The 144,179-nt window shown below is 39.4% G+C and overlaps 1 protein-coding gene across 1 annotated transcript; it reads right to left on the bottom strand.

Annotated features, from left to right (window-relative positions):
- Positions 1-50,488: 50,488 nt before the first annotated feature.
- Positions 50,489-143,977, bottom strand: LOC124619644 (beta-galactosidase-1-like protein 2). The gene is made up of 12 exons (XM_047146172.1): positions 143,853-143,977; positions 117,789-117,990; positions 101,399-101,584; positions 97,621-97,762; positions 88,557-88,704; positions 70,877-71,029; positions 69,569-69,715; positions 66,734-66,921; positions 64,331-64,578; positions 63,337-63,549; positions 51,593-51,815; positions 50,489-50,625 (listed from the first exon to the last, which is right to left on the bottom strand). Exons 1-12 carry the CDS (start codon positions 143,911-143,913, stop codon positions 50,557-50,559), a joined length of 1,980 nt encoding a protein of 659 aa, XP_047002128.1. The 5' UTR covers positions 143,914-143,977; the 3' UTR covers positions 50,489-50,556.
- Positions 143,978-144,179: the final 202 nt, after the last annotated feature.

Below are 144,179 nucleotides of genomic sequence, written 5' to 3'. Positions count from 1 at the left end.
CGAAAAATCTTGCTTCATTTGGATTTTACCAGCGAAAACACGTTTTTTGTGATGTTCTTGAAGCGTACCACTTCTATGCTTCAAATTAGTGCTATTCGATTCAGACATTGCACGAAGATAGACAAATGGATAAAGTCAAAACGAAACTTTTGTATCCAATAAACTACATCCGTTGTCGGCATACGACTGTTTAAAGCCGAGCTAAATGTAGTAGGTAAAATCTAACGTGAACTAAATACGTGGAAATGGTTTAAAGCGAATCAAATAAAAAACGACAATGCATTCTTACGATAAAATTGAAAACGCGCGCTCAAAAATCTACTTTCATTCGGATTTTACGCGCAAAAAACACGTTTGTTGTTCAGACTTGTGCGAAGATAGACAAATACGTGTAATTAATGGTCGTCCTGTTGTTTTATGAAAGCTTTGTCCTTTGTCACGGTATAAGCGGCATGGTTCGAAAGACAATAAAATAAACCTATAGCGGATCAGTCGTCGCCTGTGTCAACAAAAATCTGTATTGATGGTATAATGTCAAATTTATGGTAGAGTAAACGTGGGGAACCAGAGTTAAAAATGCTCCTACTATAGCACAAACAAGATGCTGGACAGAGCTAGGGATGTAAAAGTAAAGAACTAGTTTTTCGACTTATCTGGCAGTTTCAAAGATATTTAAATCAAAACATCTTGACATATTTGCGCTTTTTTACGAGTAACCCTACTTCCCCAACGCAGTGAGCTCTCCTAGACCCACCCCCTGTTACATGTATGGCAAGGGGTGTAACAACATTTAGGCACATGTGTTTCTAGCAAGTGGGATGCATCTACACACATAAAAAAAGTTTTGCATCATCCCGGCTCCCAGAACTCGTGAAGATAGACGTTGACTGCGTATATTGTATATATTGTATCACAGACAAAGTCCCTTTGACTGTTCAGAGATGTCACAAGCCCGCCCAAAGATGTAAACAACCATGTATGAACAGCGCCTTTTAGACAGAGGGGGTACGACAGCCGATCAGTTCGTCATTCCATCAGGAAGGAGGTACGCGGTTCGTGTTGTCTGTAGTTCAGCCATGCCTAGACGGTCAATACCGGAGTTCGATCGCGTCCGCATTGTTACTTTGTGCCAGAAAGGGCTCTCAACAAGGGAAGTGTCCAGGCGTCTCGGAGTGAAGCAAAGCGTTGTTGTTCGGGCATGGAGGAGATACACAGAGACGGAACTGTTGATGACATGCCTCGCTCAGGTTGCCCAAGGGCTACTACTGCAGTGGATGGCGGCTACCTAGGGATTATGGCTCGGAGGAACCCTGACAGCAACGCCACCATGTTGAATAATGCTTTTGGTGCAGCCAGAGGACGTCGTGTTACGACTCAAACTGTGCGCAATAGGCTACATGATGTGCAACTCCACTCCCGACGTCCATGGCGAGGTCAATCTTTGCAACAACGACACCATGCAGCGCGGTACAGGGGGCCCAATAACATTCCGAATGGACCGCTCAGGATTGGCATCACGTTCTTTTCACCGATGAGCGTCACATATGCCTTCAACCGAACAATCGTCGGAAACGTGTTTGGAGGCAACCCGGTCAGACTGAACGCCTTAGACACACTGTCCAGCAAGTGTAGCAATGCTGTTTTGGGGGTGGCATTATGTGGGGCCGACGTACGCCGCTGGTGGTCATGGAAGGCTCTGTAACGGCTGTACGACACGTGAATGCCATCCTCCGACCGATAGTGCAACCATATCGGCAGCATATTGGCGAGGCATTCGTCTTCCATGAACGACAATTTTCGCCCCCATAGTGCACATCTTGTGAATGACTTCCTTCAGGATAACGACATCGCTCGACTACAGTGGCCAGCAAGTTCTCCAGACATGAACCCTATCGAACATGCCTGGGATAGATTTAAAACGGCTCTTCATGGCCGACGTGACCCACCAACCACTCTGAGGGATCTACGCCAAATCGCCGTTGAGGAGTGGGACAATCTGGACCAACAGTACCTTGATGAACATGTGGATAGCATGCTACGACGAATACAGGCATTCATCAATGCAAGAGGACATGCGATTGGGTATTAGAGGTACCGGAGCCGGCCGCTGTGGCCGAGCGGTTCTAGGTGCTTCAGTCCGGAACCGCGCTGCTGCTACAGTCGCAGGTTCGAATCCTGCCTCGGGCATGGATGTGTGTGATGTCCTTAGGTTAGGTAGGCTTAAGTAGTTCTAAGTCTAGGGGACTGATGACCTCAGATGTTAAGTCCCATAATGGTTAGAGCCATTTGAACCATTTAGAGGTACCGGTGTGTACAGCATTCTGGGCCACCACCTCTGAAGGTCTCGCTGTATGGTAGTACAACATGCAATGAGTGGTTTTCATGAGCAGTAAAAAGGGCAAGAATGATGTTTATGTTGATCTCTATTCCAGTTTTCTGTACAGGTTCCGGAACTCTCGGAACTGAGGTGCAAAACTTTTTTTGTGTGTATAATACAAAGTATCCCAGAGGGGAACTGCACGTATCCGAAACATGAGACACGAGATGACAAATGCCATGTTGAATAACATAATGGCTTGTGTCATATTATACGACATGACAATATTATCACGTTACTTTGCTTGACACGATGTATTATATTACAGGACATGGGTGCTAATCCTAAAAAATAAAAAAGCGGGAATTCCTCGTTTTATGTTGAAGTTACTAATGTGATTTTTGAATTTCAGTGGACCTCTGCGCACCTTATCATAATAATGATTGATTGGACCTTGATAAAACTACATTCTTAAGACTCTACACACATGAACAACACAAGAATCGCTGCTGCTACTTCATCTTCATCATTGTCGCCCAGACAACAGTTGCTTTTGTGTTCTTTAACCCAGATGTTGCTGCATCTTTTAGTCGTTCCTTTGTATACTCAACAGTTATGCAAGGAATTTTATATACTCCTGCCGTGGCAAGCCTTGGGTGTGGGTGCTTTGCAATATTCAAATGTTCACACACCTTCCTTGTTGGGTTAATTGTCAACTCTTCTGCAATGCAAGCTCCTTAACACCTGACAGTGCTATTCCACAATCTGCGGAAATGGTCAGATGAAGTCACGAGCTGACCTTCGCGTGGTTACGTGTAGACAGTTCAGATTGCTGAGCTTGTTTGAGTTTGAAACTCAACTAATGATGTTTGTATAGTCTCTGAGAGTGACTCGATTATTAGAAGATGAAAGGTTAATCACAGAAACATAACCTTAGATCAGAAGCAATTTTCCAGGCTATATGAGGCATCGAATGATTAATGCACAAAAAGGTGTCCCACAAAGACCAAGGGGGTAAAATTTAACACTTAGGAACAGTACGGACCAGAAACGTTACAAATAAACAACGAAGAATAGTTATTAAATTCATAAAAACAGAAAGATAGGCAAACGTGCATTTCTCTCTTCCCTGGCGTTTATGTCATCGTACAGAGTCATATGGCAAATTAATGTGTTGTGACTTTGTGGTCGACACAGTCGTCATGGAAGTCGTAACGCCATTTGTCTATGAATCGTGTAAACGGATTTTGATGTAGTGTGCTATCGTATTTTAACAGTTTGTGTATTGTATTTTCAGAATTGGAGATTGGATGGCCTGCCCAGCATTTGCTAAAACAAACGTGGAAAATCATATACATGCCAAAGTCTGACCTGTATACATCCAACGACATCAGGAACACGTAACAACCCAATAAAATAGTCTACCACATGAAGGTCAGATTATCAGAGTCAACACATTGAAATTTGCAGTAGTTTGGATTCACTTAGGGACCCTGGAATCTCACAAGAGAGTAAGCGAGCGATGACTTCATCGAGGGGAGAAGAGTAGTCGAAACCACAGAAGTTTATGTAAATACAGATTTTTTTCCTTCTTCCCTACGTATGTGAAAAATAGCCACGAAATATGTTGCCAGCAGATTTTGTCGTTGGACAGCGTATTTTTAAAATATTTCATGAGAAGTAGCTGTTTTTAATATTTTAACTTTATCTTACATAAAATCACAAAATGTTAGTTTTTGACCCTTCTTCACATTTCCCCACACCTTCGGCAGGACACTCCTGTATAAAAATATTCGATCCCGACCTACCATAAAAGCTGAAGACTGGAAGTAAATTCTCTCCTTGAATCACATTCTAGTGCAATAAAATGGCGTTAACTGTGAACGATATGCTTCCGCTTGATTTTCCAAGATTAAGAATTTCAGCTCTCAGAGACAAAGCAGATATCATTGGCGTCCGCAAGATGGGGTTGAGGTGGGGATGGGGATTTGAGGCAAAGGGAGCCACTTGCTCCCTCCTGGAATCTATGATGCACTTTTTATTAATTCAAAATTCTCACTTATTTGTAGAATTGATTGTCTCAGATTTTACTGAATCGCATGCAAAGTATAACACAGTGGCCTCAGCACAAACAACAAACTATATCTTTGTCATGTCAAGGGTCGGTTTCGACATCAAAATAACATTTCTTCCACAACACCCGATGCGAAAATGAAACTCGATAGCAGGTGACAAATTAAGAATTTGGTGACGCCATATTGGATTTTGTTCTATCACTGTATGCTGTCACAAACATGTCCGTCTTCATAAAATTTATTATAATTAATTGATGGTTAAGGACATACCGGTTTTAAAGCCTTTGGTAGTGGCTCTGAGCACTATGGGACTTAACATCTATGGTCATCAGTCCCCTAGAACTTAGAACTGCTTAAACCTAACTAACCTAAGGACAGCACACAACACCCAGTCATCACGAGCCGTTGGTAGTTCCTAAGATGAAAGCGTAAGATGAAAGCCTAAGATAAAATCTCTGGTAATCTATCAAGGAAAGTGGGACCACAGCCGGACTTGAAGTACTTGAATAATGATAACAAAACCTACAGTGTATAGGAGTCCAGCGTCGTTTATTCTTTTCAACACTTGCTACTAGTTTCGACCCAACTGGTGCCAACCCAACTGGTGTCATCTTCAGGTCACTGCATATGGAAGTACACATAATATGACAGAAGAGTATGAGAACACAAACAACATAAATCATAGTTTATGATTAAAAAGGGGGATGAATCACATAAAATTACATGATAAAAATATATTATTCTTAAGCATACAAAACAAAACTCAGCATCTAACTTCTATTCCCAATTTTGTTTTTCATCCAATGGAAACATACACCGATGACGTAATGGACCTGAGAGGAACCCACACGCACAATGAGTTATACATTCAAAATAATGGTTGTTCCCGGTTCATTAGTAACTGTGAGTGGCCTCAGTGTCGATTTTCTCTCCACGAAGCGTCCGTTGGGCACAAAGTTTGGTTTTACACTGGTGTACCGCTATCGCGGAGTAGTTCAGGCGTGCAGTTTTAAGAATATGAATTATGCGTTTCGTCTAGGACGTTTATGAATGCGCTCCACGTTTCCCAAGTATACGTGAGTTGTTACCTGGGTTCCCATTCTTACGGAATCGTCGGAGTTCATTGTCTTGTTATTGTGTGTCAATACGTTCGTGCTCTTGGTTTTATTTTGCTGGATTTCCATATGGACGTTTCGAAGCTCATCGTCCCGTATGTGTAGTTGCATATTTGTGGCCGCTGGTTTTACTGATTGGCTTTTACTAGGTGACTCTTTACAGCCTATTGTTACATGTAAATAGCGGACTTGTCACACGAGATGTTCTTCGGCAATAAGTTGTCAACATGTATGCTACTTTTAAAATTGTGGAGACCTCTTGACGGTGGATGTTACTAATGTTGGCAACATTGTTTTACATCCAGTAGATTTATTGGAATTAGATGGAACTTTCGGTGGCATCCTTCCCTGTTTCTTCGAAGATATTGCATCCAGGGACTTTTGCATACGCAGGTTACACATTTGCTAAGCAAATGTCGTGGACCTGAGTGATATGACTGGGTTGCTGTAGAATAATATCAGTGGCGCTCGTTTGTATTTGTATACCAGGTTTCAGATCGTGTTTTACATTGTTTATTTCTGAGGTCATTAGAGTATATGTTATTATGTCGGAGGGGTAGAATTTTTAAGTGAATGTTTGTTCATTAGGTTTGTGTTACATTTGTCCACTCCAACCATTTGGTATTATGTTGTTAGTTTGTTTATTTTTTTACAGTTGTTATATCTCATATTTGGAGTGTTCCGGTGAGGGATATATGTGACTTTTACTGCTTTGCTGGAATAACTCATTGTACATGTGGGTTCCCCTCAAGTCTATTACGTCATTAGTGTATGTTTCCACTGGATTTAAAAAAAATTGGCAATGTAAATTAGATGCTGAGTTTTGTTTTGTATGGTTAACAACAATATATTTCTATTACGTAATTTTATGACATGATTTATCCCCCTTTTTAGTCATAAACTATGATTTATGTTGTTTTTGCTCTCTTACTCCTCTGTCATATTACGTCTTTTTCCATAGTGTCAAAACTGGTAGCTCGTGTTAAAAAGAATAAACGACGCTGGATTCCTATACAGCTGTTAGTTTTGTTATCATTATTCAACTAACATGAAATCGGGAGTTATGTGAGTATATTGTAGCGTAGAGGATAGACGTGTGCACTTACGAAGTCAATAGGAGCGGGTTTGCGTCCTGGTACATTCAGATATTTATTTTATATATCTTAGAGTTTGTAACAGATTCTGTGACCTTCCTATTACTTTAATTGAATTATGTTCTGTAATATACGTTGTTATATAATATGTAAGTGCTCTCTCTCTCAGGAGTGCGTTTGATGTGCTGGTATAAGTAGTTTCGTATATTCATTAGCAAATATATATAACGTACTAGAGTTGTATGACAACGATGGTTTTTTAAACTGATTGAAGCATATACTCTGCATCAAATTGCCTTTTTCTGCCTAAGCAGCTACACAAGTTTTCGGATTCTACATGCACAGTTTCTGTGGTAATTATACTAGCATTTCATTTGTCAGGTATGGAAGGCACTTAATATTTTGTAAGTATAGGATGTATTAAAAAGTACTTTACAGCTTTGAAAGTTCGTACAAACGTGTTCATGCAACTTACAGACTAAGTTTTGGTATCACCTTGAAGGAAAATAAACAAGTTTTTGATAAGACGTGCGAGGTTTCCTAAGTATCTGTTTCCCATGTAAGTGAAGGACCGAGGTGCGCCAGCCGGCCGGGTTGTCCGAGCGGTTCTAGGCACTACAGTCTGGAACCGCGCGACCGCTACGGTCGCAGGTTCGAATCCTGCCTCGGGTATGGCTGTGTGTGATGTCCTTAGGTTAGTTAGGTTTAAGTAGTTCTAAGTTCTAGGGGACTGATGACCTCAGAAGTTAAGTCCCATAGTGCTCAGAGCCATTTTGAGCTACGCCAATTGCATGGCCCCCAACTTCACCGGACATGACACTTTTTGACTGTTTCTTCTGGGGAATCATCAAGGGTACCTGGTTTGTTCCACCCTTACCAGCATCTCTCTCATAGCCCAGAGCTGAAATCTACTTCGCATCCGAAGAAGTCGCGCCTGAGGTACAGCAGCGAGTTGGGCAAGAAACGAACTTCAGGTAGGATGTGTGTCACATAACCAAAGAAAATCACTTTTAACCTGTTTAAGTGTATGGAAAAAAAAACGTTACGTATTTTGCTAAAAAATTACATCAAAATTATGCCTGAAAGTTAAATGAATAAATAGGTATGACTTTTAAAAGGTGTAAAGCCCTTTTTGATAGACTGTAAACAGCTGGAAGACATTTGTAGAATGAATTTTATACCAGGAATGAATCAACAGGCGCAGTAATGAATCAAGAGCCATAGATGTACGGAAGGTCTACCCAAGAATTTGACACTTGTTCTGGATGAATGCCGCAGTAGTCGTAGAATAATGAAATTTCGGGAATACATTGCTCTAGGTAATATATTTAGTTGGTTAACATTGCAAGCGCAAAGGTTAATGTAACCATGAGGTAAGGCACTGCAAGTGTGAAATGCTGGTATATTAATAACCGGCGTAACTGTCATACTGTTGAATGCAAGCATGTGAACGAGCATGCACTGTTTTGTAGATGTGCCGGATGTCAGTTTATGGGATGGAGTTCCGTGCATATTCCACTTGATCGATCAACACAGGGACGGTTAATGCTGTTTGTGGATGACGCTGGAGTTAAATTCCGATAATGTCCCCTTTGCGCTCGGCTGGAGACAGATGTGCTGATCTAGCAGGCCAAGGCGCCATGTCGACACTGTAGAGCATGTTGGGTTACGACAGCGGTGTGTGGGCGAGCGTTATCCTGTTGGAAAAGACACACAGAAATGATGTACAATTTTACGGCTAGGTTTCCGTGAGATAACCACAAGAGTGCTCCTGCTGTCAGAAGAAATCGCACCAGAGACCAAAACTCCAGGCGTATGTCCAGTGTGTCCAGCACGCCGACATGTTGTTTGCAGGCCCTCAACTGGCTTCCTTCTACCCAACACACGGCCATCACTGGCATCGAGGCAGAAACAGCTTTTGTCAGCAATAACAACAGACCTCCACCCTGCTTTCCAATGAGCTCTCGCTTGTCACCACTGAAGTCGCAAATAGCGCTGGTTTGGGGTCGGTGAAATGCATGCTACCTGGCGTCTGGCACGGAGCTGTCCTTGAAATAAACGATCTGTAACAGTTCGTTGTGTCACTGTGGTGCCAACGTCTGCTCAAACTGCTGCTGCAGTTCAGTATAAAATCGAAACCCCGAACACGATGGTCTACCCTCTCGGTAGTGTCACGTGACCATTTGGAGCTGGTCTTCTTGCGACTGTACATTCTCGTGACCACCGCTGCCAGCAGTCACGTATAGTGGCTAGATTCCTGCGAAGTCCTTTCTACATCCAGCTTGTCGTAGCCCTGTTCCTGTTACACGACCTCGTTCAAACTCAATGAGATGCTGATAATGGTGTCTTTGTCGCCTTAAAGACATTCTTGACTAACATCAACTCACCACGTCCAATCTCAAAGCTAACTAACGCTCGCGACCGTTACAGTGTGTATTTAAAGAAACCTGATTTGCATCCTCAGAATGGCGCTACTAGCGCCACTCTTATGCGACTGATGCGAAATTTGAATAGACATAATCTTGTAGAGGTAGAAACACTTCTGCCAACTTTTGTTTAAGTCGCACAACTCCTGCATGGTGCTGCGATTGTTTTTCCGTCAGTGTGTATGGAGTAAATTTTATGATAACGATTTTTCATAGATACTGTATGTTGGAAAAATACTTCATAATTATTCGGACAGATAGGGATGCAGCTAATATTTTCCGCATTACGATGCAAAGTTTCTTGGAACATGCACGCAAGTCCGAAGGAACAGGCACTGCGGCGACTACAGCTGTTATAAAATACAAGAGATGTATTCACAATTGCAAATATCGACAAACATTGATGTACACATATATAATGACTACAATGAAAATCTGTGTCGGACCGGGACTCGAATTAGGATTTCCTGCTTATGACGAGCGGTTGCTCGGGCGTTTGGGATCCCTATCAGGTCGGATTGAGGGAGGTCATAGAAGCAATTCAAAAGCGGGCTGCTAGATTTGTTACTGGTAGGTTTGATCATCACGCGAGGGTTACAGAAATGCTTCAGGAACTCGTGTGGGAGTCTCTACAGAAAAGGAGGCGTTCTTTTCGTGAATCGCTACGCAGGAAATTTAGGGAACCAACATTTGAGGCTGACTGCAGTACAATTTTACTGCCGCCAACTTACATTTCGCGGAAAGACCACAAAGATAAGACAAGAGAGATTAGGGCTCGTACAGAGGCATATAGGCAATCATTTTTCCCTCGTTCTGTTTGGGAGTGGAACAGGGAGAGAAGATGCTAGTTGTGGTACGAGGTACCCTCCGCCACGCACCGTATGGTGGATTGCGGAGTATGTATGTAGATGTAGATGTAGGCTATCTGAGCACAGTTCACGCCCAGACCCAAACCTCCATATGTCGTCAATAACCTATCATGTTTATCATGTATATTCTCGTTCAGGGAAGACACTTTGCTTGAAAGTCGCTTGCCTGGTGTTGGCGGATAAATACGATATTGCAGTACCTGTGTTGTTCATACATGTATGCATGTCCGAAGGAACATTCCATCGTAATTCGGAATAACACAGACACTCAAATATCGTACTTATCCGCAGACATGGGGCAAGCAACTGCGAATACATTTCTTGTATAAATGTGCTGACTCTCTTTGATATAGCAACTGCTGAACTGTAAAGTATCTCTGACATTGCAAATATATGAATTACTAAGGCTCTCTCTGCAGCATATGAGCTGTTAAGTCTCATAGTATGTGTGTATGAAGGAATAAAACAATTACTACTTGTAAAAGAAAAATATTATTTATTATTTTACATACTTTTTCTACATCTTCTATAAATTGTTAATATACGTTTGGTACTTTGCAGACTTCGGTGTAGCACATATATACACTCCTATACACACATTTAACTGATCATCCTCATTGTGAACTTCATGTTCCATTAGATATTTGGCAGCATCACTGAAGAGTAATTTAATACATCTTCGCCAGAGACTGAGTCTTTTTGTGGCTATCCATACTGCATTGTACAGGCCACGCAGATTCCTGACACATAGATGCTTTAAATATACGCATTGCGTTGGGTATTGAGATGTTAACGTCATTGTATCATCCCCAAACATGTTGACAATGGGTGCGTTGTTGCTGCTACTGATTTTTGTAAGCCCCCGTCGCCAGTTATGTAAAGACGTCGTCGCTACTGCTATATAGGCCGAATTGCCACTGCTGTTACGGCAGGCTGAGTTTACGGGCTTGTCAAATGGCTTCTGGTGCAGTACACCGCTAAGAAAATTTCCCCCTGCCACTGTTACACAGCTATGCCCCACGGCCAGGTAACAGGATAGGAGAACAATGGTTCTACAACACTCCAACAAATTAGTAACAAAGTCACACAAATGAGTTCAAAATTGTTACTTATCTTCGTCACTTGTTGAATGATTAAGTCTGTGACACTGCATTGAATATAACACAAAAAAGCCCCTCAATGGCTAAGCGCAAATAATAGTAGGTAAACTTCACAGTTCATAGCAAACGAAATTACAAAACTGTCTCTTCAATTCTAAGAGTTTACTGAACGACATTCCCTGTTCAGTCAACCCTGGACGATGATTTATAACCAAGCGGGCGAGAGCTGCTCTCCTATCTTCCGTGTGGGCTTCTCTCAGTTGTCGTCCGGTTATTGGCGGATTGTGCTTGGCCGCCAATTGGCCGAGACAAAATCGACATCTTCATCCTCAGTGCCACCCATTGGGCTGGTGGGACTGGCGCAAGTGGCGAGTCTATGGCACTGACACCAGTTCGCATCTTGGTGCCTGTGGTGCTTTTGCCCTGGCTGCGTCTTGTTCGGACGACAGAGCACTGATGTCCTGACGGAATGGACTGTACACAGCTGTCATGCAATCCTCGATCTGTTTCAGCTTGCTGCACAGTTGATCCCACTCCATATCACTCAACTGCACCTTTATTTTGTGCTGAACATTCTGTGTTTCCACTATACCTTCGGATTCTAAACCAACACTAACACACTCCGATCTAGAGGCAGGCAGTTGATAAGTAGTGTTGAACAACAGCACTGTAACAACTTAGCTGATGCTTGATGAGTGGTGCAGCTGTTGGACTCAGTCGGAGCTCAATGTGTGGAAACAATTTTGTGTCCTGCTCTGATATCTCAGGCACCGGATCAGAAGTCTTGTCTGCATGCTGACTTGGGGGTGGAAGTGATGAATATAGTGCAAACTCGAAGTCTGTAAACAGTTCTCCATTCTGACTTGATTTCCAGTTCAGCGTGCCACGATCTGAATCAGGGAGCTTGTCTGGGTGCTGACTTGACTTCTACTTCTGCTGCTGCTCAAACGTTCTACATATAATACACATACACACATGACGAATAATAAACGAGAGGGAGGAATGGCTTAATATTTACAATCAAGTGTTATGCCTGGAGGTGGTAGGTCTCTGATGGTGCTTCACGATGACGATCAACCTTTCACTATACGCTTAATGGTGGGCTGCTTGATGGTAGTAAGCCTGAACGCTGAGGATGAGTGGCGTGGAGTGGACAACCTCAGCGTCATGGCGATTGGAACATCTGTGTGAACTCTGCTCATATCCTCCTGTCTGCCATTCTGGATTTTGCCATCATCAAAGACGTTGTAGATTCTAAACTTAGGACCATGCGGGTTAGTACCTGTAGGGAGATGACACGGGAATACTATTACTATCCTCAGTGCTTTACTGTGTTGGAATGTCAAACATGAATAACGTACTAGAAATTCGTAGCAGAAATTTCTCTGAAGTGTTCTTTCCGATGGGTGAGCTCTATAAGATTTTTCCAGACAATTTCATAAAATCTGTACACATAAGGATATCACATGCTGATGGTTTTGCTGACATGCATCAGGTTTCTGAAAGTGGGTGCACTCTATGGTATTATCGTTGTTGATGTGTATCTTCGCTGTTCTTAAGTTGGTTTTGTCTACATCAATATCAAATTTCTACCACACCATTGCATACCTACAGCGAAAATTAGTGTTACTTAAATAATAATACTCTCACCCATCAAAAGAGCATGTGAGACGCTGCAGTACATCTGGCTCAGACTCCTTGGCAACTAGGTGGGAGCCTATTGCAATCTGAATTCGCCATAAGGTTTACTGTTTGAATCTATTGAATCAACCATTGCTTCTACTACTGCTACTACTACTACTACTTCTACAATTGGTAGCACTACACCAACCAATCCACAGTGACCCACAAACCTGTCCATACTTTAAGTCTTCTCTGTCGAGTATCTTTCAAGAGTTAAAATGTGGCGAACCTGTGCAACTTCTATGCTACAGTATGGATTGTTATGGAGAGAGTCAGTTATAGTGGACATTTATTAAAATGCGCTTCAGTTATGCTGACATAAAGCTGGCATTCCTGACTTCTGCTCAGTGTTAAATATAGTCCTGATATGTCACCACATGAGCAAAATTCAGAATATCAAGTCGGATCTATGATTGGATCAAAGACAACACCAGTATTTGTTAAAATTTGTGTGGATCTCCAACTTACTTTCTGTATCCGTCTCCCATACCCATCACCTCCGGGTGTCTCCTTTCCTCTCCACTCCCCCCTGCTACTGCGCCTTTACCGATGTGTCCCATTATCTCTCCAACTCCACATCCTCCATCTCCTCTCCAAAAGGAATTTCCAATGTCTCCTCATCCCAGATGACATGTTTCATCTCAATATTTGTTCTTCCATCCAACTCTGACCGCCCTCTCCTCTCTTGGGCTCCCTCTCTTCCTTTCCACCATTGCTGTTTCCTCCATCCTACCCCCTTCCCCCCCGTACTTCTCACTTCTCCTTTCCCAGTTCTTGTGCTCCCTCCAGGGCTGCTCCCTCTCCCTGTCTCCTGCCTCTTGGTGCACTACTGCTCCCCCCCCCCCCTTCCGACCCATCCTGCTCCCTCTTCCAACTGACCGCCCTTAAATCTTCCCTCTCTCAATCTTCTCTGATCTCCCCTCCCTTGGCAGGTCCTTCCAATTTTAATCCCGTTACTTTCTCGCATTTTGGTGTTTGCCATGTATGCAACATAAGTGTAGCATGTGTTCAATGTCGTCGTCTTGTGTGGCTCTCATTACTGTGAACGCCGTTTTTAATTGTGCTCTTCACGCCACCAGCGTTTATGTGCCTTGTCTTCGTCGATTGTCATTTTAATTACATGTAGATTTTATGTAAACGTGCCTCATGAAACTACCCCCTTTTTTTAACTCTCGTTGTTTCCCCTTCTCATGTGTAAACTTCATCTTTTATTCCCCCGTATTTTCTGTGTGCACCGTTCACCTCTGTTGTTTTATGTAGTCTCTTGGCTGTAGAGTGGCGAACTGTGCCACTGCCAGCCCACTGGTGCCTACATGTGGCAGGGGTATGAAATAACAACAAAGGGAAACAAAAGATGGCTCTGTCGTGGTTAGTTACATTACTGCCAATGAAATAACCACTGTACACTCCACACACAAATTTTTGTGGCGGATTTTACACACATAGCAACAGCCTGGATATATCATTTTTAAGATAAAACCTCTTCTGCTGCAAGTACTTTACTTATAAGCATGACCTGTTTCACAGCATTATACTGCATCATCAGGTGCAATAAAATCAAGTCATGTTCTGATCTAAAAGGAGAATGGGATGACCCAGTGTTCAAAGTCAACAATTCTTTGCCATGCAGTGGGCGTCAATTATAAAACAGCTTAAAACAACACATATTGATCAGAACATGACTTGATTTTTTTGCACCTGATGATACAGCTATAATGCTGCGGAACTGGTTGTGCTTTATTTATAAAGTATGTACAATTGAAGTAGTTTAACCTGCCAACTTAATTTTTCTGTTTCCAAGTGGAATGTATGTGTGGTTGTAGATTATTTTACCGTGCCACTGCAGACTTCTCAAACGGTCTGGTGATCAAGAACTTTGCGACCACAGAAACGGAGCTAGCCCAGTGAGGCTGTGGCCCAGCCAGCATTGAGAAAGTGTCAGCGGACAAGGTCAACTATCGTTGGAAAAACAGGGGTGGCGGCGTGTCCAGAGAGATAAAAAAATGGTTCAAATGGCTCTGAGCACTATTGGACTTAACATCGGAGGTCATCAGTCCCCTAGAACTTAGAACTACTTAAACCTAACTAACCTAAGGATATCACACACATCCATGCCCGAGGCAGGATTCGAACCTGCGACCGTAGCGGTCGCGCGGTTCCACACTGAAGCGCCTAGAACCGCTCGGCCACTTCGATATTACTCTTCCCTGGTGTGGTGTTAAATAAAGAAATAATTGTTTCTACCACAGAGTGTACAGTTTAGACTTTAACTCATGATGGTGTATCATATTATGTGCTGACCAAACATAAACAACTGTTTAAGCAAGGGGAATTCGCTTAAATCGAATGGAATAACATAGTGACCTGTCTGCTATGTCTATAGGCAAGTTATTTCCTTTTGTCCCAGCATCTCAGTTTCTGACGTCACAGTAGAGCTGCACCTGTATTTCAACATTTGGATTCTGATGTCATACTAAGGCCGCACAATTATCACAGATCGATCACCTCGGTTTCTGATGTCATAGAGCTGTGCCAGTATGTTCAGGACGCAGTGTTGGATCGCCATATTGTATTCCAGGTTGGTCATCCTGGATTCTGACATCATACTAAGGCAATGCTAGTATCCCAGATCTCAGCTTCTGATGTCATAGATCTGTGCCGGATTTCCACGTCAGCCACCATGACAATGCGCAATCTTGGATTTTTGAATTTCTCGCCATTTTATGGTTAGGACAACAGCCCTACTTCCACAGGAACTGGTGTGGGGGAAACGCACTAACGAAATTTCCCATCATTTTTGAATTTGCTGCCATAATTTGAATTTACTGCCATAATTTGAATTTACTGCCATAATTTGAATTTACTGTCATAATTTGAATTTACCATTATTTTACACTTAGGGCAATTGGACTTTGTTAAGTGGGAAGTGGGAGAGGGGAGTATTCCCATGACTCATCGATGACGTCAGCACGCCAGAAAATCACTCCAGAGTGTCTATTGTCTACCTATTGCTTGTTGTTACCGTTGCAGTATTTCTTTCGGGGCAGTAAGTAATATGTGTACGAAGTTTGGTTGAAATCTATCCACGGGTTTAGGATAGGGTGTCCATTTCATTTTCATTGAAAAAGGGGACATTTAAAATAAACTAGAGAAAAACCTGGGACAATGAAGAAAAAAAACGGGACATAAATATTGCAGTGACTAAATTTAATACACACGCAAGTTTACCTTTACAGCGTGCACTCAGATGATCCCAAATCACTTTTTACAATTATTCTGCCACACTATCACCGTACTTTTCACTTTTACGTACTTTACCAAGAAGTGCATTTTCGTTTGAAATTGTCTCATAAAAGTCAGTACACGATACACCATTAAAGTGTGTTTTGACAATGAGCAAGGCCCTCACTGTTTCAACTTTCATTCTGTTCTTTTTTATCTGACCACAAAGAATGGCAGCTGCACTGACAAGAGTTATCAATGTCGGTCTGTGAGGCCTGGCACTTACAGTGGATCCTGATGCAATTTGGAATTCCTGTGTGGTGGTCTGTCTGCCTACTACACATTATGACCCTCTTCAACTGTCGGCGGTCTTTGTCCGTCAAGAGACGAGGTCGGCCTGTATGCTTTTGAGCTGTACGTGTCCCTTCACGCTTCCATTTCATTATCACAGCGGAAACAGTGGTCCTATGTTTAGGAGTGTGGAAATCCCGCGTATAGACGTATGACACAAGTGACACTGAATCACCTGACCAACTTCGAAGTCCGTGAGTTCCGCGGAGCGACCCATTCTGCTCCCTCACTATGTCTAATGACTACTGACGTCGCTGATATGGAGTACCTGGCAGTAGGTGGCAGCACAATGCAACTAATATGAAAAACGTATGTTTTGTGGGTGTCTGGATACTTTTGATCACATAGTGTATTTGTACACATAGTTGACCTGTATCTCTAGCGAATTTCGCCCTGCAGTTTCGTTTTCAAACAGCTCAACACCATGTCTCCTGTCTTAAAATGATATACTTTTGCAGGTACATTCAGTGGTATATGTGAATATCGTCTGCGAAATGAGTCGGGAATATAGTTAGTAGTAAAGAAGTAATAAGTTAAAACGTTATGTCTGATGCGGCAGTTCTTCTGCATTAAACGTGAAAATGTAATAAGCGATAAACTTTTTTTCCTTTAATCATTTTGTGGGAGTTGGCAGCGATAAAAAGTTTCATAAAGGTTTGAAATAATGTGTAATGCATGTTGCAAGACGCTAAGTACTCTCATTCTCAAATACTGGCTGAATAAAATCTAGGTAGGTTACATCGTGGGCTACAGTTCTCTTCCACCCCCACCCCTTTGATAGGTAGGTGGTTCTTACCCCCACATGAAGTCTTCCCAGGTACTAAGTGATATGTGTGCCAAGTTGGGTTTAAAATTGGCCCAGTGGTTTAGGAGGAAAGGCGGAGCGTACGTACATCCATTATTATAACATCTGTGGATTATTGTGGTGCTGGCCCCTTTTCAAATAGGTGTTTTGAAGAGCTGTGAACAAATTTTCCTTGCGCTATTTCAGTTATTTAGGAATGTTCTGATTATGCTTCATTCTCTTGAAAAATTAATCAGTTCTGTATGCAATACCGGCGCTCCATCAACAATGTGATGTGTTGGGGCATCGGTGTTAAACTGCATCATCAGTGTTGTTGTCTGTGTGTATTATGTCTTAAGTTACAGTTTAATTTATGAATGATTCCAGTACTGGATGAATTCAGTAATTGTCGATTCTAGCAGTCACACATATTTCGCATCCGTTCCTTTATTCGTTGTTTATCCAGATAACGGTATGATAGCTTTCCCTGTTACGTGCAGATAAATTATACAGTATTTTTCATAACTAATGGCTCAAACGCACACTAGAAGCAAAAAAAGTCTCAGTACACTAGACCCGCAAGCGATCCGTTTGCGAGATAACTGCGACTTTGTGGTTACCAGCCACTACCGAAGTCATTCTGAGCAAACACCACATGAGTCCGTGGTGTGGTCCTTGTTTACGTTTTCGAGACGTTGAGTTGCAAACAGAATGGATACGGCAGTACAGTACAGAATACATCTGTACTGTACAGAGTTAAGAGTGCCACTCTTGACAGTTATTTGTGGAGTGTCAGTCGTATTGTATGTGTGTTAGTGGTAACATGAAACATTACAGTAACGAGGAGTATGCAGATATATTTCGTGTGTGGTAGGGCTATTGGCAACGCACGGGAGGCGGCACGCTTGCACCAAGGAGCATAGCCTGCTTGAAGGCACCACGAGAGTCAAACGTTTACCAGGGTGCATCAACGCCTCCCAGAGACTGACAGCTTTGCACATCCTTTGTGCTGGGATAAGACTGCACAAATTACACCTGTGCTTGAAGATGTGGTACTGGAAACAGTCGAACACTCCCATGAATCTCGACATAGAGATTTATCACACAAGTTCCTGGAATGAGTCATAGTAGTGTTTGGAGAATAATTCCTCGCAATGCAATGTGCCCATACCACCTTCAACGAGTTCTGCGGCTTGGTGAGGCGGACTTTGGTCCTAGACCAGGGATTCCCTAAGTTTTGCCCTGACAGAACATTCGAGAATACTGGTACTTTGGTGGAACACCTTGTTTATTTCGAAGGTAAATATATGTCTAAAAATGAGAAAAACTTATTTTATTCGGTGATTACTTCAATTTCAAATCGTAACTAATAACGCAAGAATCATAATAAAATTTTCAAAACAATTAGTATCGTCAAAATATCGAAAAGAACAGACGTCACATTGTTAGTAGTTTTTCGCAGAACATTTACTCACTTCCCGTGGAACACCAGTGTTTCGCAGAGCACAGTTAGGGAATCCCTGTCCTAGACTAACATTCTGTAAGCATACAAGTTATACGCATCCCTACGTTAGAGAAAAACATTTTATTTACAGGTGAAGCAGGGTTCATTCGTGACGGTGTGTTCCACTATCACGTTTGGAGTCATCTTCGCCCCAACCCACATGATGTACATGAGAGTCAACATCAGCGACATTTCTCATTGAACGTGTGGTTGGGTTACCAGATGATTGTCTCACTAGGCTGTACATTTTACCAAACAAACTCAGTGGACGGAATTGCCTTCGGTTTCTGTGGCATTATATTGCAGGATTGCTTGTAGATGTTCCCAGAGGATATTGTGCGTGGATGATGGAGCACCAGCATATTTTGCTGCTATGGTGAGACGGCATCTGACGAGCAAATATGGCCAGAAATGGATTGGGCGACAAAAACCTGTGCTGTAGCCTCCAAGATCACCTTACCTTAATCCCATGGATTTCTGCGTTTGGGGTCACCTTAAAGGTGTAGTGTACACCACTCGCATTAACGCGGTTGAAGTATTGGAGCAGAGACTTGTCAGTGATTGTCAATAATGTCGAAATGATCCAGTCCAGTCGTGTTTCAAAGGATTCATTATGGCGACGGGTACAGGCCTGCATCCGGGTACGAGAACAACACTTCGAACACCTTCTTTAGTTACGATTACAGTCATGTAACTGTTGTCATGTACATCTAAAACACTTGCACTTTTACCAAAGTACGTCAAATAACGTTTCTTAATGTTGCACATTACTATTACCTTTTCCTACGGGGATGACGTTGACATAGAATCAAGTTTAGTGGTGGTTGGTAACCGCACAGTCGCAACTGCCTCGCAAACGGTTTGTTTGCAGACCTATGTTTACTGAGAAATTTATGCTTCCGGTATTGTGTACTTCTAACTGTATGCGTTTACACCATTACTTGTAATACACCCTATATACCTTATGTCTACTTAATTCAAACATCCTATATACCGTATGTCTACTTAATTGAATTAGGTCCTGATTTTTTCTCAGTGGTCCTTAGCTTTTTGTACAATATTTTCAAATTGGATTTGATTTTCGTTACAAATAATATGGAAACCTTCGACATGATGCACGGGCGCACTAACCGACCGACCGACAGACAAACTGGACATGAGTAGCAGACCGATGAGTTTTTCTCGTCAGGCGGTTGGTTGAGTATGAGCACTCGGCAGCCGATCCCTTCACCACATCACGCAAAAGTTGTGTCGTGTGTAGCGCTGTCGTGCCAACTTATCGACTGACGTTCGAGAGCTGTCTGTGCGCAGTGAGAAAGATGTAGCTAAAATTGTAAACATGATAGATTGCGAGACAGACAGAGTTTTCGGAGCAATTCAAAGATAGCAAATGCATATAGGACACGGTACTTGAAGAGAAGCAGAAATGAAGCATTGGCATTCTTTTGGAGCTATACAAAAAATTAACCCCAAAGCCACACTTTCTGATACACTCTTAAGACTCACCGCAAAGAAATTATCCATATGGGGCGGAAATCGGTGGATGTGATGTACATGTACAGACAAATAAATGATTACAATTTCAGAGAGAAAGAGCTTCACAAAATAAGCAAGTGAATAATACGTTGGTTCACATTTTGCCCTATCCGCCTCCGTAGCGTAGCGGTAGTGCTACCGCCTGCCATGCAAGGGGCTAGGGTTCGATTCCCGGCAGGGGACTGGGTGTTGTGTGTCCTTCATCGTCATTTCATCATCATTGACGCGCAAGTCGCCGAAGTGGCGTCAACTGAAAATGACTTGCAACACGGCGGCCGAACTTCCCCGAATGGGGCCTCCTGGCCAACAATGCCATACGATCATTTCATCACCTCTGGCCCTTATGCAAGCAGTTATTCGGCTTGTCATTGATTGACAGAGTTATTGGAAGTCGTTTTTTGTCAAGTTGGCGCGTCAGATCATCAAAATCCCGAGGGGGGGTGGAGGGCCTGCTCATGATGTTCCAGACGTTCTCAGTTGGGGAGAGGCCCGGCGACCTTGTTGGACAAGGTAGGATTTGCAAGCACGAAGAACAGCAGTAGAAACTCTCGCCATGTGCGAGCAGGGATTATATTGCTGAAATGTAGGTCCAAGATAGCGTGCCATTAATGGCAAGAAAACGACACGTACGGTACCATCGATTTGTCGCTGTGCTGTAAGTTTGCAGTGATTGAAAACCACGGGTGTCCTGCTATGAAAAGAATCGGCACCCCAGACCATCACTCCTGGTTGTCGGGCCTTATGGCAAACGACAGACGTGTTGGTATCCCACCGCTATCTGCGGCGCCTTCAGACACGTATTCGTTGGTCATCGAGTTTCAGTTCGAAGTGAGAGTCATCATTGAAAACAATTCATTACAGTTAAATGGTTCAAATGGCTCTGAGCGCTATGGGACTTAACTTCTGAGGTCATCAGTCCCCTAGAACTTAGAACTACTTAAACTTAAATAACCTAAGGACATCACACACATCCATGCCCGAGGCAGGATTCGAACCTGCGACCGTAGCGGTCGCACGGTTCCAGAGTGTAGTGGCTAGAGCCGCTCGGCCACCCTGGCCGATCACTACAGTCAGTGAGAGTCCAGGCCGAAGACGTGTCTGAAGACACTCCGGACAGTGGTGGGGTACCAACTTGACTCGCCCGCCATATAGCTTAACAATCAGGAGCAATGATCTGGAGTGCCACTTCTTCTCATGGCAGGACCCCTTCGGTTGTCAGCCGCGGCATACTTAAAGCACAGCGGTAAGTCGACGATATTCTACGTCTCTTTTGTTGCCCTTCGTGAGGCCATCCTGAGCTTACGTTTCAGCAAGATGATGCCCGCTCGCACCCGGCGGGAGTTTCTACTGCTCGTCTTCGTGCTTGCCAAACCCTTCTTTCACCAGCAAGACCGCCGAATCTCTCCCCCGCTGAGAACGTTTGGGACATTATGAGCAGGGGCCTCGAATCATCTCGGGACTTTGACGATCTAACACGCCAACTGGACAAAATTTGGCACGATATCCCCCGGGAGGACGTCCAACAACTCTATCAATCACTGCAAATCCGAAATACTGCTTGCGTAAAAGCCAGGGCATTACTGATTTCTTCAATTTGTAAAGCTCTTTCCCTGGAATAAGTAATCTAATTTTTCTGAAATGGTAATCATTTATTTGCTTGTACATGTACACTAAATGTACCGATTTCCATCCCATTCGGATAATTTCCTTGTCATGTGTCTTTTTTTTTTGTCCTACAGAGTATGAGAAAAAAATAGAAAAATTATTAAGGCAAGTACTTACCTGCAGCTGAAACTTTATAAGGCAATCTGACTATAATGATTAGCAAAAAAAAAAAAAAAAAAAAATTGTAAACTGTTTGATACGGTTCATTATATGACTTCGTCCCGAGATTGTCCACTAATTTCACTACTGCATGGGAGTTTAGGTGAGGGAATCAATGTCTTCTGGAGCAAGAACAGAAAATATGTAAAATCCTAAGCTGCGGTGCTTTCCTTCCTAGATGAAGAAAAGACACACATGTGGGATGGTATAGATACAATACAAGGGAAGGAAGAAATTGGCAATACTATAAGAAAAATCATTTTTTTCATTTACAAGATCATTTACGTATTTATTTCACTCATTTATATCATTTCAAGATTTACTTCAGCTATTATTTTTTGACATTCATTAGCACTGCTTCTTGAAATTATAGGCCTACTTATCCCCCGTTGCTGTAATTCATAAAACTTCCCAGATTTTGCTCCCCTCTTCATTTTGTTCCTTTGTACTACTTTGTGCCAAACTTACAAGGGACTGTAACAAACACTAATCAGCTGGCAGAAATATGGAATTCGCAACATCCTCTCTTTCAAAAGTATAGCCTGCGAGGTGGGTGACAAAAGTAATGAGACTGATTTTTTATCTACGAAAAAGTTTTATTTTTTTCAACCAACAATATTGCGACTTCATAATAGTCCTCTTCGGCAGCTGTACATCGGTGGAATCGTTGTGGGGGCCTTTACCCTTGCGGTCATATTCTTTTGAATGTTCTCCAGAGTTCGAAAATGACTTCCTTCTATGACAGTTTTCAATTTCGGGAAAAGAAAAAAACTCACAAGGACTCAGATTAGGTGAGTACAGGGACTGTGGAACAAGAGGAATGCATTTTGAGATCAAATATTCCGTGATAGAATTGGCTGTGTTCATGGGGCGTTGTTATGATGCAACATCAAGTTTCCGCAATGTCTGGTCTCTCTCTATTCACCCTTTTCCTGGGCGTTTTAAGGACATCTTTGTGAAACACTTGGTTGGCAGTTTGTCCTGGAGGAACAAATTCGTTACGCACGATACACCTCCTGTCAAAAAAGCAAATCAGCATTGTTTTGATCTTTGATTTGCTCATTCGAGCTTTTTTCGGTCAAGGAGATGTCTCAGTGTGCCACTACTCATTTTGCCAGTTTATCTCAGGATCGTAGGCTACTCAAAATTCCATGATTCATCATCTGTGAACACACGGCTGAACCACTGGTGATCATTGGCAATCCTCTCAAGAGCACATTTCACAGGTGCATATCTTCAGTCAACATTTGATGTACGATGTGTTAAGGTTTAATAGGCCACCCGTCATCCTTATTGTTAAACATTGATCTGATCTCACAAAAACACACACACGTTTGACGTTTTCATTGGTTCTTGAACCTGAAGCGAAAAACTTGTTCTCTTGATAAGGAATGTTCCTCATAGGCCTGTTTCAACTTTTCAAAGGTCATACCCGCGGATTTCCAATGATTAATACAAAACTTGATTGCATAACGTTGCTCTAAATTTCGCTGTTTCATTTTCGTAACACACAACAAAACACAACTTGACTGGTGGCGCTCTCAAAAATCATGTGATGGCTGTGCGGAGCTGAAACTCGGACTGAGTAGCTGGAAGGGAGGAACCGGCCTACAAAAGTAGAAGAATACAGTGTTGCCAGATCGTTCACAGTGTTGTCAGTCTCATTCCTTTTCTCACACACAAGTCACATTAATGTGACAACATGTCAAAGATCAGAATAATCAACTTTTGCGGTGCAGACCACTGTGAGATTTGTATTAAGAGTCAGTGACGTTCTGGAAGGATGTGGAGCCATGCCAACGCTTCTACTGTGGCCAGTTGCACTAGATGTCTCAGCTGAGGATCCATGGCATGAACAACCCGATCGAGATGGCCCCACAGACTGTCTATTGAGTTTATATCCAGAGAGTTTGGTAGTCAGGGGAGTACGGTAAACTCATCCTGGTGCTCTACGAACCACTCATATTCACTGTGAGCTGTGACAGGTTGTATTGTCCTGCTGCTAGATGCTATCTTGCTGTGGAAAAAAAAGCTGCATGTAGGGGTAGATATGGTCCCCAAGAACAGATGCATACTTGTGTTGACCTGTTGTGCCTTCCAGAATGATGAGGTAACCCATGAAAAAATTCCTCAGACCATGACGCTCCCTCCTCCAACCTTTACCATTCCAGCGATTGTTGTAAGGTGTTTGCTTTCAGACATTTACATTTTACACACCAATGGCCATGTGTCCAATGGAGTATAAAACGTGTTTCATCTGAAAAGGCCACCTGTCGCTGCTTAGTGGACGTCGAGTTCCCGTACTGAAGTGCAAATTCCAGTCTTTGTCGCCGATGAACAGCACTTAGTGTGGGTGCATGAACCATGTGCCTGCTGTTGAGGCCCATAGGCAGCAACGTTCACTAATTGGTCATTGAGGAGATACTGTTGGTAGTCTCTCATTTGATTTGGTCAGTCAGTTGCTCAACAGGTGCATGTCTATACGCCCATATAAATTTCCACGGCTGTCATTCACCATTGTCATCTATGGCCAGTGATATACCACAGTGGCCTAGGCGCTGGTTTAGGGCAGCACCATTTTGCCATCCACAGTGTACTTTAACCATGGCAGCATGTGAAGAGTTTAAAAACACACACACAGTGGTCACATTAATGTGACGGAACTGTGTATACGTTTTGGTTTTCCTTTAAATCATACTGCTTAAAATAGAACATGCAAGAAGAACGCCATGTACAGCTTCCAAATTCACAGTCATTGTTTGATCCAAGTGTGCTAAAAGCAACTCTAACAACTCTTTTCGCTCGAGATGGCCTGTAATTAAGAATTCGTTTGTCCTTTGTAATATTTTTCGGTGGAAATGGCTTCATGATACGTCTGTTTAGTGAAAATGCACTGTCCCCTAAAAACACATATAGAGCATTTTTATCTCTGTTTGGCAGTTGAGATGAAGTTGCTATGTTCAATGTTCCTAATACCAGTTTCTGATAGAAATTTGTCATGTGCAATTCAGAACCATGGGAAACACCACCATTTTTCCCAATATGTACATACACAAATTCATGATTAGCACTAAATATTACAAATAAAATACCACCGAAAAATTGTTTTTTTATTATAACATATGGATCAATTCCCAGGAAATCTTTTATAGCCATGTGCTTGCCATCCATGGCACCCACACAGTGGCTGAAATTTCATATTTCTTCGGAATTTGCTGCTATAACTTCCCAATTACTTACATTAAAATAATGCGTATAGTATATATTTCTTTATATTATTTATACCTTTTTAATATTTTCAGGAAAGTAATATGGAATCAAAGCAAATGAGGCATGTAAGTAAGTGGAAGAGAGGGGAGCAGAAAGAATGGCAAGAAGTTATTAGTTTGAGAACGAAACTAAAATGAAGAAAACGTGAACAAACTGTAGTAATAGCTATTGCATACAGTGAGCAGCTAAGGGACCTGCAGCCTCAACAACAGGTGATAGCTTAAAAACCGATATCAGAAATTATTTGTTATGGAAGATAGGCCTTCTTTCCTCACAGTCCACCATTACATTTGCATCGGCAGTAAATTTGTTTCTTATTATAAACACGTAATGCATCAGTCCCTTATGCATTCCCTGTCACACACTCACACCTGTCCTTCCAATCCCAGAGGCGGCTCGTGCAAAATTGTACCAGTGTGCTACAATGTGGTGACCTACAGCCTTTCGACTTACAATCACAGTAATCGTAATTAAATTGAAAAATGTATATAAACTGAACTGTTGAAATATATTTAAATTTTATAGTTAATAGTTTAACATTGCAAGAAATAAAATAAAATGAAACAAATTTGTTTGGTTGCAGCAGGAATCGAAACCCATTTGACAACTTGCCAGTCAGTACACTTTACCACTTTTTTTCCCTGAACTTTTATGTAACAAAGTAACATTACACAAATACATCACTGTAACATATGAACAAAATAATCAATTTATGAGTTGTTGCACGCATTGGTACATATCTTGCTTGAGTCTTTAGTATGGATTGTTGTGGGAATACTCCTTTCCATTTATTTCATTGGTGTATGTGCATGTAAAATGTCATCAACTTTTAATGTGTATCTGTTAGTGATAAATTGTCAGATTTGTGGATATCCATTGAAACTTCCCAAATTAACTTTTATTTAGTTTTCTTTTTTCTAGTCGATTTCAGTGAGTTACTTTTTTTGTTGCTTGATCCCTTGGTTTAATCAATTTACGAACTTTTCATTATATATTTTGGTTTTGCTTAGGTTGTGACGCTGTGTAGTGAGGTGCAACCAGAAATCTTTCATGTCTTTATTTTCTGCTGTCAGAATGTAGTGTACTGTATGTCCTTTGATCCAGTTCATAGCATTGCATTTTGTTATTGGGAACGGAACATTATCTGAGTTTAGAAAATCTGCTGGTGTAATATATTTGGGAGCCGTTCTTTAACACTCGCTAAGCTACTACGTAATAGCCTGCCAAATTTTAGTTACTTTTTTATACACAGATATGGTTTCTTCGCTGTCAATTAAACTACAAAATGAACACGATGGTGAGTGTGGTAGGTAGACATCATAAAGTCTTGAGTTGGTCGCCACTTTTCTGTTATCTGATGGTAGATTCTGACATTTGATATTTTTCCAGATCGCTTTCCAATCTTAGGTCGGAAATTTTAATTCGATAGCATTTTTACTTTTGTTTTCCATCATTAAGAGATATATTTTCCTTGCCTTCGTCATATTCTTCTCCAAAATATTCATTTGTATATACGTGAGTACGATTAAAAATTGTTCACATGTTGATATACAGTTGGGACACGTTGCACCTTTTAGGCTGCTTCATGTTGACTTGACTGGAATAGTTTTGCTGAGCAAGTGCGATGTTAAGCTGTTGAATGCTCTTTCCCATAATTTATACATTGTACATACAAATAAGTCTCTAGACTTTATGCTACAATAGACGAGGTTTATTTCACTGCTTTCTGCAGGGAGAGGTAGAGTGTCAAATTTAACTTCGAATTGTTTCCACAGGCTACACGCAAAACTGATTATACACATATACAAGACAATGCCATCTTATGATATATAAAAGTTACAATTGTGGTTCTCTTCCTTAAATGGTGAATTCTATGCGCCTATTCTTGCTGGCGAATTGGTTAATTACATGATCAATAGGACAATCAATGTCAGGGTGAGTATTCAACAGAGCTCTTGACTAATCTTCACACTTGCATTTGCTACATTTAGGACTTTTTACCTATTCATTCTTCAGTCTTAATACTTCTGCTTCTGAATGTGAATTAGCTTCCTATTCGGCGATTCTCTGTACAAGAAAACAGTAGAATACTCACGACTTTTCTCGAACAAATGCCAGACAGAATAACGTATCGAGATCACTAGAAAGGCCGCGACTTTTCTCGCAGATATGTGTTAGGTGTCTATATGCCAAACAGAAACGTATAAAATACGACGACGTGGACGAGCGTGCTTCTACTCGATAATTCAATTCATTCGAGTCGAGTGACCAAAGAAAGAACGAATAGCGTGCGGGCTGACTGGCGGGGGCGGCGTGGGTGGCAATGCCGGCTGCCCCGCAATGGAGGGGGAGGGGGGACGCGGCCCGCCCCCCCCCCCTCCCTTATGTATCCGACACTGACCTAGGCCGATATAATTGTAGTAGCTGTGTCTCGAGAATTGAGTATCACTTGATTTTTGCAACAGATCAATACCACATTTTCTCATATGGGAGCGGACCTTCAACTGTCTTCAGCCACAACGCCATTACAATAACTTCTTATCCAAAATCCATCATACTCAATGCTTGCGCAATACATTGCACATAATTTCAAAGAAAAATACTGACCTGGTGCTGTCAGCAACGTAGCACTCAGGGTGCCAGATGGACTGATGTCACATCTGAGCGTACGCAGTCGAAGATGGCCGCGTCCCTTCTCTGAGCTGAGCGTTGTGCTGCTGACCATCATCTCAGCACTCGATACTGGTTTCTAGTTATCACAGAGTCAGTGCTACAAAACATGTTTTCTTCCCTTTTACTTGCACACCAGCAAAAATTCTAAGTAAAGCGGAGTAATTTTAGTGTGATTTCAGGCTCGCATGCAAAGAAAAAAGGCATAATTTTAGTGTGATATTTACAGTGTGTTGTAGCACGTTAGTATATTATAACTGGCCGTCACCGTGCCACTCCCATTCCTATCCCCTGTCTCACACATCCTGTCCTCCTCCTCTTCCACCGATACACAGCCATTTCCTTCACCCTCCCCACTGCCTCCTCACTTGCTGAAGTCCATATGAAGATGGGAAAAGTAGTCTGGGAGAATTTGTATTTTTTTCATACGTGAGGGAGTGTTTGTTTAATTTCAGTAATAAAATATGTAAAGTAAATGTAAAAATATGTGAGACAAAATGTTTTGTTCTATTTTAAGGCTACATACTTAACAAAGTTTTTTAAAATATAATTTGTTTTGCATTATATTGTAGTATTTCCTCAGGCCACTGTAGAAAGTAGTGAGGACGTGTTTAATGTCCCGTCGACAGTGAGATCATTAGAGACGGAGCAAGAGCTCGGATTAGAAAGAATGGGGAAGGAAATCGGCTGTATCCTTTCAAAGGAACCATCTTGGCATTTGCCTGAAGCGATTCTGGAAAATCACGGGAAACCTAAATCAGGATGGCTGGACGCAGGTCGGAATCGTCGTCCTCCCGAATGCGAGTCGACTGTGCTAATTACTGCACCACCTCGCTTGCAAGCAACTATGAAACTATAAAACACAGTGCAGGTTTCAGGAGTCATTTTTGATAATACTTGTGGAGATACAGCACTGAATCTGAAGTCGTTATAGCTTCTGCCAGTAGCTAGAACCGTAATGTAACGAACAGCCTCTTTTCGCAGTTTACAGTGTCTCTCATGATAATCTTCTTTTTCGTTCAGAATGGTTTAGTGATGCTCAGCAACTCCGGAAAGCATTTTATTTTTAAAAGTCCGTCTTCATCACACTGATTTCTTACGCTTTATTACCGGTTTCGGCTACGGCCATCTTCAGATCTGTTACAAAAATAAGTATTGTGTAAGCTTCTGTGTCATCAAGACGGACTTGTAAAAATAAAGTGCCAAAAAATGATTGTGGACTCATTTACAGACTTTATGTCGTCAACGAAATCCGAAAAGCATGGTTCATCCAGTCGTAGATAATTACGAAAACATCGGCTCCTAGCCCCTTAAATAACAGACCGGGGGTGAATATCTTCCTTTGCATTAGCCAGTTCTTTACCAACAGCTTTCTCATGTCTTTTCTTGGCCTTGTTACCTCTAAAACAGCTAAGATAAATCCCACTTTTTGTTTCTGTGTAATATCACACGGCATCTCATCTCAGAACCTTCAATGAACTTACTATAAGCAATACACAACCAGCGATAGGAATAGTGTGGCGCTGTAATTGGTGAATGAAGTCGGTTGGGACGTGTGTAGGCTGTACAGGAAGTTGGTTGGTCGGTTGGCTGATAAATTGGTACGGTGCGAGTGTACCGCCCTTTAATAACCTTGCATCTTGTGAGGAGGGTGGGCTCCGGCGTGGGGTGGAAAGAGATATCAGGCGACTAACACGTTTACAAACACGTTTGCGTATTTTGTTTGTTGCTAAAGAGACTGGTGTACGAGATGAGCATTGTGTGCTCGATCTCTGTCATCGTGTATGATATCATCGCCAGCATAATGAGGTGCACGAGCATCGAAGATGCTATCTCTACACACCTGCGCACTCAACATATGATAACACGTTCCAGGTTTTCACCGTATTGAAACTCTCGACTGTCAGTTTGCAATTTAAGAAGAGAACGTTTCTTCATTGTTCTGTAGTCAAGGGTAGGCCTACATGTGGCATCCCAACCTCTGTTGTTACGTTGCTTGTGATTCTGCAATTACAACATTTTTTGTCTAGTGTTGTAGCTGTGCACATGGCTATTTTTCTCAGGTTTCGTTGCTGGTGACCTGGCATTCATACCATTTGAGTTGTAGCTGTTTACATTGCCATTTTTCTCAAATTACGATAGATTTTTTGTGACAAATATCTTACAATAGTATAATTGTGATAATAATTATATGTTCATTAGTCCATTACAGCAAGACAACGACACATACTGCAGGTGTTAAGGAGTGACAGCAACACTCTCTGGCGGGGAGCGATTAACTATTTTAGACAAGTTTAATTGTTGACTTCCCTTTTAAACGCATGCAAGCTCTCGATAGCACACGACAAAATTAAGACCTTTAATGATTACCTTTTCAATTATATATTGTTTTCCCATGGGCCCTGCAAGGAGCCGAGCGTTCACGAAGTGTGGCGGACACGCCGACTAGTGTAACATCACAAGTTCGTTGTGAGGGTCGTATTTTTCGCGGGCTCCGCACAGTACAATACAACTGATACTTCATAAGCACAATATATATATATATATATATATATATATATATATATATATATGTGTGTGTGTGTGTGTGTGTGTGTGTGTGTGTGTGTGTGTGAATTCCTAAGGGACCAAACTGCTTAGGTCATTGGTCATAAGTACAATAAATTAACTGTTAACAGTACCATTTATATCATAATTAATCATTTCCTTTAAATAACAGAGTGAGTGGGCAACTAGTCAACCATGCAGTGTTTGCAGGAGCAGAACTTTAGTCATGGGGGTCTCGGGGCGAATACCTAAAGTGAGACCACCCGTCTCTGCTGCATGTCTGCCGTCCCTTTCAGCCGCCGCTTCCTCCTGCCACCAATGCATCCCGTTCCCAACTCAACAAAACGTCGCTCACAAAACGTTTCTCATGACTGCAGCGTCTTGAGAACAATAAAATTCATAGATGTTCTCAACTGTTTCGAAATACAGCGATTCTTTTTAATTAGCCTTTTAAAACGAAATTCGAGTTGTGCCTTTTTGATTACCATTGTGTACGCTACTCATGCAACATGTTTGGGCAAATCGCAGGTCGCAGAGGCCAATCGCTGATCGCTTGGAATTATGTTATTTGCTATTTATTGAGCATCCATTTTATCATATACAATGATATAGGAGTTGTCATGTTACATTATATGAGTTTGTAACTGTACAGTAAATTAATCAGATAGGCCTACGGTGGTAAAACAAAACAAACAATAATTAATTTTTTATAGTGCATACTATTTTCATACTTTTGTTTTTCAGATAAGACTTATCATTATCATTGACCACTATAGTAAAGAATAGCAGAACAAACAATAATTAATTAATTATAGTGTGTACAGGCAGACTATTTTCATACATTTGTTCAAATATGAATTATCATTATCATTGACCACTATGAATAACAGAACAAACAATAATTAATTAATTATAGTTCTTACAGGCAGACTATTTTCATGCATTTGTTCAAATATAAATTATCATTATCATTGACCACTGTGTCACTATGCTCTGAAAATACATGTACTCTGTAACACTGTAAAAACATTCTCTTAACAACATTTTTTTAAGCTCATTTTTAAATATGTAAAACTTTTCTATCTTTTTTATGCTTAAGGGAAGAGCACTAAAAAGGATTTTGGGGTGATATATTGCACTTTTGTAATATTGGGCTGTTTTGTGTGTTTCTCTGTGGAAATCATTCCTGTGTCTTGTTGGGTTGTCATGGCACTCACTATTTAAAGAAGAAAATTGGGGGGTGAGATTTGAAAAAGCAGATACTTTCGTAGATATATAAAGATGGAAGCGACATTATTTGAAATTCTTTGAAAATTTCCCTGCAGGGCTTTCTTGGTGCAGCCCCTTTCATTATTCTTAATGCTCTTTTTTGAATAATGAATGACCGGTTTGCCACACTTGAATTACCCGAAAATAAGACACCATACCGCAATAGACTATGCATAAGAACTTAATAAGCACATATTACTGTTTTTTCACTGCAGCAGTTTTTCAGCATTCTCATGCAAGTTGATGAATCTTATGTCATGTGAGGTAATATGAGTGCTGCTCTCGTTTTCTTACTACTTTTCATGGTTTCCTAACACTTTATTGACTGGGGATAGACGTGTTACACGCCATACGATATATCTAGAACTTAGCTAGGCAACCGCGTGAGCCGATGCACGGACCCTGTACTGTTGAGAAATGCGTCACGTTTTCTGAAGGGCTCTCGTGACGTGATGCATTTCTCAGTAGTACCGGATTCCTGCGGTGGCTCACGTGGTTGCCTAGAGTAAGTTCGAGGTAAGTCGTATGGCGTGCAACACTACTGTTTCTATACCCATTTAACAGAGTCATAAGGAAAACCATGAAATGCAGTAGGAGCACGATAGCAGTCAGTAGGTAAGCCATTCACAAGCTTTTCATTTGTGCGAATCCATGACAACCAAAGTACAGGTATCAAATCGATTTAACCTTTCTGCAGAGGTATATCACAAAATTCTCACAAGCATGTATCGATAAAGATAATGGAGATCTTCGATACAGCAGTTATATTTAGGGAAATTTGATTTTGGAAACCTGTCATCCAGACTGTTTATCACTGGTTGTCTTAGGTTCTTTGTGTTGGAGAAATATGAATTTTATAAATCCTGTAATTACAAGTAAATCGGGATACTACAAATTATATATATGCTTAGAATTTGCCATGTCCCTTCCTTTTTTTCGCTTAGATAGATAATGTTCGACAAATTGAATAATATCACCAGGAGTCTTGAAACACACACTTTCCATGTACATATCGTAAGAAATAAATAATCTTTATAAAAATTTAAAAAGCGTTATAGACAGATTTCATGCATTAATCTACATTTTTGTCAGAACATTAATTTGTCTTTTATATCATAAGTGCCTTATTAATGGAATGAGCTGTGATTTGAAATTGTTGTTCTGCTTACGTATCATTAAATAAGATGGATCACGTTTATCATCTTTGTGAAAGTGTAGTTTGTATCCTCAGTACCACTGCAATGTCCCCACATTTTCTTGTCTTCTCAACTCCCTAGTACTGAACCGGTAGAGGTCGCTGGAATTCGAGTTGTTAGCATGTTGATTCATATTGCTGCCAACAAGGAAATTAAGTTATACTGTGCGCGTAGGTCACCACAATTAGGTTAATTCTGAATGTCATTTTAGTACTAGCATCTGCACATTTTATGTTCAAGCACACATTTCTCGCGGTGATTCCATATTTTTGGCCAGTCGCTCTACTTTGAAAAGAGTTGTCCTAAAAATTTACAGCTGTAGGTTAAACACTGTTAAATCCTGAATTTTACCACGAACGCTACCTGTGCAATGTCCTCAACACATTGCAAGTGTAAGTCGCGCTGTGGACAGTGCTTTGCATATTGTGTGTGCGTTATGTCGGGCTAAGTGAATTCAAACGTGGGCGGGGTGCTGGTGCTCGTATGGTGAGTATTTCAGTAACCAAGGTACCAGCCGAAGTGTTTTGTGTTTCAAGAGACGCTGTATCGAATATTTATACTGCACACAGGGAGGAAATAGCTTGTTCTAACATATACACTGCTTTGCAGGACTTAAGTATGAGATACATAAAGTAACACAAAATTAATCACTCGGCGGAAATGAATGAAAATGCCTGAGTATGTTGCTAGAGGCATCCGAGTCATACACAGGAAGTTGGACAATATATGGCGTGAGGTCAGCTTGACTATAGCGCCAAATGAAATTGGTACAACACGAGGCAGCTGCAGAAACGGTAAAGGACACTGTTTGTCAACCAGCGAGAAGTTACTACTACATTTGCCTGACTTCATCTACATCTACGCCTATATCATACTCCGCAAGCCACCCAATGGTGTGTCGCGGAGGGTGCTTTTAGTACCATTAAGTGAGCCCTCCAATCCTGTTCCACTCGCGAATAGCGCATGGGGCAAGAATGATTGTCGGTCGTGTGTGTGTGTGTGTGTGTGTGTGCGTGTGTGTGTGTGTGTGTGTGTGTGTGTGTGTGTAGGGAGTGTGTGTGTGGGGGGGGGGGGGGGGAGGAATAATATGTTGTCCGATTCTTCCCGTCCTGTCTGGTAGGGATCCCAGATAGATGAAGAATACTCAAGAATCGGTCGAATTAGTGCCTTATAAGTTACTTCCTTTGTGAATGGGTTACATTTCCTTAAGATTCTTCCTATGAATATGAGTCTGGCATCTGATTTTCCCACTATTTGTTTTATGTGGTCATTCCACTTGAGGTCGCTCTGTATAGTTACGTCTAGATATTTTACGGCAGATAGTGTTTCCAGCGGTCTGACATCAATAGTGTAGCTACACAGTAGGGGATTTCTTTTTCTGTGTATGCGCTATACATTGTATTTATTTACGTCCGGGTCAACTGCCAGACCCTGTACCATTCATCAATTCTCTGGAGGTCATTCTGCAAATCATTACTATCTTCGAGCATTGCTACTTTGTTATAGACAACGACTTCATCAGCGAACAGCCTTAGAGAGAATCCGATAGTTCCTACTAGATCATTTATATATATTGTAAACAGCAACGATCCTATCACACTTCCTAACAGGACCACAATGCATGCAATTTCACTTCTCACAGTGGTATGGCAGCTGCATGCGGATGGTCTCTCAGCCTGAAGACCAGTACATTGTGTTCCAGTGACACCTTCGCATCAGCAGCAACATTTGCAATTGTGCCAAGACCACGGTGGTGGGGCAGGACCAATGAACAGTGGGATCGCATGCTTTTCTTGGATGAGAACAGATTCAGTCGGAGTAGTGATTCTGGGCGTATCCTCATACGACAAATGTGGGAACATGTAATGGACCCAGGAAAACTGTTGAACATTATTGTTTTGGTAATCGAGGTGTTACGGTGTGAGGATGCAAGATATTTCATGGGTGTACTAACCTCCAGATCTTTGAATACGGTACTCTCCTGGGTCAGCATTATTGTGACACTGTACTTCTTCCCTACGTGTGTCTCTTCAGGGGTGATTCAGCTCTGACTTCATATTTGTTAATGACAATGCACAACCACATTGAACAGTGCAAGTGGAGGGGTTCATGAAATGAAAGTATATTCGGCAAATGGACTGGCTGCCCATTTCCCTAGCTTAAATCGTATTGAACACATGTGGCATGTGATGGGGAGATGTACTGCCGCATGTCCACATGTATCAATGACCATTCAGCAGTTGTCAACCACACTGGTGGAAGAATGGAACACCCTACCACAAGAATCCCGTACTGAGCATGTGGGCAGCACGGGAGCATGTTGCAGAGAATGCATTGCCTTCTGTGGTGATCTTACACGTTATTACATTGTAAATCATGGTGAACTCAGTAAATTATTCTTTTTGAATAAAAGTGTCACTCCTGTTCATCTCATTCGTTATATCTTTTAGTTGCCTTATGTATTATAGTGTAGCAGTTCTTACTAGATATGGCCCAGGTTTCATTGAGGTATGTTACTTGGCAATGATATATAATTTGTAAGTTATTTTCATTCTCAAGTTTTGCACACCGGTGTATTTCAGCCACACAGTCTACAAGTTGCCTTGGAGACAGACAAGTGTAAAATATTGCCTCTCATTTATTCTCTGAACAGTTTGAAATGTCAGAGAAAGAAATATTAAATTTCAATAGCTCATTGATGATGAGGTTTTAGGGATGATCAAACAGAGATGGGAAGCAGATAAGTTGTGACCTTTGAAGGAATTCGTTCAGTTAATTGCTTCAAGTTATGTACGAAATTCGTGGAAAACCTTAATCTGGATGGCCAGACAGAAATTTGAATGCTGTCCTCTTGAGTCTAAGTCCAGTTTCTTACCACTGCAACATGTTGCTCTGTGGTTCTGGACATCAAAACTAGATTATTGACAAATGATAGTCCACAGGGGGCTCATAATCTGGTTCATGGCTAACAGACTTAATTCTTGTATTATCAGAGGTTGTGAAGTTTTTTTTAATTGGATTGCAAGACTTTTTCTGAGGGTATTCGAAGTCTCTTGAAAAGATGAATGCAGTGGCCTAATACTTCTTAATGTTGGCATTGAAACTCTGTGCTAAAGTATCTGAGGAACATGCTAAAACTGGAACCAAGGTGGTCACTGATATGTCCATATCGATTTTGGTGTGTGTATATCACAGGTCAAAAGAGTATACTCTTGGCTCAGCAGTTCGAATAGCTCGTAGGTCTTGAGTGAAGGAGAGAGGGCACTGCTTGAGGACATTGTGAGTGGCCAACACCACGCTAGTTGTGAAGGAGACAACTGTACAGCATGAGGGGAGTAGAGTACACTCCAGTGATGGGCCAACAGCTGAAAATGTTGCTCTCTGGCAGAGGTACAATGTGAGCTGCTGTGACCGAGTTGGTGTTTGAACTTCCTTTTCTGGTGGGTGGATTTCAACTGATAAACTGTGGACCATTTGACAGATTTATTTGGTACCCATGTGCATTTGCCAAGGAGGACAATGTTCTTCTTCAACATTTGTGGATTAAGTTAAGACAGTTGGGTTAATATGTTACATGTCACTGGCTTGAGATTTCCAGTTAACAGAAGATGTTGTCAACATTCCACCCCTAACTGATGTTGTGCTGGGTTTCACTCACCTTATCAAGTTTGCATGCCTAGAAGCTGGCCCACGGCGGTCAAAATATCCTTACTTGGCGTGTTATTAATTGGATGTTTTTCTGTTGTAGAAGTTTATATATCAGGGTTGAAGTAACACTGATCTTAATGGGAGACTGTGAAGGAGTAGGCTGAGTTTGGGTTCTGTGGTGGCGCGCAATGTACCAGCTGTGATGCAGTGGCTGTGAAGATTCAGCTCCAGGGCAGCTCGAGAACAGTTTTATGCTATTGGTAACGAGTATTTAAAATTGTCCTTCTATAGTTAAGCAATCAAATTAGATTACCATGAGAGTAAATGGTTGTGAAAACACACTTGACCTCTTAACAACAAATAATCCTGTGTTAATAACGAGCATCAGAACCGATTCAGGGATTAGTGAACACAGGGTTGTCGTAGCGAGACTGAATACTGTAATCCCCATATCCTCGAAAAATATACCTATTCAACAAAGCAGATTAAAATTCACTTGACCCCTTCCTGAGAGACAAACTTCACTCATTCCAAATTAATAATATAAGTGTAGATCAGATGTGGCTTCAATCCAAAGAAATAGTATCGGCACCAGTTGATAGATTTATACCAAAGAAATTAACAAACGACGGAACGGGTCCTCCTTGGTACACAAAACGGGTTAGAACACTGTTGCAGAAACAACGAAACAAACATGCCAAATTTAAACAGACGCAAAATCCCCAAGATTGGCGATCTTTTACAGAAGCTCGAAATTTAGCGCGGACTTCAATGCTTTAGCGCGGACTTCAATTCGAGATGCCTATAACAGTTTCCACAACGAAACTTTGTCTCGAAACCAGGCACAAAATCCGAAGAGATTCTGGTCGCATGTCAGGTATGTTAACTGCAAGAAACAATCAATGCCTTCTCTGCGCGATAGCAATGGAGATACTGTCGAAGACAGTGCTGCCAAAGCAGAGTTACTAAACACAGCCTTCCGAAATGCCTTCACAAAAGAAGACGAAGTAAATATTCCAGAATTCGAATCAAGAACAGCTGCCAACATGAGTACGTGGAAGTAAATATTCTCAGAGTAGTGAAGCAACTTAAATCACTTAATAGAAGCAAGTCTTCTGGTCCAGACTGTATGCCGTTTAGGTTCCTTTCGGAGTATGCCGACGCATTAGCTCCAGGCTTAACAATCATATACAACCGTTCGCTCGACGAAGAAAGATCCGTACCCAAAGACTGGAAAATTGCACAGGTCACACCAATATTCAAGAAAGGTAGTAGGAGTCACAGCCTAACATAGACTGTGGTAGGAGTATTTCACCAACTTTAACGTCGATACGCAGCAGGATTTTTGAACATATATTGTGTTCGAACATTATGAATTACCTCGAAGAAAACGTTCTATTGACACACAGTCAACATGGGTTTAGAAAACATCGTTCCTGTGAAACACAGCTAGCTCTTTATTCCGGTGAAGTGTTGAGTGCTATTGACAAGGGATTTCAGATTGACTTCGTATTTAAGGATTTCCGGAAAGCTTTTGACACTGTACCATACAAGCGGCTCGTAGTGAAATTGCGTGCTTATGGAATATCGTCTCAGTTATGTGACTGGATTCGTGATTTCCCGTCAGAGAGGTCACAGTTCGTAGTAAATGACCGAAAGTCATCCAGTGAAACAGAAGTGATTTCTGGCGTTCCCAAAGGTAGTGTTATAGGCCCATTGCTGTTCCTTATATATTTAAACGATTTGGGAGACAATCTGAGCAGTCGTCTTCGGTTGTTTGCAGGTGACGCTGTCGTTTATCGACTAATAACGTAATCAGAAGATCAAAACAAACTACAAAACGATTTAGAAAAAAATATCGGAACGGTGCGAAAATTGGCAATTGGCCCTAAATAGCGAAAAGTGTGAGGTCATCCATATGAGTGCTAAAAGGAACTCGTTAAACTTCGGTTACACGATAAATCAGTCTAATCTAAAATCCGTAAATTCAACTAAATACCTAGGTATTATAATTACGAACAACTTAAAGTGGAAGGAACACATAGAAAATGTTGTGGGGAAGGCTAACCAAAGACTGCGTTTTATTGGCAGGACAATTAGAAAATGTAACAGACCTACTAAAGAGACTGCCTACATTAGGCTTGTCCGTCCTCTTTTAGAATACTGCTGCGCAGAGTTGGATCCATACCAGATAGGGCTGACGGAGTACATCGAAAAAGTTCAAAGAAAGGCAGCACGTTTTGTATTATCGCGAAATATGGGAGAGAGTGTCACAGAAATGATGGGCTGGAAATCGTTAAAAGAAAGGCGTTTTCCGTTGCGACGGAATCTTCTCACGAAATTCCAAGCACCAACTTTCTCTTCCGAATGCGAAAATATTGTGTTGACACCGACCTACATGGGGAGGAACGATCACCACGATAAAATAAGGGAAATAAGAGCTCGTACGGAAAGATATAGGTGTTCATTCTTTCCGCGCGCTATAAGAGATTGGAATAATAGAGAATTGCGAAGGTGGTTCGATGACCCAAATGTGATTTGCAGAGTATCCATGTAGATTTAGATGTAGAGCTCATTTTTATTCCCCATTGAATTTGATTGGGAATATGGTGACTAAAGATGGTATTGATTATAGAGTCTGTATCGTTAGCCCTTCTAGTTAAATTGATGTTTGGAACTTCTAGTTGCGGCGGAAATTACAGCGCTGTGTTTGTTTAATGTATTATTGAAATTTTTGAGCCTTATAATGCAAAATAAGTAAGGATATTTAAAATTTTAATTAATTTATCACTGATTTGCTGGAATGTAAAGATTTATTTTGTGAAACAGGTGTGGGTTTGTTTTAAGTGTTTTTAAGATTTAAAGAAGATTCATGTTATTGACGAAAACTTTGAAAGATCAGTGTATGCCTGTGTAAGCATGTTGGTAAAGTAAGTGGTCTGTTACGTAATTAGCCGCTTTTCCCAGCAAAATCCTGCATTCAAGACGGATCTGCTCAAAGGGTCACCCTCCTATATCCCATTCTTGTCAAACTGGGGTTTCAGTCAGATTCCTCTCTTGCATTTACTGCATATAATGATGGATAGTGACACTGGAAATCCATTTGGGAGTGTTAGCATCTCCGTAACCAATACTGCCTTGCGTCAATAGCAACATTGTTAAGAAGCATTACACAACTGCACTTTTTTTTCACTGCACTGCTTTTAATGCCACATGAGTAAAAATGTACTTATTTCTTCTTCTTTCAAATAATCCATTTGGAGGGTACAATGAATCAATTTTGGCTACTCTTCATTGTATTAGACTTCCTTAGTTTCCAAATTTCCTTCATCCTTTTAGAGTGTTGTTCCCTTTCTTCTTTAGTCCACTTTCATCTAGTTGTTTTCTATATCTCCTGAAATTCTGCCTTTCTGGAATTTGTTCTGTTTTCTATTTTGTCTATTGTAATTCCAGCGTTTTCCATGTCCTTTCCAGTCTCTATGAACCATGCGAGCTTAGATTTGTAGCTATTGAGTAATGAGAATATCTGCTTGGTTAGCCTGTTATTATTCATTCTAAATATATGTAAAAAAAAAACTGTAGTCTTCTCTTCTTCATTACATCAGTTAGTTTTCCAGTTTTCAAGTATAGCTCTCTGTTTGGTCCTAACCTTTATTCAGCAGTATCGTTTCTTTCAGCTTCCAGTATTTTGTTTAAAATTCTTCTTTTGACCTTCTCTAAAGTCTGATTTAAAGTAGTTGTCACTTGACGTTTGCGCTGCGACGTTGCGGCTTTGTCACGTCAAGCTTTGGCTGGAGGCAACCGCCTCAGCGCATCGCTACCCCCGGCGATAGAAAATCGTTTTAAGGCCTGTATCTTCTACAAAAAGTAAGTAAAAAATTTCAAACCCACATATGATGTATATCTCTACAATGTCTCTCAATCTGTCAAACATCTATTCTTAATTTTAATTAGGACAAGAGTTACGTTAATTTGTTTGAAATCATTTCAATTCTCGATTTCGCAAACAGCTTCTAACGTCATTACTGAAAAACTATTGGTGTCACAGCAAAATATTTTTTTCCATTCATTACCAAAATAATCCACTCGGCAAAGAATCCTAAAAATTTTTTGTAGTGCAATACGTTTCCTGTATATAAATTTCTGAAAACAGCGTTTTTAAGCAACCCTATCAGTACTGAACTCGAAACAAGTATGACGTTTAAAATCTCTATCTCCTATAAATATTGTGTAAATATTTTGAAATTTACGTACAGTATCGGTCTCAGTGGTATATATAAGAATATCAAATATCTTTCCTTAATTTTAATTAGGGCCGTTGTTACATTAACTATTGAAGTGTGAGAAATTTTCGCGTCCAGAAAAGTTTTCTTCTTTAGATTGCAAATCTCGAAAACACAATATTTAATGGCAGTAAGTACACTACACACTAATCAGACAATGCGAAAACACCGCTTAATTCAGAGCCAGAGTCGCTGCTCGTATTGACAGATGTAATCAAGTCTTCGACACTTAGTTGTAAGACACCTTCATTGTTCCATGCGTCCTGTATCACTCCTTTCACGTGATGTACTACCTTCTGCCAGTCTTCCGACGTCACAATTTCAACTGCTTCTTTGAAAAGGCGTTCCACTTCGGTTAATGTGAATTTCTTATTTTCTGCAGAAATATGCCGTTTAACCTGAGCCCAAATCAGCTCTATTACGTTGAAATGGCAATGGTAAGGAGGCAATCTGAGCACTTTATGCCCGTATTTTTTTGCTACTTCATCCACAATGTAAATCGGGTTCTTTGGCTTGTGTTGCGATACAAGTTCTAATAATTCTGCCGTTGTCAAATTACTGTCGAACTGTACCTTATCTTACTGTAACCAGCTAACAATGTCGTTGCCTTTGTGGGTGCTTTATTTTGTATTACTGAGTGATAAGGAGCGTTATCCATAACAATATTAAGAGATTTTTGTTAAGTTCTGGAGCAAACAGTCTTCAACCATTTCACAAAAGTATTGTGGTTCATCTCTTCGTGGTAGTCGGAGGTCTTATTTGAACTGAATAGCAGCAGACAATTTGGAATGAAACCTTTTGAATTTCCGGCATGTGCTACAATTATCCTTTTTCCTCTGCCATACCACCGCTGATGGTACCGTCTGTCCAGCCTTTTTTTAAACTGTGTCCTGCATTCACCCACGTTTCATCAAGCCAAACGATATCATCAAAATTTGTCCCCACTAATTCTCTAAGAAAGCGGCATCGCCAGGCTGCAATATCTTGGCGTTCCATTAGTAACTTTCTGCCAGAGATGATTTATAGCGGAATCCTAACATTTTCACGACTCGTCACAAAGACGATTTACTACCCTGAAACAGGTCAGCCGCTGTGAGAGTAGCATGTAGTTTTTTGAGTGTTGGATACTCCTTCCCCGGATAAAATGCGTATATTTGACGACGCCTCTTTTTCCCATGTGTCTCCAATTTAGATGATTCACTTGAGCCTTCTTTCGTGAATTTCTCCTTGCCGATTCTTATTACTGATCGTTCTACTTGCAGAGCAGCTGCACTTCGCTCCACCACCTTTTCCAAAGGAACGAGAGGCCCTCCTGCATCCCTCTCTCTCTCAAAATACTCCGTTAAGGAAGACACGTATTCACGCGCCTGACTGCGTATAACGACGCTATGTCCGCCACTTTTTGGAGGTTTCCGAGAGTGTGCAGTCTCGGCCTCCCTCTCTTGCGACTGCTTTCATCAGACATCGACGACAGCAGTGTAACAGGAAATGCTGCAAAATGGTTCAAATCTTATATCTCTGGCAGGAAACAAAGGGTGTTATTAGGAAAGAGCTTGATACATGTCTATCAGGCATCATCCAACTGGGAACTAATTACATGTGGGGTCCCACAAGGTTCCATTTTGGGGCCCTTACTTTTTCTTGTGTATATCAATGACCTTTCATCAGTAACATTACCAGATGCCAAGTTTGTTTTGTTTGCCGATGATACAAACATTGCAATAAATAGCAAATCAAGTGTAGTCTTAGAAAGATCAGCCAATAAAATATTTGTGGACATTAATCACTGGTTCCTAGCCAATTCTTTGTCACTAAACTTTGAAAAAACACACTACATGCAGTTCAGAACTTGCAAGGGGTGTCCCAAGAGTATATGTCTAACATATGATGACAAGAAGATAGAAGAAGTGGACAGTGTTAAATTCTTGGGATTACAGCTTGATAATAAATTCAATTGGGAGGAGCACACCACAGAACTGCTGAAGCGTCTTAACAAATCTCTGTTTGCTATGCGAATTTTGTCAGACGTAGGGGATATAAAAATGAAAAAGCTGGCATACTATGCTTACTTTCATTCCATAATGTCATATGGGATTATTTTTTGGGGTAATTCATCAAGCCAAGCTAAAGTTTTCCGGGCACAAAAACGTGCAGTAAGAATTATATGTGGTGTGAACTCAAGAACATCCTGCAGAAGCCTGTTTAGGGAACTAGGGATACTAACTACAGCTTCCCAGTATATTTATTCCTTAATGAAATTTGTCATTAAAAATATATCACTTTTTCAAACCAACAGCTCAATTCATGGAATCAATACTAGAAATAAGAATAATCTTCACAAGAATTTAAAGTCACTTAGTCTTGTACAAAAAGGTGTGCATTATTCAGGAACACACATTTTCAATAACTTGCCAGCAGCCATAAAAAGCTTAACAACCAATGAAATTCAGTTTAAGAGAAGCCTAAAGGATTTATTGGTGGCCAACTCCTTCTACTCCATTGATGAATTTCTTAGTAAAACCAACTGATTTGTACATAAGTACAACATAACTTCTGCACAATTTCAGTGCAGTAATGTGTTCACTGAAAATTTGTGTGTGTGTGTGTGTGTGTGTGTGTGTGTGTGTGTGTGTGTGTGTGTGTAAGTATAATCTAACTTCTGCACCATTTCAGTGCAGTAATGTGTTCATTGTAAATAAGTATTACAGTAGTTGTATTACATGTTTATTACCTTATAAATAAATAAAAAACGTTTTTTATTTTAAATTCAGTGCATTAGTATTTGTAAAATGACTCTTAGTGTTCATTAAAAATGACGATCATTCCACTTGGGACCTGTGGAATGGTACATTAATTTATTTGTTTTAGTTGTAAATATTTGTCATGTATTGTTTTTCTGACATGTTCCACATCCAGGAGGACCTCCTCACTACGGATCAATTGGAATGAAAGTAAATCTAATCTAATCTAATCTAAACAGCGCCGGCTGCCATTGGTTTATAGGTGGCGGGAGCCCTGCAGCCCGTTGCCTGTCAAGTGACAACTAGTTTAAATAATAGTATAGCTTCTCAAGATCTCCATTTCTTGTTAGTTTAAGTGTTTCTGCCGTATACAGAGCTTCAGGTCTGGCTACTGTTTGACAGTGTCTTCATTTCGTGTTCCAGGACAAGGATTTTTTGTTATAAACGTTTTTGGTCATATGAAACACCCTTTACGTTTTGTGCACTCTAGTTTCTATAGCTGTTTTTCTTCTGCATTGTATGTAATCCACTCCTCTAGGTATTTAAAGGAATCTGTTTGTGTAATGTTGTCAACTGCAGTATTTTGAGGAGCACCACAGATTTTTGTCATGAACTTCGTTTTTGCAAAGGATATTTGTAGTTCTACTTTGGCTGCTTGCTTGTGCAGTTCTCTTATTTGTTCTTGGGCATTAGCTAGGGAATCTGTAATTAATGTCATGTCATCTGCGAAGGCTAAACAGTCAACAGTGATCTTGTTTGGATTTCTTCCTAGTTGAATCCCTTTAGTATTGATGGCCTTCCTCTATTCTCGATCTCTTTCTCCATCACACAATTGAAAAGCAGAAGTGACAAGCAATCTCTCTGTCAAACACCTGACTTTATTTTAAACGATTTTGAGAGCTCTCCCCTAAATTTTACTTTCGATTTTGTATTTGTCAATGTTGCTTTAATTATTTCAGTTGTTTTGGCATTGAGTCCCAATTCTTTTAAGAGATCAAGCAGCGTATTTCTGTCAATTTAATCATAGGCTTTTTTAAAATCCACAAAAGTAATTAAATATTATAAGTTCCTGATTTTCCTCATTTCTATTGTTATTTAAGTTGAATATTTGTTCTGCACATCACCTTCCCTTCCTAAATGCAGCCTAATACTCTCCTCATTGTTTGTCAAGCATTTCTTCTGCTCTTTTTAAAAGCACCTTGGACAAGATCTTATAGATCACTGGTAAGAGAGAGATTCCTCTATAATTGATAGGGCCTGTTTTCTTCCCTTTTTTTATGTAGTGGATGTATTAGAGCAGATGTCCATTCTCGTGGTAAGCTGTGTATTGTCGAGATTTCTGTGAGTATTTCTGATAGACATTGTATCATGTTATCACTAGAGTACTTCCATAGTTAAGCACCTATATTATCCTCTACAGGTACTTTATTATTTTTAAGGTTTTCTATGATTTTTTTTATTTCTTCTGTGGTTGGTGGCTTTGAGTCCGGTGGTGTTGGATTTACAATATCGAAATTAAATTTTTCTTTCGGTGGATCACAGTTACGTAGTTCTTCAAAGTATTCGGCAAGTATTTTACAGTTCTCTGTGCTATTATATGCTGTTTTCTGCATTTTTGTGTCCATGAAAAATAGACTAGGTGAAGTGTATTAAGTGTATTTCTTTAAGCTACTTTTGAAAGTTTTGTAAAAGTCCCTAGCATTGTTCTGTTTTAAGTTGGAGTTTATTGTTGCTAGTTGGTCTTCTGTGTATTGCACTTTGATCTTTTTAAGGCCTTTTGATGCTTGCTTCTGGGCTTCTTTTAGGGAGTTCCTATTTTTATCATTTTTATTAACATCCCATATGTTCCAAGTTCACTGTCTTGTTAGGATTAGTTCGTCACACTCATCATTCCACCATGCATGTTTCCATTTTTTGGTAAGGAGAATGGTTTCTTCTTCTGTCTGTACTATGTCTTTTTGAAGTTGTTATCATGTTTTAGGTGTTCTCTTTTCCAAAAGTGTCCTGAAATTTTCTTACTTAGTTAATTTCTGAGTGTCAAACTTTTTAGATTGATATTGGCTCTTTCTTTTATATATTGGCCTAATTTTGAATTTAACAGTAGATAGACAGTTATCTGAATATAAACCTGCACGCTTAGCAACTTTTACATCGAGTATCTCTGATGTAGACTGCCTGCTTATAGCAACATGGTCAAGTTGTTTCTCCCCATGGACTGGATTCAGGGATGCCCATGTAGTTTGTTTCCTAGGGAGTTTTTTGAAAAATGTAGAGTTTAGGACTATGTCATGTTCTGTGCATAAATTAATAAGTCTTTCTCCATTTGCATTGGTTCTTTTATGTGCAGGGAATTTGTCTACTATGGATTAGTGATGACATTCTTTGCCAATTTTAGCATTAAAGTGTTCCAGCAATATTATTGTGTTTTTGAATGAAATCTAATCTAAGGTGTTTGACAGTTCCTGTTTTTTCATTTGTTGGTGCATGTGTATTTACAATGGTACACAGTTTGTTTAATGATTTGAAGGTTAATTTTGAAAGTATTTCATTGATAGATTTAAGTTCTACTATTGAGTTTAATATATTTTGGTTTACAATGAGTCCTGTTCCAAATTGGGGCACATTCTTCATAACTCTTTTTCCCAGCTTCCCTTTGAAGATTCTGAATCCCTCTGAATCAAATGAATGTTCATCAGTATACTTTGTTTCTTGGAGTGCTGTTATCATTGTTTCAATATATAAGTTGTTGCAAGTGTTAATAAGATGAATCCCTCACACAATTACATGCCACTCTGTGGAGTAACATGTGCATCAAATCAAACGTTGATATCTGGAACTGATTGGAGAGTAAAAGGGGTGACTTCCACTACAGTTCTGCAGGTGCAGTCAGGATGTCTAAGACACTAACAAAACACCTGTAGGTGTATTTGCTCATTTTTGTATGACCAGGATTTTGATGAGTTACACAAGAAAAATATACCGTAAGTCATGAATGTGTCAAAACATGCAAAATATCTTAATACTATATACTGATTTGTTTGTTTCCCAAGCCAAGAAACAGATGTTTGACTTACCTGTTGGAGAAGCTCAAAAACATATGTCTTCCGGTTCAAATTTTTATCAACATCTGCATTCAAACATTTAAATATCTACTCTATTCACTAATTGCTGTTTATGTGGGAGGCCTACATTGATCCTTTTGTTGGTGTATTTATTTCTTTATTCATTTTTTGTGTTTTATTCAGAATACAAGCATACATATTTTTTTAATGAAGGAAGTGTAAAACCACAATGCTTTAATAGGTGCCATCCTACTGGAGATGGTGTGCTCTTCCCTTTACTAACCTTTGGACTGAATTATCCAGCCATTGATATCTGCTGTATAATGTGCACTCAAAATATTGAACAACTTAGAAGTTTTCACATTAAAAAAAAAAAAAAAAAATAATAAAAATAAAAATTTGCAACATAGTGACAGAATGTTCTTTTATCATTCACACATATTATTGTGATGTATTCCAAATAATTTTTTAAAAATGTTTCTTACTCCACTGTTAAATATGAAGCCATAGTGGCTATAAGTGACAAAGGGCACTGGCTTGTTTGTAGCATTACATTCTAAGTAGGTGTTTGGATCACAATTAGGAATAATAATGTACCCTGTAACATTGTGCTTTTAAGCTGTGTGGTTGCACAGTGACCATGTCACTACATAGATCATGTGTAGTATATGTGCTGTAGAATATTGTGTTTCCGAGTCTGGGTGAATATGTACAGTTATGGTTTTAGATTTTTCTTTTATTTCTTTTTTGCATAGGCCTACATATTATATTGAAAATTTGTCTAAAATTTGAGTTTGCAAGCGCGATATAATATCCGACTTGATCTAATATTAATTATAAGACTGTGCTTGTCATGTAATTTGATAGAATTTTTAAAATGTGAATGATCATGGTTGTACAAAGCAGTATTAATCAATTTATTACACAATCAATTTCAGTCATAAACAGAACAACTTCAAGTATTTTGTGACATTGTGAATAGATGTCCCAGTACACCTAAAGGTGCACTGTTGACTGTGTGAATAGGTGTCCCAGTACACCTAAAGATGAGGTGTTGACTGAAATTGTTTGTGTAATAAATTGATTAATACAGCTGTGTGCAACCATGATTTTTCAACAGTTTTTACAAACTGTAAACCATTGCCTGTTCAATGCAATGCGTATCAGTAAATGTTTGAACAAAGTATGACATTCAATTTTTCAATAGTTTCCTACATCATAGACACCAGTCACAAAAGGTTTACTTTAATGACAGTTGTAGATATCTGTGTGCTCAAAACTTGCAGTCCAGTCTGGGAAGGAAGGCAAGATTCCAACAGTCGGCTATCAATAACAGGATAAAACTCTGAGAGAGTTCACAAGGTCATTGATACAAATATTAAAGACAGAAAATACCAGATTCTTAGCTTATGGAAGTGAATGGCTGAAGTTGCTACATTTGTCATGCTCTCACTGTAGTTCAGAGAATAAAGTTCTCTTTTGTTTTGAAAGAATTTGTCAGCCTGTGATGATTTGCAATTGGATACTGAATTCTGATGGTTTGTGATCAAATACAACCAAACTGGTTGTAGCAGAAATGCGTATCTGGGATGCCTTGCCACATGCTGTTCAGAAGAGATCTCCACCCCATCATATTCTTACAGATTTATGGACAGCCCTGCAGGATTCATGGTGTCAGTTCCCTCCAGCACTACTTCAGACATCAGTTGAGTCCATGCCATGTTGGGGTGCAGCACATCTGCATGTCCACAGGGGCTGTACACAATATTAGGGAGGTGTACCAGTGTCCTTGGCTCTTCAGTGTAAAACTCCATTCGGAACCCTAGAGGAGGATTCATAGTCTACATGGAAATTATTTCTGCTACTTGTGCTTTGACTGTGAATTACAGAGTTTGTAATGTAGCAGAATAGGACAATATTCTATGAAAACACAGAAGTTAAACTGAACAAAATGATGAACAGTGGGTATGGGAAATTGTCATCCCATATCTCTTCTGCCAGTCCTGTCAAAAGTATCTAAAAAGCTGCTGCCAGGCAGATTTAAAATTTTATTGAAAAAAAGAGATAATTTTAAAAAATCAGTTTGGCTTCCAAGATGGAAAAAACACTATAGACGCAAATTAATATTTTTGTTTACAAAGTTGGAACATCATTAGACAATAACAATACAGCTGCAGCAATCTTTTGTCACCTCACAAAAGCCTTTGACTCAATAAATCATGCATTTTTTATCAATAAACATCATGCTTATGGGACTGAGCTAGCATTCTACATTGGCTTACTTCATACTTATGCAAATGAAAACAAAGAGTGATTAATTGTCTCTGCAAATGCAACAGATTATTCTTGCAAATGGAGAACAGTAACGCAAGGTGTCCTTCAAAATTCTATTCTAGGACTTACTTGTTTTTGTTTTGCCTCAAATGACTTATCCATTCATATAAATGCTCCATCAATTTCATTTGCAATAATACATCTGTATTAACTGAAGATCATGAGTCAGAAAATGTCCCTGTCTGTATCATCAGTACAATAAAACATCTAGAAATATGGTTTCAGCTGAATGGATTAACCTGAACATCCCAAAAATCCATTTGATTCAGTTCAGAACAAAAGAGTCTAAATCCCAGGAAATTAAATTATCATAAAATTAAGATTTGAAAGAAGTGGATAACGCTAAATATTTAGGATTAAACATAGATGGGAATTATATTGGAGCAAACATGTTGAGTATCTAGTAAACACATTATGTATCTTTGCATTTGCAATGCAAATACAATATTAGCTACTGCCGCTGACATGCACACATGGAAAATCACATACCATCGCTACTTCCAATCAGTTATATGGTACATCTTTGGGGGTATTTGGACAAGACATTCTGCATACTGAAACTACAGATAATAATCTTTAGAAACAGGTGTCTTGTACATACAAGAAAATCATGTTACCCATTATTTAAAAGCCTGAAGTTGTTAACAGTACCCTCCCTATACATCTACGATATTATCATTTTTTTACAAAGCAATTTAGATTTATTCATGGAAAATTGTTTTGATCATTCATAAAGTATGGGAAATAAAGATCCTGCTTATTGTGTAAACTTACATTTCAGACTACCCCAGAAGCTCCTATATAAGAATGAAAATTTACACCAAATTAAAAGTCAAGTACATTTTGAGTATGAAACTAGATTCAGTGGAAAATGATACTCTACTTCAGCAAAGCTACTACTCAGCTGAAGATTTCATAAAGGATGAACTGAATATTTGAGCAGAATTTAGCTTAACACTTGTCTTGTTGTGTAAATGTACCTGTTTTTCTGCAAAATCTGTCATTAACATTTAAATACTGCTCTGTCTTATTGACAATAAGTTTAAAAAAATGAAGTTGTATTAAATGTTGTAATACTGCTCTGTCTTATTAACTATAAGTTTATATCAATGGAGTTGTATTATTCATTTCTGGATGTGTCTCCTGTACTCTAATCAAATGTTATGGGACTAGTAAACCACAATTCATTCAATATATTTCCATTGATCTCTACTTCTGATATCTGTAAGACATGTTAATTTGTTTCATTGGTTTTTGTAACATACAGGACTAAGCTATTTGATGAGAACCAGTGGTAAACATGTTTCATCAGAAAACTTTCAAAGTTTTTGAACAGAACTGGATTTGTTGGTGCTCAGAATTTTAGACTCTTTAAAGGACATGCTCATTTTCCACTTTGGCTGTATTTTAGATAAATGCAAAGATGTAGTGCTCAAGTTCAGCTGTTATACATTAAGTGCAGGAAAATCAATCTAGAGCTCATGTCAGACCTTAATTTAGAAACCATACTTACGTATGTTTATCTGATGAAAACACATCTTTTTCTTGCAGTAATAACTAAAAAAGCATTTACTGGCTATAAAGATTTATTTCATCAATTATATTTATAAATTATACAAATTGTAATTTATTCTATTTAGCCTAGAATTGGTGAGTCACTGAAGACCACTTTTGTAGCAGGTGTGTAGAGTTCAAATATGAGGATCTGCAAAGTAGAAAATTTACAGTGTAAGTATATTATTATGAGTAACAAACTCGTTTTTAAACTACTCTGTTGTAGAGTAAATAAAGCACTAAAAGATGACAAAGATGAATGACAATATTAAACAAAATTTTCTGTTATATGTGTCAAAGTCTTCACTTCTGTCAAATTACTATTTGATAAAGGATATCATTTGAATCAGTAGGTAAAGCTATCCTATTATTTTATGTAGATTATTGAGTAAATAAGAATTATTTTAATTTTAGTTCAGTTTTAGAAATTAGAGGAAGATTTATTCATCTAAAGCAATAATGTTACCCTAAGCTAAACTATATGATGAAAAGTACTTGGACACTTATTAGTGGACATTAATATGGGGTGTGTCCTCCCTTCACTTTTGTGATGGCTTGAACTCTGCTGGGGACACTTTAAATGAAGTCTCTGAATGTTTGTGGAGGAGTGGCAGCCCATTTTTCCTCAAGAGCTGAAACTGGAGGAGGTGGTGATGTTGAATGCTGGGATCTGGAGCAAAGTTGTTGTTCTAACTCATCCCAAAGCTGTTCCATTTTGTTCAGGTTAGAACTCTGGGCATGCACGTCCATTTCAGGAATGTTACTGTCCACAAACCATTGTGTGTATGTATGTATGTATGTATGTATGTAGGCATGTATGTATTAAACCACGGACCTAGAAATGATGGAGAGGCTTTGTCCCGCCATTGCCCTCAGTGGTTCACAACCCCACAACTGGCCACAGCAGTCAGCCCACTGCTGCCCCACATTGAACCCAGGGTTATTGTGTGGTTCGGGCCCCAGTGATCTAGTCTGCATAGCCACTCAATGTTAGTGAACACTACAGTACCCATAAAGAATGTTCCAAATAAATTAAATCTATTTGATAATAGAATATAATTTTAAGCATTACCAATTTACAATATTTTGTTACATTTTACTAGTTCACTTGTACTTACCTCATTTGACCCTTGTACAAGCAATGGAGCAGGCACATATAATGTTCTCTGAGGGCCAAGATTGAAGTAGCGACCAAGGGGGAAACCATTAATGAAGACTGATCCTTTCCCCCAGTCACTCATATCAATGAAAGTGTCACGTGGTGCAGAATCCACATCAAAGGTAGCACGAATCAATACAGGACCATTGACTGAATCTCCAATTGGCTGCCACCCAGTCAAACTAGAACAAATTGTATGTGGTCCAATGTAGATGGAGTCCTTTCATATTTTGTGGATAACTGGTAGGTAATAACAAGAGTAATTCTATTTTATGGGATATTATCATGTATCTTTAGGGAGAAGATTTTCATAATAATATCTCCAACAGAAATTGAAATCATTCCAAGGGAAAAGAAAAGGCAAATTGTTTCATTAGCTATAATTTATTGTGAGTTCTGTGTTTGTTCTTAATACAGTAACACAGCATAATGAATAGAGACATTCATCCTCACACTACACACACCAGAAAAAATTGTTGTATAATACTGAGTACTAAAAAGCTAGTGATCGCAGCCCACTTGCTGCTGGAAGACATTTCTTTAACAGTTTAATGAATGATAGGAAACAACATAAGAAAAAATTAAAACAGGTATTAATTAAAACATATCTGAGCTACAACATTTAATCTGTTTTTATATACAGGATATTCCCCTATATCTGTGGTATGATTTTATTTATGTGAGTGTACAAAGAAATGACAACATCTAAGACGGTAAAGTCATTCTGGATAAATGAATATTATTAATTTATTATTGTTGTTGTTTGCTGTTGTTCTCTAAGTCTGAAGATTTGTTTGATGCAGCTCAGCAAGAGATGCCTTTGAATCATTTAGCACTTGTCTATCTCCACATATAGTAATAGTTACAGAACACTAGAAAACAGTGGACAACATTCCATATTGCAAATTAGAAGGGTACACCCTAGCTATGTTCTGCTGTAGAACACATAATAAAGGAGGTGGTGTTGCCTTTGATTTATTTATCACAGGTCTATCTCCACATATAGTAACAGTTACAGAACACCAGAAAACAGTGGACAACATTCAATATTGCAAATTAGAAGGCTACAACCTAGCTATGTTCTACTGTAGAACACATAATAAATGTGGTGGTGTTGCCATCTACTCAATAAAATGTAAGTTCATAACTGGATTGACAAATATTTCAAAATTGCAGCTCTTAAACTCACATTTTGAAGTGTTCCTTTATATGTCATAGGTGTATATAGATCCCGCTGTGGATATATTGATGCTTTCCTGAAATAACTTGTTGGAGTTTTAAGTAAATTAATGTCAGGTTGTAGAAGTGCAAATCTTGTCATACTGGGAGATGTGAACATCAACACTTTACGTAATGGTCAGGAAAGCATATGTTTTACAGTCTGTATCCTGTCTTATGGGGCTAAAGAGCTTCTTGGACTAGTACCCACCAGAATAGCTAACCACATAGTAGTTCAATTGATCATGTAATCACAAATTATGACCACACCATCTCAACAGACATCATAAATGGCCACTTCTCAGCACTAGTGCTAAAATGTAATGTCAAATTCAAACCAAGAAAAGTATATGAGCACATGTGAATACTATCTGCAAACAACATTGCTACACTAAGACCTATTGATAGGTGGGACTACACTAGGCATGGCCTTCACCTCAATAGGAAAGGGAAGGGAAAACTGTCTGGGTTGATTGCAGAAAACTTAAGGGGGACACTGTCACAAGTGGTAAAATACCAGTGGTCCCATGTGTCAGAGGGATGCCTTTTTTTAGGATAGGGAAGGGGGATAGAAAACGAGTTTTAAGAGAGATTGGCAGACACACTCAGTTTGAGAAAACAGATGAACAGGAGTCAGATTTTAGCATACAGCCTCCATTTAAACAATGTTTAACAGAAAGTAATCAGAAACTGCCAGTTCATCTTCACCAAAGCAATTATAATCCCATTAGTATGCAGTATCAGTTATCTTTATTACACCAGAACATTCCGGGACTCAGAAATAAAGTTGATGAACTACTCATTTGTATCGATGAAATGAATTCATCTAACCAAATTGACATAATCTGCCTCTCTGAACATCAAGTGACCACTGGTATAGATATGTTAGACATTTCAGGATTTAAGCTAGCTTCCGACTTTTGAAGAGTAGATATGGATGGAGGAGGAGTTGCCACATTTATTAAAAACTGCCAAAATTCAAGAACATTGACATTAATAAATTCTGTTTAGAGCAGCATCTAGAAGCATGTGCAACAGAAGTAGAGTTCCATAACAGATCCTATATAATAGTAACTATTTACCGAGCACCTGCAGGAAATTATAATCTATTCATAAATCATCTAGAAGCTCTTTTGGATTATTTAACAGGAAGAAACAAAGAAATTTTGATTGCTGGTGAGTTTAATACAGATTTTCTAATTCAGTCTTCCAGTAAACGTTTACTGCAGTTAGTAATGTTGTCTTTCAATCTAACTCACGCTGTAAACTTTCCAACTAGGATCACTAAATCCTCAAGGACAGCTATTGATAACATTTTTATAGACAAATCAAAGGAACAAAATCATATCATAAAACCTGTAATAAATGGACTATCAGATCATGACATGCAGCTCCTTGTTTTAGATGTAAATTCTAAGCAGATTATCAAGACTGCCAAATCTGAGTACAGGACAGTATTCAATCAACAAAAAATTGAGTGTTTTAGAAAACTGTTCAAAATATGAACCGGAAAGATGTTTATAGTGCTCATGACATGAATGAAAAATATAATACATTCATGAACAATGTCAGTACCATGTTTGAAAACTGTTTTCCTCTAAACGTTACTCAAATTAAACAGAAGTCTATAATAAAACCATGGATCACACAAGGAATAAAGATTTCTTGTAAGACAAAAAGGAAAATGTATCTGTCGACCAAGAATAGCTCCAATGCTGATGATTTAGCTAAATACAAGGAATACTGTAAAATATTAAAAAAGGTAATTCAGACATCTAAACAAATGCACTACGAGAAGAAGATAGCAATGTCAGGGAACAAGATAAAAACAATATGGGATATAGTGAAAGAGGAGACTGGTAGAACCAGAAAGGAACAGGAGCAAATAGCACTAAGGGTAGATGACACATTAGTAACCGATGGGCATAGTGTGGCAAATCTATTTAACAAGTACTTTATATCCATTACTGATAGAATGGGATTGTCAGGATCAGTAAATAATGCCCTTGAATATCTGAAACTAGCCTTTACAAATAGCTTCAGGTACATGAATATGTCATTCACTTCACCAAAAGAAATAACTTCCATAATGAAATCTTTAAAAACAAAGCATTCTAGTGGTTACGACGAAATACCAACAAAGTTAATTAAGGCATGTTCTTGTGAGTTTAGTACAATTCTAAGTTACTAAACCAGTCAATTATAACTGGGACATTTCCTGACTGGCTGAAATATGCAGATGTTAAGCCTCTATTCAAGAAAGGGGATAAAGAGATGCCATCAAACTACAGACCGATTTCACTTTTGCCAGCATTCTCAAAAATTTTAGAAAAAGTAATGTACAGGCAGCTTCTCAACCATCTGACCACAAATAACATATTATCAAGAACACAGTTTGGATTTCTGAAGGGTTCTAACATCGAAAAGGCTATTTACACCTACAGTTAAAATGTACTTAATTCATTAAATAACAAGTTACAAGCAGCAGGTATTTTCTGTAGTTTGTCAAAGGCATTCAATTGTGTAAACCTCAACATCCTTTTAAATAAATTAGAATTCTATGGTGTCACGGGCAGTGCTGCAAAATGGTTCAAGTCATACCTCGCTAACAGGAAACAAAGGGTGTCAGTGTAAGGGACTAGTGAATTAAGTCTTCAGTCATCATCAGAATGGGAAGAAATTACATGTGGTGTCCCACAAGGATCCACCTTAGGGCCATTGCTTTTTCTTGTGACATTATGAAATGAAAGTAGGCGAAGTATGCAAGCTTTTTCACTTTTATGTCGCCTATGTCTGCTAAAACTCGAATTGCAAATACAGATTTGTTAAGGCGTTTCTGCAGTTCTCACTGATATTAATCTTCGAAAAGACTCACTATATGCAATTCAGAACCTGTAAGAGGTTTCCACCCAGCATATGCATAAAGTATGAAGAAGAGCAGATAGAAGAGGCTGACGGTCTTAAATTCCTGGGATTACGACTTGATAATAAATTCAGTTGGGAGGAGCACAACACAGAACTGCAGAAACGCCTTAACAAATCTGTATTTGCAATTCGAGTGTTAGCAGACATAGGCGACATAAAAGTGAAAAAGCTTGGATACTTTGCCTACTTTCATTCCATAATGTCATATGGTATAATATTTTGGGGTAACTCTTCAAGTCAAACAAAAGTTTTCAGAATCCAAAAGGGTGTAATACGTATTATTTGTGGAGTAAATTCACGGACGTCTTGTAGAAACCTCTTCAAAGAACTGGGTATACTAACTACTGCCTCTCAGTGTATTTACTCCTTAATGAAATTTGTCCTAAATAATATATCTCTTTTTCCAACAAACAGCTCAATTCATACATACAATACCACGAACAAAAATGATCTGCACAAGGACTTAAAAGCACTTACATTAGTTCAAAAAGGGGTCCACTACTCAGGAGCACTCATCTTCAATAATTTGCCAGCAAACATAAAAAATTTAATTACAAATAAAGATCAGTTTAAAACGAGCCTGAAAGACTTACTCGTGGCCAACTCCTTCTACTCCATTGACGAATTTTTTTAATAGAAACAAATGATGTATTGTATATATTCATACTATTAGTATTGTTATATCAGTTTTTTTTTAATTTAAAAAGTGACATGTTCCACATCCTCAACACAGACCTATGGAACGAAAAACTAATCTAATCTGATCAAAGCCAGGAATCATGAGAATCAGTTATGACTGCCCATGGGGTCAACAATTAATGGAACATGTTCACAGAAATTCTGACTGAGCACTTAAATAGAGCCATGTCATTAAAAAAAGTGAGTATCTAGAAAAATCTTCCTTCAAAATTAAAACATGTGCCATTAGATTTTAAAACAAAAGATCTGAAAGAAAAAATGGAAAACATATATAGCTTATGCAGACTGACTAACTCAAAGTTACATAAAGAACTCTACAAGCAGTACAAATATAAGTACCCCAAAAAGTCAGGAGGTTAAAATCAGAAAGAATCATCCAACAGATACAAGGTCCAGATAATGTTTCAAATACTTGGTGGCCAATTGTAAATAAAATCAGAAACAATTAAACAGAAACTAAAATTAATAATTCACAATTAACTGTGAATAATGGCGATATCTCTGAACTCCTTCTAGTCAGCATTACTTTTAATAATCACTTCATAGATACTGTCAAAAATGATGTCTCTACGAAACAGGATATTCAGCGTATATTTGAGTTCAACAACAAACAGAACCTGCAGTAAGCACATTTGACATTCTGCAGCTTATTGATAGCCTCAGAATCAAAATATCAGCAGGATAAGATGAAATTTCTCCATAGCGATTGAAGAAATGCAACCACGAACTAATGAAACCACTAGTTGATCTAATAAACTGTATTCTCAAAGATGGTGTGTTCCCTGACAAGTTGAAACTGGCTGTAATTAAACCAATACACAAAACGGAGGAAATGAAAGCAGTGTTCAGAACTACAGACCCATTGTCCTAATCCCAACTTTCAACAGACTGATAGAGGAAATAATATTAAAAAAAAATCCTGGAACATTACAACAATGCTAACATATTATGTGAATTCTATCATACTTTCAGAATCTGTCGAAGTACCATGTCACCAACAGTACAATTCATCCATCATGTACTTGAAAAAAATGAATGAAGAATCCCAAGCAGCAAGAGTATTCCTAGGCCTCTTGGGGGCTTTTAATAGAGAACATGCATAAAATAAATAAATAAACATTATGATGTGTTCTTATCAAAAATTGCAAACAGTGGTGTCACTGGAAAACTCATGCAAGTGCTAGAAACATACTTAAAGGATAGACAGCAGTGCATGGAGATTGTATACTCTAATGGAGAGATACTGGAGACGAGAAGGTCAAGTATAAGAAATATACATTTTGGTTTTCCTTTGGGCTCCAATTTAGATCTAGTCCTATTCATATGCTATGTAAAAGATTTACCAAGTTCTCATGACAATATGCAATTTATCACAATGTATGCAGACAGTACATCTGGTGTCTGCTATGCAGACAGTGACCCCAGCCTAGTTGAAGAGATACATAACTTTATTGAAAAGACAAGAGCTCACTTTGAAAGAGATACCCAAAAAATAAATAGAAAATATAATATTATTCATTTTAAACCAAGTGAAACAGGCAAAATACTGTGATTGATGAAATTCTACCAAAAACATGTACAGATAGTAAATTCTTGGGTTTATGCATAGGTGATCAACTTTCATGGAAGCAGCAAGCTGATTATGTCTGTAAAAAAGCAACACCCATTCTATGTGTATTAAGAAGATTATCACCATATCTTAATTCCAAAACCCTAAGGATCATATATTATGGATTAGTGTACTCTTTCTTATCTCATGGAATAGTACTGTCGGGTGGGACATGCCAAACTAATATGAAAAGGGAAGTTGCTTCTCACAATGTAGTGTAGATGCTGAGTTACAGATAGGCACAACGAATTAATTGTGAAAGTCTTTTGTTGTGCCTACCTGCAATTCAGCATCTCCACTGTATGGTGAGTAAAGACTTTTATTCTCATAATATTGTAACATTCCATCCTGGATTTTCCATTGTTTGTTTTGTTAATGTGAAAAGGGTTTTCATACTGCAGAAGTGAGCCTTGAGGATCATAGCAAAAGTAAAACCAGGAACTTCTTGCAAACCCCTATTCATTTGGCACCATGTTCTCATAGTTTATGTCATGCATATACTAGAAACTATAATGCTAGTGAAAGAAGACACTAAGGCATAGAAAATACTTTAATATGGTTAACAGAAGATTAACTTTAACAGTGATAACCCCTTTGTCAAAGGAGTTGTTTTTAATAACTTGTTACCAAAAGAAGTTAAGGTATTGACAGGGGATTTTTTTAAAAAGTGAGTGAAGCAGTAGCTTATCCAAAAAAGCCCTTATAACTTGAATTTTTCATGAATTATAATATAATAAGAAATAATGTAAACTAAAAAATTGTAATTGTAAAAACTTTATACTTGATTTAAATTGCACATGCATGTAAAATTATATGTTATTAGCATTAAATTGAAATTGAAATACAACATATATCCACTTGAACCTCCTCACTGCAATCAAGCTGTGATCTATATTCACAGTTTGTACCCCACACACTTCCCTTCATTACCCAATTGATGATTTCTTGATTTCTCAGGATGTGTCTTGTCACCTGATCCCTTCTTTTAGTCAAATTGTCTCTAAATTTATATCCTCCCTGGTTCAGTTCAGCACCTCTACAGTAATTATCTGATCTACGCATGTAATTGTCAGCATTTTGCTGTAGCAACACACATTTCATAAGTTGCTATTCTCTTCTTGTCTGAACTGTTTATTGCCGATGTTCCACCTCTGTATGACACTTCACTCCAGACAAATATCTTCAGAGAAGACTTGAAAACACTTAGATTTATTTTGATGTGACAAATTTGAATTTTTCGGAAACTCTTTTCTTGTTTTTATCGAACTGTATGTGATATCCTCTCTACTTTGATTGTCATCAGTGATAATGCTGCCCAAATAGTGAAACTCATCCACTACTTCTAATGTCTCATTTCCTAATCTAATTTTCTATGCATCACATTACTTAATTTGACTACATCCCATTACCATTGTTTTACATCTGGTGATGTTCATATTATGATCCCTCTTCAAGACACTATCCACTTTGTTCAGCTGTTCCTCCAAGGCTTTTTGCATTTATCACAGAATTACAATATCATTGAAAGAACTTGCTCCCATTTCCAAGTTCCCTCTAACCTTTCTTTACTTCTTGCTCTCTTGAAGAACACTGAGGATAGGCACTGTTCTTATTATTATTAATTTGCTGATTACAGAATGAAATAGGTTGTTTCTTGAAGGGACAGGTAAGATGATATAAGCCACAGTACAGGAATTAATGTTTCTTCTAATATTAAACCTACATGCTAGAATTTAGATTACAAAAAATTTGAGTGTTTGGTTTGGAAACTGTTGTTTAAAACAGGAAAAAATTAAAAAATTCTCATCACAGCAAAAACACTCATACTTTGTCACTGTTTTTTCCAAGACTTTACTGTCTTTTAAATTCAACTTTGACAACATGACAAAGTCAGAGAATATAATACATTACATTACATTAATACTTGTTCCATAGATCAAGAGTACAACATTTTGTAATGGTGCAGAATGTACTTTTTTATATTTATTTTTTATTTTATTTTATTTTTTGCAGTTACTAATTAATATCTAAAAATTCATCTATTGAGTAGAAGGAGTTGTCATTCAGAAATTCTTTTAATTTGTTTTTAAATATTGGTTCACTATCTGTCAGACTTTTAATGCTATTTTGCAAGTGACCAAAGGTTTTTGTGGGAACATAATTCATTTATGTATTACAAAGATACTGTGAATATCCTGAGTTCCTCAAATAAATGTCTGCAATGTGATCTTGGGTAGGCTCCAGTTATTATGCTGATTACACGCTTTTGTGCAATGAATACTTTCTCTCTTAATGACGAATTGCCCTAAAATATGATGCCATGTGAAAGCGGTGAATGAAAATAGGCATAGTAAGCTACTTTACTGATATGTTTATCACCAAAAATTTGCAATAACCCCAACAGCATAAGTAGCTGAACCTAACCATTTCAGCAGATCATCGACGCATTTCTTCCAAATCAATTTCTCATCAGTGCACACACCCAGAAATTTTGAGTATTCTGCCTTAGCAACAGACTTCCATACATAGTCTATATTTATCAATGGTGTTTTGCCGTTTACTGTACAGAATTGTATAAACTGTATTTTCTCAAAATTTTGTGAGAGTCCATTTGCAGAGAACCACTTAATAATTTTCTGAAAGGCATTATTTGAAATTTTCTCCTCTGATTCCTGCTTCTTCAGTGTGATTACTGTACCTGTATCATCAGCAAAAAGAACTAGCTTTGCATCTTCATAAATACAGAGCAGTAAGTCATTAATATATTTTAAGAAGAATAAGACTGAATTGCAATAAGACTGAACCCTGTGGGACACCATTCTTGTTATCTGCCCAATTATGAAACTCTCCTGGTTTTTGCAGACTATCTGTACTGTTAATTTCAACCTTCTGCATTCTTCCAGTTAAGTATGAATTAAACCATTTGTGCACTGTCCCACTCATACCACAATACTTAAGATTATCTAGAAGAATTTCATGATTCACACAATCAAAAGCCTTTGACAGATCACAAAATATCCCAATGGGTGATGTTCAGTTATTCAATGCATTTAATATTTGATCAGTGAAAGCATATATAGCATTTTCTGTTGAAAAGCCTTTCTGAAAACCAAATTGACATTTTGTTAGTACTTCATTTTTACAAGTATGCGATGCTACTCTTGAACACATTACTTTTTCCAGAAGTGAGATTGGGTGGCAGTTGCTAGCATCAGACCTATTCCCTTTTTTATCCAATGGTTCAACAATATCATATTTCACTCTATCTGAAAAAATGCCCTGTTTTGGTGAGCTACTACATATGTGGCTGAGAATCCTACTTATCTGTTTGGAATGAGCTTTTAGTACTCTGTTCAAAATGCCAACAATTCCATGCAAGATTTTACTTTTGAGTGAATTTATTATTTTCCTAATTTCAGTAGGAAAGGTGGGTTGAATTTCAGTTTTATCAAATTGCATAGGTATTGCCTCATCCATGTATAGCCTTGCATTTTCTAATGACTGGCTGGATGCTATTCTCTCTACAACACTTAAAAAATTATTACTAAAAATATTTTCTACTTCTGACTTTCTGTTAATAGACTTATCATTGAGTTTGAAAGAAATGCAGTCTTTCTGTCATCTCGGTTGCCCTGTTTCCCTTTTAACAATATCCCAACTTGTTTTAATTTTATTATCAGAGGTGCTAATCTCAGACATAATTTTTTAATGTTTCACTGTTTCTCAGTCATACTCCTTCTAACTATAAGATACACTTCCATTTTCCATTCACAAAATATTTTTATTCCTTTAGTAAGCCATGGCTTTTTAAATGGTTTCTTACAATTGTATTTCACTGCTTTCTTAGGGAAACTGTTTTCAAATATACTCATACAGGTATCATGAAATAGGTTACATTTTAAATTACCATCAGGTTCCCTGTACACTTCATCCCAGTCTAACTGTTGTAAGATCTTCCTAAAATCTGCAATTGTTAAATCTTTAATTGAACACACTATATTTTGGTGGACTGTTTTGCATTACTGTAAGGAGCTATGTCATATACTGTAACTAGCTGTGCATCATGATCAGACAGACCATTCTTCACAGGAAAAGTTTTTACCTGATTAAATTTATTGTGGTCTATGAAAACATTTTCTATCAATTTGCTGCTTCCCTCTACCACCCTAGCAGAAAAATCAATAACTGATGGCAAATTGAAAGAACCAAGTAATGCTGCAAGGTAAAACTTTCTATCAGACGCTTTCAGAAAATCTACACTGGTATTCCCACAGACAATAATTTTCTCCCCTCTGTCTGACAGATAGCACAACAAAGAATCCAAGTTTTTCAAAAAAAGCTGAAATGTAATGCTATGCTGATGCTGATGCTAAAAGTAATGCTGCAAGGTAAAGCTTTCTGTCAGACGCTTTCAGAAAATCTACACTGGTATCCCCACAGACAATAATTTTCTCCCCTCTGTCTGACAGATAGCACAACAAAGAATCCAAGTTTCTCAAAAAAAGCTGAAAATTTCCCAATGGGGACCTATACACATCTACAATTACAAAAGCATCATTATTTACTTTAAGCTCACAGGCACATGCTTCTATATGTTGCTCTACACAAAATTTTTTAATTACTAAATTTTTCTCACCATTATAAATATTAACATATATCACAACTTCTTCTCTCTCAATGATGTCTCTAGCTACATGTGCTGAAGGCTTATACCCACATACATTTACCTTTTGCATATCTGTGACTAAATGATGTTCAGGCAGGCATAGTACCTTACGTTCATTCCACCCTCAGTTTCTAAATCTTCTAAACAAACAAGAAGCTCAAATACATTTTTTTTAATCCTCTGGAATTCTGATGCAATATACTAATATTATTTTTCACTGTGCTTTTATGGGAATTTTGTGACATACTAACATTATTTTTCACTGGACTTTTACAAGAATCTTGTGGTATTTTAACATCTCTAGTATCTACCTGTCTGATATTCTCATTAAGCTTAATTTCATTCAGTGTTAATCACTGGACACAGATATTAGCCTAAAAAATATTTTATCTACTAAAAAGTTTATACAATTATTTAATTATTACTACTGAAAAGTTATAGAAACTCAATTTCACAATAATAACTTCACAACTTTTGGTTTTTTTTAAAACTCCATTTATATGGACATGTGATTATCTTCTGTGTCCAACAGCTGAGTTTTGTGATAGCATATATTCCATGAAAGTGCAGTCACTTTTAGACTCACCTCTGAAGCCATTTCTTCTTGAACTGAAGAGCAAATATTTGCCAGTCTGAGAGAGCTGTCCCATCAATCAGTACAGGTCCTGACACAATTCCTTTCTTCTGATCAAAAGCACCACTGTTAAGGCTTCCATAGTTATTGCGTCCCCAGTTCTCAACTAGGATGTCCAGTGTGTGTGATGCACTGGCATCTGCACTCAGCGTTGTGCTGGCGTTACTGTAAGGATTTCAGGTAGGAATATTATTTAAACAATGATGACAAAATCATGTGATTTTGTGATGATATTTTTATAATGAAAAAATAATTATTAGACAGATTAACCAGCCTTTTAAGAATGCCAGGCAGATTAACTTTCAGTACTTAAAAGACATGCAATGCTGATATGTATAGGAAACTCAGCGAAACTCTATTGAAAAGTTAAAAAATGTGTGATCAAAGAAGAACTGAATGGATTTTACTTGGTCACAAAAGAATGACTGCACATAAAAATTAAGCCCTTATGTTAATAAATGTTGTCAAATAGATGAAAATGTTTTCATTTTGAGAGTGACAAAGGTTTAAGTGTTAACTGTCCACTCTAAGAAGACTGATTGTGCATTGGCTTTGGGAGTCATTGCTTAGATAGAAGTCAGAAGATGGTGTATGACTTCAATCCAATATCTCTAGTTTCTGGTTGCTACCAACCTTAGCTGTCCATACTGTGTGCAGACAATATGTCCAACAAAGATATCAACAAAAGTTTACTATTTCAAACTGAATTCCATACATTGTTTCTGTGACATTTAACTCTGCACGTTATGTCTGCTCCTCTGGTATATGAGCATGTACATAGACAAAATGAACACAGCATCATATGGTAGCTAAGGGTGACAGACTGGCTACACTAAGAAAGCTTGCAGAACTGACCAAGACCACTTGAATTCTATTGAAAAAACTGCTCCCATTGGTCACTGGACTAGGAGTCTTCTTCTTAGAGTGAACAAATAGTATTCATTACCTTTGCTCCCAAAAACCAAAGTTGTTCAACTGATCAGTTGACGTCAGCGGTTCAGTTTTACTTTCTCCATCAACAAGAACTACTGCAAGATCTCGGACATTACCAATAATTTGTAACACTGAGCTCTCTCCAATTGTTACACCACTCTTTCGGTAAAGCACAAAACCATAACTTTGTCCACTGCCATTGTTGATGTCAAGAAGTTCCATAGGCATAACATCAGTTGCATCAACACGATCCCCAGAATCCTAAAAACATCAATATATCTGGTATCACTTGCAAAAGAATTCTGGTATATATTTGTAATAAAAAAAATCATAAATTATACAGTCATCCACTACCTCACACACAACCACACAGCCACCCAAGTGCAAACTCCCACAGTCATGTTCCTTCCAGAAATTTCCACTACAGTGTTTCCAGCTCACAATTGGAGGCAATGGGCTTCATTTCTGCACAAACTATATCAATGTATATTTATCTTGACATTATGATGAATAGTTTTACTATGTTCTTCCTGTTTTACTAAATAAATTGTATAATTTACCATTATTGTTGGCATATCTGCTACACAAAAGGAGAATCCACTTGAAAAAACCTTTAATGTGCTAATCAGCAGTACTAAATTTTTACTGCCTAAAGGTAAGAACAGGTCAATAGTTCTGTCACCACAAAAAAGCAGAAGTTGTTGCTTTTATCAAGGAAAAAACATGGTTGATGGATTAAAAACTAGTTTCTTTCTTGTAAAATGAATTAATACAATGTGTAATCTTGATTTTTGGTTGTATTCCAGCGCTTAGTGCAAAAGCTTTCAGAAGACTGTGCTAAAGATATAACTATGCATGTACATGCTAAAGATAAAAATTAAAATTTCTATTCATTTGTTTTCCTGTACGTAGGTCTACTGAGTTGTATGGTTCACTTGGGGCATCAACAGACAGCTGGTGAGGATTATGTGTTTATTAACAGTGTTGTTTAGTTGTCACAGTTCATTACCTTTCCAGGTAAGTAATGCAGTCTCACAGAGATAAATTAATTTAATTTATATGCAGCATATCATTGTGCTTTTGCACATACATCTGTATCTGAAAAGAAACACTTGGGAAATAAACCTCTTGGCTTTGCATAAGGAAACCCATGGAACTTGCTTGGTGATTTAGGAAATTCATTTGTTCATTTACTCATTGTGTATTGTAAATCCTCTCACAAAGGAGATGCTTCAGAGATGTAGTACAAGTAAAATTATGCATTAACAGGTAGAAGCAGCCACTGTGAGAAACTTGTGTAAAGTATACCACCAACAAAATGAGAATACATCTAATCTACTCACATAGACAGTATTATAAGAATTACTTCTAGATTATTTTATATATAATGTATACATATATTAGGAGAGATGCAACTGCTTTGAAAGACAGCATTCTTCAACTCCTACTTCCTACTAAGCCTTTATGTAACTTAAATGATTTCAGACATTATTATAGTTGTCTATATACTGGAAAAGTTAAAAAAAAGACCCACTGAATATAACATTAATGTCACCTGGAATTACACCCTTAAGTCTCTCAACACTGCATTCTTTCAAGTGTGTATTTTACAGAGACATTGAGAGGTGCTTATTGATGAACCTTCTTTGGCCTCAGTTCTTGCGATTGTTTTGATATGGGTCTAATGGCTCCTCCACCAGTAGTCTGACCACTGTTTTCTTCAAAATGTGCATTTACAGGGCAATTTGAGAGGTGCTTATTGATGAAACATCTCCCATATGAGCAACACAATCTTTGCAACTTCTATATGTATAAAATTCTTCCCCCACCCCCACTCAGTTTTGTAATTGTCACTTTCTTACTCTTTGTTTTACTGTGGTCCCCCAAATGTTCCTGTTTTCCTCTCAACTGCCTCCCATTGCCTCCAAATGTCCTCCTTACCCCTTCCCAGTTACCAGATGCCAATTGTAACTGATCAGTGTCATCATTGCCGTGGTGTGAGGTTATAAGTGGAAGACTGTGTATTTAAACTAGAGAAAAGTCCCTCTAAATTAGTTAAAGCAGTATAATAGTATATGTGTCTACACACCAAGTAGCAGTGACTCATTGGCTACCTTTCATCATTTTTTCCTATCAAAGATATAATATTCTTAGTCCAAAAAGTTAGTTAATGATTGCATATTCTGCTGTACTATGAAAACTTAGGACTGAGTGGTAATGTGAAATATGATACATTTTATCTTTTTTTTCTTTCTTTTTATTTAATTTAACTATTGTGACAGTAATGCCTTAGCAAGATACTAAATCCAGCACACATATTTGATGGAGGGTTAATGATATTAAAATTGGTTGCTGTATTTCTTTCATCTGAGGCTACATTTAAGATAATGACAAAAGTAAAAGCAGATAAGATTACCACTTGTGCAGCTAATTCATCCAAACTCAACTGTCCAACAAGTGGAACATCAGCATATGCCAGTTTATCACTCTCTTTTGGAGCTTCTGCTTTGAGGAATTTCTGGGGTGCATATTGCTCCAAAAGCTCTTGCACTGCTGTGTATTTATCTGTGTAATCACCAGCCTCAGAAAGTGGTGCATCATAATCTGAAATCAAATAATAAATGCTGTAAAATTTCTTTGCTCATGACTTCATAGGTAGTGCCATGTATTAGAAGCTACAATCACCAGCATGTATATTCAGATAACAGTTTCTAGTTTCTGACAGATTTATGACATTCGAACATTCTTGAATGAAACATTAACATGCTAGTAAAATCACCTGTTAGAAAATAAGCACACTACTTATACAGCTGAGAAGAAAATTCCATCTGATCACTAACACTGATCAACTGCTTAATATGTGCAGGTTCTTTTTCTACTTTCAGAAATCACTCAGCAAGGACTTTTGTAATGAGGTGTGCATAATAACTGTGTGCTATAGCCTACCACGTTGCGTGAGATTGTTTTTTCTCTGCCTGTGGATGGTAACGTATTGAGCAATAAGATGTCCAAGTCTGTCAAGTGACTGATAGTATTCATACACAGTGGACACTCAAGGGAATGAAAGTCTGCATTGTGGTATTAACATTTCTCCAAAGGAGGTCAACAAATTTGAAATGTGTTTCATTATTGTAAAATGCCATCACCATTTGGTGAAAAATGAAATACTGTTGGATCTGCTTAGTCTGGAAATAGGTAGTGATACTCAAATTCAAAATTTTGCCCAAATTCTTTATGAGTGTCTAGCCATGTTACATATACTGGTTTGCTTTCACATCATATTTTGTCTGGCAGTATAAGCTCATCCACTATTTTACATAGAGAACCTGATGATGGCATAAAGGAATGTTAAAACTGGTTGCTTTGGGAATAAATCAGAGATGAAAAACAACTGTTCATTTATTACTGGCTGGTTATATCAAATTCATGATGTAATCCTCTATAGGGAACAGAGGCCTAAAGTCTTAGCATGGGAAGATACTATGCACTGGACAGTTAGTGCAATTGGCGTGCACTACGGACACTACTTCTTCTTTGGGAGTGGAGAGAGGTATGGGGGGAGGGGGAGGGAGGGAGCCCATATGCCTGAGTGTCAGTATGTTATTAGACTGACATAACTGTCCTCATGAGTATCAATCACAAGACCCACTAGTTGTTTTAACAGTCAAATTTTAATTGATCCTCGTGTTGATTTCAATTTTATGTCAATTCCTCTCTTGACACCAGTTCTGATACTAACCAGCTACAGTAGCACATAAAAAAACTACAAGTACAGCCATTACAGGATCAAGGTATTCTGAAGTCCATTATACTTAACATCAAGAAAATGGTTTACCCATAACTACCTCTGCTTACTGATTGAATGTGACTGAATGTTTCTTTCTTTGTAGGCTTTTGTGGATAGTGTTAACATCCTTGATGATTTTTGTTATATGGACATTAGCCCATGATCTAAGATATGTTTCTGTGTCTATTGTTTTGTCTTCTAATGCTGGAGATGTCATCGTAGGTTATAGAGCTGCAGTTCTGTTATTATATACAAACTGTTCAGCATGCTCAGCTTGTTCAAGTTTGAATCTACTACCTGCATCTTTATAGCTTGTGAAGATATATCCTGCATCAGAAGACAAATTTTTTGACACAGAAACATGCACTATACCATAACCTAATGCTCTCATTACAAAAATCACGTCTCATTATCAAACATCTCTAGATGACATTAATTTAGTTGTTTAACCCCCAAAATATGAGAAATGAAACTATAAAATTAATGAAAGTATGAAACATTTTTGTACTCTTTAGGAATTTCCACAGTCCTGATTTATTCAGAGAATTTGCACTACTACTGTTGTCACAGGAAACTGCTTACAAAATTTGGACACCAGTGGCTTATTTTCAGTTCAGCTCATATGACAAGGCAACTAACTAGCTAGATGGAAATAGAGTTAATGCAGATCAGATGCCAGAAAGTATCTGCAGTCAGAAGCTGCAAGGCAGAACAATGTTCATATAATTGCACTGTTATAATTAGGACTAACTAGTGTTAACTTTATATCTTTCAAAGCAATGAAATTGTAATTCACCTGTGTGTTTTGTGCGTTATGTTCTAATAAACAAACCAAGGAATGACTTATGTTTTCACAATGTAATTTCATAATGTCTACAGGGTTCCTTGGTGTAGATGTGAAGTGTAAACCATAACATCAGTTGATTCAACAGCTGTTTCAGAAACTCTGCAATTTGGATCCTCCTCTTAACACCAGTTCCTTCTGAACTAAATAGGTCAACACCACACATCTAACATATCCTCTGTTCTTGCAAGACCACTCCCATAAGCTTCCATTAGTCCACTCTTCAGGAATGAGAACCGTTAGTCCACTTTTCAGGGATGAGAACCCCATCTGGTAAGTCTCTCCTGACCCAAGTTCCTGGGTGATTTCACCAAACTCTTCCCATTTTCTAAACCTCATCAGTCCTCTTCTTTCATCACTCTTCCTTCCCCTTCAACCCTTCTGCCAGAAGAGGAAGCACTGGCTCTGAAAGTTTGCACATTTTCTTAAACTTTATGTATGTTTTCTCCTGACACCACTTGGTAAGTAGATTTTTTATTTATCCAATTACATCATGTTTTCAGAAAATGATTATTTTTGTTAATATTAAATTTTGGATAATGAAAACATATTTATTTTCATTGTACTGTTATTTTATATAATAAAATATCTAAGTGTAAAAAAGAAAGATTCATACATACCATAGCTGCTAACATCTGGACTATAGGTAGGGAATGAAGAACCAATATTTGCTCCATTCATGAATCCAAAGCTTGTGCCTCCATGGAACATGTAGAGGTTGAAGGATGCAGGATATGTAATGATCCTCTCCAGGACATCACGGAAAGCTTTTTAATAAAAAAAAAAACAATGTTTTAGATAGGTGCCACATAGAAAAGTAATTTTAATTATACTAGTTCATTGTACAGTGTGTTTGAAATATAATGGAATTAGTTGTTCTTCTAGGAATCAAAAAGTGATCCCTGGCACTGGCTACAACTCCAAACATGTGTTCTGGCATCCAAGCTGGTCAAGGCAATATGCACAGACATAAGACTTCCTATAAGTGTCTGATGGGGATGACTACATCAATTGTCAAAGTATTTTGCGTGAAAATGGGATTTCAATGCAGACTAAATTCCCAAAAGTAAGCTGTCTGCCAAAGATGCCAACCAAAACTCAGAAATAAAAAAGATATATTAATTTAATCATGTTCAAAACCTGCACTGACCAGTACTGCATATATCAGGCAGTGTTCAAATGTATGACAACATTTGGCCATTGGCTTCAAAAGCATTATAGTGATTCCTGCTTATCCCAAGGATTATCCTTTGCAATTCTGCATGCTCTTTTTAGCTCTCTTCTCCACTGTTGCTTTGGTGCAAATTCAATGCTTTAGATTACAGCAACTATGTAACAACACTGACCATCAACCAGTGAATAACTGATACTATCACTACTGGCAATATTAGGGCCATCTATTTTCCATAATTTATTTTCAGTCAATCTCACATTTCCAACGCATTTAAATTAAATATGAATCATTAGCTTTCATGACCAATGGCTATACATTAATCTTATTTGTTATGCATTTTGTCACCTATTTATTATCACTGTTTTTATCCCTCACTGAAGTCACTACTTTCATCTCTGACAATGTTGAATTGCACCATGGTTTGGAGTACATGTTAAAGTGAAACTGTAGGTGAACCCCCCCTCCCGCCGCCCTCCCCACCTCCACCATAACTGGCTGGGTCATGTCTACTAAAGCACTTTGGTGTTCAAACTAATCTTTGGATTGATAGTTTTACATTTCAATTATTCTACAGCTAAACTTGAAACTCTAAGAAATCGTTCAGCAAGTATGTTACAATTTTTCACCTGAGAATAGAAAATAATTTCATGTCACCTATTAACAAGTTGTTTAAGTGTTAGAACATGCAGCATTCTTATCAGAAACAAATGAGCAGTGAACTAACACATGTTATTGGTTTATTTTGAACACATACTTTCTACTGATGTAGTTGAGTGACTGCCTTGCATCCAGTGGTCATACCATCCTGACCAGTATTCCATGACCATTGATGGTTTATCTGGCTGTAACTCCTTCAGCCTGTCAAGCTGACCCTCTGGGTTGTCCTGGAAATTTGCTGTCTGCAACACTATTAGCACAAAGAATTAATAATCTGCTTTGCTTAAAAACACTGTATTTGCTTTTAGGGTTAATATGATGCTTGAAATCTGTGGGTGGAATACAAATAATGGAAGCAACAGAAGGAACCACTCACCATTTAGTGGAGGCTTGAGCAGTCAGCAGGCACATAAATGAGACTGAAAACATTACTGAACTTTCAGTCAATGTCCTTATGCTGAACTGATGAACAAAATCACATGTAAATGCATGACTGTGTTATCCGAGCCATATATGTTGCCTGGGCACCGCAGCCTAAAAGCTCAGCTACATTTTCAGTCTTGTTTATGTGTTTGTTGACAGATCGTCATATGATCACAGGATTAAAATGTCCGTGCTAGATGATGGAAAGTGCTAGTGATGAACGCAGTACATGGTGAATGTTCCTGTACCAGTATTACAAAAAATACAGCCATTTGAATTGTCAAACATTTATAGTTTTACTGAGTGGTATTGTTAAAACATATTAGTCTTGTTCATAAAACATTTATTCCAGTGATTCTTACACTACACTCTCCTTTTCAAGGACGCTTCTGTTGTCATCTCGTGAATAATCTTCACCCTTTACACTTTGTTTACAGTTGCCATGGACAGGATTGAAACACTTTCAGTTGATGAATTGTATATCAGTTTTCTGGCACTTGCACATATTGCCAGGTATTTATTCACAAATTATTCATGCTGTCATCCCCAGTTAATCTTCAAGTAATATTATGATTGTGTTTCAACTTCTTGAGTGGAGGTGCTCTGCATACTAGGAATGCAGAACAGCTTTTATTTTATTTCACAGCTCGGCAATGTTGCCATGTAGGCTGCTGTAAATAATTTTGGTACCAGAAGATAGTCTGAAGATTGAAACTAGTAGTAAATAAGGAATTATTTATCAGCAGATCTTGACAGTCGAAATATGAGATTTTTAAGATACTTTAACACCTCCAGTTTTCTACAAACTAATGTTCCTGAAGCATTTTGTGCTACTTGTTTTTTTTCCATCCATAGACAACAAATATTGTGTGGATGTTGCCCAGATGTACATGCAAATTCATAGGAAACTATAAATGTTTGACAATTCGTAGTAACACAGAATAATGCAAGATCATACGGTACATGGTAACACCAAATAATACAGATTCATAAAATACATAGTAAATCAACTTTATATACATCTATGCTTATGGTGTTATAACTCCATAGTCTGTTTTCCATAGGGCTTTACTTTTGTCCTCCCTAGATAGCAATTCCTTCTATACATTACATTAATTAGGTGGAGATTTTTCATCACATAACAGCTGTCCCTTACTAATGCAAATAAAAAAAGGTTTAGGGGTGAGAGACAGTATTTTCAGTTTTGCCTTAATACAAACATTCCCAGAAATCTTTATTGGCCTAAATAGTCATTTACAAAGTAGAAACATTGTTTGAGTAGAAATTTTTAAAATTCTGCTGTAAATTTGTTTTCATCTTCTAGCTTTCTGATGTTGACTGGAAGTCTTGTGTAAATTTATGCCTTTGAGTGTTTCTTCCTTTTGTTCGCCGAGTATATAGAGCTGTGCTTTTTCAGTTATTGTAGTTATGGAAGTCAGCATTTCCTTGAAAATCTACAAGGTGGGCTGTGACAAGTAAAACACATTTGTATATATATAGGCTGAAGAATATTTGAGCACTTGGACATCACAACACGATTCCTCACATACTAACAATACAAAAATGTTTGTCTAAAATTTCATCCTGTGCATATATCCAGCAGTAAATGGACATCAAAGATTGGCAATCTGGCAACACTGTAAACACATGTATGGTAACCACCTCTGTCAGAAGGTATGAACATTGCTGTGCAGTTGATGCAGTGGGTAGTGTTTTGGGTTAGCATGCCAGAGATATAGGGTTTGATTCTGAATTGAGGCGAATTTGTTTTTATTTGCTAAATGTAGCCTGCATGGTATGGTATCTGGCATCTTAACTGTCATACAGCAATTACAGCAGATCTTTTATAAAACATTTGCACTTACATACTATGAACACAGCAATGGGATTACAATTGTTTTCATCATAGAAGCGAATATTTTCACACCACTGCAGCTAAAAGATTCCAAACATTTTTTTTATGCACCTTCCCCCAATAGCCCCATTGATGAGTACCAAATTTTAATTTTGCCATGTTCAGATCCACTAAATTTTGTTAGGGATGTACTATGTAAATGTTGGATGATGTTGCTTAAGAAAAGGTTTATGTGGCAGAATGAAACTGGCAAATAAAAGTAAATATGTCTCGACCCAGAAATGAACCCTTGATCTTTTGCGTGCTAACCCAAAACATTATCCACTGCACCACCTCACCACCTAGACAATGCTACCCCTGTCTGCTGGTAGGTAGTAGGGGTAGTGGGGGTATGGAGGAGGCTGGGGAGAGGAGGGTACAGGGAAAAGGTGGAGAGAGCGTAGTGCAGCTAGATGCAATCAGGAGGCTAGATGGGGAGGTGGGGGTATGGGGTGGGGAGCAGCAGGGTGGTAGCAGAAAAGGAGAGAAGTAAAAAGACTGAGTGTGTGTTAGTGGAATAGAGAGCTGTATAGTGATGGAACAGGAACAGAAGAGGGGTTAGATGAGTATGGACAATGATTAATGAAGGTTGAGGCCAGGAGGATTACGGCAACATAGGATATATTGCAGGGAGAGTTCCCATCTGCACAGTTCAGAAAAGCTGGTGTTTGTGGGAAGGATTCAGATACCACAGGCCGTAAAACAGTCATTGAAATGAAGAACATCATGTTGGGCAGCGTGCTCAGCAATAGGGTGGTCCAGCTATTTCTTGGCCACAGTGTTTCAGTGGCCAGTCATGCAAACAGACAACTTGTTAGTTGTCATGTCCCCGTAGAATGCAGCATGGTGGTTGCAGCTTAGCTTGTAGATTGTGTGACTGGTTTCACAGGTAGCCCTGTCTTTGAGGGATAGGTGATGTTTGTGACCAGACTGGAGTAATTAGTGGTGGAAGGATGTATGGGACAGGCCTTTTACAGGGATATGAGCCATCAGGCAACAGGTTGGGAGTAGGGGTTGTGTAGGGATGGACGAATATATTGTGTATGTTCAGTGGGCAGCAGTATATCTTGTGTGAGGGGTGGAATGATAGTGGGTAGGACATTTATCATTTCAGGGTACAGGAGAGGCAGTCGAAATCCTGGGTTGGGTTGTTTTGGGGGAGGAGACCAGACGACGAGGTCATTGGTCTCATCAGATTAGGAAAGGAGTCAGCCATGCCCTTTTGAAGGAACCATCCCGGCATTTGCCTGGAGCGATTTAGGGAAATCACGGAAAACCTAAAGCAGGATGGCCGGACACGGGATTGAACCGTCGTCCTCCCGAATGCTCGAAATCCTGGCAAAGAATGTAATTCAGTTGTTACACTCATGGGTGGGAATGTTCCTCTGTGGCTGGATGGTGGGACTTTCGGAGCTGGTGGGTGACTGAAAACATAAGGCGCCACAGATCTGTTTTTGTACAAGGTTGAGAGTGTAATTATATTCTCTGAAGGCCTCAGTGAGAGCCTCAGTATAGTTCAAGAGGGACTGCTTGTCACTACAGATGAAATGGCCACTGGTGGCTAGGCTTTATGGAAGGGACTTATTGGTATGAATCGGTGGCAGCTGACAAAGTGGAGGTATTGCTGGTGGTTGGTAGGTTTTATATGGACAGATGTAGTGATCTACATCTTTGAGGTGGAGGTCAACTGCGAGAAGGTGGGCGGTTAGGATATAGCATATAATTGGTCACAGTGAGTGGGAAGGCAGTTGTTGGTCTGCAATCTGTCAGGTGCTGGGAAAGCTGTAAGGCCATGGGCATTAGTTATGTTAGTGTAAAGGGACACATTAGCGGTAGTGATGAGCAGGGCACCATGTGGTAAAGGAACAGGAACTGTGGAGAGTCAGTAAAGGAAATGTTTGGTATCTTTTATAGAGGAGGGTAGGTTGTGTGTAATACAAGGTAGGTAGGTGTTGGTCTACAAGAGTAGAGATTCTCTCAGTGGGGCCACAGTAACCAGCCACAATGGGGCACCCTGGGTGGTTCGATAGAAGGCTGGAATGCAGTGAGTGAGGAGAGCAATGGATTCCAGGGAGGGGGGGGGGAGGGAAATGGGTTCCGGGATGGGTCTAAAGATTTGAGGAGAGACTGGAGATCCTGCTGGACTTCTGGAATGGTGTCACTTAGATGGGTTTGTAGGTGGATGAATCTGACAGCTGACAGAGTCCTTCTGCCAGGTAATACTTATGATAATCCTTCCTTTAGCTGGTGGATTGTTGTTTGTTCTGCGGAAATAATGTTAGTTTGCATGTTGAGGGATTTGGGGAAGGATGGTATGGCAAGGTTTGAAGTTAAGAAATTCTGGAAAGTTAACAAGAGTGATTTTGGGGCATTATGGGTGGATCACAGTTGGAAAGAGGAGTGAACTGAGTCAGGCAGGGTTCATCATTGGTCTGGTTGAGTCTGATTGGTAGGGTTGGTGGCAAAAAAGTGTTTCCAGTGTAGGGGTTAGGAGAAGGAAAGAAGGTCTTGAACAAGTCTTGCATGATCTAATTTTAGAATGGGGCATAAGGTGAGATCTTTGTAAAGGACAAATTCTGTGGAGCTAAGGCTTTTGGAGGAAAGGTTCATGACTGTGTTTTAGCTCTGTTTAGGTTCTGGATTCTGTGTGATGGTGGGAGTGAGTTTTGGGGGTCAGGTAAATGTAGTAGGTCTGCGAGATATGGTTTGTCAGCTATGAGGGGACATGAGAGAAGTTGTTAGGTTGTGAGATGGTGAATAGTGGTAGTCCATGGCAGGAGTAGGAAGTGAAGAGGGTGGAGAGTTTTTTGAGGTGATATTGTGCATGTTGCTCTAGCTTCTGGAGGACAAGAGTGTCAATGTGTGTTATGGGATGCAGGAATTTGGGATACCATTGCAGGAGAATTTTGTGGATGGAGAGAAGTTATTGCAAGGAGGTTTGGGCTTGATTGATATGGTTTTGCAGGGCTATGTTGGTGAGGGTTAATGATTGAAAAAATCTGAACAGATGGTGGTAATTGTGGAACGAAGGGTGGCAACTGGAATTGGGTAATTTAATGGTTAGGCCATTTCTGTGGATTCCATGAGCCAAGAAACACTGCAGGAACAATATGTGGGACTGGGTTCTGGCTAGCAATAAGGAAACTTTTCTGTATTGATGCAGATGGAGGGAACAAGGATTCATGGTGGTGGATAAAAATGCATAAAAATATGTAATAATGTAGAGTTACATCCAAAAAATTCTCAAAAATACACTCAAACACATTGTAAAAATTATGAAAAGGATGAAACAGATGAATTAATGGAAAATACAATGAAAACTGATGGAGTAGACAAATAGGGAAAGACGAAAACCAACTGAAATTGGTGTGAAGACACAATGAGATGAAAGAAAACATAAATAAAAAGGACACAAAAATTCTGAGTGATGAAAACAGAAGACTCAAGCTTAAATTGGAAGAGAGTGGTCATCAGGTATGTCTTAATATCCCCAAACCTATGGAAGGATTGCCAGAAAGTGAAGCTATGACTAAAATGGCTCACAAAAGGCCTAGCAGTAGATGGGTACCTGTAAAATCGAAGGGGAGCGCTTACAAACATATTAACAATAAACATAGGCAGGACTTTGTGTTACCATTAAATAACAAATATAATTCGCTTCAAAACACAGATGACATGGAAACTGTATCAGCACACTCATCTGATAAGGTGGTACAGGACTCTCAAAACTTAATGAACAGCCAAGTAAGGTATAAGAAAAAACGTAAAATCAAGATTTATTCAGACAGTTACGCCAGAGGATTAGCAGCTATGTGAACGGAAAGCGGACCTCGTGCGATTAACAAGTTTGAAATAGAAGGTACCGTTAAATCAGGAGCTGGTTTACGAGATGTTTCAACAACAATCAAGAAAGAAAGCACAGTCCTTGCGGACAGAGACTTTGTAGTGGTAATGGCCGGAGCAAACGACATCAGCAGAAACGAAAGGAAGATTGCTACTTCGACACTGAAGAAGACTCTCAGAATGTTAACCCACACCAACATGATTGTTGTTAATGTTCCACATCTACATGATTTGCCTCAGTGGTCATGTGTGAGTAAGGAAGTGGAGCAGACAAACAAGGAGTACAAAGCTATATGTAAGCACTTTAAGAATGTTTCCTTAATTAACACCAGTAGTTGTAGCAGAGATTGGCGTACCAAGCATGGTCAACATTTCAGTTATCTAGGTAAATGTGTTTTAAGTGATACAATTATTGGAACAGTATTGGATAAGCTAGAGAAGGAAAAAAGGCCAGTAATGTGTTTGGATTATGTTTCAACTGAGATGGCAAAAAACTTGTATGCATAGACCAGGTTGGGTGTTCTAGTAACATAAGGACACAACTTGGTCAACTTTCATGCAGTAACAGTAGGTCATGTCAACTAAGAGAATATGCAAAAAAAGAAATTCCTAAAGTAGAGTTTAAAATATGCTACCTCAATATTCAGGACATGGCAGATAAAAACTTAATTGTCAACAAATTTTCAAATGAAAACATGATAGATATTCTATGTTTAAGTGAACATTGGTGTAAAGAGGATGAGCCTGGGTACAAAGTATTGGATGATTACACACTACTTAGATGCTATTGCAGAAAACACCACTTACGTGGTGGGATGGCAATATATGCAAAAACACCTGTTGCACCAAACTGTGGCAGGATAGATCTCAATACCCTTTGTGATGAAATGCATTTTGAAATGTCAGGTCTAGTAATTGAGAGCCATAAGCTAATGGTAGTAGTAGTGTACAGGCCACCTAGTGGTGACCCCCATATCTTTCTGGAGAAACTTGAGGAACTCTTAATGTACATATGTATACCGAAATGGAAAAAATACAGTGTTGTCATTGGAGGGGATATCAATTCAAGTTTTTAAGTCCTGCAGGACAGAAAAACTGTGACAGAGCTCAAAAATGTGCTTCAACAATTTAACCTGTACTATGTTAACTGCAAACCTACCAGAGGCTCATCCTGTCTAGACAATATATTTACAAATATTAAGAGAACTTGTATGTCCACTGATGCAATTAGTTTCCCTTTCTCAGACCATGATGCAGTATATCTTAGTCTTAATAATGCAACATCAGACTGCACCAAACCAGAATTTAAAACTGTGATTACTAGACCAGTGAGCAGAGAGAGGATGGATAGGTTTAGACATGCCCTCACTTATTTCAGTTGGGACACATGTTTTATTAGGCTTCAACACTGTTCAGCTGATATTGTATTCACAAAGTTTTTCTCCGTCTTTTTAAATGTATTTGAAAATAACATCCCTCTGAAAAAATGTACAGTAAATATTAGTAGTAATTACAAGAAAAGGAAAATGAAGGAATGGTATACTCCACAGTTAGGGCAACTGAAAAATACTGTTATGCTGTATTCTAGTCGGTACAAAACCAGTAAATCAGAACTGTATAAAGACCTGTATGCTAAAGCTAAATGCAAGTATAGGAAGGCAATAAATGAAGCAAAGAAACTGCATAACATAGTAAACATTGAAAAATCTAACAATAAATGCAAGAAGGGCTGGAGTGTAATAAACTCCATTGCACACACTAAACACAAAGAGGAAATTGCCATTACCCCAGAAGAATTTAATAAATATTGCATTCAGTCCATTGAAGAAATTAGTAGTTCAATAATCAAACCACCTGAAAATGCACTTAGTATTATGGACAGCTGCTTTGAAAAGCTTCCCCCAAGCACCTTCACTTTCACAGAAGTGAGCCCAAATAATATCCTAAAAATAGTGAAAAATTTCAAACCTTCAGTTAGTGTTGACTACTATGATATGTCATGTAATTTGTTGAAAGATGTTACTGATTGTGTGATTTATCCTTTAACCTTTTGTGTTAACAAATGCCTAGTTGAGTAAGTTCCCCGACATACTAAAAATTTCTAGAGTTGTGCCCATATACAAAAAAGGGGAGAAGAACTGTCCCGCTAGTTACAGACCTATATCCATAACCCCAATTTTTTCAAAAATTTTAGAAACTATTATGTATGAGCAAGTTAGTGCCTACATGGGTAAACTAAATATAATTAGTGATAAACAGTTTGGATTTAGGAAAGGTAAATCCACAACGGATGCAATGGACTCCCTTGTAAAATTAGTCCTAGATGTGTTCGAGGCTAGGGACTATGCCCAGGCTACATTTTGTGACCTGAACAGACAGAGCCTTTGACTGTGTAGAGCATGACACTGTGCTGAATAAGCTAGTTTACTATGGTTTTGATGACAACAGTATAAATATGTTCAGGTCTTTTCTAGAGAACCGTCAACAAGTTGTGTGCATTGGTAGGGAGAAATCAAATTTAGTTAATGTTAGGTACAGAGTACCTCAAGGGTCGGTGCTTGGACCTTTACTGCTTGTACTAATGGTTAATGACCTGCCCTTATTCATAAATTCTCATACAATATTGTATGCTGATGACACAACTTTTCTACATAAAAGCTCTGATCTAGGTACACTGAAAACACTGACCAAAAATACCCTTGCTCAGTCCTCATTATGGTTCAAAGCTAATGGCTTCTTTCTAAATGAAAACAAAACCCAGACACTTTACTTTAGCCTCAAAGAGACTCCTAACTACCAGGAATTAGAAACTGTTAAATTTTTAGGTGTTACTAATGACAATAAACTGATGTGGGAACCACACATTAAAAATATATTGGCTAGGCTTTCAAGAGTTATTTATCTAATTAGAAATTTAAAAAGACATGTTCCCAATGACTATGTGAGATCAGCTTATCTTGCCTTCGTCCAAAGCATCATCTCTTATGGAATTTTACTGTGGGGTAGTAGCTGTCATGTAAATGACATTTTACTTTTACAGAAGAAAGTAATAAGAATAATAACGGATTATGATAAAACAGAACATTGTAAACCTCTGTTTGTTAAATTGCAGTGTCTTACAGTAGTAAACTTATTCATCTACAATGTTTTAATGTACATTAGGAACAATGTGTCTAATTTTGTGTTGAGAAGTGATATTCATAGCCATAATACTAGAAACAGAACATCTGTAGATGTACCATATCATAGATTATCAAAATAGCATAACTCTTAGTGGTGGGGGATGGAAAAGTGCTTCTTGTGGGAGTGTGCTGGGATGAGATAGAGAGAGGGGAGGGCAGCTAGGTGCAGTTGGGATGTTAGATGGAGGGGGGGGGGGGGAGAGGGTAGCAGAGGAGGAGAGAAGTAAAAAGACTGAGGATGCATTGGTGGAAGACAGGCTGTGTAGTGCTGGCATGGGAACATAAAGGGGGCAAGATGGGTAAGGACAATGATTAATGAAGGTTGAGGCCAGGAGGGTTACAGGAATGTAGGATATATTGCAGGGAGAATTCTCTCCTCTGCAATTCAGAAAAGGTGGTAAGGTGGTGTTGGTGGGAAGGGTCCAGATCACATAGGCTGTGAAGCAGTCATTGAAATGAAGAACCTCTTCTTGGTCCACATAGAGGAATCCTTCCTAAACACTCACAATCCCAAACCCCTCACCTAGTTCACATTCATTGATGATATCTTCATGATCTAGATTGAGGGTGAGGACCCCTATGTGCATTTCTCCAGAACCTCAACACCTCTTCCTCTATTTGCCTCACCTGGTCCTACTCAACCCAACAAGCCACCTTCCTCGAAGTTGACCTCCACCTCAAAGATGGCTACATCAGTACATCTGTCCATATGAACCCTACCAACTATCAAAAATACCTCCACTTTGACAACTGCCATATCAAGAAGTCCCTTCCATACAGACTAGTCACCTATGGTCATCCGATCTGTAGTGATGCGCAGTCCCTCTTGAAATATACTGAGGGTCTCACTGAGGCCTTCACAGACCATAATTACCCTCCCAACCTTGTACAAAAACAGATCTCCCACACATTATTTCAAGTCACCCACCATCTTCCAAAGTCCTACAAAGTGGAGTATTCCCCTTGTGACTCAGCATCATCCAGGACTGGAACAACTGAATTATATTCTCTGCCAGGTTTTTAACTACATCTCATCATGCCATGAAATGATAAATGTCCCACCCATTATCATTCCCATCCCTCCCACTGTGGTATTCCACTGACCACTGAACCTACACAATATACTTGTCCATTCTTATACAACCCCTGCCCCCTACCCCTTGCCTCACAACTCATATCCCTATAATAGACCTAGATGCAAGACCTATCCTGTACATCCTCAAACCCCCGCCTACTCCAGACTGGTCACAAACATCACCTAACCCATCAAAGGCAGGGCTACCTGTGAAAACAGTCATGCAATCTACAAGCTAAGCTGCAACCACTGTACAGCATTCTATGTGGGCATCACAGTTAACTAGCTGTCTGTCCACATAAATGACCACCAAAAACTGTGACCAAGAAACAGCTGGACTACCCCATTGCTGAGCATGCTGCCCAACATGACATTCTTCATCTCAATGACTGTTTCACAGCCTGTGTCATCTGGATCCTTCCCACCAACACTAGCTTTTATGAACTGCATAGGTGGGATCTGTCCTTGCAATATATCCTACATTCTCCGAACACTCCTGGCCTCAACCTTTGGTAATCATTGTCCTTACAAATCTAACACCTTCCCTGTTCCTATTCCAGCACTACAAAGCCCTCTATACCACCAGTGCATCCTCGGTCTTTTTACTTCTCTCCTTTTCCACTACCCTGGCTCCTTCCCCTCCCCCTTCCATCTAACTTCAAGACTGCACCCTAACCTCTCTTCAACTCGTCCCCGTATGCTTCCACAAGCAGCACTTTACTGCTCCCCACCTGTACCCTGCTACCCCTCCCCCTCCTTGCCCCAGCCTCCTCCTTAGCCCCACCATCTGGTTGCCTTTCACATCATTTGCTGCTGTTCACAGTCCGGCTTCAGCTGCCAGAGACTGAGATCATGTGTTTGTGAGTTGCATTTGTATGTGTGTGTGTTTTGTCTATTTTTGACACAACCTCAATGGCTGAAAGCTCACTTCCGACAGTCTTTTTGTTGTGACTATCTGTGATTCAGCATCTCTGGTATATGGTGAGTAGTAACTATTCTTTTCATAATATTGTTATATTCCAACCCGGATTTTGATATGAGATATAACAAAGGACTTTTTTTTGTTCATCATGAAGCGTTGGCAGGAAAAGGGAAGAACCACTGGCGTGGCTATAGACAGCTGGGATGGAGCAACTGCCATGTTGTCATCTGGCAATGGTGTTATCTGGATGCGTTATACTGCTCTCACTGCCACTACTTCTCAATCAATTATCTCCTCAGATTGCATCACAAGGCTGAGAGGACCCTTTCCCTCTAGCACCATGGAAGTTACTCCATGATGTCTTAACAGCTGTCCTATCATCCAGTCCTTTCTTCCTGTCAGTGTTTTTCATAGATTCCTTTCCTTGCCAATTCTGCGGAGAACCTCCTTATTCCTGATCAACTCTTTCCACCTAATTTTCTATATTCTTCTGTAGCACCACATCTCAACTGCTGTGATTCTCTTCTGTTCCAGTTTTGCCACTGTCCATGTTTCACTACCAAACAATGGTGTGTTCCAAACATAAATTCTCAGCATTTTTTCCCTCAAATTAAGGTCTATGTTTCACATTAGTAGACTTCTCTTTTGCCACTGTCCATGTTTCACTACCAAACAATGGTGTGTTCCAAACATAAATTCTCAGCATTTTTTCCCTCAAATTAAGGTCTATGTTTCACATTAGTAGACTTCTCTTGGCCAAGAATACCCTTTTTGTCAGTGCTAATCGACTTTAAATGTCCTCCTTGCTTCACCCACCATGGGTTACTTTGCTGCCTAAGTAGCAGAATTCCTTAACTTCATCTACTTCATGATCACAAATTCTGATGTTATGTTTTTCACTGTTCTCATTTCTGTTCTTTCTTCAATTAACTCTCAGTCCATATTCTATACTCATTAGACTGTTCATTCTTTCAACAGACCCTGTAATTCTTCTTCACTTTCAGTCTTGACAGCAATGTCATCCTCAAATCTAATCATTGGTGTACTTTCACCGTGAATTTCAATCCCACTCTTTAACCTTTCTTTTAGTTCCATCATAGCTTCTTTGATGTATATATTGAACAATAGAGGCAAAAGGCTATATTCCAGCCTTACACCCTTTGTAATATGAGCACTTCATTGTTTGTCTTCTAGTCTTATTTGTTCCTCTTGGTTCTTGTACATATTGCATATTACCCATCTTTCCCCATAGCTTACTCCTATTTTCCTTAGAATTTCAAACACCTTGCACTGTTTTACATTCTTGAATGCTTTTTCCAGAATAACAGATCCTACAAACATGTCTTGATCTTTCTTCAGTGCTGCTCCCTTTATCAGGTGCAATCTTAGAACAGCCTCTCTGATGCCTTTACCTTCCCTAAAGCCAAAGTGATCATCTTCTAAAAGATCTTCAATTTTTTTCCATTCTTCTGTGCACTATTCTTGTCAGCAACTTGGATGGGAGAGCTGTTATGGTGATTGTGTGATATTTCTTGCACTTTTCAGCTCTTGCTGTCTTCTGAATTGTGTGGATGATGTTTTTTTTTTGGAAGTTGATGGTATATTGCCAGTCTCATACATTCTACACACCAACTGATTAATCATTTTGTGTCATTCCCCCAAATGATTTTAGAAATTTCAATGGAATATTATCCATCCCTCCTGCCTTACTTGATCTCAAGTCTTCCAAAGTTCTTATAAATTCTGATTGCAGTACTGGATCTCCTATCTCTTCCTTGTCAACTCTTGTTTCTTCTTCTATCACATCATCAGACAAATCTTGCCCCTCTTAGAGGCCTTTGACATACTCTTTCTGCCTGTCTGATCTATCCTCTGCATTTCACAGAGGAACTCCCATTGTACTCTTAATGTTACCATTCTTGCTTTTAATTTCATGGAAAGTTGTTTTGACTTTCCTGTACACTGAAAAAGTCTTTCCAATAATCATTTCTTTTTCAATTTCTGCACATTTTTCATGTATCCATAAATTACTAATCAGAAATAAAAGAGAAGGGCTATGATTAAGGGTTGAGAAATTATCTTTTTCCAGAAACTATATTTTTATTACAATTTTACTTTATATTTCCTTATTTTGAACAAAAAAACACAACGATTGTGTCATTGAAGACAAGATAGCGTAATTTTACAGACTGCTTTCATCCATACGTGACAGTGATTTTTTTTTTCCATCTTTAATTTGCTGAAACTTCATTCACTAGCTGGTGCAGTCACTGCATTGTCATCAGTGTCCTCAAAGCTACTTCGAGCTTTGGATAAGCATCTTATAATGCATACTTTGGAAAGACCTTCAAAATATCCAAATGGCCAAATGGGAAGCCATGTTAATACCCTTCATGGGCTCTTCTACCTGGAACTTGAAAGCAGTTATTTTGTTGACTAGCCCTAGAGTATCAATGGCACTGCTACATTGATCACCAAAATTAGCTGCACATATTTCAATATAATGTACATAGTTTAAATTTAATGCATTATCTGACTTGAAATTTAAGTATGATGATGTAGTGTCATATTTGTAAAATTGGTTTGATACTGCAATTATTATTCTATCAAATACACTGCCTGACAAAAGAAGTGAAGCACCCAGCAGACCTGGTCAGATGGCAAGGTAACTTTGTACATGTACACACCACAGGCACATACGTAAATGAAGTACGAGTTCCAATAGTCTGTGACATACAGAACAGCCATCAAAGCAAATTAGTGTGCTTCATGTTTAGTATTGTTACCAGGTCTGGTAGGCTATATAATGGGTGTGAAGAGCTTCAGATGCTGAATGGTCACAGAGTTGTGGTGTACTGATGTGAGATAGTGTTATCAGCACATGACAGAGTTTTATAGGGGTCTCATCTCAGGGCTTTCTTTGTCCAAGTGGTCAGATAGTGCAATGTCCAGAGTTTGTGGGGTATTTGGATGTGACTGTGGCCTGATGTTGGACTGCATGGGAGCATGAGTCATGCCAAGCTCATCTTCAAGATTCCAGTCGATCATATCTGATCATCACAAGGGAGAATCGGCACTAAGAACATCTAAACTCCATATCTGCACCTGCCATACAAGAACAAGTAATAAACATCCTGAAGGATTCACCAGTGTTTGGTGTCTAGCAACAGCTGTGCTAGGTAATTTGAGTCCCATGTGCAGGCTGCTGTTAAAGCCACAACACAAACGGCTGGATTTGGAGTGGTGCCATGACTGGAAGCACGGACTGCTGCTTAGTAGCATCATTTTGTGTTCAGCAATGAACCACAGTTCTGCACTGCCCTGGATGACTATTGCTGATGAGTATGATGGTTTTGGAGAGGCACAGTGATGTTACTCCGGGCACAGTGATGTAAGGAGCCAGTAGGTATGGCTTTGTGTCATGCGTGGTAATAAATGAGGGAACTCTGATGGCTCAATGGAATACCATGGACTGTCTGGGTTCATGTGTGTCAACTCTCATGTGACAGTATCATGGTGCCATTTTTCACCTGGACAGTTCTCATCCACACATGGCATGTCTCTCTATCAACTGTCTGCATGATGTTGAGATGTTCTGTTGGTGAGCAAGATCCCAAGATTTTTCTCTATAGAAAATGTATGGACCCACCTGGGATGTCATCTCTGTTCCATTGCCAGTACCTGGGATATCAATGACCAGTGACATCAGTTGTAGGCCAGCTTGCCTCAGGAGAGGGTACAACAGCTTTATGACACTCTTCCCAACTGAAGCAGTGCATGCATCTGGGCCAAAGAGGTGAAATAGCATATTGATAAGTGGGCTTATTCTATCAAATTCTTTGTAAATTTGATTCAGTTTTGTAATCACAGGAACAACATCACATACCTTCTCTGTCTGTGAAGTTCATTTTCCTCCTCCACTTCTGTGTGCTTCACTTTTTTTGTCAATCAATGTCCTTTTAAGCACTATAGCTCAAATACTATTGCTTCAGTCCTCTGTCAGCAGACATTGAAAGCCTTTAGTCGAAGCACATATTTGTTTCAGCATCTGCTTGCCGACCTTTGAGATTCTACACTCATGCTCATAAGTTAAGGATGATGTTGATACATGGTGAAACAATGCTCTGTTGTGTGGTTTGCAGGTTTAAATCACCTCAGGGTATGATCATATGGTTCATTTGACCTGCAGTCATTGCATGGTGGTGCTGGCAGCAGTCCACATACGCAGAGGTGTGTTGGTGCATGTCAGAGTACAGTGCAGCAAGTAAGTGTGCAGACGTTTTCAGATGTGATAATGGTGACTGTGTGTTGAAAATGGCTGAAAGAACACATATTGATGACGTTATGAGGGGTAGAATACTAGGGCAACTCGAGGCTGGTCAAACAAAACAGGTTATAGCATGTGCCCTCCATGTGCCACAAAGTGTGATCTCAAGATTATGGCAATGATTCCAGCAGACAGAAAACATGTCCAGGCACTACAGCACAGGACGTCCAAAGTGTACAACACCACAAGAAGATCGATATCTCACCATCAGTGCCCGCAGACGGCCATGGAGTACTGCAGGTAGCCTTGCTCGGGACCTTACTTCAGCCACTGGAACAGTTGTCTTAGACACACAGTCTACAGATGACTTAACAGGCATGGTTTATTAGCCCAGAGACTTGCAAGGTGCATTCCACTGACCCCTGGTCACAGGAGAGCTCGTAAAGCCTGGTGTCAAGAACACAGTACATGGTCATTGGAACAGTGGTCCCAGGTTATGTTCACGAACGAGTCCAGGTATAGTCTGAACAGTGATTCTTGCTAGGTTTTCATCTGGCATGAACCAGGATCCAGATACCAACCTCATAATGTCCTTGAAAGGGACCTGTATATAGGTCGCGATTTGATGGTGTGAGGTGGGATTATGATTGGTGAACATACATACCTGCATGTCTTTGACAGAGGAACTGTAACAGGTCAGGTGTATCAGGACATCATTTTGCACACCTTTTCAGGAGTGCAGTGGGTTCCACCTTCCTCCTGATGGATGATAACACAAGGTCCCACCAAGCTGCCAGGAGTACCTTGAAACAGGAGATATCAGGCAAATGCAGTGGCCTGCCTGTTCTCCAGACCTAAACCCCATTGAACACATCTGGGATGCTCTCGGTCGACATATTGCTGCATGTCTTCAAACCCCTAGGACACTTCAGGAGCTCCAATTGGCACTGGTGTAAGAATGGGAGGCTATACCCCAGCAGCTGCTCGACCACCTGATCCAGAGTATGCCAACCCATTGTGCAGCCTGTGTTCGTGTGCATGTTGATCACATCCCATATTGATGTCAGGGTACATGTGCAGGGAACAGTGGTGTTTTGTAGCACATGTGTTTCGGGATGGTTTTCTCAACTTATCACCAATGCCGTGGACTAACAGATCTGTGTCATGTGCATTTGCTATGTGCCTATGCTATTAGCACCAGTTTTGTGCAGTGCCACATTGTGTGGCATCACATTCTGCAATTATCCTTAATTTATGAGCATGAGTGTACAATACCTGTAGTGAAGTAACAACAAGAACTGCCATTGTTGAATAAGAGTGAGTTGTGAAGGCAGCAGCTGTGTGAACCAAGCACACAATTGCCATATAAACCATGTTAGTGACAAATGTCTATTGGGTAGTAGCCATTTCTTTATATGCCACTCAGACAAAATAAGACTGTAGAAATGATAGCGTGAAAGGAGCATGTGTTATCAGTCATGGATGGAGGGAAAGGGAGGGGAAGATAGTAACATAAGTAAAGGATAACTCACTTCTCTCTCCCAATTAATTTTTAAAGTGTCTTTCTTTATTGCTTTTTTTCTAGTTAGTTTCTACACCCCCATGTGGGCTCCATTGATGTGGGCCCATCTCACCGTGCCATTCACACAGCCCTGGGTTGTGATAGATCTGTGAGTTTTAATTTCTCCATTGGACATTAAGGGGCAGAATATGTCAATAGTAGAATGTCAACTGTCCCTCATAACAGAATTTGCAGAAACTTAAGCAACAGAACGTAGATAAGCTAACAGAGGAAAATGATCTCACTGACTGAATCCTGTAATTTTTTTGTGAGAGGATCCTTGAAGATAATTGTCCTAATACAAAGATACACAGTTAATTTGAAATAAAAAGTGTATCAATTGGCAAAAACATTCCTGATGGGATTAATCAATTTAAAAATTGCTTACACACCATATAGCACTTAATTGTGATGTGGGCATTTTAAATTTTTACTGTTTCAAGTGGGTTAAGTTATTTATTTATTAAATAGTATGGGCAAGAATTAATGTACTATATCAAATCTATATTCATTCATATTCTTTGGGTAAAAGTACCAACATAACACATATGACAAGGAGAACTTACAGTATCATTTACATTATTGTGAATGAGGAAAACTGTATTGTTACCTCCTTCCAAGGCACCACTGTCACCACTACCAAGAGGGGAATCAGATGTGAAGAATAATCCCTCAATCCCATAACTGATGTACAGATCACGTAAGAATGCTAGGTATTCCTTATCATTGACACCTGTTGCGCCATATTCGTTTTCCAACTAAAAGAAAGAAACAAAAAAAGTCACTCATTAGAACATGTAATATGCTTCTTTCAGTGGGTTAAACATCCAGCCAACTTTCATTTCTCATTTCAATACAGTGAAAAAATGCCTTCCCTTTAGCTTCATAACGTCGTAAAAGCTCCCTGCAAATCTCCATGCCCCTTTATTTCATTTCTGATATCAAATTTTTGGAACCACCCTCACATACACTTTCTTGAACGTCAGTATATCATGAACTTAGCTGACAACCTTGAGAAGAGGCTGTCAGAAACCACATGGCAAGTATGGAGGGCCCACTCCCCCAGAAAATTTTAAAAATTTTAGAAGCCTGATTTAGGCCTTTAAACATTATATTTCAGACACTTTGCAACCCTAAACAAAGGAGGTATACAGGGTGTTACAAAAAGGTATGGCCAAACTTTCAGGAAACACTCCTCACACACGAATAAAGAAAAGATGTCATGTGGACATGTGTCCGGAAACGCTTAATTTCCATGTCAGAGCTCATTTTAGTTTCATCAGTATGTACTGTACTGCCTCCATTCACCACCAGTTGGCCCAATTGAAGGAAGGTAATGTTGACTTCCGTGCTTGTGTTGGCATGCGACTCATTGCTCTACAGTACTAGCATCAAGCACATCAGTACGCAGTATCAACAGGTTAGTGTTCATCACGAACATGGTTTTGCAGTCAGTGCAATGTTTACAAATGCGGAGTTGGCAGATGCCTATGACTCGCGACTGGGGAAGACCTAGAATGACGAGGACACCTGCAATGGACGGGGCAATTCTTCCTGCAGTTGACGATAACCCTAATGTCAGCATCAGAGAAGTTGCTGCTGTACAAGGTAACGTTGACCACGTCACTGTATGGAGAGTGCTATGGGAGAACCAGTTGTTTCCATACAATGCACAGCGTGTGCAGGCACTATCAGCAGCTGATTGGCCTCCACGGGTACACTTCCGCGAATGGTTCATCCAACAATGTGTCAATCCTCATTTCAGTGCAAATGTTCTCTTTACGGATGAGGCTTCATTCCAACATGATCAAATTGTAAATTTTCACAATCAGCATGTGTGGGTTGACGAGAATCCACACACAATTGTGCAATCACATCATCAACACAGATTTTCTGTGAACGTTTGGGCAGGCATTGTTGGTGATGTCTTGATTGGGCTCCATGTTCTTCCACCTACGCTCAATGGAGCACATTATCATGATTTCATACAGGATGCTCTACCTGTGCTGCTAGAACATGTGCCTTTACAAGTACGACACATGTGGTTCATGCACGATGGAGCTCCTGCACATTTCAGTCAAAGTGTTCATATGCTTCTCAACAGCAGATTCGGTGACCATGGATTGGTAGATGCGGACCAATTCCATGGCCTCCACGCTCTCCTGACCTCAACCCTCTTGACTTTCATTTATGGGGGCATTTGAAAGCTCTTGTCTACGCAACCCCGGTACCAAATGTAGAGACTCTTCGTGCTCGTATTGTGGATGGCTGTGATACAATATGCCGTTCTCCAGGGCTGCATCAGCACATCAGGGATTCCATGTGACGGAGGGTGGATGCATGTATCCTCGTTAACGGAGGACATTTTGAACATTTCCTGTAACAAAGTGTTTGAAGTCACGCTGGTACGTTCTGTTGCTGTGTGTTTCCATTCCATAATTAATGTGATTTGAAGAGAAGTAATAAAATGAGCTCTAACATGGAAAGTAAGCATTTCCGGACACATGTCCACATAACATATTTTCTTTCTTTGTGTGTGAGGAATGTTTCCTGAAAGTTTGGCCGTACCTTTTTGTAACACCATGTATTTAATTGATCATACATTAATTTTTATTTTTCATATTAAAATTAATCCAAATCATTATCTTCAATAAAAAAGTTCTTCAGCATCACTGTTATTAACACTTTCAATGAATGTGACAGTGGACTCTGCAGTTGGTGATCCCTCTGCCACATCCACATTTACTGCTGACTGTTGCCTGCTGCATGTGTTCATTTCTGGCTCACAGAAGGTGTCATACTTTATTTTTGTTGTCACCATTCTTTCATATAACTTACTAACAACAATTTTTTCCTGAGTCAGATAATGTATCTGACTGTAGTTGTTTCTGGAGTATTGAGAAATGAGAGAAGTAATTTTGTTTTATCTACAACATTTTTCTATAAGGAGTCATGCTTCTGGCTAATATTTTTATCACTATGATTTCAAATATTCCACAGGCACTCCTCTTTCTCATAGAATGTGATAAATTTGTAAATTTTGCATCTTGTTCACTTTTTTTCGTAAATGAACATGCTTAAAGATAATACACAAGACTACAGACAGAGCAAAAGCAAACACGAGTACTGTGTAGTGCAATTTAGTGATAGCAGGCCAGGAACAATGTTCCTTTATCTGTATTGACATGGCTGTGGAACACTGGGTTTTTTGTTGCCATGATACTGAAAACAAGTTGTGAACATTGGTAGCCCAGTAATAGCAATGATTGGTAAGCCAGGGCAACAAAATAATTTATGAGATGTGTACTGCATGTTTAGGAAGGAAATCATTACAACCTATAAAACATTTTAGGCATATCATTAGCGAAGGCAAAAAGTGCCATTTTTTACTTTTTTTATATACATCAAATTGTAAAAGTCTATTTCCATAATTTTTAATAACTTCCCACTACTCTGTAATTAAGGTGATAAATGTGTAACAATTACAGAAACCCATAATAGTTGGCAGCCATGCATGAGCAATATAGTGGGCTGATGTTACACCAATGTTTCTCACTGCTGCATTATCATTCACAGTAATGTGACTGTTTTCCTGTATTAACTCATCAACTCTCGCAATGTGGTCTCCATGACTGCACAGACAGAGCATCCTGGGCATTACAAATCTTCAGCATGTGCTACATCTTGTTTGAAGTTATTTATCTACTCATACATTTGTGTTTGACATGTGGCGACTTTCGACCAGGTCACGTGTAACATCTTCGTTTGGCAAAACATGTGCACCAAGAATCAAGAAGGTGTATATCTGTATATGTGTGCTTCAAACCAATAAAATAGTGCTTATTACATTGATATAGTGTTCATCATTCAATCTGGCAATCCTACAACACTAAACCCATACTGGTGACCCCCGAATTTATTCGCAAGTGCTACAATGAACTCTCGTACTGTCGATCAGTACACAATGGATTGCTTGCCACCCGATACACCACACATGTGCCAACCAGGATTTCTAACAGATGTTTTGCCATTATTTTCCAATTATCCACCTTGTGTTCACAACAGTTTGACGCAGTTTCTGAACACACTGGCTAGCTGTACTCAACAGGACAGTGCTTCTACATTCCCACAGCCATGTGTGCCAGCATCAGGTGCGAACAATAACTTTTCATTAACATGAGGTGGTTTTAACAATTTTAATGCATCTGTAGGGAAGGGGACTGGAAACTGTACTTTGTCATTTCCCACTCATCGGTCAACTACAGGTGACTATTCTGCACTGGTCCATTCTACACCTGTTGACATTACTCCATCAAATACCCAACTTATTGATTTCTTGACCATGGTCAAGCCAGCTGCACCTACCATGCCATGTGCCACCGACATTGTCAGGAACTGGTACACTGCTACTGCACCAGAGCAAGTTATGCTGCAGATCTATGGACAGGAAGTGACAGTTTCCTACAAACAGTTATGCCAAAACTCCCCTATCTATTGGCCTAAGCTACCATCCCTTCACAAGGACCATCCACACACATGGTTTGCCTTGGCCGACCATATCCTGCAGCTACATGGCATCTCTTTACCCATGCTTTTTCAACTAACCTACAATGAGGTACACTAATCTTTAACTCGGTAGATCATACTACTAGTTCCGATATTTCTTCCCTCTCATCCAAGAGTGCTACTCTATTGCGTGAGCTTGTAGAAGCTGCTGTTGCAGTGCTCTCTCTTAAATCACACAATGACAAACTTTCGGACAGCAATGAAGCCCTCTGCTTACGCATCGCCGGCATGCAAGCCAAGCTCATGGATGCTCATAAGCGGGTCTGCCAGATGGCACACACAGCCATGCCCCCATTCCCAGTCACTGCCCTGCCTCCTTGCACCTGCCGCCAATGTCACGTGGCTTTTCTACTGCCGGACAGAAGTAGCGCCCATGACACTACCAAGTACCCCTCTGAGTTCCACAACAAGGATTACCTGTGGATCACCACCACTGCTGCTGATCTGCCGGCCTGGGACATACAAGTGTGTGCATTACAGGTTAGTCATACTGCATTGGGTGCTGGTCCATCATCCCCGTCAATGTTTGCGATCAACAACGGTGCTGTCCATAGAATCAACACAATGGGAGGTCCACCAGTATGTGCAAAGGCTAGATGTTTAGATGTGGAAAAACTTAAACATGCCAAAACTATTATTCAAGAACTTTTATATAGTAAGACTATTCATCCTTCTTCTAGTAGTTGGTCATCACTCATTCATTTGGTGCTTAAGAAAGATGACAGTTTCTGCCTCTGCAGTGACTATGGGGTGCTTTACACCAGAACAATTTTAGATAATTATCCCATCCCAAATATTCAAGATTTTGCTTCCCAACTGCACAGAGCACAAATTTTCAATGAAACTGACTGTCACAAGGCATACCACCAACTGCCAATGGCACCGGAGGATGTTGAGAAAACTGCCATCATCACCCTGTTTGGATTTTTCAAGTATCTGTTTATGCCGTTCGGCCCAAAAAGTGCTGCACATACATGGCAATGGTTCATTGACTCATTGGTTGGAAAACTGGACTTTGCGTATGCATACCTGGACGACTTGTTAATTTTTTCTTCCTCACTCGATGAACATGAACTCCACTTAAATGCAGTGTTACAATTATTAGAAGCAAGTGGTGTTGCAGTGAACAATGCTAAGTCACAACTCAGTCACACTAGTGTCACTTTTCTGGGCCACATGGTTTCTGCTGACGGCATCTGCCCCCTACTCAACTGGGTCAAGGCCATTAGTATGGTGCCTTTGCCCAAAAACATTCAGGGCCTCCGACACTTCCTAAGAACATTAAATTACTACCGCAAACACATCCTCGATGCCGTTGACATAGAAGCCCCACTGACAGATGCTTTTGCCGGAAAAACACTTCAGGGTCTTGGGTGGTCACGTGGACTCCAGATATGTGCCGTGCATGTGATAACCTCAAGTCAGCCTTTCAGATGACCGTTACACTTGCTCGTCCCATCCCTGATGCTCCCATCTCGTCGCTTACTACAGACACGAGTGATACAGCAGTGGGGCGGTACTTCAGCAATCCATGGCTCCTGTTGTACAGCTGCTCAGATTTTTCTTCCACAAATTGTCAGCTTCCCAACAAAAATGGTCAACTGTTGACTGGGAACTATTTGCTATTTACTTCACTATCAAATATTTCCAAGACAATATCGAAGGTCATCATCTCATAGCATTTACTGACCATGAACCACTGGTATACGCTTTCTGTAACCCAGGCAAGGACTCATCCCCAGACAATTTTGTCCTATGGACCTCATATGCCAGTTTATGTATGACATACGTTAAGTCAGAGGGGCAGACAATGTCGTTGTTGATTTTTTCATCTCATGTGTCGGTATTATTTTCACAACTGGACCTCAGTGAATTCCCTAAATTGCAAACAGATGATACTGACCTCATCGCATTGCACTCCGATGCTAAGACAGGACTCAAACTAGAGTTACGGGCACTTCTTGGATTCTTGTCACCGCATTTCAACAAGACGCATATGTCTGGTGATTCCTGCACCTCTCCGCCGGGACATTTTTAATAGTATTCATGATTTGGCACACCCTGGCATACGTGCCACTGGACATCTGGTATCTGAACGTTTTGTTTGGCCCAGGGTGATAAAACAATGTCACAATTCGGCGCGTGCATGTGTGGATTGTCAGCACACAAAAGTAGGACATCATGCACAGCCCCCCCCCCCTCCCCCTCCGCCATGGGTGCATTCAATTTGGCAAAATAAAGATTTTAGCACATACACATCGATATCTTCAAGCTCTTACCTCCCTACACCCCCCCCCCCCCCCCCCCCGCCCCTCCTTGGGCCCCTTTTGTTACATACTGTCCACCATTGACAGGTTACCCACAGGGTAGAGATAATTCCCCTCACTAATATCACAGCCGACGCGGTGGCCTGAGCCCTTTAATTAATGTGGATCTCATGCTTTGGCTGCCCAGCTTCTATCACTACCGACCAGGGCCACCAGTTCGAGTTCACCTTCTTCTGACAGCTTTGTGAACTGTGTGGGGTGAAACGGTTTGGGACAGCAGCATACCACACCCAGAGCAGTGGGCTAGTTGAAAGCTGGCACCAAACGCTTAAAGCTTCACTAATGTGCCATGGAGGTGAGTGGGCCGATGCCTTACCACAGGTAATGTTAGGCATTTGGGACCTTGGTGCATCTCTGGCAGAAGTACTATACAGAGAACCCCTCACACTCCCAGCAGAGCTAGTCAAGCTTTCACTCACTCCAGATCAAATCTGCAACTCAACATTCATCAGGCATGTTAAAAAGCTAATCACTAGCATTCGCTTGCCCTCTCCTCGACCGCACTCGCTCCCTCCCATATTCTGCATAAGGATTTGGCATCATGCACTCACGTCATGGTGTGCAATGACACCGTCTGACAGGCACTCAGCCCTACATAATCAGGCCCACACAGAGTCATATCATGGTATAACAACACTTTGCTTGTTAACGGCACGCTCAAACCATATCTGTCTGCCACCTCAAACCAGCGTGGTCTCTGGGAGAACTGCCCGATACCCCACCCAGTCAGCCCCCACCTACTGCTACACCCGCCTCACATGAGGCATCTACCAATGGTCCACTGGTGAGTGACAACCATTCCCGTACGTGTGATGTTACCTACTCCCAACTCATGTGGCAGTGCTGCAGGTGCATGTAACATCCCCCTACAGAATAACGCATTTGATGACTCCCCTTCCTACAGGTAGCCCCCACCTCTCCCCTGTTAGGATTTAGTGATGTATCAGTGGCCAGCCTCGGAATGTGTGACGTCGCCACGATGACTCGTGTAGAGATTCGGTCAACCCCTATACGGAAGTGGTAGTTAGTGTGAAGACTGATTTCATTTGCAATTCTAAAGCATTTTTTGTTGTGCATCCGGATAATGTGTTTGTATTCTATGAATGGCCAGCTTCCCCAATGACAACTTAACCCACATTCATCTTCTCTAATCTGTCCCCTTGCCTGTTGGTACTGACCCATCAACAGTAAAAGTCCTTTGTACCACAACAGGCATTCAGGTTCACTACCCCAGCTCCTCACAACCCACTTTCCCCTCCCCAGATCCTTCCACTGCATGAGGATTCGTCCAGTCGGGCAGGACCATCTACCCCCCTCGGCTGGCTCGTGGACTTCATTTACTAATGTAATGTAATGTATTGTTTCTGTTTATTAAACACCCTCTCCCTCCCACCTGGGTGCTTCCTTTACATGTATGCCCTCATATTTGTGTTTGTGCTCCACACTCAAGTTGGGGGCGGGGGGGGGGGGGGGGGGGGGGGGGAGGGCAATGTGGCGACTATCGACTAAGTTGTGTGTAACATCTTTGCTTGGCCAAATTCTTTGTGAGCAGCCTGTGGTTGCGGGGCGATACAATAAACACATGTACCGAGAATCAAGAAAGGGTATATTTGAATATGTGTGCTTCTTACCAATAAAATAGTGCTTATTACATGTGGTATAGTGTACAATCATTGCATCTGGCAGTCCTACAACACTAAACCCATAGGCTCAGACAGCTTTCACCATATTGCATTGCCATCCAATGGTGAATATATAATCACCTAACAGAAATCTGATGACACACTGCCACTCCACATTAGTGCAAACCTGCAAGGATACCACCATCTTGTTTCAGGTTCCCAGCATCCCATTTGTGAAGCAGACATGCCGGGCCCATCTGATTTTAGTTCTAGGACACTACCAAAACATAACAAAGAAGCATAAATATTACCAAAGTTTTTTATGCAGCTTTTCCAATTATTTATTGAATGAAACTTTTACTTCTAGCTACCATAGTACAAATGAGAAGACAGTGGAATTCTCTGAAAAGAATTCTTGGTACTATAAACTCACTTATTAGTAAGGAACTTCTTCAAAATGTTATCAAACAACTTTCTCCATGGTATAGAAAGTTTGATAACCATATAATAGCACCTGTCATAAACAGCCTAAGTGTTATTCCTTGCTTAACAATAGCATTCCTCATCGTGTCATAACATGTACACATCTGTTTATATAACTGAGATGCTCCTATTTTAAGATTAATTGTACAATTTTATGATGATACAATGATTGAAAAATCAGTAATTTCTTGCTCTTAAAACACTTCTTTTTACAGAATCCTTACTGCTCTTTTTTGAAGGGCAAGTACTTGGCTATAGCACATCCCATACATCAATCCCATATGTAGAATATGAGCACCCTGGTGTGAAATATAGAATATACATTGATTGTAGTTCAAAATTTGGCACAGTCCTCATTACATAAATGGATTTAGTTAACTTTCGGCATAAAATATCAATCTGATCTTCTCAAAAGCTAAAGCTGCAATATTTTCAAGCCAGACCAGTAGAATATAAAGCTCAAGAGTTAAGAGAACTACATAATTCATAAATTAATCAGGATTTAAACAAAAGTCATAGGAGAGAAAAATACGGAAGAAGTTACAGAATTATCACATGAATGATAAGACACACAAGAGCACACACAAAAAAATGAGCTAATTATGGTGAAAGTCCCTGTTAAAATTCTTTTAAAGAGCTTCATTAACCATAAATTTAATTTCATTTCACCACCCACCTGAACTGCAATAATGGGTCCACCTTTTACAAATTGCCACTTTGCAATAATTGGTAGGAGCTTATCATAATAAGCTTTTACTTTTGAAGTATATTTCTCGTCAGATGTTCGGACTTTGATATCTGGTGTTCTCAACAACCAACTGCAATAGCAGAGGTGACATCAGGATCACATTTATATTACCTCATTAAAATAATAATTTGGTATGCTAAAAACTTGTGAAGAACAAACAGTGAATTGTATACTGCAATAATTTACAATATCACTTAACCTGCAAATAATATAAATACATAATTTTATACACTGTTGTTACAGAGGCTATTTACATGATGAGAATAATTTACTACAGTTGAAATTATAAAAAAATCCAAAATAAAATAACAACAGTATGAACAGGACAGATTGCTGCTCACCCACGGAGTAGGTGTTGAGTGGCAGACAGGCACTGCTGCTCCCAATCCTGTGTCCCACAGCACATATCCCTGCATTAGACCTAGATGCAAGACCTGCCTCATATGTCCTTCCACTACCATCTACTCCAGCCATGTTACCGGCATTTCTACCCTATAAAGGTCCCAACGGAGGTTCGAGTCCTCCATCAGGCAGGGCTGTGTGTGTTTGTCCTTAGGATAATTTAGGTTAAATAGTGTGTAAGCTTAGGGACTGATGACCTCAGTAGTTAAGTCCCATAAGATTTCACACACATTTGAACATTGTTTTCTACCCTATAAAAGGCAGGGCCACCTATGAAAGCAGCTATGTGATCTAACAGTTTACTTGTAAAGACTGTGTGGCATTCTATGAGGGCATGTCTATTAACAAACTGTCTGTCTGCATTAATGGCCAGCACCAAAATGTGGCCAAGAGGCAGCTGGACCACACAGCTGCTGAGCATGTCACTCAACATAATGTGTTTAGCTTCAATGAACCTCACAGTCTGTGCCATCTGGATTCTTATCACCAACAGCAGTTTTTTTTATTTCCCCAGGTGAGAACTCTCCCTGCCACATTTACTTCATTCTTCTAACCCGTCTGACCTCTACCTTCTCTTGTCCTTGTCCTCCACCTGCCTATCCCCGCACCTGCTTCCATTTCAGTCATACATGCCTTCTATCCAGACAGTGCCTCTGCATAGTCCTTTCCTGTTCTTTACTTCTCCCCTCACACTCTCCATTGCAGCACAGCCTCCCCAGCCAACTGTCCTGTCCCCACCATGAGCCTGCATGCTCCCACAGGCAGTACTAGCATCTTTCCCCATCCTTGCTCTGCTAACCCTTCCCCTTCCCATCCCACCCCTCAGCCTCCTTCTGTACCTCATTACCCTCCCCAGTAACGATTTAGGGTTAACCCAGTCATAGCTGCATTAAGGCTTTAGCACCTTAAAACAACAGTCGCCACATGTGTGTGAGTTATGCATGTTTGAATGTGTGTGTTCTGTCTACATCTGATCAAGGACAGTTTGATAGCTAATGATATCTAGCAGTCTTTTTCAATATGTCTGTCTCTCACTCAATTTCTCCTTTATGTTGTAGGTAGCAAACTGTCCTTTTCACATTTCCCACAGGTCATTATTTTTATATGTCACATCTATATCTATATTCTGCAAACCGATCTGAAGTTAATGGCAGAGGGTATATCCAATTGTACCAGTTATTAGTGTTATTTCTCATTCCATTCACATATGGAGCACAGGAAGAATGGTTGTTAAAATGCCTCTGTGTATGCTGTAATTAAGCTAATCTTGTCCTCATGATCCCTATGTGAGTGGTACATAGGGAGTTGCAGTATATTCTAGAATCTAGAGCCATTAGTCAAACCGGTTCTTGAAACTTCACAAGTATGCTTTCTCAGGACAATTTATATATAAAGCAGCGACACTTGCAAAGAAAAAAAAAATGTGTATAATTTCACAGATAAAAGTAAGAGCAAAATTGAAAGGACAGTTAAATAATGAATAAGAACAACTGATTTTGTGCAAAGATTAGCAAAATTATATGAAATACCTGCCTTAGTATAATATCTGTCAGTAGATCATCTTTAAAATAGAGAAACTGAATGGATGCGCTTCTGCTGTACTCAATTAGGTCTTAATTAAATAAACTTTACATTTAAAATGGGATAGTTTACATAAACAGTAAATCTAGACATTAGAATATGTGGCATGTAACATCTTTCCACATACTGAGCATCAAAAGCAGAGACAAAAATACAATTGTTTATAGCCATAAAAATTTACAGATGAAAGGGGGTACAGTCTGCGAGACTGAAACTAACAGTTTGTGTCTGGACTTCCCAAATTAATTACAGAAGTTACAACAAATACTCTACCTAACTACAGTCTGTCAAATAAAAATCTCAAAACTTCTTAGGGAAAATTATTGTGTGTTTACCCAAAAGTAATCAACAAATTAATCATCAATGACAACTATTTCAAAATATTTGCTGATTATTTAGATGTGAAAGCCACTAAAATAATGAAATGCTGTTCAGCTGAACTGTATAATATATTGAGTTACATATATTATAACATTTTTGTAGTGGTATTTTTCCAGACAGACTTAAACAAGCTGTTGTCAAGCCACTTCACAAAAAGAGAAGTAAAACATGGGGTCTTGGTTAAAGCTTTTAACTGTCACACAAGTTAAAATATTATGAACTAGTAGACGCTACAGGTTCTTATGTTTATTTTATCTGAATGTCAAAAATTAGAGTCACATGAGAATTGAAAATTTGTGCAAGCAGCAATTCAAACTTCATTCTTTTTTGTGACCTCTCACCAAAACCATTAGGTTACCTGAGCACACCTTCAGGCCTGACTCAGACTCTGATTGTCTCTGATGCTTCAATCTATGATTTCAGAACACCTCAACCATAGGTTCTCCTATGATGTCTGTGTGAATAGCATAACTAGGGGCATGGATATGATGGAGGACTGTGGCTTAGTCAGATACTAAATTCACTTAAGTGCCTTTAATCTCATTCATGTAAATATGTGTTACACTGAAAATAAGTGATGTCCTTTATGTGTTTCTATTATATTTCTGTATATTGCATACAGAATCTGTATTTTTAATGGTAGTCATTAGTTCACAAATTTTACATTTTTGTAACTAACTGAGGAAATGTCATGCATGAAGGATGTTACTGAGGCATATTCTGCTTTACATAAGTTTAGCTCATGTACTCTGTACAGTTATACATGTTCTGTATTATGAATTAAATTCAGTTCTTTAGAAGATAGAGCACTACTCTGCTGACAGGAGATGCGCTAAACAGCAGAAAAGTACCCAAAGACAGGGAAGGAGGGGGAAATAAAAGGGAAAAATAAAGAGTGTTTGGCAAGTTATTTGGTGAGTTGTGATCTGTCCGCATGTAAGTAGTTATGTTGCTGTTGCACCCTGGATTTTTCATCAATAAAGATTTTTTTAAATTTATTTTCTGGTGATCCATTTGTTCAACTCAAAATTTAAGCTGGGTTAGTTCTGTGTCCAACCTCAATCTATGATGCCTATAAATGACATGCAGTTGTCTCTACTCCTCTTGCAACTAGTTGTTAATCTATAGGTCATGTCTGGCTGGTTGAGATGCAGATTCATACTCTTCAGGTCAATATTCAAATTAGAGTTGAGTTCTAGTCTTACTCAAAGTTTGACTTGACATGAATCTTCACCATTAAGCTTTCACATTTTTACTTCAACAACATTATATAAATGTACCGTTTTCATTGTATACTGATAATCATAATTCAGTAACAATGTAATCATAAACTTTATAGTACCTTGGTAATCCACCAAATTCCCACTCTGCACATATGTATGGTCCTGGTCGTATCAGCATCAGAAGATTGGCTTCATAAACTTTTTGAATAAATAAGTCCAGATCCAAAAATGGAGAGAATTCTCTGTCCCCATCTCCAAAGTCATAAACACCCTCTTCAGGTTCATGTAAGTTCCATGGTACATACCTAAAACATATTGGCATTTAGACCATCTATTTCTGATGTTACAGAAATTTGTGTTATAAACACAAATAAAATGAAAAATGAAAAGTTTGAAATGTAGGCGTAAAAATTTTTCAGTATTGCTGATATGTCACATGTAATGTTTTCCTTAAAAGGTATGCATTGATATGTGAGATCAGATAAAGCTGTGTTAGTTTTAGCAAGGGATTCATATAATATTTTATGTGTTTAATAAATGGTTCATTTTTTTAATTATAACCAGACTGAAGCTTCTTCTATTCCAGACAGCAAAGACAGATGGTACCATCACTTAAAGCATTATGCAGGAGACAACTATATCAGGCATGAAAATGTTACACAAATTAAATTTTGAACCTTTCTGGATACCTGTAAATATACTATTTATAAAGCACTCTACGTAAACCTCAGGATTCACATGTTCTTATCAGTCTTTCATAAATTCTTTGCATCAGTTGTGGTACAAGTGTTAAATACATTCCCTGACACAATAACACGAGAAAATTTTCTACTTAGCAAACAAGTACATTTATTCACAAAATTCAGTTTGTGGCTCTTGCATATGTTAGCTTATTTTGTGGGTTTCATTAATATCTCTAAACATTTGCAGGGGCAATCTATTTTACACAGCCCTTCTGTCTTTCTCTGATATTAATATTACAATTAAGACTATTAGAAGATGCAAAATGTGGCATTATCTGCATATCTACAATGTATAATGCACTGAGTTTTCTGATCTTATGTCTCTTTCATGATGTTTTTTCAGTAAACTCTGTCTTGTATACTACTCTGTCTTCCCACCTGAAAGGTCTCTAGCTTTCAAATATCATCTGGTGTAGACAACAACAACTGACCTTTCCTTTTTATCCAGTCCAATAAGCCTTCCCTAATCCACCATTCTGAGCAACTTTTCCATAACTCTTCCCATTCCTAAACCTCACCAGTTTTTTTTTCTTCATCTGTCTTCTTTTCTCTTTAAACCTTCTGCCAGAAGTAGGAGGCACTGTTTCCATAAACTCATATGTTTGTGGATGTTATATGAATTTTTTCGCACCTCCATGAGTAGATTTTTATTTGTCCATATTATATTTTCTAACAATGATTATTTTAATTTATATGTGATATGTATGTGAGAAGTGCTACTTTAAAAAAGCTACAGATCCGCTTTCTCCTCCTGCACTACCGAGCTGCCAGTTTTATCTAATACTGCAAAGAAAGAATGCCTAATGAGGCATTCTTCTACTTTCTTTTTAAATTATTGTGATGTTTTATTTTCTGCCTAATGTCTGCTGGCAATCTCTTGTAGACTTTTGCACCAAAATATAAAACTTCATTCTCTACCCCAGAGACTGATGTATAGTCGATATGGTAATTATTTCTATTTCTGGTACTGTGGTTGTGACTTGCAAGGTTCTTCCTAAATTTGCTCTTGTTTTTAACCACAAATACTTTTAGGATGTGTATGTATTGAAATGTATGTGCAAGATCACCTAACTCCCTGAAGAGGCTTCTGCAAGATATTCAGTCATCATCTACACTCTATGCTTACTGCACCTTTCTGTTGAATAAATACTTCTTTCACCTTAGTTGCAACACCCCATTAAATTATTCCATAGGAGAGAATTTAGTGAAAGTGTACACAGCACTCAGGTGATCCTGTCTTCAGGTCAACACAATGAGAAATAAGACAGAACTGAGTTTTTGGTTAGCCTGTTCACGTCCTGGTTCCACCTCAGTTTATTTATCCATTTGGATACCCAAGAACTTCATACATGGAGCCTTCAGGTGGTCAAAGAGTAGTACCATCAATAGACACATATAAAACGCATGTATAATCACCTAGATAATGGTAATGTGAACTGCCCATAGAAGCAGTAATTTTCATTTTTTTTGTTTTATTCCTTTTGGTACTTGTAAACAAGTAAGTAAGTAAGGGAGTTATCAAACTGAAGGTTGGTTTGCATGTCACAGTGCTTTACTAAGCATGGTGGTATTGAAGGTGGTATCCTGTTGCCTCCCTTTGACCTTCAAACTGACTTACCCAACCAGATATAAGAGGACGTACAATTTAAATTGACCTCTCAATCACAGTGCAGCTAAGTATTTTTCACATTAATAAACATTGCCAGAGGTCAAAAAAGTGATAAGTGACAGCTAAAAAGTCTAGGACTGACTGCAGACTGAACCTGAGACCTTTGGATCTATTAGGTGGCACTTTAACATTGAGCCACTGACTGTATTTCAGGTATATGTAAATTATTTTTATTTCTTTAAAAATTACATAATATAATTTTTGTACTATAAAGTGTTAAAACTGTTGTCTGTGAACCATTTGTAAGCTTGTTCCACCATTCTCCTGGTTGTGTCTGGCACAGATGTGTTTGGGCCTTTTGTCAATTTGTTCATGTCATCATAAAACATTTCATTTTTGAAGAGTTCTTCAATGTCTCAAGTACATCATTTATGCAGACCAGTATCATGAGTGAGCCAAACACCAAAACGTGCAGCATATCATGCTGAATGTTTTCCCTCTCTGAATTTAATCATTTACTAACTTGGCCTCTCATTCTCTATAGTTAAGATAACGTTTTATTCATTCAAGAAGAAGACATTTACTGCAACACCATTTTAGTTTCCTTAGCAGAATTTTATGATCTACACAACCAAAGGCCTTTGCATGATCATCGAAAATGTCAAAATGATATTTTTTCTTGTTTGGCATTCCTAGAATTGAGTTTGTGTGAGCACATATTGTATTGTTGATAGAGAAGTTGGGGAACATATCAAATTTTCGAGAAAAGGTTTTTAAATATATTTTGTGGTACAGGAAAGCAGCACACTGTGAGATAATGTTTTCATAGACCAAGATAAATTTAATCAAATAAAAGCTTTTCCTGTTACGAATGGTCTGTCTGATCATGATGCACAGCTAGTTACAGTATATGATATAGCTCCATACAGTAATGCCAAAACAGTCCTCCAAAATAGTGCGTTCCATTAACGATTTGACAATTCAAAATTTTAGGGAAAGCTTGCAACAAACTGGGATGAGGTGTACAGGGAACATGATGCTAATTTAAAATTTAACCTATTTCATGATACCTTTGTGAGTATATTTGAAAACAGTTTCCCTAAGAAAACAGTGAAATATAATTGCAAGAAACCATGTAAAAAGCCTTGGCTTACTAAAGGGATAAAAATATCTTGTAAACACCTAGGAGGAGTAATGATCCCAAAACAGTGAAACATCATAAAAACTACTCCACTGTATTAAGAAAAGTTATTAAAAGTCCAGAAGTATGTGCATTATGTCTGAAATTAGCACATCTGATAATAAAATTAAAATTATTTGGAATATTTTGAAAAGGGAAACTGGGAAACCAAGAGCACAGGAAGACTGTATTTCTATCAAACAAAATGAAAAGTTTGTTAACAAGAAGTCAGAAATAGAAAACATTTTTAATAATCATTTTTTAAGTGTTGTAGAGAAAATATGATCCAGTTATTCATTAGAAAATGCAAGGCACTATATGGAAGAGGCAATACCTATGCAATTTGATAAAACTGAAATTCAACCCACCTCTCCTACCGAAATTAGGAAAATAATAAATTCACTCAAAAGTAAAAGCTCACATGGAATTGATGGCTTTTCTAACAGAATGCTAAAAACTTGTTCCCAACAAATAAGTAGGATTCTGAGCCACATATATAGTAGCTCACTGAAACAGGGCATTTTTCCAGATAGACTGAATTCCCTATTGTTAAACCATCGCATAAAAAAGGGGATAGATCTGATGGTAACAACTACAACCCAATCTCACTTTGACTGCTTCATCCAAAATTCTTGAAAAAGTTATGTATTCAAGAGTAGCATCACATATTTGTAAAAATGAAGTACTAACAAAATAGCAGTTTGGTTTTCAGAGAGGCTTTTCAACAGAAAATGCTGTATATGCTTTCACTCATCAAATATTAAATGCACTGAATAACTGAACATCACTTATTGGGATATTTTGTGAACTCTCAAAGGCTTTTGATTGTGTGAATCATGAAATTCTTCTGGATAAGCTAAGTATTGTGGTATGAGTGGAACAGGGCACAAATGGTTTAATTCATACTTAACTGGAAGGATGCAGAAGGTTGAAATTAACAGTACAGATAGTCTGCAAAAACCAGGAGAGTCCTCTAACTGGGGAAGTATCAAGAATGGTGTCCCACAGGGCTCAGTCTTTGCTCTCTTATTGTTCTTAATATATATTAACGACTTGCCACTCTATATTCATGAAGATGCAAAGCTAGTTCTTTTTGCTGATGATACAGGTATAGTAATCACACCCAAGAAGCAAGAATCAGCTTAGGAAATTGCAAATAATGAGTTTCAGAAAATTATTAAGTGGTTCTCTGCAAATGGACTCTCACTAAATTTTGAGAAAACATGGTTTATATAATTCTGTACAGTAAATGGCATAACACCATTGATACAAATACAGATGCTTTATTTCACCATTAAGCATATTTACATGCAATTGGTGTCATCAGAGTTTACATAATAATAATTGCAATAATAATAATAATGTAAATGTAAACACGACAAATGTTAACTACAATATAATAATCCACGATGGATACAATACGTATTTGTGCAAATGTCAATAACAATAAAAAGTTTCCTAACAGATCAAATACAAGATAAGTGAACTACATAGTTCAGTGAATGACAAATACATAATCAAACAGATAATTATCAATAAGTACATGAAACAGTAATAAAATAGTTGCACAGTGTGGCAAATGTATAGTTTGCAGTTACTTTATAGTTCATTCTCATAAGGAAAGTGGGTCATTGTTACATGCTCAAGGAACTCTTCAGCAGAGTAAATTACTTTACTTTCGATCCACCTTGAAAGACTAGTTTTAAATTTATTTACTGGTACTGTGTATGCATTTCCAGGTAATTTGTTGAAGTAGACAGGACCAAGATATTTGTAGCTGTTATATGTCTTTGCAAGCCTAGCATATGGCATATTACTTGTATGTCCACTTCTTATGTTATGGTCATGAACTCTTCTCCTTAAGTTAAACTTACTCAGATTCTCTTTAACGAAGGCAGTTGTAAATATACAGGCCAGGCACTGTCATTATATTTAGTTTCTTGAAATAATCTCAATATTATTCACATGGGCTAAGCTCTGCTATGTACATTATGGCTTTCTTTTGTCATTTAAAGACTAATTTTGAGCCTACAGAATTGCATCATAACAGTATTCCATAACTCAGGTGCAAATGGAAGAATGCAAAGTATGCATACAACAGAAGCCCTTTACTGACACTGCAGATATATGGCCTGTACCAATTTGCCACGTATCTTTCCTGTGTGGGTATCCAAGCTGAGCTTTTGATCTATATGAGATTCTAATAATTTTACTGTTTTGGAGCGTTCAGATTGAATACAATAGCTTCAGTTTTACTATCATTCTTCTGCAGCACATTTGCCTCAAACCACGTAGTGCACATCTCCATTGCCACTGCCATGCTGTGTTGCACATTTTAAAGATTGGTACCACATGTGATGAGTGTTGTGTCATCAGCACATAGCACTGCATCACATGATGCAACTGCAGATAAATCTATGCATGCGGCATAGAGCATTCTCTCTCACTCCGTAGTGGTAGAGTTTTTTTTTGTGAGAATATTGTGGGAGACCATATCAAAAGCTTTCCTGAGGTCTAATGGTGTTGCACAGATAATATCTTTATTTCCAAAACAATTACATATTTTTGCTACCATACTGCCTTGACTGTAGAAAGGCTAGATCTGAAACGATACTATGAGGAAGTGAGTATATCATTATGTTCAAAATATTGACTCATCTGTTTATGCATGCAGTATTCTATTATTTTTGATATTATGGGTATAAATGATATTGGTCGATAGCTATCTGGTGATGCTATATCTCCTTTCTTATGTACTGGTTTAACTGCAGATATTTTTAAACATTCTGGATAATTACCTTCAATTAAAATTTTGTTGATTATTTTAGTCAGTGGCATAACAGTTTGTTTTCTGGTGTATTTAATAACATAATTTGAGAGACCATAGTAATCCTCTGCTCTAGAATTACTGAGCTTAGCTATTGATTCATTGACAATCTTCTCAGTTACACAAGTCCAGTGAAAGCTGTCTGTCTGCTTACTGTTCATTTCTGGCAGCAGTGCCTCTGTCTTACTCACATTCTCCAGTACACTGTTATCTGATTGAGGACTGACAAAATGTGCATTTAGAATATCAGGTGGAATTGGTGTCTTGTATAATTTATCATCACAGTTAGTTTCTGTTTTAATAATTTCCCATACAACTTTGCATTTATTCACTGAGTTCAGTATATATATATATATATATATATATATATATATATATAACTGACGTTTGCTGTTTGGATCATTACTCTGCATGACATTAATAAAAAAAACTGCTTTGCCTGGATTGGTATTCCATGATTCTCACTTACAATGTCATCACTTACCTTATCTGTATTGTCAACATGATTCACAAATAACTGAAACTTCCTTAATCTCCACAAATACATGATACTCATCATCATACATACATACATAAATTAATCCTTGTTCTATAGGTTCAAATGGTTCAAATGGCTCTGAGCACTATGGGACTCAACTGCTGTGGTCATAAGTCACCTAGAACTTAGAACTACTTAAACCTAACTAACCTAAGGACAGCACACAACACCCAGCCATCATGAGGCAGAGAAAATCCCTGACCCCGCCAGGAATCGAACCCGGGAACCCGGGCGTGGGAAGCGAGAATGCTACCGCACGACCACGAGATGCGGGCTGTTCTATAGGTCATTAATATGATATCTCATAATGGTGTGGAATGTGTCACTTTAGGATTAAGTTTCCTTTACACAAAATAATTAATTAATTAATTATTATTACTATTATTTACATTTAATACTTCATATCTAAGAATTGGATCTATTGAGTAGAAGGAGTTGTCATTCAGAAATTCTTTAAATTGCTTTTAAATGTTGGTTGGCTATCTGTCAGACTTTTAATGCTATTTGGCAAATGACCAAAGATTTTTCTGGCAGCATAATTCACACCTTTCATTGTCAAAGTGAGATTTGTTCCAGAATAGTGAATATCATACTTTCTTCTAGCATGGTAGCTATGCACTTCACTGTTATTTTTTAATTGGGATGGGTTATTAATGACAAATTTCATAAGTGAATATATGTATTGCAAAGGTACTGTGAATATCCTGAGTTCCTTAGATAAATGTCTGCAAGGTGATCTTGGGTGGGCTCCAGTTATTATTCTGATTACATGGTTTTGTGCAATGAATACGTTCTCTCTTAATAATGAATTGCCCAAAAATATGATGCCATATGAAAGCAGTGAATGAAAATAGGCATAGTAGGCTACTTTACTGATATGTTTATCACCAAAATTTGCAGTAACCCTAATAGCATAAGTAGCTGAACCTAACCGTTTCAGCAGATCATTGACGTGTTTCTTCCAATTCAATTTCTCATCAATGCAGATACCCAGAAATTTTGAGTATTGTGCCTTAGCAACAGACTTCCATCCATAGTCTATATTTATCGGCCACTCTTCCCCTTAACAAGACAAGAACTTCATCATCATTCCATCTGAAGAAGCAGTCAACATTGGAAAACTCATCAGATGGTCGTATACTGAGGAAGAGGAAAGCAGCAGTTCCATCCAATCTCAATGATTTTTTGCTGAAGGGCTACAGCAAAACCACAGTATGATAAGTACAAGTGTAATGTTCTTACATATTTATGTGGAGTTTCATAAGAACAAACTTCATGAACTTCAGTATTGGCTGGAAAACTTAAACTGCACTGTTATTTCGATAAATAAACACTGGCTCAGCAATAGGGAACTAAAATGAAGTGCACCATTTGGATATGAATTGGCAGCCAGTTACTGTAGCACAAGTATTAAACATGGTGGTGTATCTGTATATGTTAAAAATAGACTGTACTAGACTAGTGTATTTTGCTTACTTTCAGTCCATCGTGTCTTATGGCATAGTGTTCTGGGGTAAAACTAAATCAAGCTTAACAAATATCTTCAAATTTCAGAAAAGAGCTGTATGAATCATAACACATAACTCTCCAAGAACTCATTGTAGGCCCCTTTTCAAAGAACTGCAAATACTCACAATACCATCACTGTATATTTTTAAAAGCATTCTGTGTACAAGAGTACATATGAAAAATCTACGTACAAATGAGGACTGCCATAATTATAATACTAGAACTCGTAAGAATTTGTATGTAGAAAGGGTAAGGACAACACAAACCCAAAAGCATGTAAGTTATTTTGGAATAAAACTCTACAATGCTCTGCCAGTGTACGTGAAGGCAATAATAGATGAAGTAAAATTTAAGACTGAACTTAAAAATTACCTTTTAAGCAAAACTTTCTATGACGTAGATGAGTACTTTGATTGTGTGTAAATTTATTGCCAAAAATTTTAATTTGTATGTCTAAACTTGCACTTTTAAGAAATGTCTTGAAAGTGATATTCCATTATTGTGTCTGTAGTACTTGTACTAGTATGATACCTTTGTTGTGACAATTCCTACATCATGTAAATGATATACAGGAAGATAATAAAATGAAAAATGAAAAAATGAAATGAAAGTGTGAACCTAATCTATGAAGTTATAGATGTAAGTGGACTGTGCATAGAAGCAAAATTTGAAGCTGCAGTCATAATGTTACCAAACCAAGAAATTATAATAGCTTCAGTATACCGTCCCCCAAAACACAATGAAGACCTGTTTGTGGAGCTGCTGGAGAAACTGATACTCTTGCTACACAAATACAAAAACTACAGAGTACTAATATTTGGTGATATCAATATAGACATTAGGTTTAAGAATAGAAAGGTTGATCACTTGCTAAACACATTAAGATCTCTTAACTTCAGTTGTGTAAATGACAAACCCACAAGACAGGAAGCATGTCTAGATAACACAATTTGTAATTTTCGTCTAAACAAAACAGAATTCAACACAATCAAGCTAGGCATTTCAGATCATGAGTGACTATGGCTCAGACACTTCTTAACAGTAAATCAACTAAAACTTACACAGATTATAGAAAAAATATAAGACCAATTAACAAATCAAAGTTAAACAAGTTGATAAGTAAACTGAATTTAATAAAATGGGCCAAAATAATAACCACCATAGGTGCAAATGAATCTACTACCAAATTTCTAGAACAGTTAACTGAAAATTTTGAAGCATGTTGTCCTGAATGCTGCCAGAAAATATCAAAGCAAAATCGTTACACTGAACCACAAAATCTAGAATGCTGGTACACCCCACATCTAAGTAGAATAAGAATCAGAATGCTACTCTATCATGATAGGTCCAAGCACAATAATGCTGACAAGGAAATGTACATGAAAGTGAGAAAGATTTACAAGTCTGAAATCAAGGCAGCTAAGTGCAAAGTTTGTTTGGGGCCAGATTAATGACAACATAGATAAATGTGCATTCTGGAATAAGTTACCTGTGGTTAGTCAAAATTTGTATCCAAATTGGTGAAATGAAGTGAAAGAGGATCTATCCAGGAATTGTAATTTTGACAGTAATATAGTTTGTGTTCCTTCTGCAACAAGTGATGTTTGTTGTGTCATGGAATCCATTCATTACGTTCAATCTTTACCTGACAACATGACTACCCAAAGCAATGTTATGATACCAGTAATGTGTATAAATCCTTGTAAAGACAGTGTGGATGTAGTATTTGATGTCCAGACAACTTACAAGAGATCATAGGTGCTGAGTAATGTACTCAAGCATCTGTCAACTACATCAGTGTTGTTACTGAGATTTGTAAATCGGTAGCCAAGACTGCCAAAGACAATGTTATTCCACATAAATGTACATTTTTTTTCAAGTAGAGGTATAAATTTCCCATTAGATTATCTAACTGTAAATCAGTATGTATTTTGGTTATCAATTGTAACCGATTCTTCTAAGCCCCTATGTACATAGGTTAGTTTGTATGAACAATTAACAAATAGTGTGGAAGACATTTACTAGTATAGACAGTATAACAAGATGTATACATGTCTGATTTCATATGCTGACTATGGTCCTCAAGTTACATGATTATGTCATAATTCAAAGCTAATTATGACTCTGTTTACTTGTATTTATCCTGAGTACTGCAATATTGCATCTCATTGGAACTTGAGTTGTGGGCAAACTCATGCTTAACTCTGGTTTGGGTACCCTGGTCATCGCTACTGTGTGTGTGTACTCAAGGAGAGTGTGCAACTATTGATTAAGGATAGGTGCTTATTATAACTACTCTTTACATATGATTGAACTTATTGATATGAATATGAACTTTATTGATTTTGTTATGTTGAATTTTTTTTTGCGGGTTTATACCTGGTGTGGTTTGGGTTTATGGGTTGTTACACATATTGTAAGCTTAGGTCCTAATATTTTCTTATTATTTTGTCCTTCCATGAGTCAACATACTCTTGCATATTCTGGTTTATGTGACTGATTGATTTTGTGCTATATTCCTACTCATGATTGAGTATTTTCTTCTGGTTTGTACCCATTGTTGTGAGTTTTTCAAGTTGGTGCACTCATCATACACTTAGGCTCTGAATTTTTTTTCTTCTCTTTTGAAGATTTTGAAGGTGTGACTTTATGGATTTAACCTTGCAATTTGTAATTCTAGTAATTTACCTTATCTCTGATTTCTTTCCATAGTTTATTATTATAATGTTGTAGTTTTGACTTTGTATCAATTGTCTTGTGACAGAATGTTCTACAGTTCTGAAAATCTGAGTGCCATGTTCTGATATATGTACACTCCTGGAAATTGAAATAAGAACACCGTGAATTCATTGTCCCAGGAAGGGGAAACTTTATTGACACATTCCTGGGGTCAGATACATCACATGATCACACTGACAGAACCACAGGTACATAGACACAGGCAACAGAGCATGCACAATGTCGGCACTAGTACAGTGTATATCCACCTTTCGCAGCAATGAAGGCTGCTATTCTCCCATGGAGACGATCGTAGAGATGCTGGATGTAGTCCTGTGGAACGGCTTGCCATGCCATTTCCACCTGGCGCCTCAGTTGGACCAGCGTTCGTGCTGGACGTGCAGACCGCGTCAGACGACGCTTCATCCAGTCCCAAACATGCTCAATGGGGGACAGATCCGGAGATCTTGCTGGCCAGGGTAGTTGACTTACACCTTCTAGAGCACGTTGGGTGGCACGGGATACATGCGGACGTGCATTGTCCTGTTGGAACAGCAAGTTCCCTTGCCGGTCTAGGAATGGTAGAACGATGGGTTCGATGATGGTTTGGATGTACCGTGCACTATTCAGTGTCCCCTCGACGATCACCAGTGGTGTACGGCCAGTGTAGGAGATCACTCCCCACACCATGATGCCGGGTGTTGGCCCTGTGTGCCTCGGTCGTATGCAGTCCTGATTGTGGCGCTCACCTGCACGGCGCCAAACACGCATATGACCATCATTGGCACCAAGGCAGAAGCGACTCTCATCGCTGAAGACGACACATCTCCATTCGTCCCTCCATTCATGCCTGTCGCGACACCACTGGAGGCGGGCTGCACGATGTTGGGGCGTGAGCGGGAGACGGCCTAACGGTGTGCGGGACCGTAGCCCAGCTTCATGGAGACGGTTGCGAATGGTCCTCGCCGATACCCCAGGAGCAACAGTGTCCCTAATTTGCTGGGAAGTGGCGGTGCGGTCCCCTACGGCACTGCGGTACGGTCTTGGCGTGCATCCGTGCGTCGCTGCGGTCCGGTCCCAGGTCGACGGGCACGTGCACCTTCCGCCGACCACTGGCGACAACATCGATGTACTGTGGAGACCTCACGCCCCACGTGTTGAGCAATTCGGCGGTACGTCCACCCGGCCTCCCGCATGCCCACTATACGCCCTCGCTCAAAGTCCGTCAACTGCACATACGGTTCACGTCCACGCTGTCGCGGCATGCTACCAGTGTTAAAGACTGCGATGGAGCTCCGTATGCCACGGCAAACTGGCTGACACTGACGGCGGTTGTGCACAAATGCTGCGCAGCTAGCGCCATTCGACAGCCAACACCCCGGTTCCTGGTGTGTCCGCTGTGCCGTGCGTGTGATCATTGCTTGTACAGCCCTCTCGCAATGTCCGGAGCAAGTATGGTGGGTCTGACACATCGGTGTCAATGTGTTCTTTTTTCCATTTCCAGGAGTGTATAAATTATTACTTGTATGGTAGACACTTTTCTTACATTTTCTATAAATATGTATTAGGTACTTCTATTCATCTGTATTCCACCTTTTGGCATCATTTTATACACTGTTTGGCAAACCTGACAGCAAGTCACAAAATATTGTAAACACATTGTTTCCAAATTATATGAGGGGTGTATTGTAAAGGGACACCTTCATCTAGTGTTATCTTCCCTCAACACAAGTAATCAATACAAAAAATATTTTCTTGAATGTTGAATAGATTGATAATATCTCAGGTGCTTTTCTAAAAAGAATTTCATATGATTTTCTACCCGATGTATTATACCTCAGGCTAAAATCTGTAAAAAAGAAATTATTTTATTTTCTTTGTTACAATTGATATGTACTAGTTCTGAATGTACAGTTGATTTTTTTAAAAGAAACATTTGAAATTACGAAATATTTGGCACACTTAAAATTTCTATAATTGATTACGCAGTTTGGTGCTATTTGTTATGTTAATTTCTGGATTCACTTGTGGAATAATAATATGAATTAATAGAGGTTCATTTGTCAAGAGAATTTGTAAGCCCTTTGGAATATTGTTAGGACAGTGAGGTACAGTAGTGTAGTGAGGCAGTAATGGGCGTGCCTCTGATGTGATCAGACGTGTTTTATTTTTGGGAAGAGAAATGTAATTTTTGGCCTTGTTGACATGGAAATTGTAAAGACAGTGTGATATAGAAAAATGTATGAGAATAAAATTTTGAGTAAAACAAAAAATATAGTGCAGGCTCACTTCAAACTTAATACTTCAGTTGGAACCATGAGAACATATTTTGTCAAAAAATTTCAGTTTCAAAAATCAGCCACTAGACAAGAAGAACAGGAGTCAAAGTAAGATAAGATAAGTAAAAAGTTTATTGTAAATCTTATTCCTCTTGAAGCTTATTATAAGAGTCAACCATAAAGACAGGACATTCAACAAATGATGTGAGGGAGGGGCAGAGTACAGTAGTCATTAGTGTCCAGACATGTAAATTCAGCAAAAAAATTACATCATTAGCCTGCACCATGCATCTTGTTTTGCATACTAATATGACCTACACAGCTCTGTTTAAAATGTTTCATCATTGTATTTCACGAAAGTAATAATTAAAAAAAAATTAAGAATGTACTCTGTAAATTGCTGCAAAAATGCAGACAAACAGAAGTTCCACCTTTGATTCTGGAACATTGGAAAGAAGAAAGCCAAAGAAATATTTAGTACTTCTTATTTTCAGTCAAATTATACAAAGCAGAAACAATAAGTAAACAAAATATAGAAAATGACTGGTATGCGTTCTGCAGAAAATGTATCTCACTGTCAGTGCACGTGCAATTCATTTTTTTCTGAAGCATTTTTAAATCTTAGAGAAAAACCTCATCGTATTAAAAAGTCATATGAAAGATGGGAATTTCTTACAGCTCACATGAGAGGAAACATAGCATTATCAGAAGATAGTTATGACACAGCTCTGGCACATTTATCAACCAAAACTTCATACTACTCCAGCACAAACTAAAAGTGTTTCAAAAATCCATATCTTACAATGAAATAATTGTACACTTAATCCAGAAGTACAAAATGCACAGAATTCTGATGATGGAGTATTGTACTTATTACCCCAGATTCCGTAAGGAACTCAGCTCATATGCTATTACAAATACATGAAGTGATGTGTATGATTTTCATATTGAGTACCAAACTGAATTATGAAAAGATGACCAGTGTATGCAGATGTATAACTTACATTTGGAGAAATATAAAATATATAAACAACTGTAGTAATAGACATTGTCAGAATGTGGAAAAAATAGTTCAATGCTGGTATTATAGTATGACTGTGCTCAAAAAATGGCTTTATCCAACCTTTGTGCTACCATGCAGTTCTGCTAGAGACTGCTTCAGACATTTTTAGTGGTTACTCTCACAGTGACAGCCATATTTAGTCCTTAATATTCCATTTAGTGACTTGCAATTAATTTTGGCTGTGGCAGCTACTACAAACTGTCACTGATTTCAAATTACACAACAAGAATTTGTTGGTAAAATCATAACCAAAACATTTTGCTTCAGCTCAATATTAGTTTGCCTTTTTTATTGTGGAGGCTGGACTTCCAATTAATGTGCTTACATCAGCAAAGATCATTACAAATTTGTTATAAAGGAATCATTTAATATCCACATCAAAAACAGAAGTAGAATGTCCACTTACAAAGAACTTGCTGTGGATGGGAGGATAAACTCTGATCTTCATCCTTTTTTGATGGAGCAGAGCAGCACAATTTACCTTAAGATGGGATTGCCAACGTACTTTGCATACATTCACTTAGTACTTTGCTATCTTCAGGGTCACTGCAGCTATGCCCAGAAATGTATTTATTCTACAGATGCTTGCTGTAAGAATACTGTGCACAACTGATAACTGACTCCCTTGCAGTAATGTCTTCCAATGACTAGGGCTTCCTTCACCTACATACCAACACATAGGCCCCATGAAAGTATTTGTAGTTAATAACACTGAATTCAGTGTGAACTGTACGATTCACAATACTAGTAGTAAAAATAATTCCATATAAGCTACATGCCCTTACCAGTTTATCACAATATATGGACTCAGATATGTAAATTCCACTTGATACTAATGTTTTTGTTACACAGATCTTGAGTTTGCCAGTGTAGGTCCTGTATGTAGCTGATAGCAGCCTGTGTGTAATAAACACTTTGAGGTGTTAGATTAAAATGACAGCTGAGTAGTAGAAGTGGCCTATTTCAAAGTTTTCTGCTGTTACATATAAACACATATAAAGTAATTTAGAAGCAATTGCTGTAATGTGAGTAGATAAGCACTAATTGGTTATGAATATCCTCCACAGAAGTAGTCTGCAAGAACTGCTTGCGTTTATTAATGTATAAATTGACTTAACCACATCACTGAAAAATCTCTTTCAAGATCAACAGAACTCAAAGTATGAATTAATTAATTAATTAATCACTCCATTCTGACTCTAGTTTTACTCCTGTGGTTCAAGCTATTGTAAACACAATCTCAGTGATGTAGAGGCATACCATTAGTGTCACAAAATATTAGTTTCTCAGTTTCGTTTCTATGGCCTACACAATCACAGGTATTCAGAAGGTAGCAAAAAGGAAAGGTGGAGTAGTGGGGGGGAATCAATATTCTACTTGTTCTACTTGTGAGCAACCTGCTGAAAAAAATTTTGAGAAGGGAAATTAGAGATTGTTTGTTTATTGCTGTGCTTGTACACAACTGTCATTACTTTATATTTAAGTTCGTCAAGAAATGTACCTTTAGTGAGTGATGGACTGCAAAAATACCCTGACAGAAATCTTGACAAGCAAGCTCAAAATTTTAATACTTTACAAGAAATATGGACATGGCATGAAGGATTATTGATTTTCAGAGGGTAATCATTTCTGTAATCTCATTATAAATTGGAATTTGGTTGTGATGTCTGATGGTGACACAGTCATTGTCTAAATCTAACACAGTTGTATTTGATAGTTTGTTTCTGGCCCATATAATTGCTGTCATTATTAAGACTAGACTGCTGAACTAATTAGCCACCAAACTGTAGCTGTCACTGTTTATATTACAGTCATTGCATCAAAACTAAACATAATTTGTTGTCATTTTTCTTCTTTAGTATTGATGTACAACAATTTTGCACTAGTTATTCACTTTTTCTTGTACCCAGTGTGCACTCTGTAATGAAACCAGTGCTACAAACACATTCCACAAAAAATTTAAATGTTGAAGCATCATACACAAACTTACATGTTCTCTGAGAGAGACAAGCTAGACACACAGAACATTAAATGTGAACTTACGTCTCAACAGCAACTAGTCCCATAGCACTAATTTTGGCTATGCGATCTTCCCAGTAGGAAGGATGAACTCTGAAATAATGGAGTGCACCACTGAATATAGTGAGACTCTTGTTGTTTAAGTGAAAACCATCAGCATCTGCTACAAGTCCAGATTCTATTGATGAGCCCTGGTAATATGTAAGAACTGGCTGTAGCTCTTCATCTGGAAGCAGCATAAATATTGATGGGTTAGTCCATCCATAAAATGTCAAATATAGGAAACTAATTAATGAAAGCATAAAAACATTATACATCCTAAAATTTGTATAATTAATTTATCCACTGTGTTAGGATTATCTTCAGTTTTCTGGATTGGAAAGTGAATTTTTTTTTTTGTATCCTTCTCACTATCTGAGTGTTCTACTGGTGCCCACAAAGCCACAGAAGTTTTTGATGAATTACTCTTAAAGAAGTTTGTTCTGAATCTTACATTACTTTACTCAAGTGCCTGGATGGCTGGCTCTTAGCTCCTTCTTACCCACATGAGCTGCTTCCCCCTCTTCAGTCTTTTTAAAATCTGATTCTTTGTTATTGTAGATGATCTTCTTAACATACATTCCAAGTCACATGGTTATGATCATATATTAGTATTTAAAGAGTAACTGCCATTTGTAGGAATGGAAAATTCAATCGAGCTAGTTCCTTCACATTCTCTACTGATAGCAATACCAGTTTCACCTCCTAAAGTATCACCGGTCAGCAGTTCGATCTCAATTTATTAAACGTATTTGAAAGCAATTCCTGACAGCTCTCAAGTGTTACTTTTACTACCAGTTTCAGTTTCACTACCAGTTAGTAACCATTGTTACATTGTTACATTCATATATTGTTTATTTATGATGTCATGTCATATCAATATGGCAGTATTATTAATATACCCACTTCAGAACTTCTGACCATCAAGAGAACAAACAGGTATCTGTACGTGAGGTTGTGTGTTGAGTGTGTGTTTGACATCTGACACATCACTTATTGATACAGATAACTGTTTGTTCTTTTCACATTCAGCAGATTTGAGGCAGGCAAATGTTGGGGAAGTTCCTTTAACATGACCACTGCTCATCAGCTGTTCTGTTCTCTCCTCAATAAACACATCTGCATATTCATAGATCTGTATATATGACTAATAAAAATAGTAATAACTTTGTGTGGCTATATGGCCTGGTGTACATCTTTCAATTGGATGCCACTTTGACAACTTGCATGTCCCTAACCTACCCCAGTTGTCCAAGCAGGTAAAGGGGTCATTCAGTTTATAGTTGATCTGAACAAGCAGGTAAAGGGGTCATTCAGTTTATAGTTGATCTGAACCATGTGTCATTGCTGGTGACTTCACAAGGCCTAACTTATATGACTAATCCCTTCCTTGTATTACGTTCACAAAACATGTATCATTGTAAAATGATGCTTGATATGATAATTTCTAATAATAATACAACAAGTGATTTTTGGCGGCAAGAACCAAATGTTTTAAAATTGTGAAGAGAAATTTCATGGGCTAAACCACACACAATCTGTGCTACTTGTCAAGTTCCTCCACAAGCTGTTCTGAATGGCAGCATAACCAGAGAAATCTGAGAACAGGCCATGTGTACAGTATGTGTGAACTAGGCAGTTGCCTAGGATGCCAAAATGGGAGGCTGGAGTGGAGGTCCATAAAATTTCCACAAATTTGTTTATGTTTCGTTGTGATGTTGGCAGTTTGACCATATTGCCAGCACAAAATAAAAACATCAAGGCTGCTGCACATGTAATTCCAAGCATGACAGTTATACATGAACCAGTATTTTGTGCAAGAATATTTGAGTGTCCGTGTAGAAACATTGCACATGTTCTTGGACTCTATAAGGCTTGACTGATTTTGAATTAGCTACATACTCTTACACAAGGTTACCAGAACTCCAATATTTGAACATGTACCAACACTACTCAGGCTCGTGCAAGAAAATATCAGTTGTCAAACAACCTTCTTAATATTCATGTCAGATGATCTTAAGCATATCGCTCATGAAATCCTGGAGTATTTTACTAATGCTTACAAAAGTCAGTCTTGTCACTGGAGCATCAAAAGGAAAGCCAGTCATGGTAAGGTGAAGAAGGATACTGCATTTGATATCTGACAAAACACAAAACAATTGACCCTGCCAAGAGACAAGTGTAAACACCCTGTAAAGGAACAGTCATAGAGTTCAACAGCATCCACTACAGATAAAATTCACTTAAGTTTAAACACATTTGTTTGTGAGTTGGGGTTGTATTAAGTCTGGTAGCTGGAATGTCAGTCTGCTGTTTATGGCAAGTGTTGTGTTGATGAACTGACTGTCAAAATTAGTAGTTCTGTTGGTTTTCCTTGTTGTGCGTTAAATGGTGCAGGACAGACAGGAACATAATGCTTGATGTTTTCAGGTTTCTGAAATGTGGCCTATAATGGTCTTTATGTTTGACTCCACAGATGCTTCTGATGGAATTGCCCTTTCTCCTCCTTTCTTTCCTCCAGAAGAATTGCCCCATAAAGAAGTCCACATCCAAGTGGTTTCAGAAGAAAAGGCACAGCAGGCTTTGAGCATAACTTGTCACTAACACAGGACCTAAATTTTCTTAATAAATAAGATTATGTAACAAGTGCAAACATTGTACAATGGTATTCAGTATGACTTTTACATGGTAATTTTGCGTCAAGATGAATCCCAAGAAGCACAATCATTGCCATCACATTTAACACATGAACTGAATAGAATATTTACAGTTTTCTCACAATTAAAATGCAACTCATTAATTCCAAACCAGACAGGCCTGCGGCCACTCTGAGATAATCATTACATTGATGCTTTAATGCTGCTAACTTTCTTTCAGCTGTAACAAACATAGTGTTATCTGCTTATGTCTACACTTACACAATGTAATATTAGATGTATCATTGATGCAAATTATGAATAGTAAAGGCCAAACATAGAACCTTGTGCCACACCCTTTGTTACATCCAGGACATCTCCTATTGCTCACATGTAATATTTGTTTTCTACCAAGTAGGTATGATCTGCTAAGTTCTGAGCAGTCCATAGTTAGAGGTTTTCATTTTTATCAGAATTGTGCTGCTGATAAGAGTCAAATGCCTTGGTGAGATCCACAACCATGGCATTAATGGACAGCCATGATTCAAATGAAGACAGTACAACAGAAACAATATCTTTAACTGTTTGACCAGCAACAAACTGGATCTTAAATCACATTATGAGTCATATAGAATGTTCTTGGTAGATAAATGGTCACAGATTTAGAGTTGCACACAGTACTCTGTAACTTTTGCAAGGATGGGTACAAGAGAGATTGAACAGTCATTATCTGGATGTGACTTCTCACCTTTTTTCATAGAGCTGTAACAACTGTCATTTTTAAGAGTGAAGGGAGAAAACCATTACTAAATATCCAGTTAATCAGTGAACATAGTGGGTGTGCTACCATATCCACATTTTTTTACAACAGATGTTCTTCAAAAATATGAATGAAGGCTTCTTCTCTTGATCAAGTTTGCCTTTGTTGTATCCATGCTGTTTTTATGTGAAGAACTGTCATTTTGTGTAACTCTGTCTTCATAATTTGTGGAATGAACCAGCCATAAACAACAAAATGCATGATAATACTCTTCAAATTCCATGTATTTCTCATTAGACCACATGACTAAGGTGCTAACTCTTAGGTAAATTTGAATGTGCATGAAAAACTCTGTCAACTTTCAGAAAAAGCAACAAACAGAGAGAACCATTCCATCTGGATAGATTCCTGTGCATGTGTACAGTGGCCCACATGCAGAAATCAGAGGCATGCACAATTTTGCACCAGTTCATGTTCTCCATTGCCTCTTCAAGCAATGGTTGTTAACTTTGTAAGGTTCCTCTTGTTTTGGACACTATTTATTTTGCTCTCTTTAACATTATCATATTTAGTGGAAAAACTACTAACATTTCTGTATTAAATATTAATTGTTAGAATCCAATTTTGACATAATAAACTACTGGGGCAGTCTAAGAGTAATTAAAGCCATTATTGACAAACACCATAAAATAATACACAACCACTCAGTTTGATACAATTAATTTCAAAAATTATGGAAAACTCAGAGCATGGACCCCACAGAGATCAGACATAGTGTACATCCTAGTGCCAGTTAGCTTGGAGAACTACAGGAATCACTAGCAAACTTCATACAACATCGGAAGGATTTGTATCTCATTACAGTCAGTTTAATGCATAATAGAATTGTGGAACTGATAACAAATTGGACTACAAGATCTGCTACCAGGAACTACATCAGCAAGAGATCTTTACAGAACAGGCAGGGGGAAGACATACGCATCAACTCACAAAGGTAATCCAAAAAATGCTTATCTTCAATTCTGCAGCCTCAAGTAAACAGTTTGACCAGTCTTACAGTATATGGCCTATGTCACCTCATACCTATGGACTTGTCACTATACTGAGAAAGGTTTCTGGAGAGCTAGTGCACGAGGGCACAAAAGGATCTTACAACTTCACTAATGTTGTTGTGTGTGCCCTCACAAAGATTACAATCAGCTGATGATCTTGTAAACAAATCTTCATGTCAGAATTGAACAGGAGCTTGCAGACATTTATTAATTTCATTCTTGTTCTGTATCATTGTTCTGCTGCACTTTGGTATAACTGAACCTCACATATTTTCATAGAAACTGTTTAAAGAACATAACATCACAATTTAATTTTTTTTATTTTGAAAGATGGGGCAAGAGTGAGTGACTGACAGTGGTAGTGGGAAGAAGGACAAATATATAACTTGCCTGTAGCTATGCCTACATAAATACTTCACAAGCCTCATACAGTGAATGGTGGAAAGTACCTTGCTCCACTATTATATGTTTTCCTTCCTATTGCATACACATATTGAATGAGGGATTAATGACTGTCTTACTGCCTTTGTGCATGCCCCAGTGTCTCTTTTTCTCGTGATCCCTACACAAGATATAAAATGGTGGCATCATAATGGAAACATTCTTCTTTGAATACAGTTTCTCTAAATTTACTCAACAGGGTTTCATAAGAACTACACTGTCTTTCTTCCACAACTTTTCTATTTAGTTTCCCGAGCATCACTGTTACACTTTCCTACAGTTTATATGAATCAGTTACAATCCTAGTAGCACAATTCTGAATTTGTTCAATGTTTGTTGCCATGTCTGCTACAAGGTTATTATAATTTATTGAAATAATTGCATAAATTCATTGTAGCTACAATATCTGACATATTAACACAAAACTCAAGGCTCATATAGAAAAACTCAAACAGATTTGCAATTTTTGCATTTGCCACAAGAACAGAGCAGTGGGCAGTTAGGTAAGGTGGTGACAGGTGCTGAGAAAGCTTATTCCTTGCTTGAAATGGAATCACAGCAGTCTGCTGTAATAGCACAGTGTTACTTCAGAACGAAGTTCAACAGAGATCCACCAAGTTCCAACTCCATTTGGTGATGGTATGCACAGTTTAAAGCTTCATGGTGACTCTGCCTGGGGAAATAAATGGGCCAGTCTGCTGTTACTGAAGAAACAGTTGACCACATGTGGGTGAATTTTGCACACAGACCACAGAAATTGAGAAACAAACAAGAAGAGAGCTGAATGCACCACAATCAACAATTTGGAAGATCTAAGGAAATGACTGAAGTAACAATCTTACCACTTACAATTACAACAAGTCAGACAGTTTGAATTTTCAGCACAGTTACAATAGATAATGAAAGAGGATGGTTTTTGTGAGAACATCATCTTCAATGATGAAGCAACATTTTTGTGAATGGCACAGTGAACAAGCACAGTGGGCAATTCTGGGGCAAAAAATCCCCACGCTATTTTGCAGCATATTTGAGATTCACCAAGAGTTAATTTGTTTTTAGCAGCCTCATGGTTTAAAGTTTATGATCCCATTTTCCTTCTGCAAAAATACTGTTACAGGACATGTGTATCTGGATATGCTGCAAAACTGGCTCATGCTATAACTGGAGACTGACAGTGTGATTTCATCTACCAACAGAATGGTGCTCAATCCCATATCTGTTGTGATGTTCAAGAATTCTTAAAGAGGAAATTGAGAAACTGATGCATCAGTCATGATGGGGTTGGTGATTAGCAGTTCATGTCATTACCTCCACACTCTCCCGACCAAATCCCATCTAATTTTTTTGTGTGCAGTTCCTCTACCAAAACATATACCAGAACTGTGAGCTAATATCAGCAGTGCTTTTGAACAGATTTATAGGTACATGCTGTGCTGAACATGGAAAGAATTTGATTATTGACTTAATATCTTCAGAATTAGTACAGGCTCACATATCCAGCATGTGAAAAAAAATTTAAAAAAACCTTTTTGAGTTTTTCTATATGTGTGCAAAGCCCTGTGCCAATATGTAGAATAATATAGCTATAGCAAATCTGTGAAGTCACGTCAATCATTTATAATAACCCTTTGACTAAGAGGAACAATATTGTAGAATTCTTTAAAGTCTTCAATTAATTCTGTTTCCCATTTTCTCTCTCTAATACTGATTTTATTTGATCATCCCATTTCATATCGCTTTCTTATTATTACCCTAATATAGGCCCTAATTGATGAGACATGCTCAAGATGTTCACCACTAATCTTGTAATTGAAAACTATCTGGCTTTTTGTCTTTATCAAAGGTATTATCTTACCTTTACCAACATTTAAAGAGAGCTGACATTCATTGCACCAAGTGAAAATTTCACACAAGTCTTTCTCCATTCCATTACAATAACCCAACAACAATACTTTCCTGTACACAACAACATCATGATTGAATCATCTTACAGACCTTCTGATCCTATGTGATAAATCTTTGATATAAAAGTGATTATAATTAAAGTTACAGTTTCAAAACACTGTTAAAAAAAGGACCACTGCTAAGAATGATGTCAAATTTGAATGTAATATTATGAAAGAAGGGGGGGAAAAAACAACAATTGAACAAAAATTTTACCACTAGATGGAGATTTAAGCAGTAGAATATGCAAAACAAAAGGATTGGAGTAAGGAGTTGTTCCTCAGTTTGCTTCTGATAAGTTTGGTATGACTTTCTCAAAGCAGGATCACAGGCTGCAGGTAAAGGCCTCTTACAAGAACTCTGACTGTGCAGCAGTAGCACTGCAGAAGTTCTGAACACTCAAGGCTATGAAAAAAGGTGTTGGTCCCATGTCTGTCTAGGGACTGGAGAAAAAGATTATGAAATTTGAAAAGACAAGTTCTTTTGAAGTGCAACGAGGCAGAGGGAGAGAAACAACCAATCTCACATCAGTAGACGATGTTGTCACAACATTGCAGGAGGGTTTACCAATGGTGTGCATATATGCAGTGCTCAGAGAATTGCCTGAACTTTGGACATGCCTGTGAGCATGGTACATGAACTTTTATGAAACATACTGCATTGCTATCAATACAAAATTACCCATGTTCAGGCACTGCCTCATTCTGAACTGCCAGTAAGACAAACATTTGCTCCAGAATTTCTTTCTCATGATGAAGTGGAGAATGAATGTCCATGGAACATTTTGTGGACAGTCAAAGTACATTTCCATCTCAAAAGACATGCCAGAATAATGGCAATGGAAAACACTCTCGCACATCATCTTGTACCATTTCTTTCTGCAAAGGTAACTGTGTGGTGCAGGTTGATGGAATCGTTTAGCGAAGGGCACTATTTTCTCCAGCAGATGAATCCTGCATGCCCTGTTATCTGTACTATCACTGGTAAATGCAGCAGGAGTCTTTTGCACATCAAAGTTATTCCATCCCTTCAACACCATTGAGGTGGATCAGTTTGTGCAAGTGGTGCTCCTCTGCTAAATGAACACTCAGTGAAGCAGCTGCTGCAAAGGCATGTTGGAAATACTAGAATTATCAGCCCCCATTTCCCTACAGATCAACTGATCTTAATCAGTGTGACTTCTGGTTGAAAGATGCTGTGTTCACTGCTCTGATTACGTAGCTGTACTTAGGGCATACACTGTGCAGTGCATCTGGAACATGACCCCTGAGACACTATGATCTGTTGTGGAACATGCTGTTTCTCAATTTCAACTTGCACTGGAAAATGGTAGACAACATACTGAGCAGGTCTTGCACCAGTCTCACTGTTTTTCATGCAGTTTTGTCCTCAGGACAACTAAAACCCTATTAAAAATCGACTTTTTGTGATTTTATATGATCGGTTTGTTCTCAGCACAATTAAAAACTGATTTCATTGTTTGTTTTTATACAGTTTGTGGCCTCTGATGTATGACCTTGCTGTGGTAGATCGTGGATGGTCTTACCTAACTAACAGCGCCAAAACCGCTGAATGCCAATCTTGTGCAGTCATGCACTGTATGGAGTTTTGAAACTGGAACTTTAATTACAGTCATCTTGTATGTTGAGAATCTCAGAGCTCCTGTGATGCCTCCTTGATGCACACTCATTTCCATAAATTATTCTCCTCCCAGTATAACATACTATTAGTCAAATATTCCTCCAGCCAATCACATATTTGCAAAGACACTCTCCATGATGCTATGATTAGCAGTCTATGTTTGGAACAGTGTGGAGCTGCCTGCCTAGGGCATGCTGAGAGCGGTTGCAGTACTGTATGACTCATTCATGCAAACATTGTGTTCCGTAAATCCTATCATCCTTCAGGGATATGGAATGTGGAACAGCATTGTTAGCTGCAACAGGCAGAAGACATGCTTTGTTGGTGTTGCACATTTTAGCAAATTTTCTGTGCGATAAACTGCAGTGTTCTTCTTCAGTAAGCCAGTGTGGAAGTGTGCACAGAATCAGCTAAGTGAAAAATCTGTTTATTTGTATATAAAAGCCGATTTCGAAATTTTCCTTTGCATGACCCAGCGCGTACAAGAACTGTGTGCTGATTTAAAGCTCTACATTCGCTTATTTTACTGATCACATCATTCTGCATATTCTTTCATTGATTGTATCAATACTTGTTTGTATTATGATATATTGTGAAATTTCGAACATTCTCAAGTGTTGCAATAAACTCGTAATGGTATCATCAATTATAGGGTTAAACTTGTATTGTATTGTATTGTATTGTATGTTAACTGGGGACCTATAAATGATGGAGAGGCTCCACCCCCACCACAACCGCAGTGGTCCACAACCCCACGACGGCTGCTGCAGTCCACTTTACCCCTCCGCTGCCGAACACCGAACCCAGTGTTATGGTGCAGTTTGGCCCCCGGTGGACCCCTCCCAGGAAATGTCTCACACCAGAGGAGTGTAACACCTATGTTTGTGTGGTAGAGTAATGGTGTTGTACACATATGTGCAGAACTTGTTTGTGCAGAAATTGCCAACATAGTGTAGCTGAGGCGGAATTAGGGGAACCAGCCCGCATTTGCCTAAAAACCATCCACAGACTGGACGGCTCACCGGACCTCAACACAAGTCCACCAGGCAGATTCGTGTCGGGGACCAGGCCCTCCTTCCCACTCCAGAAAGCCATGTGTTGGACTGCTCGGGTAACTGGGTAGGCTAGGATTAAACTTAATTATGCTCTTTTAAAATTTTTGTGAGCCGTAAGCCTATCCTCGTTCAAAACAATCATTCTCTAATTTAACAGCACAGTTATGTGAGAAACAGGGTGTTTTTGAGGATTTTTGAACACATACCGTACATTTTTGTTAAGTTAGTGGTACAAGTGTTATGGGTATGTAATTTATATCGTAGTAAATCAGCATTTGTGGTTAGCAGTTCTGCCAAGAATACATCACCCGTAAATTTTGTTGTATACATCGCAAATAAACGTGCATTTTTGACAATTTTCAGAACTACCATTGTTCTTTGCATAATCTACGAGCAATTGGCTTTTTTGAAAAAGGAGTAGCCCTATTATATTAACTGCATCCATCGTAAATAACTCTGAATTATTGTTTGCAAACAACTATAATTAACCTCAAAACGTTTTAAGAATACTAATTTTTACCACAGGCTTTTCTGTTGCCTTAATAGAAACCTCATTTAGTGTATTTGCTTCAATTCTTATTGGGATCAGCAACTTCGCACCTCAACAAATTAAAAGATAACCAGTGAGCTTAATTTAAAATTTTTTTTCACTGCCTTATAATACATTGCACCAGCCAGAAAGGAGCCCCACTGTGAAAGCTGTTCTTGAACACTGTATGAATTGGTTAACATTTGTAAGCAGCTGAAATTGGCCATGACTACTGCCAAATGATTGGCAGCCACTGTGAATCGATGTGTTGGAAGGGCTCCTGAGAGTCATGTACCTATGACACCAGTACCAGAGGTACCTCAAATACTATCCTCTCCTGTGAATCCTACCTTCTCTGCAGAAAGTACAGGATCTGTCATTACTCATCCTCTTCACTGTGAGTGGCATGTCAATGGTTGATCTAGGCATCCTACATGGGGCAGATGAGGACCAGGGAGGACTCTGTGTTTTGTACTGATCCCTGTAACCAAAGTTTGAGATGCTCTGTCTCACTGAAATTGAAACATAGCCAGTGGGAACAAGAGGAGGCAAATGCAAAAGAGTAGGGTCCTATTAATTGTAGGCAGGTCAAATGTATGGCGAATGATGGTACCCCTTAGGGAAATGGCAGCAGGGGACAGGAAAGGACACCAGGTGCACTCAGGGGGCTCATTCAACATATCGAAGACTTTATTCCAGCAGCCATTGAAGGAACAGGATGCAACCAACTACAGATTGTGGCATGCATTGCAACAAGTGATGCCTGTCAACTGAGATCTGAGATCATACTTGAGTCATTCCAGCAATTGGCAGTGAAGACTGACAAAAACCAGCCATGGTTAGGGAGTTTCAATGAAGCTCATAATTTTAGCATTGTCCCCAGAACTGATTGTGGCCCTTTGGTTCTGATTTGAGTGGAAGGACTGAACTAGAGACTTCAAAGGTTCTGTGACAAGCTAGGCTCTGACTTCCTGGACTTGAGCCATAAGGTTGAGGACTGTAGGGTCCCCCTAAACGGGTCAGGTGTGCTCAGCACATCAGAGGCTGCTATTCAGGCAGCTGACTGTGTGTAGGGTGCACACAAGGATTTTTTTAGATAAGGCATCTCTCCATCCAATTCCAATAATAATTGTTGTAGCAAACCCAGAAGTATCAGTGTAAGATCAAAAGAAATGCCTCCCACAGATGAGATCTTTAAAAGAGTAGTGGTAAAGTGCCGAAGCACTCGCAAAGTGCCAGAGTTTGAAGTGCTCATGAAAAGCAGTGAAGTTCACATAATACTAGGTATTGAAAGCTGATTGAAACTTGAAATTGATAGCAATGAGATTCTGGAGGAAAGTTTAAGTGTATATCTGAAGGACAGGCAAGTGGGAAGTGGAAGTGGTATATTTGTCACAGTAGACAAGAAACTCAGATCCACTGAGATAGAAACTGAAGCTGCATGTCACACTGTTTGGGCAAGACTCAGTATCAAGGGCAGGCATAAAATGATAATTGGATCCTCCTCTCACCTGTCACACTTGTCTCCTGAGTAACCGAAAAATTTAAAGAAAACCTCAGTTCACTTGTATATAAGTTCCCCAATCATACTGTAGTCATTGGTGGAGGCTTTAGTCATCCAATAATTACTTGGGAAAATTACAGTTTTGTTAGTGGTGGGCGTGATGAGAAATCCTGTGGAACAGTACTAAATCCCTTCTCTGAAAACCACCTTGACATGGTAATTGGATGTCTCTATACGCCCCCTGGCTCAGCAGCTGTTGTGGCTGAGCACCTAAAGGATGATTTGGAAAATATTTCGATTAGATTTCCCCACCATATTATAGTTCTGGGTGGAGATTTTAATTTGCCGGATATAGACTGGGAGACTCAAACATTCATAACGGGTGGCAGGGACAAAGAATCCAGTGAAATTTTTTTAAGTGCTGTGTCTGAAAACTACCTTGAGCAGTTAAACAGAGAACCGACTCGTGGTGATAACATATTAGACCTTCTGGTGACAAACAGAGCCAAACTATTTGAAACAGTTAACGCAGAACAGGGAATCAGAGATCATAAAGCGGTTACTGCATCGATGATTTCAGCCTTAAATAGAAGTATTAAAAAAGGTAGGAAGATTTTTCTGTTTAGCAAAAGTGACAAAAAGCAGATTTCGGTGTACCTGATGGCTCAACACAAAAGTTTTGCCTCAAGTACAGATAGTGTTGAGGATCAGTGGACAAAGTTCAAAACCATCATACAATATGTGTTAGATGAGTATGTGCCAAGCAAGATTGTAAGAGATGGAAAAGAGCCACTGTTGTACAACAACCGAGTTAGAAAACTGCTGTGGAAGCAAAGGGAACTTCACAGCAAACGTAAACATAGCCAAACCTTGCAGACAAACAAAAATTACGTGAAGCGAAATGTAGTGTGAGGAGGGCTATGCGACAGGCGTTCAATGAATTCGAAAGTAAAGTTCTATGTACTGACTTGGCAGAAAATCCTAAGAAATTTTGGTCTTATGTCAAAGTGGTAGGTGGATAAAAACAAAATGTTCAGACACTGTGTGACCAAAATGGTACTGAAACAGAGGATGACAGACTGAAGGCCGAAATACTAAATGTCTTTTTCCAAAGCTGTTTCACAGAGGAAGACTGCACTGTAGTTCCTTCTCTAGATTGTCACACAGATGACAAAATGGTAGATATCGAAATAGACGACAGAGGGATAGAGAAAGAATTAAAATTGCTCAAAAGAGGAAAGGCCGCTGGACCTGATGGGATACCAGTTCGATTTTACACAGAGTACGCGAAGGAACTTCCCCCCTTCTTGCAGCGGTGAACCATAGGTCTCTACAAGAGTGTAGCGTTCCAAAGGATTGGAAAAGGGCACAGGTCAGCCCCGTTTTCAAGAAGGGATGTCGAAAAGATGTGCAGAACTATAGACCTATATCTCTAACATCTATTAGTTGTAGAATTTTGGAACACATATTATGTTCAAATATAATGACTTTTCTGGAGACTAGAAATCTACTCTGTAGGAATCAGCATGGGTTTCGAAAAAGACAATCGTGTGAAACCCAGCTCGCGCTATTCGTCCATGAGACTCAGAGGGCCATAGACACGGCTTCCCAGGTAGATGCCGTGTTTCTCGACTTCCACAAGGCGTTCGATACAGTTCCCCACAGTCATTTAATGAACAAAGTAGGAGCATATGGACTATCAGACCAATTGTGTGATTGGATTGAAGAGTTCCTAGATAACAGAACTCACCATGTGATTCTCAAAGGAGAGAAGTCTTCATAAGTAAGAGTGATTTCAGGTGTGCCGCAGGGGGGTGTCGTAGGACTGTTGCTATTCACATTATACGTAAATGACTTTGTGGATGACATCAGAAGTTCACTGAGGCCATTTGCGGATGATGTTGTGGTATATCGAGAGATTGTAACAATGGAAAATTGTACTGAAATGCAGGAAGATCTGCAGCGAATTGACGCATGGTGCAGGGAATGGCAATTGAATCTCAATGTTGACAAGTGTGATGTGCTGCAAATACATAGAAAGAAAGATCCCTTGTAATTTAGCTACAATATAGCAGGTCAGCAACTGGAAGCAGTTAATTCCATAAATTATCTGGGAGTACGCATTAGGAATGATTTAAAATGGAATGATCATATAAAGTTGATCGTCGGTAAAGCAGATGCCAGACTGAGATTCATTGGAAGAATCCTAAGGAAATGCAATCCAAAAGTAAAGGAAGTAGGTTACAGTACGCTTGTTCACCCACTGCTTGAATACTGCTCAGCAGTGTGGGATCCATACCAGATAGGGTTGATAGAAGAGATAGAGAAGATCCAATGGAGAGCAGCGCGCTTCGTTACAGGATCATTTAGTAATCGCGAAAGCGTTATGGAGATGATAGATAAACTCCAGTGGAAGACTCTGCAGGAGAGATGCTCAGTAGCTTGGTACGGGCTTTTGTTGAAGTTTCGAGAACATACCTTCACCGAAGAGTCAAGCAGTATATTGCTCCCTCCTACATATATCTCGCGAAGAGACCATGAGGATAAAATCAGAGAGATTAGAGCCCACACAGAGGCGTACCAACAATCCTTCTTTCCACGAACAATACGAGACTGGAATAGAAGGGAGAACCGATAAAGGTACTCAAGGTACCTGCCACACACCGTCAGGTGGCTTGCGGAGTATGGATGTAGATGTAGATGTAGAACAAGTGGTTAGGAACCCCACTCATGATGGAAATATATTGGATCTAATAGCAACACATAGATCTGACTCTTTGAGGATGTCCACATCGAAATTGGTATCAGTGACCACGACACAGTTGTGGTGACAATGATACCGAGGTACAAAGGACAACTGAAACAAGCAGAGATATATATATGTTCACTAAAGTAGATAAAAGTCAGTAGTGTCATATCTCAAAGAGGAACTTGAAACTTTCAACACAGGACAGGAGCATGTGGAGAAACTATGGTTCAAGTTTAAAAGAATAGTTGACCATGCACTGGTTAGATATATACGCAGCAGAACAGTCCACAACAGGAAGGAATCTCTATGGTATTCAGGCACTTTAAAGAAACGTCTAAAGAAATAGAGATTACTGCATAATAGGTGTAAATGAAGCGTCGGGCTATAGATAGAGAGATGCTGAATGAAACGCATTTGGCTGTCAAGGGGGCAATATGTGATGCCTTCAATGACTACTGTTGCACAATATTGTCAAATTACCTTTCAGATCACCCAAAGAAACTCTGGTCATATGTAAAGGCTGGTAGTGGCAACAACATTAGTGTCCAGTCCCTAGTAATGAGACAGGAACTGAAACTGAGGGTAGCAGAGCAAAAGCTGAAATTCTTAACTCTATTTTCAAATGTTCCTTCGGAAAGAAAAACCCAAAAGAACTGTGTAGCACCCATACCATATAGGACAAACCGAGGATATTGAACGCGTACAGAGAGGAGCAGCATGAATGGTCACACGTTTGTTTAATCTGGGGAATAGTGTCACAAAGACACTGAAGAAACTGAACTGAAAGACTATTGAAGACAGACGTAAACAATCCCGGGAAAGCCTGCTAACAAAGTTTCAAGAACCAACTTTAGATGGTGATGCAAGGAATATACTACAATCCCCTGCATATCGCTCACATAGGTATTGTGAGATTAAGATTAGAATAATTACGGCACCGACAGAGGCATTCAAACCTTCTTCCCGTGCTTCGTATGTGAATGGAGGAGGAAGAAACCCTAATAACTGGTACAATGGGATGTACCCTCTGGCGTGCACCTCTCGTGGTTTACAGAGCATGGATGTAGATGTAGAATGAGTAGACTTATATGTTGATTAGCAGAAGCAGCCATTAACTTTGCACTGACAACAGCCTTCAAAACTGAGTGTTCAGAAAGCAATTGAACAGTACTCGATTGTTTGAAAGGGTATCTTAAGGAGAATGAGCCTACATGACCTCAACTTCCTACAATTATGCTTTTCCGGGGCGTCCGTAGAAATTTTCCAAGAGGGGCAAGTTTCAAAACTTGCCAGTTTGTGTATAATTGATTCCGTGTGTTGGAAAACGTGACATTTGATGAGAAATACATAAACCTGTTGAACCATATGTCACTAGAGTGACAGTTATCTAATTCATTTTTTTGAAGGTATATTACTTTGGTACCTAAACAATACGCACTTTTCAATATCATACGCAAAGGACTTCCTTTTTATGTTATTAATATGCATGACAACTTTTCATTCAACGATCTGAAATTACGTCCTCATATGTTTAAATGCACGGTATCTAACGAGTTATGATGTAAGGATAGAAAATATCCACAAAAATAATACACTCATATTTCCATAATTTTAAGTCAAATCTGAAAATTAAAAATCTGAAATAGGAATAAAGTCAGAATGACTGAGAAAATCTTGCAATATCAGCGAAAAGCCACATTAATACCCACTGAAGAGAGGAAACAGAGTGAAACTTTTAAACAATCTTATTCTACTTTGATACCATCCATAACACTTGGATTGCTCATAAAACGTCATATACGTGGCTTTATTGCAATGCCTCCGTGATTTCTGTTTTTAGTGTCGTCTGGTACAGCTGAAGTTGAGCAAAATGTGTTTCGAAAGCTACATTCATTTTGGCTGGTTATGTAAAATACAGCTCAGGGCCAGTATATGACGAGATGAATGTGGGAAACCTCTTAAAACCAACCTCATGTTCGTCTGTAGAATCAACTGTCAACAGCCTGGGACCTCACCAAGGCAACCCTTGCCTATTTTGAAAAGTTCCCAATACTGGAAATCATATTTTTGTATTTTCACAAGTTTTCCTTCCTCTTCTAGCACAGAAAAAGGTATTTTCTTCTTTGACTAATGTGTTGTGGGGTTAAATATAGATATATACACCTACAAGGTCCAGTCACGTTAACGTGACCACTGCCTGTGTTCGACATCACAGGCGGCAGATGACAGCACTAGCAGAGGAGGGTATATAAAGCGACTCGGTGAAGGAGGGATGGTGGGCGAGGGGCCTGGAAAACAGTGCAGACACTGTCGTAATGTCGAAATGGAACCATTTATCTGATGTCCAAAAGGCCATGATAATTAGCTTTCGGGCCAAAGGTGGTATCATTCCCGAAACAGCAAAGTGTGTAAACTGTTCGTGTGCTACTGTAGTTGAAGTACACTGTACATGGCAAAATTGTGGTATCCAAAACTGGTGCTGAGGCATCTGTGGTGCATCATAGACCATAGATGAGAGGGAAGAACAACACTGTAGTGATGGCGTGGATGAATAGATGTGCAACTTTTGAGCAACTGACTACCTAGATGAACCAAGGGGCTAACGACAATGTCTCCTCAACGAGCATTCAGCGAATGTTACTGCGTTTGGGCTCCACAGCAGGCGCCTGGTTCATGCACCCACACAACCCATCAGCGACGTAAGCTGGAGTTTGCACGCTAGTACCGCAACTGGACGTTCGCCTGGTGAACTTTTCTGATGAATCACATTTTGTGCTCCATCAGATAGATGGCTGTTGGAGTGTACGGTTGAAACGTCTGAAAACAAACACCCTACTACAATCACCAAAAGGATCCAGGTCAGAGGAGGGGCATTATGGTCTGGGGAATGTTTTTGTGGAATTCCCTGATCTCATACTTCTGGAAGACACAATGAATCAATACAAGTATGTGTCTATCAGTAAGGAATCACGTCCATCACCACATGCAGTCTGTTTTTCCTCAGCTTGATGGCATTTACCATCAGGACAATGCAACATGTCACACAGCTCGCAATGTATGAGCATAGATCGAAGAACACCAAGATGAGAATATCGTAACCCCCTTGCCCCTAAATTCCCCGGATTCAAACGCAGTCAAGAATATGTGGGTCCACCTCAGTCGTACTGTATGCACCATGGACTGTCAACTGAGAAATCTAGAGCATCTGAGCACGGCATCTGAGTCAGTGTGGAGCCGCATCCCTGTCAGTAACTTCTATAACCTAACTGACTCTCTTCCTGCACATGTCACGGTGGTCCACACTGCAAAAACTGATTGTTCAAGCTTTTGACATGTGGTAGTATTAATGTGACTGGACATTGTGCAATAGAGCATGACTGCGTTCTTCTGACTCTGCCGTGTAAAACTGAATGCAGAATCAGCAAGCTTTCATGGGTTTTCTTTTTCCCTAAACAAATGGTAGACTACTGTTGTGATACCATTGTGTATCAAGTAGGAGGGAACGTCCTTATGATAACTGGGGACAGGTGACTGGTGCATATACTGCTGCCATGCTAATGTGTTGGAGTGTCTGTAATGCGCTATGGTGTTAGACCACCACCTTTCTGCTTGTAAAGTTTTTAACAAAAAAACAATGAAGCAAAGATTGCCAGCATCGTTTCGGCATGGTTCTGAGAAGATTCATATCCATATTGACTGCTGATCAGCACCGAATCTGAAGCCACACCAAGGAATCTGTATCATTCCCTGTGAACAGAGTAACATTTAAGGAAACCAAAGATACGCTGATGGAAAAAATCCTAAAAGCAAGAAGGAGTTCTATGACATAAATGAAAGTTGGTAAACGTGTTTCTATGCCTGAAAGATGGTGTCTGTTTAAATTTCGCACCAACCGCATAAGAGAGGTGCTAGTAGCACCACTACGAGGATGCAAATCAGATTTGTTGTAAATACTGGTTTTCAAGGTCGTGAGCGTTAGTTACCTATGAGACTGGATTGAGTGAGTTGATGTCAGTGAATAATGCCTTTAAGACAATGAAGGCGCCATTACCAACACCTCACCAAGTTCGAACGAGGTCGTGTAATAGGGCTATGAGAAGCTGGACATTCCTTCTGCGATATTGCAGAAAGACTTGACAGGAATGTAGGCACTGTACGTGATTGCTGGCTGCATTGGTCACAGCAAGGTATGGTCACAAGAAGATCAGGCTCCAGACAGCTATGTGGCACTACCGAGAGGGAAGACCGTCATATCTCAGAGAGGAACTTGAAACATTTAGTAACGGACTTGAGAATGTTGAAGGACTGTGGCTGAAGTTAAAAAAAAAAAAAATTGTTGATCATGCACTGGATAGATATATGTCGAGTGGAACAGTTCATGATGAGGTGTACCTTCCATGGTATACAGTCACTGTAAAGACTAAATGAAAAGTGTATGACTGTGAAGAGGACAATACACGAAACCTTGAAGAGCCACAGTAGCAGAATGTTGTCGAAAGATCTCTCATATAATCCAAAGAAATTTTGGTCATACGTGGGGCTGTTAGTGGCAACGAAGTTCGTGTCTAGCCTCTGCTGGATAGCACAGGACCTGAAATTGAGGGTAGCGAAACAATAGCAGAAATGCTGATCTCCGTTATCAAATGTTCCTTTACAAAGGAAAATCCCGGAGTATTGGCCCAGTTTAATTTTAACACCATTGCAAAGGTAAGTTAAATACGTTCCCAGAAAAAAATTAGTACACCTGGAAAAACGACGACGATTTTGATCCGATGACGGCATATGCCATTTGGGGATAGTAGATGTACTGAAAATGGCTTTAACGTCGTTCGCCAACACACAGTGTAGTGGCTTAGCTATCAGAGCGCCATATTTGTCTACCCTTTGGTAAGGAATGTTCACACCAAGAAGGTTCAGTGTGGTACAAAGATGTGAAGCAAGCAGGCGACCATGCCGTGGAGACGCATTTCTGCATCCAACAGCCAACTGATCATGTTAGAAAGGGTTCAAATTGTGGCCTCCCGAGTGGCGGGATGGTCCTTTCATAGAATTGCCTCACACGGCAAACGTGTTACGTCAGTTGTGCAACGCTGCTGGCATCAGGGATCATGTAAACACGCTCACACCCGTAGACGAGATTCTGGACGTTCACACCACATGGGTGCCCGCGAGGATCGTCTACTATAACGGCAGCAATGGCAGATCGTACAGCTACCACAGTATAGATAAGAGGGCTTTTGAGCCCATAAGTATCAACATGAACTAACGTGGACCAATTTTGGCAGTGGGACCACGGGCATGCAGATCTCTAGTCCGTTTTCTAGTCACGCCACAGCACTGACTGCACGGATCGACTGTTGCCGTCACCGGATCACTTGGAAGATGGAGTGGCGCGCTGTGGCCTTCAGCGATGAAAGTAGATTCTGCCTGTATGGAAGTGATGGTCGTTTACACTTATGACATAGACTTAGTGAGCGCTGTCTTGTAGATTGAATTCGCCTGAGACACACTGGCCCCTCCTCAGGCCTTATGGTCTAGGGTGAGATAAGCTACTGCTCTCGTTCACCTTCGGTGTTCCGACAGGGACGCTAACGAGCCCTTGGTACATGCACAATGTTGTTAGAGCCGTTCTTTTGGCGGTCTTGCAGCAGAAATGTGATGTTTTGTTTCAACAGGATAACGCTCGCCTACACACTGTCCCGGAAACTCAACGTGCTCTGCAAGACGTGCTGTAAGTTCCCCGGCCAGCACGATTTTCCAATATTTTCTTTTTTTCCAGTAGAACACTTGTGGGTTACGATGGTGGAGTCAGGTAGCCAGAGGAGTATGGTAAACTCATCTTAGTGCTCTTCTAACTACGCAAGTGCACTGCGAGCTGTGTGACATATTGCATTGTCCAGCTGGTAGATGCCATCATGCTGAGTAGAGACAAAGTGCATGTAATGGTGAACGTGATCCCCATGGATAAATACTTACTTGTCATGAAGCATGGTGCCTTCCATAATGACGAAAACATCCCGCAGACCATAACTCTCTCTCCATTGGCCTAGATACTTCTGACGATTACTGAATGGTGTGTAGCCGGCCGTTGTGGCCGAGCGGTTCTAGGCGCTACAGTCTGGAACCGCGCGACCGCTACGGTCGCAGGTTCGAATCCTGCCTCGGGCATTGATGTGTGTGATGTCCTTAGGTTAGTTAGGTTTAAGTAGTTCTAAGTTCTAGGGGACTGATGACCTCAGATGTTAAGTCCCATAGTGCTCGGAGCCATTTGAACCATTTTTTTGAATAGTGTGTACTTTCAGACATTTGACGAAGTACATACCAATGGCCATTTGTCTGATGGAGCATAAAAAGTGTTTCATTTGTAAAGGACGTCTGTCGCTAAACAGTGTTCGTCCAGTTACAGTTCTGACGTGCAAATCCCAGCCATTTTCGCTGATGCCAGCATGGGTGTATGAACCAAGCACCTGCTGCGGTGGGCCACACGCAGCAGTGTTCACTGAACGGTCGTCAAGCAGACACTGTTCGTATCCCCTTAGTTCATCTGAGTGGTCGGCTGCTCAACAATTGCACGTCTATTCCCCTGTATACACCTCCACAGCCTCCGTTCACCCCTGTCATGTATGGCCCATAGTGTAGATCAGTTGCCTCAGCGAAGGATTTGGATAGCGCCATTTTTCCGTGCACGCAACATTTTAATCACGGCGGTATGGGAGCAGTTTACAAACTTTGCCGTTTCAGAAATGCTCATTTCAGGAATGCTCCCACGCTTGGCCTGAAAGCTTGTCGTCACTCCCCTCTTGACGTCAGATAAATCGCTCCGTTTCCGCATTACAACATCGACTGCACTGTTGTTCACGTCCCACCGATATGCTTCACATACAATCCAATGCTAGTGCTGCCACTGACCGTCGGAGAGTGGTTATTGCACGTTGATGTCGGACATACGGTGTGATGACATTAATGTGTCTGGTGCATGTAGCAGGAGAACATGGACTGGGGGAAAAGGAATGAAGGCAAAGCTACTTCTTTCGCAGAGCATAATTTAATCATGGCCAAGATTTGGTTTAAGAATAATAGAAACCCGTTATATACATGGAAGACACCTCGTTATACCAGAAAGTTTCGGATAGATTATGTGATGGCAAGATTTTAAACTGAAAGGTATATCCACGGGTAGATTCTTACTCTGGCCATAATTTACACTCCTGGAAACTGAAATAAGAACACCGTGAATTCATTGTCCCACGAAGGGGAAACTTTATTGACACATTCCTGGGGTCAGATACATCACATGATCACACTGACAGAACCACAGGCACATAGACACAGGCAACAGAGCATGCACAATGTCGGCACTAGTACAGTGTATATCCACCTTTCGCAGCAATGCAGGCTGGTATTCTCCCATGGAGACGATCGTAGAGATGCTGGATGTAGTCCTGTGGAACGGCTTGCCATGCCATTTCCACCTGGCGCCTCAGTTGGACCAGCGTTCGTGCTGGACGTGCAGACCGCGTCAGACGACGCTTCATCCAGTCCCAAACATGCTCAATGGGGGACAGATCCGGAGATCTTGCTGGCCAGGGTAGTTGACTTACACCTTCTAGAGCACGTTGGGTGGCACGGGATACATGCGGACGTGCATTGTCCTGTTGGAACAGCAAGTTCCCTTGCCAGTCTAGGAATGGTAGAACGATGGGTTCGATGACGGTTTGGATGTACCGTGCACTATTCAGTGTCCCCTCGACGATCACCAGTGGTGTACGGCCAGTGTAGGAGATCGCTCCCCACACCATGATGCCGGGTGTTGGCCCTGTGTGCCTCGGTCGTATGCAGTCCTGATTGTGGCGCTCACCTGCACGGCGCCAAACACGCATACGACCATCATTGGCACCAAGGCAGAAACGACTCTCATCGCTGAAGACGACACGTCTCCATTCGTCCCTCCATTCACGCCTGTCGCGACACCACTGGAGGCGGGCTGCACGATGTTGGGGCGTGAGCGGAAGACGGCCTAACGGTGTGCGGGACCGTAGCCCAGCTTCATGGAGACGGTTGCGAATGGTCCTCGCCGATACCCCAGGAGCAACAGTGTCCCTAATTTGCTGGGAAGTGGCGGTGCGGTCCCCTACGGCACTGCGTAGGATCCTACGGTCTTGGCGTGCATCCGTGCGTCGCTGCGGTCCAGTCCCAGGTCGACGGGCACGTGCACCTTCTGCCGACCACTGGCGACAACATCGATGTACTGTGGAGACCTCACGCCCCACGTGTTGAGCAATTCGGCGGTACGTCCACCCGGCCTCCCGCATGCCCACTATACGCCCTCGCGCGAAGTCCGTCAACTGCACATACGGTTCACGTCCACGCTGTCGCGGCATGCTACCAGTGTTAAAGACTGCGATGGAGCTCCGTATGCCACGGCAAACTGGCTGACACTGACGGCGGCGGTACACTAATGCTGCGCAGCTAGCGCCATTCGACGGCCAACACCGCGGTTCCTGGTGTGTCCGCTGTGCCGTGCGTGTGATCATTGCTTGTACAGCCCTCTCGCAGTGTCCGGAGCAAGTATGGTGGGTCTGACACACCGGTGTCAATGTGTTCTTTTATCCATTTCCAGGAGTGTATTTGTTATGAACTGCAGATCAAAACTAATGAAACTGGAAAAGTAGGGAAGTAAGGAGACGCTACCTGGATAAATTGAAATAATCAGTAACTTAGTTTCAAAGAGCATTAAGGCATCTGTTGACTGGAACAAGGGAAAGGCATACAACAGAAGACTAACGGGTAGCAGTGAAAGATTAAATAGTGAAGGCAGCAAAGGGCCAATTGAATTAAGTTGACGAAAGGGAATATAGACCTATAAAAATAAGAATCACAGAAAGCACAAAATGTCTAAGCAGGAATGGGTGCAGAACAAGTACAAGCTGTAGAAGAGTGCATGCCTACGTGGAAGACAGATGTCACCTACAGAAAAAGTCCTTTGGGGAAAGGAAAAGCAGAGATATTCATATCAAGAGCTCAGATGGCAAGCCAGCACTAACGAACATGGGGAAGAAAGGTCTCTCTGTCCGAACACGCCTTGGAAGGCCCAACGGGACCGACCGGCCGCCGAGTCATCCTCAGCCCATAGGCGTCACTGGATGCGGATATGGAGGGGCATGTGGCCAGCACACCGCTCTCACGGCCGTACGTCAGTTTCCGAGACCGGAGCCACTACTTTTCAATCAAGTCGCTTCTGTTTGCCTCACAAGGTGTGAGTGCAACCCACCTGCAACAGCGCTCGACAGACCGGATGATCACCCATCCGAGAAGTAGCCAAGCCCAACAGCGCTTAACTTTGGTGACCTGACGGGAACTGGTGTTAGCACTGCGGCAAGGCCGTTGGAAACAATGGGAAGGTAGAAGGAATATGTAGAAAGGCTCAACAGGGAAAATTATATTCAAGGCAACATTACAGAAAAGGAAAAGGATGTAGATGAAGACAAAAAGCTAGATGTGATGATACGAGAGCAATTTATCAGCGCACTGAAAGATCTACATCGCACGAAGTTCTTCGGAGTAGGTGACATTCCTTCAGAATTATGGAGATCCTTGGCAGAGCCAGCCGTGACAAAACTGTTCCACCTCGTGTTCATGGTACATGAGACTATCGAATACCTTCAGACATAAAGAAAAATACAATAATTCCAGTTCCAGAGAAAGAAGGTGCTGAAGATCTATTATGTGTCATGGATGCACAATACTGACGCGAATTATTTACAGAAGAATGGAAAAACTGGTACAAGCCGACCTACGGTAAGATAAGTTTGGGTAACAGAGAAATGTAGGAAGAAACTAAACAATTCTGGCTCTATGGTTTCTTTAAAAAGATAGTTTGAAGATAGACAAACCTACGATATACTGGGTTGATGCATAAATTCGTATGGTTTTTCTATAAGTTTAATAAGCACAACAGATACAAATAACAAAGACTTTATTCATCAATAATATATTCTTCTTCACTGTTTCCAACAATCTGCCGACGCTCTGGTAACTTCTCGATTCCACGATAGTAGAAATCATATCCTTTTGAGGCGAAGAACTCGTCCAGCCATGGTTAGAGCGTTGCGGAATGACTTCCCAACCCAGCTCCTGTATGCTACTTTTTGCCCGTCTAGCAATATGCAGGCGGCTGTTAACGTGGAGTGGCATAACTACATGCAGTCTTCCTTTTGTTGCTCTTGGAACGTGTCTGCAAAGCGTCTCAGTTGTTGACAATGAATGTCAGCAGTGATGATTACGCTTGGGGTAAGCAATTCGTAGTACACAATAGTATCGCTGTTCCATCAGATGGATAACGTTACCTTTTGTGGATACTTTGTCTGGGCTCAACCATTCCTATCTTTTCCTTGAGGTAACATAAGGACACCATTTCTCGTCACCAGTAACGACACAAGATAAAAATGGTAGGCGTTGTTCACGAGATGACCATATGGGCACCCGGTGATTTTTGTGATTTTGGCTTAGAGCGTGCGGTATACATACAGCGCATTTTTGAACCTTCCCCATTGCATGCAAATGCCGCACGATAGTGGATCATCGCATTCGCCATTCTGCGGGTTCGCTGGCTTAGATTAATGCGTTTAAACGATCATCATCAAACCCCGAAAGTTTTGCTGAACGGGGAGTGTCATTAATGGCAAACCAGTCCTCCTCAAAACCATTTTATTGCCATGCTCTGTGGAATGATATTATCCCCAGACATGGTGCAAAAATTGCCGGCTGCCTCCGCTGCTGTCACCCTCTATTGAACTCAAACAAAAGGGTACGTTGGAAATGTTCCGATTTCTTCACTTGGCACTCCATTTTCTAACATCCACAGCTCCACTCACTATCTCCACATGACAAAAGGGCTATATTAATCTCAAACAGCAATAGTGAACTACAAATAAGAAAATAAAATTCGATAAATATACCCATAGCAACTGGAATAACAACATGCAACAAAAAAACGCTACGAACTTATGAACCAACGTAATAGCACTTGTAGATTTTGAGAAATCTTTTGACAATGCTGACGGGAATACACTCTTTGAAATTCTGATGGTAGCAGTGATACAATACAGGAAGCAAAAGTTTAAAAATTATTTACAACTCATAGAGAAACCGCAGTGCAGTTCTAAGTATCTAAGGTCGTGAAAAGGATACAGTGATTGAGAAGGGTATGAGACAGGGTTGTAGCCAATCTCCAGTGTTATTCGACCTGTACTTTGAGGAACTGAATAACACACGATATTTTCCCGTTGGCATACTTTTATGTACCGGTATTCACTTTTATCTTGTCTACTTTGTTTCGACGGCGCTATCGAAACAAGTAAAGTACACAAGGTGAACGCAGATATATAAAAACAGGCAAACGAGAAAAAATTGTGTGTCAATGCGGTGTGTTACATACCGAGCGCCCGTGTACAGAAGAACGCAATGAAATAATATAGGAGCCAAATAAATAACCATTGTAGATCCTTTACATAAAGCGAAATGCGTTTGGTCCAAATAAGACATTATAAAGTCTTAAAAGATGGAATAGCTCCCATATTAAATGTGACCTGCGGCTGTGGAAGATAGGCCTCAGAAACAAGAATACATGTGAACTATAGTAGCTCCGTAGCGGAGGTCGCTACGCGCTAGTGATACTTTGACATGAAGCAAGAGGTGAAAGTGGCCTTATGAACGCTTGCAAGTAAGCAATGCCTTACCTTGGCAGTGAACACTTCCTGTGGCCAGAAGGCCGAATATGCACGCTAGCAACCACAACATGTTGGCCCTGAACTGCACGTTTGTGTCTCGGAATCGCTTATATACCGATCGCTGCGCACCGACCTTAACAGATTAACGAATGTTACCTCACCTGCTATGTTATCGGCGCGTGCTGACTGTGGCAGACTAACACGGCGCCGAAGTTACCGTGACATAACCAGGAGCTCTCTGTTAGTGACATCCGAAACAAGTTCGGACGGGTAAGTCATTTGTCGGATGACCTGTCATTTACGATAACACATTTTTACTGGCCATAAAAATACTAA

Source organism: Schistocerca americana, chromosome 6 (genome assembly GCF_021461395.2).
Source record: "Schistocerca americana isolate TAMUIC-IGC-003095 chromosome 6, iqSchAmer2.1, whole genome shotgun sequence".
In the NCBI taxonomy this organism is placed as follows: Eukaryota; Metazoa; Arthropoda; class Insecta; order Orthoptera; family Acrididae; genus Schistocerca; species Schistocerca americana.
The sequence above is the reverse complement of the archived record's forward strand: the minus strand, read 5'-3'. Positions and strand labels throughout refer to the sequence as shown.

Bases quoted from the DNA above. Each gene is read 5' to 3' on its own strand.
- LOC124619644 (XM_047146172.1), bottom strand. From the start codon at position 143,913: ATGTTGTGGTTGCTAGCGTGCATATTCGGCCTTCTGGCCACAGGAAGT. The intron at 101,585-117,788 runs GTAAGTTCACAT...AATATGTTTTAG, and splicing joins GGACTAGTTGCTGTTGAGAC to GTATGTACCATGGAACTTAC. The intron at 63,550-64,330 runs GTAATGAATACT...AAATCCTTACAG, and splicing joins TTTGGTTTTTGGGAGCAAAG to TAACGCCAGCACAACGCTGA.